The following is a 130,772-nucleotide window of genomic DNA, read 5'->3' on the forward strand; positions in this document are numbered from 1 at the left end:
ACTCAAAACCAAAACCCATAAACTCGAAATTCTTAGGGCAGAGAAAAAGAGATGAAAATTCTAAATCTTACCAACAAAAGTTAGATGAAAGTAATGGGCTCAACAAGAGCTTCGTGTAGCCGCTGACGGCACGCGAATCAGAGCACCGTAGCTAAAGATATGAGCTTGGAAAGTTGATGATGAATAGTGAAAATGGAACCCTCACTCTCTTCTCACTTGCAGCTGTGTTGTTGTGTTTATAAGGATGGAGTGGCTAAATGAGGGTTCATTTAAGCTTATATCTATGTCAGGCTTGGGTCCAACTTGGGCCCGATCCAACCCGTTACTGCTTTTGGCCCGTTTGGCCCAATTTTGGACCAAACCTTTAAAATTAATGTCCGGTTTTCAATTCTAAATGTTTTCCTAATATTTTCTACTGTTTTTATTATTTTTGCACAGCACCGGACCAATTTAAGCCGGTACTGCCGGTTCATTTACCGGTTCGCATTTTTATGCGATTTTTTTAAGAAAATTACATTTTTCAACTCAGAAAAATCTATTGAGTCCAAATATCATATTTATATTTTCTAATTAATACTCTGAAATTTTGGGCTTATTCCGGGCAATTAAATTATTATTATTTTACGTTAATTAGTTGGTAAATTAATTCGCGGTTCTTATAATAATGGTCCCTGAGATTCAGGTCGTTACTCAATATGGTCCCTGAGATCCCAATTGCACCATTGTAATCCTCCATATATGGCTCCGGACACTATAATAGTCCCTGGACAGCTTTTCGGTTATGAGTCATCATCAAGACGCTGACGTGGCCTCATTTTTCCACGCTGGATGGTGCCAACGACGAGTTGAGTTGGCATAGTTTCAATTTTTACTCAATGTGGTCCTTCCCTTTATATTTAACCCTAAATTCCCAAATATCCAGTAAGTTAATTTCTTCTTCTTCTTTATCGTTCTCTTCTCATTCTTGTTGTTGCTGTTGTTCCTGGAGCTGGAAATGAATATCCATGATGGGTGGTGGGAGCACTAGAGTTGGAGGCTCTATTAGTTCACCATCCAGTGGCCATCGGACGAGAACGCAAAGTAGAAGCAGAAGATCTGGGGTGCCGGAATGGTGCGATTGCGGCTGTCGGCCAGTTCTTAGGTGATCTGGGACAGATTTAAACCCAAATAAACCATTTTTTGTTATCCTAATTATAATGTAAGTTATCAATATTACTTGTGTTGTTATGATTGCTGCTACCTACCTTACTGTTCTTCTTTTGTTTTTCTTCCCTGAAGCTTGAGCATGTTATATGTTTGCGAAGAAGATGTCCAGAATAAAAAGTTGGTTAACCAATTGTGCACTAATATAGCATACATACTATCAAGTTATAAAATCAACATTTCAGTCAAATAACTTTCAAACTAAATAAAACCTCTTTGCACTAATATAGCATACATACTATCAAGTTATAAAATCAATATTTCAGTCGAATAAGTTGTATTAATTCATTCACAACATAATTTTCATAACCGCAATAACAATTAACTAATATTATGATTAATAACCAACAAATATGCATAGTTACCTTTCGCATATCAGATATAAAGCATCAGCCATATCGCATGCCTTACTCCCTCATGCATCCCATGCCAAGTGTTGTGACCCATACTTCTATGATTACTTTGTTACACTATCTCTTTTGGGCACACATTCCACTCGCATGTTTATTAAGTTGATACTTTGGGTTTGACAATTTCCTTCTTTCCCTTCCCTTTCAGGATGGCCACCAAGAAAGGCAAGGAGGAAGCTTCAAGGAAACCAGCCGCAAAGAGGGCACCCCCAAAGTCACGCTCTAAGGCGCACTCTTCACTAGGAGCCAAACCTCTATCTAAAAAGGCGAAAGTTCCTGCTCCTATTGATGATAATGAAAAGAGTAAACCGGAAAAAAGATACTTCAAGGTTCCCCAACTGCTTGTGTGAACTTATGTTCCCCTTCATGGTTGAGAGGAACTATCATGCTGAGCATCTACTCGCTCCGTCGGACAAAGTTGCTCCTTATATTCTATCCCGCATTGAACAACGAGGATGGGAGTTTCTTCTGAGAAAACCACAAGAGGTCAACCTCTTATGGGTGGTAGAATTCTACACTAACTACCATCTTCCCTCTCTTCAATCGGTGTATGTGCGCCGGAAGCAAGTCTCGGTGTCAGAAGAGGCTATTCAGCAAGTGCTTAATGTCCTACCGGTACCAAGTGACATGGATGGCTACCAAGAGGTCTTACATCAGCAGCAGAAGTATGGATTTGACTGGGGCTCGATCCTCCAAGTCATTGCTGAGCCAGAAACATCTTGGACCCAAGGTCGACTCCGGATGCGACCCAAGTGCATTGACGCACGTTCTCTTACTGTGAAAGCTAGGACTTGGGCTCAGATCCTATCTCACTATGTCCTACCTAGCACCCACAAATCATCCTTCATGGCGGATCTCACCTTGCTTATTTGGTGTGTTCTCATAGGGAGACCAGTGAACATTCCGCCTCTTGTCAAGCAAGCGATGTGTCAAATCCACGACCAGGGCAATTTGCTATTTCCAGCTTTGGTATCTGATTTAGTTGCTGCTGCGGGTGTTCCTTGGGAAGCCACAGATGTGAAAGCTATAATTCCAGCTAAGGGCGATGTGGTCCCAACCGGAAAATACTTACATCTTCTCATGAACAACACAAGCCTTTCCATAGTCCCACCACCTGCTGTTTTTACCACCTCAGCATCACCACCGCAGCAAAGATCCACTCATCAAAGGATAGAAGATCTACACCAGAAGATTGATAGATATGAACGGCGCAACCAACGCCGATACACTCACATCAAGAAGTTTCTGTGTTGTGTTACCTCTAGCATGGAAGAACCTGCAATATCCACATCCACCTCCAACCCAAGTGATGAGTGCTCTGAGAAAAAGGATAGTGAAGGTTCCGATTCTGACCATCCCTTGCGCATTCGTAGTAGCACGGAGGACCGTGCTAAATTTTAAGTGTGGAGAGGTCGTTCGACCGATCTCCATGGGTAACACTCTCTTCCTTTCAATACCCATGGATTCATTTCTTGCTTAGTAGTTAGTACATGGCATGTGTAGCTAGTCTTGCTTGTAAATATTTCTTGCAAGATAGTTAGTCTCTATAGAGTTGCTTGGTCAAATAATAACTTCTTTTCCAAGAAACTGTGTTCTGGGGTATCATACCACTGGGGTATCTTTCCCTACCAAAAATGTTTGTTACAAACTTGCTTTAAGAATGTATTTTGGAATATAGTGATTGAGCTAAGAACACAAGCATGTAAGTTTTGAGCCCATTATATGGTTACATCTTTTAACTATTAATTCCCATTCTTGTGTGCATTATTCTTTCTCTATGATTTCAATCCTTGCTTTGTCTGCTTCTATATGTCCATTACTTTGTGTATGAATGCATTTACATGATTGAGGCCATCATTCCAATAGTCACTTTTCCCAAATGGCCTTAACCCTTTATTTACCATTGCTAACCAATTTTGAGCCTATGATAAACCCCCTTTGTTTCTAAAAAGAGCACACCAACAACCATAAGCGAAAAACAATGAATGTCCTTATATTTGGATCCTTGATTAGCTTAGGAGAGTTAGGATGTGTGTCATGTAATTGGGAGGGTATACACGGGGACTTGGGTAGATATAAAGGTGTATCGTAATTAAGAATTTTGGGATTTGGGAACATACTTATGTAGTGCATGATTGAGCCATATGCATTGAACTTTTCGTGCATGAACCCCAAGAAAAATGCATTGAACTTTTCGTGCATTAACCCCAAGAAAAAGGGGACAAAAAAAAAGAAAAATTCCATATGTGTATATATGAAAGTAAAAAAAAAAAGAGAAGAAGAAGAAAGACAATAAAAAGGGACAAAATGCCCTAAGATAAAGTGGTGAAAACAATGCATATGGGACACGAATTGAAAGGAACACATGAGTGTGAAAAAAGTGGGACTCAAGGGTAGCTAGGTAATGTATCATAGTTGTATAGGTTGTTTTATGTGTCTAATGAGATTCTAGGTTAATCAAGGACTCAAATTTTAAGCTCACTTAACCATATGCATCCTTACCCTCACCCTAGCCATGTTACAACCCATAGATAAGACCTCATGATACTTGTAAGCATGCAATAAGTCGTTGTTGATTGTTAGATGAAAGACAAATCTTGGAAAGCATGAGTAGGGGAGGATTGAGTGATGAACCCTATACACTTGAGCGCATAGAGCGGATACACATCCGGTAAGGGTTCGATGCTCAACTCCTTGTTCCCGGCTTTCACAAGCGTTCGTTTAGCAAGTCATATGCACTTTATAATGATATGCAAATTTGTAGGATTCATGAATTACACCATTTTTACCCCATATACTCACATGTGTTCTTGGAAGAAGGATTGATCATTGACCAAGTAGATAGACAATTTTACATTAGTTGCATACATTCGCTTAGATAGTTTTCATAAACCCTTTCTCACCATGATCTTTGGTCTTTTTATTTTAAGCATAAGGACATGCTTGGTTTAAGTGTGGGGAGATTTGATAAACCATGATTTTGTGGTTTATCTTGTGCTTATTTTGGGGGTTTTATCAATATTTCTCACACTTATTCATAAGAAATACATGGTTTTGTGTTCACTTCCCAACATTGCTCCATTGTAGAAAACATGCTTGTTTTACCTTAGAATTGCTATATTTTGATTCTCTTTATTTCCATTCGATGCTGTGACGTATTTGTTTAGTGATTTCAGAATTAGTAGGGTAAGAATGGCCTAGAAGGGAGAAGGAAAGCATGCACAAGAGGAAGGAACATGAAGAATTAGATTTTGGGAACTGCAGCATCGGCGCTCACGCGCAAATCACGCGCACGCGTGGATGAGGATAGTTGGAAGCCGCGCGCAAGGATGGACGCATCCGTGCAGGCCAAAGAATTTCCATCGACGCGTACGCGCAACTGGCGCGCTAGCGTGTATCTCAGAAGTAATCGGCGTGAGAGCACGCATGGCGCGCACGCGCGGGAAGCTGCACGTGACCTCATTAAAAGAAATCGTTCCTGGCGATTTCTGAGGCTGAATGGGCCCAAATTCAAGCTGCTTCTGCATGGAAAAGACCAAGGATGCTAGGGAGAAAGGGGGATCAATCATTTTTGCACTAGGACACAATTTTTCTAGTTTTTTTTAGGTTCTTTGTTCTCTAGAGGAAGAAACCCTTGTTCTTCTCTAGATCTAGCTTTGATTTGATTTTCCTTGTTAATTCTGAATTGGGTTCTGTTAATTGCTACCTTTGGTTGCTTAATTTGAATTTCTTAGTATATTTGCACTCATATCTTGTGTTAGTTTATGAATTTTGTCAATTGTTACTTCATACCCAATTCATGAATGTTATGAATCTTGATTTTGTGCTATGATTGAAAGCATGCTTCTTTGGTCTTAATTTAGCTAATTTTACTCCTCTCTTATTCCCATTCGATGCCATGATATGTGTGTTAACTGTTTTCAGAGATTACAGGACATGAATAGCTTAGAGGGTGGAAAGGAAGCATGCAAAACTGGAAGGAATACAAGAAATTGAAAGAATTGCTAATGCTGTTAGCCCTGACCTCTTCGCACTAAATCAATCATAACTTGAGCTACAGAGGTCCAAATGAGGCGGTTCTAGTTGCGTTGGAAAGCTAACATCCGGGGATTTGTAACGATATACAGTTTCTCATAGTGGCCATACAGCTAGGCAACGCACACACGCAGTTGACGTGCACGCGCAGTTCACGCGCACACGCACTTTGGCGAAAAGTCCATCGGCGTGCACGCGCACCTGGCGCGTACGCGTGATGACTTACATCATCTACCATTTTTCTTGCATAAAAAAGACCATAAAAGAGGCATAATCTCATTTGATCATTGTAATTCATGCCTTAATTGATGAATATCAAAGTACATTGCTTTGAAATGAGTTTGTGTTAAATTTCAGGTGAAAAAGACATCAAAAATGGGAAGAAAATAACAAAACAAATGGGGCGTGTGAAGCAGGCGTGCCACTTGGAACAAACGCCCCAAAAATGTATTGGTGTGGCACGCCAGAAGCTGGGCGTGGCACGCCAACTCATTACCTAGAAGAGTCATCACTAGGGCGTTGCACACCAGTTCTAGAATTTACTTGGGTGTGCCACTTGAGGATCAAGGTGTGGCACGCCAAGCCTATGAGACCCACAATTGAATGGGCATGCCACTTGAGCAACATGGCGTGCCACGCTGGTACAAGAATCCAGTGAAGGGGTTGAAGGCTAATGAGATCTGGGCGTGCCACTTGAACAACCAGGCATGGCACGCCAATGAACAAGCAGGCAAAGCAAAAGCTGGGCATGCCACTTGGTGTCGAAGGCGTGGCATGCCAGCTCAAGAGTCCCACTAAGGCGTGGAACACGAATACACAAAGAATACCCAAACTAAAGCTGGGCGTGCCACTTGGTGTCGAAGGCGTGGCACGCCAGCTCACATATCTTACTTGGGCGCGCCACTTGCATGATCAGGCGTCGCACGCCAGCACTTAAGGAGGCCAAACAAAGCTGGGCGTGCCACTTGGGTATCAAAGGCGTGGCACACCAGCTCAATTATCCCACTTTACTGTGCCACTTGAACGTCCAGGCATGGCATGCCAACTCTTGAAACCAAGGCAAGTGAAGGGGCGTGGCACGCCAGTCCCATGGCGTGGCATGTTGGTAGTATTTTCCAGAGAAGGAAATAAAGAGCCAAATGAACTGGGCGTGCCACTTGGATGATGAGGCATGGCACGCTAGCAAGAAAATGAAGCATTTAGAGGGGCGTGGCATGCCAGATCCTGGGTGTGCCACGCTGGTTCAAGTTTCCAGAATCATGAAGATGTAGGAAAAGGCGTGGGCGTGCCACTTTGGCTCGAAGGCGTGGCATGCCAAGCTACTTCAGGACTTTAAAGAGGCCTGGGCGTGCCACTTGGTGTCGAAGGCGTGGCACGCCAGGGATGTGATGGAGGAAGGCGTGCCACTTGAATGGTGAGGCGTGGCACGCCAAGATTGAAACAAAGGGAGCGTGACACGCTAGAGGAGCGGCAGTCACACGCCAACTGGAAGATCACGTTTGTTGAGTTTCTTTTCCCTCTAAATTGTAATTTTCCTTTTCACTTTTGTGTTTTTCTTTATTTCTAGATCTAGGAGCAGTATAAATACCCCGAGAAGTAGTAGAAAAAGGGAGTTAGTCATCACTATCTCAGTAGGGGATTGTGGAGTTCTAGTTTTTCACTTTTTACACTTCATTTCTTCCATCAGTTGTACTTTTTTTCTGAGCTATGAGTAGCTAAGTTCCCTCTCATTGAGAGAAGGAGCTCTATTGTACTTGATGGATTAATGACAGTAAATTTCTTCTTCTCTTCATCTTCTCTTTGATTTGCTAGAAGAAATTTCGTTCTTCATGCTTAGTGTTCAATCATCGTGGAAAAGAGGTTGAATGCAAAATGGATTTCATGGGAACCTTGGAAAAGAAAACATGAAACCATGCTAGAAATCCCTTCTCACACTTGAGTAGCATCTGGGTTTTGGTGTTTGAATATGGTGACATATAATCCTCCCTCTACCTGGACCTACAAGGATATGTGGTATAATCAGGGACCAAGCATATCTCTCTTCATGAGCAATTAGACCAAGGAATTGGCTATTGATCAAGATCTGAGAGATTGAGTCACCAAGGGATTGGGGCTGAATCAATCATGATTGCCAAGAGGTCAATGAGTTGCATGATTGAAGAGGATATAAGCTGGATTTAATCCAAAGAGACAATATCTCCTAATCTCAATGAATTTCCCCATTCTTATCTCTCTCATTCTTTTATAGCTTTCATTTACATTATGCAAATTCCCACTCCCTTTTACATTCATGCCATTTCTATTTCTGCACCTTATTGCTTTCCTTTATTCTTTCGTCATTTATGTTTCTGCCATTTATAATTCCGCACTCACAACTTATTCTGTTTAAGCTTGACTAATTCACCAATTAATTAAAATTGTTCAAATCTACCAATCTCTGTGGATACGATCCCACTCCACTGTGGGTTATTACTTGACGATAATTTTGGTGCGCTTGCCAAGGAGCAGATTCATTAATTTTATTGGGAGGGGAGTGAATCCAGACTCATCAACGCGCGATATGCGCGACATACTGCAACTGCAGAAATCGCTGGGGATAATTTCTGGGCTATTTTTAACCTAATTTTCGACCCAGAAAACACATATTAGAGGCCGCAGAGTGGGGGGAATCATTCATACAACTTTCATTCACATAATTTTAGGCTTCAGATGTAGTTTTCTAGAGAGAGAGGAGAGAGCCTCTCTCTAGGTTTTAGGATTTCAGATTTCTCTTAGTTTTAGGTTTATTTCTTTCCAATTCCAGGTTCAATGTTCCTTTACTTTAGTTTCTCTTCCACTTTTAATTATTCTATTACTTTAGTTTACTTCCTTATCTTGTCAACTTATTAATGCAAAGAGTATTTTTCTATTTAATTTCTTTATTTGCTAATTATTTTGAATTAAGTTTAATTACCATATCCATGGAGTGGGCTCCAACTTGGCTTTGAAGTTGATTAATATTTGGAGACCCTTGAGTTGGAAGACTCAAGAGTTAAATTGTAATTGGGTTTATTGTTGGCTGGCTCTCTAGTCACTAACGCTAATCCTTCCCAAGGGAGAGGATTAGGACTTGTGAATAGAAGTTGGCTCTCAACTTATTTGACTTTCCTTCATTCGTTGGGGGTCAACTAAGTAGAAACAACAACCTATTACTATTAATCTTGGGAAATCCAACAAGGACAGAACTTTCGATTAATCTTCTCCTTGCCAAGAGCTTTTCTAGTCATTTAATTTTCATTACCATTTACTATTCTTGCTTTTTATCTTAAATACCCTAAAAATATACTTTTCCATAACCAATTATAAGCACACTTCCCTGCAATTCCTTTGAGAGACGACCCAAGGTTTAAATACTTCGGTTATCAATTTTATTAGAGATTTGTTACTTATGACAACTAAAACTTTTACACGAAAGGATTCTTTGTTGGTTTATAAGCTATACTTTTAACGAGAATTTATTTGTGAAATTCTAAAGCACGCAAAAATCCGTTCGTCAGGGGGTTGAATCTCTGGCCTTCTTTTGAGTTGATTGATTAACCCTTAAAACCAAGAAATAAAACTTTGCTTCTATTTTTCTGTGTGATGGATTATGCAGGAGACAATTTAGTTTTGTCTCATAAATCGCAGAGAGGCAAAATAGTGCCGAGAAGAAGAAAATGTCACCAACATATATCCTGATTCAGTTACTTTGTGCAATGCAACCTACATCTTGTCTCCACCACAACATTGGTGTGAATTTTCACTATACTTTCAAGTGTTACAAACATCAATTCCCTAAGACTCAACATAATCCTATCTGGGACAAACTAAACTTCAACATAAGCTTGATTGGGCTAGGCAACATCCTAGACTCTCACTACACTAAGTGCTTACCCAACTTAGGAAGAGATACATCAGATACAAGATGGAAAATAGAAATATAAACAAATAGAAATCTGAAATCAACTTTGGCTTTTCTCTCCACATTTCTTTCTTTGTCTTTTCTCTCTATTTGGCTTTTTCAAATGCTTCACATTTATGCCTTTTTCCACTCAAGAGAAAACAGAGAAAAATAAACATTGAAATATAATAATACAACAATAAATCATGAAGGAGATGATGATTCATAGCCTTGAAGCTATCAGATAAACCAACTTCAGAACTCTCTGTAATTGTTCTTCATTTTGGCGGCATGTTTCTTTGATGTAGAAACACAGTCCAATGCGTTAAACTCTTATAGGGAATGCTCTCAATACAACTTAGATTCTAGTTCTCTCTTCTTGTTTAAAATAAAGAAGCAATTTTCATTTTGTACCTTGTGCTGAGAGCCAGATAAGGTTTCTCTCCAATCAACTCCTTGGACTTTGAGATCTAAAAAATCATGCCTCCTTTTTCTTTTATCATCCCCAAAATTACGAACTTTGAAATTGATTCATTTGCTTTGACCGAGGTCTACAGAGCATCAGAAAGATGTCTTCTCAGTCACAATCCGAAATCCACCTTTGATAAAGTGCTTTGGCTCCAAGTAACACTTTAAGCCATTGATTTAAAGCAGAGCTAATCCATCACCAGTTTCTTCTTCTTTCCAGAAATGGTGTCGCAGAGAGTAGGAGAAGGAGTGAAGAAATCAACTTACATGCAAATAGAAATTATTTACCTTTAACCTTTGACTTTGCTTAACATGCTTTGATTAGTGTGATATGTCCTTGCTTTCATGATGAACCTTTCTCTTTCTTTCTTTTCTGGTGACAGAACCAAGAAGAAGAAACCCTCTCTCTTTCTACAAGAATCTGACTGAAGCAAGCAATGTGAATGTTGGCTTCAACTTGGATGAATTGCATTGGACTTGGATTTTCTCATCAATTCATTCAACCCAATAGATATGTTTGTTACTTTCACTTAGGTTTCGATTGAAGATATGTGCAGCTCTTCTTTCCTTGTTTCTTTTAGTTTGGGATGCTTTATTTAATTGGCCTGCATCATCAACAAACTCTCTTTTTTTTCTCTGTGTTATACCTGAAGGACACCTAGCATCCCAGTTGTTGGTTTCTTACTTTTGAAAAAACCACGTGGGTGATGTGAAAGAGAGAAGAGAGAGAAGATAGAGTTTTGGTTCGGTGGTAGTGGAAAGGTTCAGATGCAATTGGAGTTACATTGCTTTAGTTAACTACCAATTCAAATTGATTGAATGGACTTGGATCTCTTCTTAGACTTGTTATGAATCATGGGCTTGATTCATTAGTTTATAACCTGAAGCCCTCCTTGATTTCTCATGGAGCCAGCTACTTATTTTATGGATCTGGACAGTTAGTGGGCTTCTCTTTCTCCTTGTTGCTATATTCGAAACAACATAGATTCCCATCTGAACAAAGCTTTGCTTTGTTTTATTGGTTTGGGCTGTTGCACAATTAGTTTGGACCTGCATCACTAAATAAAATAATTAAATCCAATTGGATATTTAACCCAATAAATCAATATTTATCTTCATCATTAAATTAATTGTATTCTCAACTCAACAAATTTTTTAGTCAATGTTGAAGTCCTATATGGTATCTTACTTATGAAACTTTGTTCATATTCCTTAATTAAAGAAACTATAATTTGATCACTCATATATTTGTCTAAATCACTGAATATGTGCTTTTGTGACTACTTAAATTAATTGAGGATACACATTCTAATATAATAAACCAGCTCAAAATATTAATAAAGTCAATTAGGCTCATAGTAAAAAGTATTTAAATATATTATACAATGACGAGTCACCATATAAAAAATAGCATACATTAATAATCCAATACTTAAAAATTTAAGTAAGTTATTACAAGAATTAAAAATAAAAATAGTTCACACATTAACAATTCAATTCTTAAAATTTAAACAAGCTGTTACAAGAGTTAAAAATAACAATAGTCATATATTATCTTAAAACTACTCAAGTGATGTTAGCCAATCCTTCCTCCTAAATAAAGGCATCTTAATAAACATGCATCTCCAATCCTCATCTTTAAACTTTTCGAATACTTTATTGTAGACTTTATTCGCAATGTCTTCAATAGAGTCTAACAATTCCATGCATGTGTCTATCGAGTAAGGGTCATACAGTGGGCTAGTAGCTTGACTAGCTTTTAGTGTATATCGTTCAGCCTTAGCTTTTAACACTGTTGTTTTTACTTTGGATAACTCTGTCTTTGCACTCATTGATTCACTCCATTGACTCAATGCATCTTCAAGCATTACTAATCTTGAACTCTTTGCTTCTTTACGTCTAGTCTCATCTGAAAATCCTTTTTGTTTTCTTTTGTTGTTAACATCATCGGTATTATCTTTATCAACATCAATAACATTAGAAAAATCCATACCTTTTGAAAGAAAGTCATCTTTCATTTGTTCTTCTTCACTAGAATTTAGGGCCTCTTGAGTAGATGCATTACTTAATTTATCAGTTACAGTGTTAGAATTAAATATTTTTTCTCAAAATAGCATAGTCATACATAAATCCATTCTTCTTAAACTTCATGTAGTTTCTTCTTTTCTGACAAGTATAAATACAAAGAACAAATAAATTTTATGAAATAAAATAAATTAATATAAGTAAAATGATTATTTTAACTAAATATAATTGAACATATTGAGCATAAGTCTTGTCATACCTCTTCCGAGGCATTTACTTTATTAGATGTAATGTCGCATGTAACCCCTATTCGAGCTAGCAAAGTTAAAAACTCAAAATATGTAATGCGTAGTCGATTATACTTTTCCTTCAACCTAGCTACACTGTAATGTTTTCCAACAATTGTAGTCAATTCATTATTTATTTATTCCTAAACTAATATCTTAAATGTTAAATATTGCAATCGTCTATTCTTGCTGAATATATTTATTTATTTATTTATTTATTCCTAAACTAATATCTTTAATTATGTTTTTTTTTCGAGTCGACTGATCAAATGCCATTATCATCCGCTGCTTACCTATTCTCATGAAGAAATCATATAGTTTTCGTTCCCTTTCGGCAGTTTTGTCTGCGTTCTCTCGTGGCAGTTCCGTTTGTGTTCTCTCGTGGCAGTTCCATCTGCATTTTCTCGTGCAATTCCATCTGCATTTCGTCTGTATCTTGTGGCAGTTCCGTCTGCATTTTTTTCTGGCAGTTTCGTCTGCACTTCCTTCAGAGAGTGGCACTTCCTTCAGAGGGCAGCAGTTCCTTCAGACAGCGGCAGTTTCGTCTGTGCTTCTTTGCGGATGTTCCATCTGCACCCGTTCTATCATTTTATGCATTTTTTTTATTTCGTTGTTTTCAATAAATTTCAAGCTCAAGCTGTCACTTGAGTTTGAGAGGGGATGTTAGAATATAATTAGAATCAATTATGATCAATTAGCATCATTTAGCATATCTAAATATTTATTATAGGATATTATGTCTGTATTATTTCGATTCTTTTAATACCTATAAATATCCTTCTTTTGTGTCTAACAATGTAATGCGTAGTCGATTATACTTTTCCTTCAACCTAGCTACATTGTAATGTTTTCCAACAATTGTAGCTAATTCATTATTTATGTATTCCTAAACTAATATCTTAAATGTTGAATATTGCAACCGTCTATTCTTGACTCTGCTCATATAATATGCCAATAAAAGCCTTTATATTTTCATTGGACCATTTTTACTACCTTCCGTTTTAGATTTTTTTTCTGATCTTATGCTAATAAATATCAAGTACTATTAAATATGAATATGAAACGCAACAAAAAAAGAGATAGTAAAACAAAACATAATGTATTTAAAAAAAGGGTAAATACCCTTTCCGACCCCTGAGCATTTTAAATTGGGACATGTCGCACCTTTATCATTCAAAAACCTCAACCAGGTCCCCAACCAACAACGTTAGTGAACGTATCGACCCCTATGACTGGTTGCCAACAGGTTGCCTGGATGACGTGTCAGGTGAAGGTTGAGTTGTCAAATATAGGTGCCACGTGTCACTAGAAATTGTTGCAGGGACTAAAAACCCCCTCCCTGCCCAAACTGCTCTCAGCCCCACCGGCAACACCCTCCACTCACCACTCCTTCCCAGCACTCCTCCACCACCGCCACCGCCGCCACCACTACCACCGCCTCACAACCTTCGCAACTCATCAGAATAATTTACTCATCAGACAATAGATTTGATCACACTTGAAGTTCCAATTGCACGATTATAGTTTATATAGATGCAAACATGCTTTGTTCTTTTTCTTTCCTCTCTTCAATCAGCAACTAGCAATTGAACAAGAGATATGATTTGACCCAAAATCAAATATAATTACTTCCCAATTCATAATGATAATATGATAGTAATAATATGAATATAAGAAATTAAGAATCTTTTGAGGCAGATTCCACTCTCTCAACAAACCCCATTCATTTTGTCATTCATCTTCTTCCTTTCCACTACAAACTTCTTCCAAACCGTAGTGATCTCCCTTTGTGTCTCCAGAGCAGTCTTCTTAACCTTGCGAGGGTCCTGGAGAAGTCCTCCCGGATGACCACGCGCAGCACGGTAACATGTTGTGCATCCGGGGGCATGGTGTATGCCGGCACTATCCAGCCAAAGCGCCTGAGCAAGTCAGAGACATGGAATTCATTGAAGCGGCTGTTGTCTTTGAGTGTGAAGGCCACCAAAGAAACACCATCGTCCTTGGAAACAATGTCAAAGTGCCCTGTCTAAGGTGTTCATATGTGCTGTTGAGGAGGGTTTGGGACGAGAGAACATTCTAGAAGGTGGATGGCTACGGCGCGGTCGGATTCGGAGCTAGTTGTGAGTTGAAGCTCGGAGAGGTGAAAGAGTTCTTCGAGATTGTTGGGAAGTAGAAACGGTGGTGGAGTTGGTGGTGGTTGTTGTGGCGGAGGAGTAATGGTGATGGTGATGGAGGGTGTTGTCGGGAGAGAGAACCTCCATTGGGTGAAGCTTTGGGAGGTTGTGGAGGAAGAAGAAGAGGTGGAGGACTCGCATGAGTTGCGAAGGTTGTGAGGCGGTGGTAGTGGTGGCGGCGGTGGAGTTGGTGGAGGAGTGTTAGGGAGGAGTGGTGAGTGGAGGGTGTTGCTGGTGGGGCTGAGAACAGTTTGGGCAGGGAGGGGGTTTTTAGTCCCTGCAACAATTTCTAGTGACACGTGGCACCTATATTTGACAACTCAGCCTTCACCTGACACGTCATCTAGGCAGCTTGTTGGCAACCGGTCACAGGGGTCGATATGTTCACTAACGTTGATGGTTGAGGACCTGATTGAGGTTTTTGGATGATAAAAGTGCGACATGTCCCAATTTAAAGTGCTCAGGGGTCGAAAAGGGTATTTACCCTTAAAAAAATCAATGCAATGCTAAAAAATGGGAGAAACCAAAATCCCCAAATGACAATTTAAAAACAGAAACGCGTAGAAAAAAAAAAGAAATGTTTTATTTTTTCAAAAAAAAAATGTTTACCAAAAAGAATAATGACGGGAGACAGCGGAAGGCACGAAGGAGGTCGGCCAACTAAAGAAGAGCGGAGAAGATGAAGAGAATGGAGGCGGTACAAAAAAAATGAATAAAGAGAAATAGGTTATCGAAAATATGTTTTTATTTTTATTTTTAGTGGTAATGAGAATAGAAGAAAGACACTCTATAATTATATATGTGCCACCGCATTTTCAAAATTTTTAAATGAGAATTTAAAAATAAAGAATTAACCTTCTTTTGTTTTTACCCTATTTTAAAAATATTTTCATAAAAAAAATTTATTATTATTAATATTTTAATGGTATAAGATTATATTATAAAATTATTTATTTTTTTATTAATTAAATATTAACCAAATTTTAATAAAAGTATTGACTATAAATTATAGGAAGGTGTTCCTGTATGGCAACGTACGAAGACGGAATTTGGTATGGCAAGCATGTGAATCGTGCATATATAAATTAAAATATGTTAATGGTTCAGATGGAGGCGTTGGTTAATAATATAGAATAGAGCGTGTAGGATCTATGATACAGGATCAACCGTTTGGTATGGTAATTCATTGTGGTACTTACGTGATTTGGCTGGATTCCAGAGCTGGATATAATGTAGGCTAGAGTTGGTGTTGCATTTGTTGGAGCCGCCTAGCTTCGTGTTGTTGGGCTCAGCTGAAAAATTTTTTTGTAGCCATACAAGCCTGATGTTGGGCTGATTAGAGAAAAAATGATGTTATCTAATTTGTTTTTTAAAATATGTAACTTGTATTTTTTTTGTTCTATTTTTTTTTTGTTGCGATTAATTCTGTTTTTATAATGAAAAATAAATAATGTGGAGAGACAAAATGTTGAGGATTGATACAACAGTAGAAAAAGAGTTATCTTTATTGATTAACATAACTATTTTATATTAATTATGTATTTTATTTTTTGTGGTCATAAAAAAAATTATGGATATAAAAACATTTTTGTTAAATAAAATTAATTTTTAATGAATGAATGATATTTTATATATGAGATAGTATTAAATGAAGTGTTATTATTTCTTTGATTCAAAGTAATTGTCTATTTTTAATATACGTGTAAATTAAAAAAATGAATACAAATATTTTGTTTGTATAGAAGAAAAGTGTTTTCTGTTTCAAATATTCTATTCCAAAGTCTGCTTCCTCTATGCCAATGTCTAATGACCCTTTCTGCATGGACAAACGTAGACTAATTATTTAGGGGCCATAATTCAAGTGACCAAATAATTTTTATAATTGATGATGTATTTAACAAGAAGTACAAATTATATTACACTCTATGATCCTTATCAAATATAAAAGTAATATTTTAATTCAAAATAAGATATTTAAAATTTAGAACCATAATACTAACATTGTAGTATCAATAATACAAAATCATAATTTAATATTTAAATAACAAAAAAAACTAAACAAAATAACATATAATTACATACACACATAACAAATACTATTAAACTCAGTAAGTGATCAAATACATAAAAAAATATATAAAAACACCATCAAGCAGGACTAACAGAAAATTAAATTTATTTTATTTAATTTAACAAAAAAAAAATAAAAGTAAAAGTTACTGCTGCTTGAGTTGCAACAGTAAAAATGCTTCTTTCAGTACAAGAATGCATTAGGAATATAATAGGATTTATATTTTACTTTCTAAATCAATTCAGCTACAATATTTTCTCAAAACAACACAATACACATTTGGACATTTTATTTTATCGGCTTACACTAAATTATTAATGAATTGCATCCATTATTTAACAACGATGCTATTTTCTTTTCTTAATACGATAGCTATGTAATATAATTTACAGGGCTATATCTATAAAAATTCCTTTTTTGTTACTAAAAGTTACAATTTGATGAGGCCACTACCCCCTTTCTCATACAGAGTCTTCTCCCATGCTTACCTGCATATAGTCAAAGTCACAGGCCAGCTTAATCCACATCGCATGGATTCTCTAAATTAATCTAATGCCAAGATTAGTGAGAATCATACCCCACAACAAAATTTAGGCGTAAACCAATAAAGTAATCATACATTTTCGTCACTGTCACTGCCATTGATTCCGCACGCATTTTCAAAGGAATCATCTACATTGTCCCCATTTAAACTGCCATATCTGCTGCTTGAAGCCATGTTTATAATAAAAAGCCTTTGTCGCTCACACAACAACACTACAATCTCTTATAATATCACGCAATCCATGCTTCCTATGTCACTGCACATAGCGATAGGAAATCTTTGGGTTAATTTCTGCATGAAGGAAACACAGAAAGATCCGGAATTGAGAAATACATATGGCCACAAGTTAAACTATATAAGTGTTTCAGTAAAAGGTTCCACGTTCCATATATTCACGAATGCAATCTCAAACTACTTTCATTCACTGCCTCTAAGATTTCTGCCTACATAACTACTGCATGCTAATCTTCCCATATTGCTCTACAACTTTTTTTAGACGCCTAAAATCTGTTGTTAACACAACTATCTTCATGCGCCTAAAGGACCAACCTCACCATAAAAAAAATAAGCAACAATTCAACAACCTCAACTCGCACTGCCATAGCTGCAGCAGAACACCTCATTGTCTAAACAACTAGCTTACCATGAACATCTCACAACCGTCACAAACCACAAAAACACTCTCTACCAAACTGCATAATTCCTAGCAAAAATAAATCCCACCTATCGTATTAGGTCAACAACATTCAAATCCCATCGCCCATCCTAAATTAAATCCCAAAATCTAATTGTGTACACATTATGAATCAACAAACCTTCTATCCCTAACCCCAAAATAAACCCTTTCAGAACCCACTACTTCATTCCCCTATCCACCATCTCCATTCTACCCTTTCACACTATCATGTTTTGTTCTTATGGTTTGAACATATAAAAATTCAATTATTGTGATATGCAAATCTCCCACTTATTAAATGCATTCGACCAAATCCATCAAAAGAAACACAATTATAACCCCCATTACACAGATCAACGCAGACGTACCTTGTATAGCTTCGCATTCGTCTTCAACATCACCAAAAGCCGAAAAGATAAGATGTTCTAAAACTTTCACATCTGACCACCTAACACGGTAACCAACCGATTCGTGCACACAAGATCAATGGAGGCTAGACAATTTATTTGTTCACCTTTGCCTCCACTTACTGCAAGTGAAGAAGCGACGACACACTCACTCCTTTCTTCCCACAAACAACTAACGATTACTTCCCAACACAAGTCTCCAAGCCGAAGTCCTGTTTTGCCATTCGATTTTAGCCACCGCCAATTTGTCATTCTAAGCAGGAGATTTATGACATTTCAAGTGCTTTGCCAGGGTTATTTTTGTCTATTCAACATTCACTAATAGACAATTTTTTTATTGGCTACCTATTCGTACAAGTCATACCATATGCCTCTTTTTTCGTTTGCCATACGTGATAACTTTCCTAAATTATAATAGATTGATATATTTAATGCAATTGGTGCATGGGAATGACCGCTTTTCTTAGGAAGATCCGTTGGTATTAAGGTCAAAGTGACATAATGCATCAGCGGTGTGGCACAGTGGCACTGGCACTTAGTAATTAGTTGTTGCTATGTGGGGACTGGGGATTAGAATAATAATATTAAGACGATTCGGGGCCCAAAAAAGAATGGAAAGGCAAGGAAAGCAAAGAAATGCAGCAAATGACAAGCCCAACTGTATCGAAGAATCGCAACGGCCTTCGTTCCATGTTACAAGTGAATTTGCAGCAGGCATATCATCATGACATGATGAAAAATAGTAATGATGAATCCTCTAACAGTAACAGCAGTCCCTACTACAAAGGCCTCACCGATCAATCCCTTGCCATCTTTGCACCCTCATCTCCACCTCATCATCATCATGATCATGCTACCATTCCTTGCTACCCTATTACTCCTCTTCCTCTCCCCAGCCTTCATCCTCACCTCTCATCATCCGGATCTGGGGCGCAGGGGCAAAGTCCGTACTACAAGGGTCTTACCGATTATTCCCTTGTTATTGGTTCTTGGAGCAGCCACAATCCTACTTCCACCAATCCATCATACCACCCTCAGTCTAGCCCTTACTACAGGGGCCTCACGGATTTCTCCCTTGTCCTTCACGATCATCCTCAGGAGACAGAGATTGATCCCAATGATGGTGAGGTTGAGGGCGACTTAGTACTGATCCAAGAAGATCATAAGACAGTATTAACAGAAGAGGTTAATGCCAAAGGGGTTCTATTAGTGGAGATGGAGGTTATTGATGCCACCCATGAAGAAGAGAAACCATTGAGGGAGAGAGTGACAGTAACACCGGATGATGATGATTTACAAGACACAAGGACGAAGGAGGATATTTATCATCATCATCAGGAAATAACATCACTACAAGAGGACCCAAATGCATACCAATATGAATGGGCAACCAAACACCAGCCCCAAACCTTGGAAGAATTCATCTGCAACTCTGATAAAGCACTCCAACTCCAAGCATTAGTATCACTATTACTATTTCCACTTGTTTCCTTTCTTTCTATATTTCATTATTCGTTTAGATATTTTACATACAGTATGTGTGTATAATGCAAGCAGGTAAGAGAGGGTTGTGGCTGTAATCATTTTATATTTGAGGGACCCCCCAACGTAGGAAAGAGATCCATGATCCGGGCTATGCTTCGCGAGCTATTCGGCCCTCAGAGACTGCAGGTAATGAATTTCCCTATCGGAAAATGCTATTTGTTGAAAAATGTTAGGTTCACGCTAAAATTAATCATCAGTATATTTGTATATAAATATTTATGTAATTTAATTTATTTTTAATATTTATTTTATATTAGTGTTTAATGCTTAATATAATTAATATTTATTAGCCATTTTTATAGAAATCAACTTGAGCTAAATCGTTAAATAGGATTTTAAAAATTGTGAATTTTATATTTGAATTGACTGCCATAAATAACTTTGATTATAATGGAGTTAAATTTCAAGACGGGCTCCTCTCTTTTTTCCCTTCTTTGACATTGATTATGATACAGGGTTTTTTCTCTTCGTTTTTGTCAATAAGAGAGAATCTAAAAAAATATGGTATAAAATCGACAGAAAAAAAAACATTTTTATGTGTTTTTCCTTTTAATCTAATAAATTCATCATGCATTAACATTAATAAATGAGATTAAATAATTAATAATCATGAACAATTACAATTAAGTCAAAATAAAAGTTTATATTAGAATAAACTTCCAACAATTTTACATTCACTATCATAATTATTGGTGCTGGATGTATCAGGTCATAGAAGAATCCAGAGACTTCACCTTGAAGGTAACTACCCTTTATTAATTTCACTCAATTATTTCTCCTTGATTTGGGAAATTAAACTATTCATTCACCACAAAATTGTTTCAATATACTAATAACAAATCAATTCCTCCTTTTAATTAATTTAAGTAGATCAGATAATAGTAATTTAATAACATCCACACATACATGCCCAGGGAGAAATGGTTGACAAGCTGCAAGTGCAGATAAAAAAATCACTGCATCATGTGGAGATCAATGTCTCAGAGACAAAGGGGTACGAAAAACACGTAATTGCGGATTTATTCAACGGAACATATGCCAAGACGATAAATAACTCCCTGCCTTGTAGCCCAGATAACTGCCAAGGTGCGCTCTCTGACTTATATATATGTTGTGATGGTTACTTGAAAGGGAGTTGTATTTGAGTCTAGATATAGGGTCCAAGCTCTAAGCAGAGTCATTTCTTACTTAGCCTGCTTCCAACAGCCGTCGTCCGAGTTGTTCGTGAGAGAATGGGGTGGTACCTGTAAAATACTCCGATATTTAAGTCAACAAGGGTCTTGACATTTTAAGTGTATTGAAACTTAAATATACCTGAAAATGTCAGTGTATTTATAAGGAATGAGCCAATAACCACCGTTGGAGCAGTTCTACTTCTGGTGGTGGATAACCGTCCCTTTATCTTAGCGTGGTTGAGATCATTCTTCTAAAAGTGGGTGTGAGATATCAGGGGTAAGGTATAACTCCTTTGGGAGTGAAGGGATTACCATGCAGCGTTTCGATCTGACTTGTGAAGAGGTCGGTTATGGACAGCTGCATTTTGGGCTTCCTCTTCTTTTGGGCCTGGCTTATGCTTTGGGCCAGATATGAACAGTGTCCTTACTTGAGTTTGATCTTTTTATTTAAGTCGGATTCAAGTATGAATGAAGTCGGATCTTTTCAAGTCAGCTTCTGGGTTCAAGTCGGAAAATCGACGTGGTTGTGGAATGTCAATCGTTGCGCCTGTGGAATGTCAATCGTTACGCCTGTTGGCTTTCGTCTTTGCCACGTGGGGTGCAGACGTGCAGTTACATCTGTAACCGTGCACGATCTTTAATGATGGGAGAGTTTTTACCGTTTTACTTCTTGGGTCTTTTAAATACCTCTTCCCTTTCTCTTACTTCCTTTTCGTCTCTCCATTCCCGTTGTGCTATTGGCGTCCTTTCGTTCTTTTCGAGCCATTCCTTATTCCTTCAAACTCCTTGCACTGGAATCTTGTTTTTTCGCTGAAGAACCTTAAGGGACTCGATGCATGTAAGAAACTTCTTTGCTGCTCCTACCATTCCGTTATTTTTCTTCAACTTTCTTCGAGAAAAGAGGTTAGTATCCCCTTCTACTTTAGCTTCTTTTTCTGGCTTTGTAGTGTTTCCACTGCTTTAAAATTCATTATTGGAATGCGATTTCTAGGTTGACGAACCTGTGTCTATTGATAGTTTTAAGTGAGCTAATTTAGCTTTGGTGTTCTTTTGCTATCGTGTCACTGTTATTTTTTTCCATGTGTGTTAGGATGCCCCCAAGATTATTGCGTTTTTTCAAAAATTGTTTCTTTGTGGTTGTTGGTTGTACCTTTTTACCAAAGAAAGTATTCTTGGTTTCAGACTTGTTATAATGCTTTCTTTTGTTTAATGTAGGTATACTCGTCTATATGTCTCTTTCAATCCCCTCAAAAATGTCTTCCAAAGTTCCTGAAACTTTATTGAAATGGATAAAGTCTTCAGTTCTTTGTTCCAATCCCATAGTTGATAGTGTCTTTGTAATGGAACTCCATAAACACCATAGGATTTGTAGTTCTAGCGAGGATGAGGCAAAATATGAAATAGTAGCTCCTAACCTTGAAGATCGAGTTTGTTTTGGGCGAGCTATTTGGCGGAACCCCATTTTATTTTTATGTACAACTGTCTGTTTACCGACTTTGGGTTACCTTTCCTTTTTTCGATTTTGAGATAGAAGTATTGTCTCATTGTAGAGTGGCTCCTTCCCAACTCCATCCGAATTCTTGGGGATTTCTCAAAATTTATCAACTCGTTAGTCGTGAACTCGAATTTCCAATTTCTTTGAAAATCTTTTTCTACTTTTTCCACCTAACGAAGCCTTTTAGTGCTTCGGATAAACAGAATAAACAACAATGGGTCTCCTTCCGAGCTATCCAAGGTCGGAATGCATTTTCAATTTTTGATGAGTCGTTCCATGATTTTAAGAATTTCTTTTTTAAGGTCCGTGCAATTGAGGGCCACCACCCCTTCTGTTCGAATGAAAATGATGAGCCCCGCTTTCAATTATATTGGGTAGAGGCGGCCCTGTTGAAAAATATAATTTGGTAAATTTGGACGAAGTCTAGGAGGTAGTAGTTAAGTTCTTCCGCGAGACATGGGGACGGACTCCAAACCATAACACAAAGAACTTCCTTCTCGGAACACCGAGTTATATCCATACCAAGGTAGGTAGTCTTTATTATTATTTACAAACAACTGCTCGTTTTTTTGACTTGTTTGTTGAAATCTCTTATTCTTTTTTTTTTTTGAAGAAAAAATGAAAAGTGGTTCCAAGACCTACCAAAAAGTCCAGGAGGCCAAGAGGAACGCCCGAGCTCGAGTTGCTTAGCTTCAAGAGAGTGGTAAGTCGGATACTCCTGCTCCGGCCAAGTCCGACTTGGGTACCTCTTCTCAAATCAAGCCGGTAAACGCTCTTCCTCCTCCTCCTCCTCCTCCTTGGTCTCTACTCCACCTATTCCTCCCTTCTTGGAATCGAGCTCTAAGAAAAGGAAGACTTCGAAACCCAGTGCCTCCAACGTTTATGATATTGGGTTTGATCGGGTGAAGTTTTGTGACAAACACATCCTTCCCCATAGCTCCATTGCTATGGATGATGTTTCTATCAAAAATCACCTTCAGGTTTTGATCCGAGGGGGATCCTTACTATTGGGGTATACTCCACCTTGTTGAAAGAGTTGGAGAGGACTCCCTTGAATGCTACTCAGTTTTTTTTGGAGGCCCTTCAGGCCGAGGTGGCCACTCTTCGGGAGGCTGAGAAGGGTTTGGAGGAGGAGAAGATAAGTCTGGAAGCCGAGCATTTTAAATTTCATGATCGAGAAAGACAGTCTTTGGCTTCCTGTGCTTTGGTCGAAGGGTTATTGAAGAAAGCTGAGGAGAATTATGTCTGAATTTTAGGGGAGAATTTGGAGTTGAAAGAGAAAGTGGAGCGACTTAGGGAAGATTATGTTGATTTGGAAGAGTCGGTTGCTGAGGACACATAAAAGGTGTTTGAGATTCTGATGAGACAAGTTCAGGTTATTGCTCCCAACTTGGACTTGTCTCCTCTCAATCTTGATAAAATTGTAGTCGATGGGAGGATCGTTTCTCCACCTCGCCATCCTACTGACTTCAAGCTCAAGACTGCTGGACAACGCTTCCAAGAAACGCCGGTATTCTGGGTGTCATTTTGGTTATTACAACAGTTTTTTAACCAATGGATAATACGGCGGTTTTTTTACGGTAATAATGGCGGTTTTAACCGCCATTTCAACCAAATAAAACGCAGTTTGTTGTTATTTAAAATAGCGGTTTGTAACTGCCGTTTTTACCTGGGTTTAATGGCATCCTCCTCGTTTAAAATGGCGTTTTTAACCGCCATTTTTACTTGGGTTTAATGGCATCCTCCTCGTTTAAAATGGCATTTCTAAACGCCCTTTTTACCAGGGTTTAATGGCATCCTTTTTGTTTAAAATGGCATTTTTTAACTGCCATTTTTACCAGGATATAATGGCACCATTTTTGTTTAAAATGGTGTTTTTAGCCGACATTTTTACCTAATTGAAATTCTATACTTTTTAAAATGAGATTGAAACTATGTATTTAAAGTGGCATTTTTAGAACTCAAACTTTAAAATCTCATAATAACCAAAAAGCATAACCTTAAATCAAACATCATAACAAGATTTTTAATTCATACACAGTCTCCGAAAATAAAAAATCATAATCCAAAAACAAAGTATCAAAGATAACATTTTTCAATAATTTGTCTTAACATATATCTATAATACTTAATACATAAAATCTTTATCATACAAGATCATGCTTCTTTGTTGCTCGCTCCAAAAGACCTACTTCCTAACTCTCTTGGTGATGGAATCTCACTCTCTTGATCCAATCTCTACAACAAAAATATAATTATGAGCACAATAAAAAAGAATATAAAACTGAATCTGAAACTATTAATATAAAATTATTCAATCAAAAAAGAAAACTCACATACACTAACTATTTGCACAATAAATCCTCTGTTTTCTGGGAATTAGGAAAATGAAACTCACACTAATTTAACTCTATTTCAACCATCGATCTCTCTCTGTTTTGTCAAATAAATATCCATATAGCTACCCTCCAAATTATATCTTATCTTAAAATTGCCATATACCATATGCACCATCATCACTACCACGTCCACTATATATATATATATATATATATATATACAATCACACAAATTGCACTTTTATACAATACTACTTGAATTCAGAGCTACTACTTCATTCTACTCTTTATCATAATCATAATGGCCAAGTTAAGTGCTAGAAGCATGACGAAGAGTGCTACTAGTAACAGTTTCAGGTTTGTGGTGGAGAAACTAACTCATAAGAGTTTGTTAATGGGAGCAACAACAACAATAATGTTACTATAATATAAAACATGTGTACTACTTACGTTGTGTGTTACTAGCTACTACTTCAATCTAATTTTGGTTATTATAATATTAACTTAGCTTCTTTAAAATGTTTCTTAGCTTTCTTGCTTGCACCTATTAATTTGTTATATGTATATCAATTTTTCATAGGAATCAATTTGTCTTTTTCATAAAAATCAATTGTTAGTAGGCTTTTAATTAACAGAGTTAAAGCTAGCTTCCAAAGTCAAATTTTAAAATTGACCCGGATTCCCTTAAGAGTCCAAATATTATACATGAAATAAGGTATTAAGAACATAAATTGTATTTGTATCTGTGAAATTTGTTGAGTAGGGAACATTCCAGCCAATTCCATTGGAATTTTACCTCCTTCCTTAGAAGCAATATAGGAGACTAATGCTTGCAATTGCGCTTTAACAGTATCCAACTCTTCTTGCACATTTGGACCACAAGTAGATGATGTGTCAGCATCATTTGAAGAACCTAAATTCATCTGACTAATTCTTGTGGTGTTGTTCTTGAAAGCAACAGTTGGAATAACTCCCATACCTAAACCTCGAACACGACCAGGGTGCTTTTTCCCAAAAACTACTCCAAGAGCATTAAAAGGAGAATTAACGGTTGATTTCACCACTTGTTGATTGCTATATGCTTCAATCTTCTCCTACATACATAAAAAGAAAGGGAAAGAATCAAACATAATATTATCTTATAAAAAAGAAAGAAAAAAATACAAACAAGTTACTTATTGCACTTTAGTCTTACCGCTATTTCTTTAGCCTTTTCATTAACATAACTTTCATCTATTTTCTTATGAGTGATATCCCACATTTGAACCCTACTAACTTCTTTTTCCGTCTCTTTCGTCTAAAATTCAAGAAAAGTAGAAAGACTCAATCAAGAAATATATCATTCAAGAAAAGATATGCATAAAATTATGTAACTAACAGCAACAATATAACAACCGAGATGCATTAAGTGCTAACATAATGACTCCTATGCTATATAAAATATAATAATGGTAGCAAACTAAACATAAGCTGAGAAATTAATGTTATTGATGATTACCAATTCATGATTATCAACATAGAAATGAACCTGTGAAAGTTGTGTTGATATTTTATCATGACAATTCTCATAATAGTTGGGGAGACAAGTGAAACTAAATTGGAAAATTGGATAATGCCAAAATGAAATTAAATATATGAAATCCACACATAGAAATGATTACCAATTCAGCCCTTCTTCTTGTAATTGATTTAGCATATGAAGTATGAGGAATTATTGGTTTTTGCCAAATTTCTTGATTTCTCTTACAAAGATTCTGCAAGATAAATTTGGATACAATTAAATAGAGTTAAACATGCATTCACAACATTCCATATGAATTCAATATCCTATTTACAACAGCAAACTATATAAAGCTTTTTAATGGGACAACATTTAACTAGGATTGTAAGTACTTACCTGAGTTTCAGGCTTCAAACGATATTCTATGAATAAAGCCCATTGATCAAGAGCAATATCTTCTGGTGTATTATTTATGATCTCGGTTTTACTCAACCTCGGATCATAAAACTATTTTTAAATCTTTATCCTATGTTCCCTCCATTTTTTGCCAAGCGATTGGAGTAGAAATCGTTCGGCCAAGCTATCACACACTTTAAAGCAAAATCGAGCCTTTAATATGGAACAAAGAATATATATTAACTAACAAATATAACTAAATAATGACAAAGAAATAAACTTTAGAGTTTAAGTAATCTTCTTACTTGGAAAAAAATATTCCATTGATTTAAAAAAAAACTCTCTGGAATGTCTGACCACTTATCAAAATTTATTGGAAATGCTACATAGTCAGTGGCCAATTGCCCACAAATTCCTGCAAAGAGTCCGACTGCTTCTCCTATTGCTACATGTTGTCTATCAAAATTGACAACTATGCGCAAACCTTCTGGCAAATTATGCACATCCTTCACTAATAAATGAAGGCGTGTACTATTTTCATATTCATCTAAAATAGATAAATAAATATAAATAAATGAGTAATTGAGCAACTAAAGAATAAAACATATGATCATAGATATATATTATAAAAGATTGATTCTTGTGCAGGGTATAATGTAACAGCTACATATATAATACTATATATTATACATCAGAATTCCGAATCAAGGTGAAAATAGGCTAATATTAGTAATATTCACTGCAAGATAAATATCATTATTAAAACAAGAAAATAATGTACTATATATTTTCATAACATAATTTCAGTAAAGGATACATTAGAGTCAGAACATGTATCTCAATCAAATCGGAAGAATGATGTCACATTTGTATAAAGAGCATGTTCGATAATAACATTTTAATTCTTCACCATAATCACTTTCATTTTCTTTTTAGTTTTTCTTAAAAAAGGTAGGGACGTTTCAGAAAGAGAAAAAAAGAAAAGTTTCTTTTTAAGAACGTTTTTAATTTCAAGTTAATTTAAACTTAAAGAATAAGTTGAACCAAATAAGTAGATTAATTCTCGAATAAAACTAGGCTAATCTTTCTCCAAATTAACAAAAAATAAAACTAAGATGAACATTTCATGGCTCATAAATATTTGAGAAAGTGCATGACAACAAATTATAGTAGAAGTAGAAGTAGAAGTAGAAGGGAGTAGTGGCAAGAACGTTATTTGGAGGAAAATCTGAACAAGGACATGTAAATTGGAAGATAGTGAAATTTCGAAAGGAAAAGGAGTGAAATTTATGATTTTCTTGGTATAATTAAGCCCTAGTTTATTTATGGTTTTCTTGGCCTCATAGAATGTATTTGAAATCTTAGCATTTCCAAAAGCATCTTTTAATAACTTGAGGATTTCAGTCATGGCTTTGTCGCTTATTCTATATAAGCACTTTATGTGATATAGACTAATTAAGAGAGACAGTTTTGAATACTTTGTGCACTCTTCATACAATTGTTCATTGCCATCTTCTAACAAATTGTAAAATTCTACATTTTTTCCATTGTGCTCTTAATTTTCTGCATTGTCTCCATCTCCATCTTCTATGTTGTCTTCATCTCCATCTCCATCTTCATTTAAGTCAGGTCCAGCAACTCCAAACGCGTCATTGAGCATTGTTACCATTGGATGCTGAGATGTCGAATCATCTTGTACAATATGACTAGTTTGATGAACTTTTGTGACCCAACTCCAACTACTTCTTCACCATGCCAATACCAAACTTTGTAGTTTTCTAGAAAAGACTTGACTATTAAATGTTCAAAACTTTTTCTCTTGTTTGCCACTTGCCAAAACCACACACCGAACAAGGGCATTTAATCTGACGACCCGCGAAAGATCGATGCTCAAAAGCAAAATCCAAAAACTTGTTTAAACCATCTTTATACTCATGCGTGGTTCATGGTTTTTCAATCCATGACTTATCGATTGACATGACTAAGAGAGACTACAAATAGGGATTTTAAAAAATCTATTCATTAAAAATTTATATATATTCTAAAGACAAGAAATTTATTCTTTTATATGCAAATTAGATATTAAAAACTTATTTAAATAGTATTTAAAAGAAAATATAAGAAAATTATAATTACCTCTTTCAAATGATAATTTTCCTTCTTTTTTCTTTCCCAACAAATATTAAAACTTGAAGCTTTCAAAGTAAAGTAGCTAACAACAAGAGTTGAAGAAGATCTAAAACTTGTTTCACATGAAAAATTATCATCAACAGATTTATTAAAATTATCAAGATTAAACATTCAAACTTTCAAATAATCAGCATGCATGTGGTTATATTATATTATATTATATTATATATATATATATATATATATATATATATATATATATATATATATATATATATATACCAAAATTTTTAACTCAAAATAATAAGATAACTAAATTAAGGTACCATATATCATGTACGCTCAATATCTATACATCATGCGTGTATGTATAATCAACTAAGAATATATGAATGTTGTATTTTTAACAATTTAGGATTAATATCAAATTATATTATTAACGAATTTGAACAATAAGAATTAATTAATACAACATTTATAAAATATAAATCATTATATATAGAGTCCTAATTTTTTATTTAGTATAGTAAATAAATATACCTAAGAAATTAAATTTAGTATCAAAAGTGGGATTGGATTGGAAGAAAAGACAAGAATAAAAACAAAGACAAAAACAAATGAACTTTTATGAGCAAAGAGAATCTAAGCAGAGCAAAGCACAATTATCCATTCTAACAAAAAGATGCTATATATGAAACACAGGACAGACTCATACAGAGTGAAGTATTACCCAAAAAAATAATAATTTTTACCAATTTTTCAGAGATAAAAAAGTTAGTTTAGAAGAGATTGACCAAAGAGAATTCAACACAACAATTGTAGATATTGATTTCAGAAGAACAAGCTAATACAATAACTGCTATGGTTTCATAACTTAATCATCAACAAACTTACTGAGCACAGCAAAAATACCAGGAAGAATGACTAGTACACGATGCAGAGAAAAATATCAGAACAAATGAGAACTGCACTAAATATCAGGAGAAAAAACAAATACAAGAAAGAAAAGGAAAAGAAAATCCAACCACCAATATAAAGCGGAGGAAAATAGAAAGTATAAACAGGTGAACTGTGCTAATAGGAACAAATTAATCAGATGCGGATTTGTGCATAATGTAGTGCCCTACTATCCTACCATGTGGATGGGAAAGAAAACATCAAAATAATACCATATGCAACGACACATAATGGCCCTACAAAGCATGGCAGTTAATAATACAAAGGTCCCAATAAATAAAGATTCTGCAAAGAAATAGACAAACTGACATGGAATATCAATAAAAATTGCTAACTAACAATAATAAAAAAAAGTCCACAAACTACTAACTAACAATAAAAATTGCTAATTGACGAAGAAGAATCTTACCTAATAAATAAGTTCCAACCACGCGAACAACGAAAAAGGTTTCTCATTAATCTTCTTTCATAATAATGCATATATCTAGCTGGAAGAAGGAAAAAAAAAGGAAAAATAATTTTAAAAAGGAACAAAAAAAATGAACCACCAGTATTTATTATGTCAAAAAACAAAAGAATTAATTATATGAAGCTATGTTGAACATCCCACTCATTTGAGTGTTAATATTTAATAAGCACGAAAGTGTTGGCTCACCTGTTCTCGGGCTATATCTTCCTTCCACTGTTCTTGGTTCTTTTGGTGGGACAATAGGAGAATGCTTTGTAAGTTTAGTGGAAGATCAGGAGGAAACAATTTCACAAGCTCATTGCTGACAAAGTTTTGATAAGTGCATTTTCAGATAAGCGAGTGAAGGCATGCCAAAACCTATCATGACCAACTCACCATCAGAACATACTACATAAACTGCAACATAGTCACTCATATTTCAACAACTCATGATAAAATTGAGTAGCAAAACATATCAACTTCAGAAGAAAAAACACACACAATTTGAATAACACCTTTACACTATTTGAGTTGCTTCCTTTTGCTTGAGAAATAAAGAGAACCAAATAGAAGTAAGCAAAACAAAGCAAACATAGTTCAGTTATTGTCTCATAAACTAGTTCCCAAACTGCAAAACAAAATGGTCCCAAGTGCCTATGAAGCAAGTCTAAAATCAAAGAAACAGCTCAACCAGTATCCAATACACACATCAAAATAACAAAAAAGTGGTGAATTTTTTCTCAAAGAAAAAATCTTCTTTTATATGTAAACCACGACCATCCATAATCAATTTTCTACATTCAAGGTTATTGGACTGCAAACACTCTTTGAAACCTCTTCACTTTCTTTCGATCCCATTCGAAACAAAAATCACTGGAAGTTTATTCAATAAAGCATATATAACATATATAGCATGGTTTATTCAAGGGTTCAGTTAATGCAAAAAGCATTGAACAGAGCAAGGGCAGCAGAGCTAAACAACTATAGAGATTACTCATTTATAGCTTGGCTTAAAAGAACCCAAAAAGAACCAAAGAGGCAAATAGAGAAATTGAGATTGGAGAAGTTTTTTCTGAGATCTGAGATCTGAAATCGGAGATCAGAGAAACAACTTAATAGAAGTAAGCAATAGAAGATCTAAATTCAGAGAGAGAGAGAGGGGAGGGGGTAAAGTTATGAAAGAAGACCTAAGATCATCGTCAACTACTCCCGCACCAATGTCAATCCAATGCTTCAACGGAAGACCCAAAAATCCCTAACAGAGCTGCAGAGAACAAAAACCACCAAAAATCATCACCAAAAGCAATTTTGAAACCCTAACCCAAACAAAATCAAAGAAATCGGAGCCTTCTGGAATCGAAATGCTGAGGTCAGTAGCCACCAGGCCTTGCCCCTCGCCGGAATCTTCATCTCCACAGCACAAAAGAAAAAATAAAATAAAACAGCATTTCAGTTTCAGTTTTAGTTTCGGTTTCAGTTTAACTTGAGAGGGAGAGGTACCTGGAGATATCGTAACCAGCAGAGAGAGGAGAAGCCATAGAATGAAGAATGGAGTTGTTGGAGGGCTTCTTTACACGGAGGAGATGAGAGCGTCGTATGTTTAGAAAGGAGAAGCCCTAGCTAGAAGGAAGAACGGCGTTGAATGAGCTAGGGATTACAATTTTTTCTTTTTATATGCGTGTGAAAATGGCGGTTCAAACCACCATAATCACCAGCCGCCAAAATATATAAAGCCAATTACGGCAGCAGCAAAAATTGCCATAGTGTCTCGATATTATGGCGGTTCTTTAAAACCGCCTTAATATCAATGCCATTTTAACCCCTTTTTTTTGTAGTGGGTTGAGTCTCCTCCTTAAGAAGTTGTTGCCTCCGATGAGAACTTTTTGACTTCTTCCTCTCAACCAGAAGTCGCCCCAACTGAGGAGATCCTTCCGACTTCCTCCATTGAACCTGACTCTTTTGCAGCTGAAGACCAAAATCCTCTCATTGGCCCTGTTTAGCACTTTGGTTAGGACCCAGCTTGTGGGACCTTTTTATGAACATTTCTTTATGTTTTTCTTTTGCAATGTTGTATGCTTTTGTTGACTCTGGTCCTTTATAAAGGACCTTAATAACTTTGGCATTTACCATCATTTATGGATATTAGTCCTTTTTTTGTAGGACTGGACAATCTTCCTCTTGCTTTGCAGTAGTTATAATTACCTTGAAAGGGTTTCTATATATTTGAGCTTTCCTTTTATCTTAGGATTTTACTATGGTTGCTTTCATAGTATAAGTTGGACAACTCGTCTGCTACTGAGCTGTTTATGAGGCTTTGGTGAAAGCCTTTAATAAGTATCCTTGACCTTAGGATTTTTAAAGAAGAGTTTTTTTTCCATTACTTAGTGCGAATGACCAATTTCTTTTATTATTAAACCGTTTTCATAAGTTAAGTTATTTTTGCGATACATTTTATTCTGTTCGATTGCTTTCTGACTTATAAGTCATTTTTATTTCGAGTTTATATGATCGTCATTTATATCCTCTTTACACCAACTTGCACCTCTTCGCTTTATCTTGCCGACCATGTTGGTCGGGCAATAGATTTTCGCACTTTTTTCGAGCTTACGTCAATGCGTATCGTTGGAAATAGTAATGGAATAAATAAAAAGAGACATTATTATTGATGAAATGTAATTTACAAAAATGCTTTGCTACCAGGGGATAACTTTGTTGTCCCAAGTCCTCGTTTTGATGCCTTGTTAAAACCCCCTTCAGGAAAACCTTTTTCGGGAAAAATCGTGAAGTCGGAAAAAAGAGTACATTAAGGAGCGAGGTGCGCTCCTAGCTATAATATCTCTTCAAGTTACATGCGTGCCACAACCTTGGGAGCTCAGCTCCATTCAAGTTAGACACTTTGTAATAGCCTTTCCTCAAGACTTCGATCACCTTAAAAGGTCCCTTCCAATTGGCAGCGAGCTTTCCTTCGCCCAACCTGTTTACCTCGACGTAATTTCTTATCAGGACCAGGTCGCTTGTGGCGAAGCTTCTTCCTATGACCTTTTTATTATATCTGGCCGACAACCTTTGCTTCAGCACTGTTTCTCTTATCAGGGCTTGTTCTTGGGCTTCTGGGAGAAGTTCAAGTTTTTCTTTTTTGCCTTGAACATTTCCAAACTCATCATAAAATCTTACCCTTATACTTTGTTCATTGACTGCTATTGGGATCATGGCTTCTATTCGGTATGCAAGTGAGAAGGATGTTTCTTCAGTCATGGAATGAGGTGTTGTTCGATAAGCCCACAGTACTTGCGGGAGCTCTTCTGCCCAAGCTCCATTTGCATCCTGCAGCCTTTTCTTTAATCCAGCTAATATAACTTTATTGACTGCTTCAACTGGTCCATTAGCTTGGGGATGTTCTATCGATGTGAACTGATGCTTGACCTTCATACTGGCTACTAAATTCCTAAAAGTAGAGTCGGTGAATTGTGTACCATTATCCGTGGTAATGGAGTGAGGGACTCCAAACAGAGTAATGATATTCTTGTATAGGAATTTTCGACTTTTTTGAGCTGTGATTGTAGCCAGTGGTTCTTCTTCAATCCACTTGGTGAAGTAATCTACTCCTACAATGAGGTATTTAACTTGTCCAGGGGCTTGGGAAAAGGGTCCGAGTAGGTCCAACCCCCATTTCACAAAAGGCCATGGACAGCTTACACTAATGAGCTCTTCGGGGGGACCGATGTGGAAAGTTGGCATGCATCTGGCAAGGCGGACACTTTCTGATAAAGTCGGTCACATTCTTTTGTAAGGTCGGCCAGAAAAATCCGGCTCGGATCACTTTTCTAGCTAGCGATCGTACTTTGAGATGGCTTCTGCAGATGTCATTATGTACTTCCTCCAAGACTTCTTCAGTTCTACAAGTCGGAACGCATTTCAACAAAGGTGTGGATATTCCCCTTTAAAGGGTATTTTATACCAGAGTGTAGTTCTGTGCTTCCTTTCGAATGCTCTTGGCTTCATTCTCTTCCTCGGGAAGGATGTCAAATTTTAAATATTCGATAAAAGGAGCCATCCAACCGTGGTTTAAGTCGGAGATAGGCAGAACGTCTGATTTGTTATCTGCCTTGATAACAGAGGGCTCCTTGAGGGTTTCTTGTATCAGAATTTTGTTATTTTCCCCTGGTTTGGTACTTGCCAATTTAGAAAGGACATCTGCTCTGCTATTAAGCTTCTGAGTTATGTGCCGGGACTCGGTATCACTAAATTGTTGAAGATGCTCAACCGTTTTCTCTAAGTATCTTTTCATATTAGGATCCTTTGCTTGGTAGTCTCCATTGATTTGTGAGGTTGCTATCTGAGAATCACTGAAGACTACTACTTTAGTCATCCTAACTTCTTTGGCGAGTTTCAGTCCTGCAATCAGGGTTTCATATACAGCCTGGTTGTTGGAGGTAGGGAATTTAAATTTCAAGGAAACCTCTATTTGAGTTACCTCTTCAATGACCAGCATGATGTCGGCGCCACTTCCGACCTTATTGGAAGACCCATCTACATAGAGGTTCCAGGTCATGGAAGCTTCAGTCTTATTGCCTGTATATTCTGCTATAAAATCGGTGAGGCATTGAGCTTTGATGGCTACCCAAGTTTCATAACTTAGGTCAAACTCGGATAGTTGTGTCTGTCTTCTGGAGTATCTGCTTCTTGGGTTGATTCATCCGGACTCTTATGGTGTGTACTTGTAAGTAAGGTCGGAGTCTCCTAGATGCCACAATTAAGGCGTATGCAAATTTCTCTATTTTTTATACCTTAATTCCGGCTCTTGTAAGACTTTTCTATTGAAATAAATGGGATGTTGTCCGATCTCATCTTCTTGTATCAGTGCTGACGCTACTGCCTTCTCAGTGACAGCTAGGTACAACACCAGCTCTTCTCTCGTTTCTGGCTGGGTAAGGATGGGGGTTGACTTAAGAAATTCTTGAATTCTTGAAAGGCTTCTTCACATTTAGAAGTTCATTCAAATTGGCATCCTTTTCTAAGTAGTGAAAAAAATGGCAATGATCTCAAGGCTGATCCTGCCAAAAATTTGGACAAAGATGCAAGTCGGCCATTTAGCTGTTAGACTTCTTTTAAGCAAGTCGGACTCCTCATCTCTAAGATTGATCTACACTTGTTGAGGTTAGCCTCAATTCACCTTTGTGTGAGCATAAATCCCAAGAATTTCCTGCTTCTACTGCAAAGGTACATTTGGTGGGATTTAGTCTCATCCCGTGTCTTTTTATGGTGCCGAAGACTTGTGAGAGGTCAGACAGGAGACTGGCCTCATCCTTGGTTTTTACTAACATGTCATCCACATATACCTCCATCAAGTTTCTGAGGTAAGGTGTGAACATCTTGTTCATCAACCTTTGATATGTGGCCCTTGTATTCTTTAATTCAAATGGCATGACCACGTAGCAGTAATTTGCTCTGGGGGTGATGAACGATGTTTTCTCCTGGTCTGACTTTGTACATTGGGATTTGATTATATCCCGAGTAGGCATCCATGAATGATAGATATTGGTATTCTGAAGAGGAATCCACCAAAGCATCAATATTGGGAAGGGGATATGGGTCCTTCGGACAGGCTTTGTTGAGGTTGGTATAATCGACACACATCCTCCATTTTTCATTTTGCTTTTATACCAGTACCATATTTGCTAACCATGTTGGATACTTGACTTCCCTGATGAATCTGGCTTCAAGTAGAGCTTGAACTTGTTCTTCCACCACTTGAGCTCGCTCTGGTCTGAGCTTATGACGTCTTTATTGAACAGGTCGAGACCCAGGGTAGACCGCCAGCTTGTGTGTCATGAGTTCAGGGTCTATACCAGGCATGTCGGCAACCTTCCAAGCGAAGAGGTCGGAATTCTCCCATAGGAGTTTTACAAGTTTTTTCTTCAAGTCTGTTCTGATATTAACTCCTATGTTGATATTTTTTCTAACTTCTTTCCTGATTTAGACTTTTTTTGTCTTTTCTTCAAGCTGTGGTTGCAGCTCTTCTCTTCCTCAGACACCGCTGAGCTCAATCGTATTGACTTCTTTACCTTTACCTCGCAGGTTCAAGCTTTCATTATAACATTTTCTTGCCAGTTTTTAATCTCCCTTGATGGTAACAATTCCTTCCTGTGTTAGGAATTTCATGCATAGGTGAGGAATAGAAACAATAGCTCCCAGTCGATTTAGTGTCCTCCTGCTAATTAGGGCATTGTAGGATGAAGCTACATCCATAACAATGTAGTCAACGCTTAGGGTTTTTGACTTCAATCCCTTTCAAAAAGTGGTATATAGGGAAATGAATCCTAATGGCCTGATTGGGATATCTCCCAAGCCGAAGAAAGTGTCCGTGTAGGGCTTCAATTCCCTTTCTTCTAACTCTAATTTGTTGAATGCAGGTTTGAAAAGTATGTCAGTTGAGCTTTCTCGGTCCACTAAGGACCTATGTAAATTTGCATTAGCAAGTATCATGGTTAATACCACGGGGTCATCATGCCCACATGCTATTCCTTGCATGTCCTCCTTTGTGAAAGAGATGGTAGGCAGGTCGGGAGTCTCTTCTCCGACGTGGTAGACTTTTTTCAAGTATCTCTTTCGAGAGGACTTGGTCACTCCTCCTCCAGCAAACCCTTCTGCAATCATGTGGACATGTCGCTCTAGAGTTTGGCAGGGCTAACCTCTCCGACCTACTTCTTCGTCGTCTCTTTTTCTCTTTCCATGGTCGTCCGACCTTTCTTTGAGATATCTATCTAACCGACCTTCCCTGACCAGTTTTTCTATCACATTTTTTAAGTCGTAACAGTCATTTGTAGAATGCCCATACAACTTATGGTACTCGCAATATTCGTTACGGCTTTCCCCCTTTTTATTTTTGATCCGATGCAAAGGGAAAAGCTTATCGGTGTGACAAATTACCCTGTAAACATCCACGAGAGAAACTCCTAGCAGCAGGTGTAATTGTGATATCTCCTGGGTTTCTCCGAGTTGTATTCTTCTTTTTTCTTGGGCTCTTTTTTCTTTTCCCGCACTTGATGAAGATTCCCTAGTCGCCAATTTGATTCTCACAGTCTGACGTTTTCTTCCATATTGATGTACTTTTCAGTTCGTTCTTGTACATCGCTCAAGGAATTCGGGTGTCTCTTTGAGATGGACTGGGAAAAGAGGCCCTCCCAGAGACCATTGACTAGTCTCATTATTATTGCCTCAATGGGTGAGTCTTACATTTCCAAACATGCCTTGTTGAATCTCTCCATGTAGTCCCTGAGGGATTCGCCGACTTCTTGTTTGACTCCGAGTAGATTGGGCACATGTTTGACCTTGTCTTTTTGGATTGAAAATCACGTAAGGAATTTTCGCTCAAGGTCATCAAAACTAGTAACCAACCTAGGTAGCAGGCCGTCAAACCATTTCATGGCCGATTTGGTGAAAGTTGTCGGGAAGTACTTACTGCGAGTTGCATCTGAGGCGTCAGCCAAATACGTCAAACTTTTGAAGTTGCTTAGGTAGAGTCTCAGGTCAGTCGTTCCGTCATACAGATGCATGTCTGGGCTTTTGAAGTTTCTAGGAACTCTCGCCCGTATGATATCTTTGGTGAAAGGATCTTCTTCTCCCAATGGGGTGTCTTCTCGAGTTGTGCGTAAATTCTTACCTCGGATGTCGGATTCCAGCTTCGAGAGTTTTTCTTCTAACTCTCTTCGTCGCTTGATCTCTCTTTTCAAATTTCTCTCTGCCTCCCGTTGTTACTGTAATTCTTGTTCTAGTTGCTCAAGTCTGCCATATGTCCATGTAGTAGCCCCATGAAGTCGGTAGAATGGGGTTGTTCTTCTCCTTCTGGGTGACGAATCTTGGAGGGGATCCTTCTGTGGTGATGACCACCCGAGGTGCCTTCACCGCATGGTTCCTCTGTTATCGGAGGAAGTACCACGAGAGCTTGGTCGTTGTTGTCCTTGTCTTAGTACTCTGGATTTGATTTCAATGATGTGCGTCTGTCTTCAAAGTGCTCATCTCCCATGGAGTGTCGATTCCTAAGTCTCCGACAACGGCACCGATGTTCCGAGGGTTACCTGAAATGGGGTTATATTTGAGCCTAGATATAGGGTCCAAGATCTAAGTGGAGTGATTACTGACTTAGCCTGCTTCCGACAGCCGTCGTTCGAGTTTTTTGTCAGAGGATGGAAGGTGGTAACTGTAAAACACTCCGATGCTTAAGTCAGCAAGGGTCTTGATAGGTTTAAAGGTATTGGAAAATATACCTGAGAGTGTCAGTGTATTTATAGGGAATGAGCCAATAACTACCGTTGGAGTAGTTCCACTTCTGGTGGTGGATAACTATCCTTTTATCTTAAGGTGGTTGAGATCTTTATTCTAGAAGTGGGTGAGAGATATCAGGGGTAAGTTATAACTCCTTTGGGAGTAAAGGGATTACCATGCAGCGTTTTGATCCGACCTATGAAGAGGTCGGTTATGGACAGCTGCATTTTGGGCTTCCTCTGCTTTTAGACATGGCTTATGCTTTGGGCCAGGTATGAACAATATCAATGGATGATGATCAAAAAATTGTTAATTAAAAATGCTTTGTGCATATATAAAAATATATTGTTTATTTTAGGTTTAATGTGTATTTATATTTTAAAAATATATTATATATAAAAGAGTAAATTATACTTTTTGTCCTTAACGTTCTCGAAAAATTTTGAAAATACTCATAATGTTTAACTTGTTCTAATTTTGTCTTTAAGCTTTTTTATAAGTTTTAATTTTATTCCTAGCGTCAAATTTTTTACTATCAACATGAAATCAACATTTTCTTTCTAATTTTAGTCTTATATCACCCACTACTACCATCATCTCTCTCTCTCTCTCTATCTCCCTCTCTCTCTCTAAATACTCAACACATCCCCTTTTCCACAATGACTCGCCATTACTCTCACAGTCTCACCTTTGCCGATGCTTCCAATGACCCCTCACTACACTGCAACCTTCTCCAATCGCCAACCATCGTACCCTTCACCCCAACATTAACTGCAATATAACCATCACCAAGACTTTCTCCTTCGTCACCCACAACCACAATCGCACAACCACACATCACCAACATCTTATCATTTAACAACAACAAACTACAATAATATTTAACTTTATATTTTTAATTTTTTCAAAAATAAAAAAGAAAAAGCAAGGAGAGAAAGAAAGAGTCGAGGTAGAGAAAGGAGACAAAATCATCCGACAACGGTAGCAATCATCTCACCAATGCTGGTTTCACCGCGTCCTCTATGCCGCCAACATCGATTTGCATTACTTTCACGCATTCTGCATGTCTCAACCTTCTTTCTCCCAACTCTTCGACCAACTCTCCCCTTCCCTCCGCTCTGCGCTTCACCAAATTGTAACAACGCACAATTTTAAAAATATAAATATAAATAAGTTATAATTCCTTTCATAAATTAGAGTTTTTTATTTTAGAAATTATTTTATTATAAGTAATTAAATTAATTTTATAACTATTTGAGTTCAATTAAATTCAGATTTTTATATATATTTTTATTATGATAAAATATTTTACATAATTAAAACTGTAATTTTATTAATTTATAAATATATTTTTTAATTTAAGTAATTGATTTTTTTAATTTAAAAACACAGTTTAGTTAATAATATTATTATCGAGTTCGATATCTGCCGATATGAGTAAATATTGATACTTCTCGGTGAACGTAGCTTTGCTAATGCTTCACCGTATATCTCTTGTTATTAATGTTGCTAATGTCATTTATATTATTAACTCATATATATTATTACTTGTGTTTTAATATATCCAGCTTTCATAATTATCCATTTAGGATATTTATAACTTGAATCGCTGACTCAACAGCTCCAAACCGTGAAACATGCCCCCTCCCTTGCCACCACATTATCACCACTTTATTCTTTTATTTCATTCAGCCGAACCAAGAGGGAAAAAAGAGGGAGAGACCGTGAGTGAGAGAAGAGAGATTCCAAGAAAGCCACAAACCTTCGGCATCTGATTTCTTGAGATCCGTAACTCCAATAAAAAGTCTAATCCGATAAAAGTGTCCGTATTCTTCTCCTCTACACATTGGCATCACTTTTGTTGTAGAAGTTGATGGTGACATAGCTCCCCTTTCTCTTGAGTTCGACCAATTAGAGTTCTAGGAGGCACAGACGATTTTTGACGTTTTCTTCTTTAGCAGCTCGGTCAGAAAGCTTCTCCTGAGTTTCCGGTATTGTGATTTCTATAGAGAGGTAGGATTTGGTAACTTTATAATAATTAAATATGAATTTGATAAGTGAATGTTGATTTGGTTGATTATTGTTTTGAGTTTGAATGAGTTTATTTTGAATTATTGTTGTTGCTTGTGATTTGTTGGTTTGACTATGAGAAGCAGCTCAACTGTGGTTGTTTTAATGGTTTTGGGACTATTGTGATGTGGTATTTTGAGGAAATTGATGAGATTTGGTGGTTGAAAGATTAAATTAAAAGTTGAGAAAAATCGGTAATCGAAAAACTCGAAAACAAGATTAAAATACAAGTAATATTTTGAAAGAAAAGGGCTAAGGGTTTCGGTTTCTGTATAAGAGAAAGATTAATATTTAAACCATATTTTTGAAGGATAACATTGTATTTGTATATACAAATCGAGGTACAATTTGTAATTATATAAGTTTTTGGGTATTTTAGGTAATAAATAAAGTACGGGAGATAAAATGGGTATTTTATAAAAGTTCAGAGTTATTTTTATAACTATGAAAATAACTGAGGGTTCTAAATATAATTTTATAAAATATTAAGGTAAAAAATAGGATATTAAAAAGTTCGTGATTTAGAAAGTAATTAATAAAAGTTTAAAAAATAAGGTTTTATAAACTAAGTTTTAAGAAAAAATATATATATATATATATATATATTATTTATTTATTATTTAAATTCTTCTATCTATATTATTGTTAATATTTTATTACGAATATTAATTAGTAGAGATATTATTAATAATATTATAAGTCAGAGAAGAGCAAACAGAGTGATCTAAAAGCTTTAGAAATACAGACTTAATTAAAGTAATATATAATTCTTTTTCATAAGACACTTAGGGAAAGGCAAGAGAATAATGTGAAGATAAATTATATTATGGAATGATTGGAAATAAAAGAAGAAGAAAGAAAAGAAAAGGAAAGAAAAATATTAAAGAACCTCTTCCCCAGGAGAGCAAAATATTAAAAGAATCTAAAGAACCTTTGTCACAAGAGAGCAGAGAGCAGAAATAAAAGAATGTATTAACTAAAGAAACCCCTACCACAGGAGAGCAGAGAGCAAAGATTAAAAGAACCTAAAAGAATCCCTGCTAAAGAAGGGTAAAGCACAGAAAAGAAAAAAAGAAAGAAAGAACGAAAATAAAAGAAGATAAGCAGAGATATTGTGGTCCTGCTGAAAATGAGCAGAGATATGGTGGTGAGTCCACTGAGATTTGCTTCCAGAGATACATCGACCAATCCAGGGGATGGTCGCACCTATAAGATAGAGGTTGCTTACAGAGGGTATCGATACATACATTGGCTAGAGAGAGCCTCATCTGTAAGACTGAGGTTGCTTACAGAGGTTATGTTTGCATACATTTGCTCAAGAGAGTCACACCTGTAAGATAGAGGTTGCTTATAGAGGTTATAGAACTGGAAATCAAACTCAGACAAAGATTGTTGAGTTACGTCGGGAGCAGGTCAAAATTGACAGATGAGCTCATTACCTGCATTAGGGATACTTGCCAGTAAAACCATCAAGAAAGTAATATGTATCTGGAAGTAGCCAGTAAAACCATCAAGAAAGCAATAATGAGATTTACCTGCAAGTCGATCCAACATCTGGTCAATGAATGGCAAAGGGTAATGGTCTTTCCTTGTTGCGACATTCAGCTTCCTATAATCAACGCATACTTGCCAAGCATTTTGCACTCTTGTGGTGACCATTTCACCATCATCCTTCTTGACAGTAGTGATTCCTGATTTCTTTGGAACAACTTGGACCAGGCTCACCCATTCACTGTCAAAAATCAGATATATAATGCCCGCATCAAATAGCCTTGTGACTTCCTTTTTCACCACATCAAGAATGGTGGGGTTGAGCCTTCTTTGGGGTTGTCTAACCAGCCGAGCCCCCTCTTGGAGAAAGATGCGATGCATATACATTCGTGGGTTAATTCCCACAATATCGGCCAAGCTCCAACCGATTGTTTCTTGTGCTTCCTTAGGACCTCTAGGAGCTTCTCCTCTTCTTGGCTAGAAAGCTCACTAGCAATAATGACCAAAAACTTTTGGTTGTCCTTAAGGAATCCATACTTCAAGTGAGAAGGTAGAGGCTTCAATTCACTTTTTGCTTCAAGTTGGGGTTCTTTTTCACTAAGAACATGAAGCTCATCCTCATCAACTTTCTCTTGTTCATCCTCATTTTTATCCTTCCCTTCAACAATAGGGCAGCACAACTTGTCGTGATCTTCTCTTTGTATCTCCGCTACTACCTCATCAATCACATCACATTGGAGAACGGAATGCTCTTCGGATGGGTGCCTCATGGCCTCTTCTAAGTTAAACTTGATGGTCTTGTCACCTACCTTGAAGAACTGAAGATTGATGGTCTAGAAGTTATAATAAATTCTCGTTGCAAGTATAATTTCTAAACCAAGCAATCAACCTTTCTTACAAACGTTTGGTTGTCACAAGTAACAAACCCAATAGAATTTATAAACCGAAGTATTCAAACCTCGGGTCGTCTTCTCAAGGAATTGCAGGGAGGTGTGTTTTATTATTGATTATGGAAAACAGTCTTTTGGGTTTTGAAAAGGGTTATAAGCAAGAGAAATAGTTTGAAGAAATCAATAAAGTAATAATGAAGAAATATCTTGGCAAGGTATGAAAACTGAAAGTCCTATCCTAGTTGTCCTTATCAATGGCGATGAGAATTATATTTTTGCTCCCATTAAGTCAACCTCTAACTATGAAGGTCAGTTAAGTGGACAAATTAATTTAACACCTAAAGTCCTAGTCAACTCCTTAAGGAAAGACTAGAGTTATAGGAATCTAAATTAATCAGCAAAGACAATAATTATCAATCACGATGAGTTTGACAACTCAAGAGTCACCAATTAATCAACCAAATCCAAAAGGGAAAAATCTAAATTATTTATATAAATATGAGAAAGCAATCATGACTCTGAAATACCTCAATTTATATCAATTAAAGAAAATCCTAACATGAATAGTTCATAAGCCAAATAGGCAACATAAGTAATACAAGCATTAAAATATCCGAAAGTAAAAGAGAAATATAAAGTAAAAGGAACATTGAACCTGATGAAGAGTTGAAATCCTAAATTGAAATAACAAGAAATCCTAATTCTAAAACCTAAGAGAGAAGAGAAAACCTTTCTCTCTAAAAACTACATCTAAACTATGAAAAGTGTGTTATGATCTGATATCCTGAGTCCCTGCATGTTCCCTGACTTTAATCTGTGTTTCTGGGCCGAACTCTGGGTCAAAACGCGGCCCAAAACTGTCTCCAGCGCATTCTGTAATTTCTGCAGATCGCGCAAGTCACACGTACGCGTCAGTCACGCGTATGCGTCGTTCAGCGATTTCCTCTCCACGCGTGCGCGTCAAGTACGTGCTCGCGTCGTTTGCGTGAACTACAATCCACGCGTACGTGTCGCTGTGATTTTGTCCAATTTGCGCACACGCGTCAGCCATGCGTGCGCGTCACTGTTCGCTGGTTGTCTCACTTATTTCTTGTGCTCCTTCCCTTTTTGCAAGCTTCCTCTCCATTCTCTAAGCCATTCCTGCCCTATGAAGCCTGAAACACTTAACACACGGGTCACGGCATCGAATGGTATAAAGAAAAATTAAAATACACAGTAAAAAGATCTCTAAGAAGCAAGTTTTCAATCATAGAACTAAACTAAGAAGGAATTGTAAAATCATGCAAATCATATAAATAAGTTGGTGAAAAGCTTGATAAAAACCACCCAATTAAACACAATATAAACCATAAAATGGTGATTTATCATACCTCAAAAGAGTGTGTGCTGGTAAAGGCATCCAATTTGAATTTAGAGGTCTTCAAGAAAGGTCTATCAAGCAAAATGGAGGAAGAACTTTTATTATCCGTCTGAGGAATTTCAAGGATATAGAAATCAACCGAAAACGCCAAATCCTTGATTGCCACAAGCACATCTTCCGCTATCCCCACTACGGTGATCACACTCTTGTCAACTAAGGTAAATTTGGCTGCCGACCTTTTCAATAGAGCTAACTTCAACCTTGCAAATATAGAGAGTGGCATGATACTTACACAAGCCCCTAAATCACACATAAAGTCATGAAAAGTGACTCCACTAATACGACAAGACACTAAACATGGTCTAGGGGCACTACACTTTTCTGGAATAGGCTTCATCAATGAAGAAATGAAACTACTCAATGACAATGTTTCCAACTCACCAATCATATCTTTGTGTGTGCACAAGTCCTTTAAAAACGTAGCGTACTTCGGAATTTGTTGAATGGCATCAAGAAGTGAGATAGTTACCTCAACCTTCTTGAATACTTGAAGCATGTTCAAATCAAACTCTGGAGTTTTCTTGGCCTTTTTTACCATGGAAGGGAATGAGATGGGAATGGATTCATCCATTATAGCCTTCCTCTTGGGCTCCTTAAGGCTCACTTCTTCTTCCTCTTGCCTTGTGTCTACTTCCTCTTCTTCATGTGGAACTTCAACAACCACTTTCTCCTCATGAATGTCTTCCATGGCCCTAGGAGGTATCTCCTCCAATGTAGTCCCCGACCGTAGAGTGACGGCGTTGAGACTGCCCTTTGGGTTTGAAAGGGGTTGGGATGGAAGGTTAGAAGAGTTTGAAGGTTGGTTGGTATTGTTGGAGGAAGGTAAAGACATCCTTGAAAGCATATCGGTGATGTTGGACAATTGAGCATTCAAGTTACTAAATTGGGCCCTATTGTTCTCTTCATGTTTTTCTACCATATCTCTAAGTCTTTCTTACCCATGATAAAGTGCACGGTTAGGATCATCACCTTGGTTGGTGGAGGAGGAAGAAGATTGGTTGGATGGTTGTCTTTGATGAGGTGGTTGATATCTAGAGTGGTTGTTTTGGTTTTGGTGGGGTGCTTGGTATGATTGGGTATGGTGATTTTTGTTGGCTTGATGGTTGTTGTTGTGATATTGGGATGAAGATTGGTGATTGTTGTGGTAATGAGAAAAGGAGTTGTTCCATCTTTGATTTTGATTTCTCCCTTGTGCATTGTCCCTCCACCCTTGGTTGGAACTATTACTATGAAAGTAATTATTTTGGCCTTGAGATTGATAGGGTGGACGGTTGTTATAGTTCACTGGTGCACGAAATTGTGATCATCAATGGCGCCATCAACATGGTACGCTCAATTGCAATCTCAACTTTTTATCACAACTTCGCGCAACTAACCAGCACGTGCACTAGGTCGTCCAAGTAATAAACCTTATGCAAGTAAGGGTCGATCCCACGGAGATTGTTGGTATGAAGCAAGCTATGGTCATCTTGTAAATCTCAGTCAGGCAGATTCAAATGGTTATGAATGATTTATGAATAAAGCATAAAATAAAGATAGAGATACTTATGTAATTCATTGGTGAGAATTTCAGATAAGCGTATGGAGATGCTTTGTCCCTTCCGTCTCTCTGCTTTTCCTACTGTCTTCATCCAATCCTTCTTACTCCCTTCTATGGCAAGCTGTATGTTGGGCATCACCGTTGTCAGTGGCCACAGTCCCGTCCTCTCAGTGAAAATGTTCAACGCGCTCTGTCACAGCACGGCTAATCATCTGTCGGTTCTCAATAAGGTTGGAATAGAATCCAGTGATTCTTTTGCGTCTGTCATTAACGCCCAGCCTTCAGGAGTTTGAAGCTCGTCACCGTCATTCAATCATTGAATCCTACTCAGAATACCACAGACAAGGTTTAGACCTTCCGGATTCTCTTGAATGCCGCCATCAATTCTAGCTTATACCACGAAGATTCCAATTAAGAAATCCAAGAGATAAACATTCAAGCCTTGTTTGCTTGTAGAACAGGAGTGTTGTCAGGCACGCGTTCATAAGTGAGAATGATGATGAACGTCACATAATCATCACATTCATCATGTTCTTGGGTGCGAATGAATATCTTAGAACAAGAATGAGCTGAATTGAATAGAAGAACAATAGTAATTGCATTAATACTCGAGGTACAGCAGAGCTCCACACCTTAATCTATGGTGTGTAGAAACTCCACCGTTGAAAGTACATAAGAACAAGGTCTAGGCATGGCCGAGAGGCCAGCCCCCAAAACGTGATCAAAAGATTCAAAGATCTAAAGATGAAAATACAATAGCAAAAGGTCCTATTTGTAGAGAACTAGTAGCCTAGGGTTTACAAGGATGAGTAAATGACATAAAAATCCACTTCCGGGCCCACTTGGTGTGTGCTTGGGCTGAGCATTGAAGCATTTTCGTGTAGAGACTCTTCTTGGAGTTAAACGCCAGCTTTTATGCCAGTTTGGGCGTTTAACTCCCATTCTTGTGCCAGTTCCGGCATTTAACGCCGGGCAATTTTGAGCTGATTTGGAACGCCAGTTTGGGCCGTCAAATCTCGGGCAAAGTATGAACTATTATATATTTCTGGAAAGCCCACGATGTCTACTTTCCAACGCACTTGAGAACGCGCCAATTGGGCTTCTGTAGCTCCAGAAAATCCACTTTGAGTGCAGGGAGGTCATAATCCAACAGCATCTGCAGTCCTTTTCAGCCTCTGAATCAGATTTTTGCTCAGGTCCCTCAATTTCAGCTAGAAAATACCTGAAATCACAGAAAAATACACAAACTCATAGTAAAGTCCAGAAAAGTAAATTTTAACTAAAAACTAATAAAAATATACTAAAAACTAACTAAAACATACTAAAAACAATGCCAAAAAGCGTATAAATTATCCGCTCATCATTCACATTGGCTATCGCAAGGGCGTAATTCTCTTGTATTTGATGGCATTGGTTGGTGTAATGTGCGGTGCTAGAGCATAAACCACATACTCTAGGAGGCCCTTGGAGTTTGGGTGTTTGGAGTGGGATTTGGACGGCTTGGATTGAGTAGAATACCTTTTGTTCCTTGCACATCTCCATTAGGAGAGTAGTCATGTCCCCAAGCACTTTTGTCCAACTTGATTCGGAAGGGGGTGCTTCCACTACACCTTTGAGGGAGTTGCTCCTCACCCCTTACATGTTGTGTAGCCTCGGTGATATCATTTATCAAGCTCCAAGCTTCTGCCACCGTCTTGTTTTTGGAAAGGGAACCACCACTAGAAGCAGTGAGCAATCTCTTGTCCGTTGCGCAAAGACCTCTGGTAAAATAACTAATGAGCAAGTGAGTGTCCAATCCATGGTGTGGACAAGATTCTAATGGTCTCTTGAATCGAGTCCAATACTCATACAAGGTCTCTTGGTCCTTTTGCATTATACCAGAGATTTCTTTTCGAATGTAGTTGGTCTTCTCCAGCGGAAAGAACTTATCTAAAAACTCTCTTCTCAACAAATCCCATTCGGTCACTACCTCATCCAGTTGGGAATAGAACCACTCTTTCTCTTGCCCCTCAAGAGAGAAGGGGAAGGCAAAAACCATAATAGCAATCTCATCGGCCCCATGCCTTCGAGCCATAGAACAAGTAACTTGAAAATCTCTTAGATGTCTAATTGGGTCTTGGCCCAGAAGTCCATAATACATGGGAAGCAAATTTATCAAACAATTCTTCAACTCAAAGTTTGGATCAAGATTTGGGTACCTAGCTTGCAATGGTTGAAGAATAAGATCCGGAGCCCCTTGTTTTTACAAGGTGATTCTACGTGGCTCCACCATAGAATTTTCACTTGTGGGATGCAAAGATGTGTTAGTGGTGCCAACAGAAGAATAGGAAGTTGTGGACTCCAAGTCGCTCTCGGTTCTATCTAGTGGTTCGAAGGGTTCCTCAAAAGAGACCGAAACACTAGCCGTATAGTCCAACCGCCGCCTAGCTTGCCGAGTGTGCAACAAAGTTCTTTCAATCTCAATATCAAGCTCGGCTAAGCTAGAGTTCGGTTGAGACCGAGTCATCAAACTTGGGAGACATAGCTCATGTATTAAAAGAAATCTAAACTAAAACAAAATATTGAAAGCAAGTAAACTATCTATAATATCCACATATTCACATAACCAATATCAAGGCATACGTTGCAACGATTCCCCGATAAAATATTTACGTTGCAAGTATAGTCCTAACTAACAATGGATCCTCAAATCAAATTTTAATATGGTTGTCACAAAGTTTAACCTCAATAAAAGTAAATCGAAGTATTCAAACCTCGGGTCGTCAACAAGGAATGGGCAAACATGTGCATCATTATTGGTTAGAATTCCGGGGTCGGGAGTCATGATCAAGAATTTAAACTATTAGACTTAACTTGTAAGGAATCTTAAAGTGCAAGAAACTAAATCAAGTAACTAAAGTAAGGTATGAGCAATTTCTATCTAGCAAGAGAACATGTAATCTATTTCTACTCTAGAACTAATCAAATAACTAAACTAACTATAACAAAAATCAAGCAATTGGGATTTTTTAGTTTTCAAATATGAATAATAAAAGAAACTCTTGGCTAGGCATAGGAATTGGGGTCACCATCCTTGTCTAATAACCATATCTTGACAATTGTGAGGAACCAAGCTCATTAAGTTTACTTCTATGCTTGAAGTATGTCAAATGCCTTGATCAACATCAATCTATAAGTCCTAACCTAGCTACTAATTGACTTAGTAGTAGGCTAGTGTCAATAGTTATTAAATTGACCACTAAGGGTTCTCAAATCACCAAATCAGTTAGACCCAATGACTCAAGTTTACCCAATTCCCTTAGCCTAGACCAAGAGTAAAGAAAACTACTCTATAATCAAAGAAAATATTTCATCAAACACATGGTATGCACTAACAAAAGACATATTCAAATTGCAAATTAATTGGAAATTACAAGTACCCACTAACAATTATCAATGGAAAACAACTCAAACAACACTATTAATTATGGGAAACATCAATGCACTAATAGAAATTCAAGATCCAAAAAGTTCTTAAAATGAGAAGAAAATGGGAAATAACAAGAAAATTCAAATTCAAACACAAGATCTAAACAAAATTATACTAGAGAATTCAAATTAAGTAATTGAAACTAAGATTAATAAAACCCAATTCAGAATTTCAACAATGGAAGATCAAATCAAACTAAATCTAGAGAGGGATAAAGGTTTCTCTCTCTAGAAGAACAAGAACCAAAAACTAGCTAAAATTGTGTGTAAAGTATGAATGAATGATCCCCCCTTTTCCCTCATTAATTCTTGGGTCTTTTCCATGTAGAATCCAGTTGGATTTGGGCCTGGAGCTCCTCAGAAATCGCCAGCCACGATTTCATTAATGAGGTCACATGCTGAGCGTCACGCATGCGCGTCGTTTGATTTTTGCAATCCACGCGTACGCGTCAGGCATGCATACGTGTCGGTGGGATTTTCGCCAATCCATGCGAATGTGTCAACTCTCGCGCGCTAGTCCTATCCTCTTGCACCCACGCGTGCGCGTCGCGGCCAATTCTCCAAAGCTCAATTCTTCATATTCCTTCCACTTGTACATTCTTTCCTTCTATCTTCTAAGCCATTCTTGCCCTGTAAACTCTGAAATCACTTAACAAACACATCACGACATAGAATGGTAATAGAAGAGGATTAAAATATAGCATTTTTAAGGTCAAAGAAGCATGTTTTCAACCATGAAGCAAAATTAGGAAGAAAACACAAAACCATGCAATTTATATGAATAAGTGCAAAAAATACTGATAAAACCTCCCAAATTCTACACAAGATAAACCCTAAAATTGGGGTTTATCAGACCCACGACAAAGTCAGATCTAATAAGGATAAAAGGCCCATCCAAAATGGATGACCTCTTAACTTATCCGACCTCTTGTGGCAAGAAAGGTCCAACTTTACTTATCTAAAATAAGTAACTGCCTTCCTGTTCATACTCTGGACCAAAGAAGGAGAATCACCACCCACTAAAAGGCGGTTGGCCAAAAGATAGTGACCTCACCCACGAAAGATAAGATAACAAACTTATCTCAAAGGGAGCTCATCAAAACACTACTATAAATACACTGGAGCACCCAGGTATACTGATACTCCAATTATACACAAAAAAAACCTGCCTAAAGCCCGTACTGACTTAAGTATCGGAGTCTCTTGCAGGTACTGCCCCCCTCCGGTGAATGAGGATCAGCAGCTCCTCCCACTCCAATAGATCGGGCACGCCAGTCTCGACCATACCAGAAGGTCTCGTCCGAGATCGACCTCTCCGTTTCAGGTAACCCCTGGAACACTTCCCGATCTCTCCTACTATCTCTATCTCCACTTAAAGATAGATTCCAGTAAACTCTCAAGATAAAGGGAATGGTCATCCACCAACAAAGATGGAACTACTCCAAAAAGATAATTATCGATTCTACTATAAATACACTGACACCCCTCGGGTATAATCATGTTTTAATATACTAAAACTTGCCTAAAGCCCTTGCTAACTTAAGTATCAGAGTCTCTTGCAGGTACCACTCTCCACCTCCTCATGAGGAACTCGGATGGCGGTACCTCAGCACAAGAACAAGTCGGATGTTGCCTTAGAAAGAGTCTGGATCTCACATCCAGGCCTAAATCACTGTTTCAGGCAATCCCCAAAACACATAGTGTTAAAGGAAGTTAGATACCGTAGCGTGAGAAAGAGGCCATGGAAAAGATTTGCCGTTGAAATCAGAGACCCATTGAAGAAGGCAGGGGTTCGGTGGTGGTGTTGTTGTTGTGTGACAATCAAAGTTTGGAAAGAGAATATTTAAAAGAGAGAGGAGAATGGTTCAAAAAAGAGAGAGAAATGATAGTGATGATGAATGGATTTTAGAAGTAAAATTGAAAAGAAAAATGTTGACTTTATGTTGATCATAAAAATTTTAACAATAAGAATAAAATTAAAAACTTATAAAAAACGTTAAGATAAAATTAAAACGAATTAAATATTAAAGATATTTTAAAATTTTTTTGACAATAGTAGAGATAAAAACATACTTTATTCTATATAAATAGTTAATTTAATGATTAATTTTGTATGTACACGTTATATAGCCTATTATTAATTAATAAGTTCTAACTAGTACATATATTTTTGTGAGAGCGCAGCAATCGTATTGTATGAGGCGGAGAAGCTATCAATAGAATCGTTGTTGTATATTAAGTGGCAACTAGAAAAGTATAAAGGATGTAATAAGGTGTTCTTTTGTTGTTCCGACGAATCTAAGCTCCACCCTATCAAACCACTTTGCACCACTCTTCGCCTTTCACCACCTTCATCCCAAGAGGTTACCACTCACCACTATCACTATTTTTTTTAGCTGAAAACTTACGTACAGTTAATTTTTTGCAAAGTTGATAGTTGAGAATTATTAGAAAATAATTTAGACAAATCTATCAAATTATTTAACGATTCTCAACTATTAACTTCAAATAAAATTAATTGCACATGATTTCTACCTCTTTTTAATTACTTTATTTATTATACCTTCGAAATTAAAGTAAGTCCTGTGCATTCTTTCAATGCTTAATTTGGATGAACTAAAATTAAAACAGATTCTTCGGATTTTGGAACATATCGGAGAGAAAGAAGGCAAACAATTATCACGGGGCTTACTCAATAAGATTATTTTCCGGTCAAGAAACAATCTCCGCCAAGCCATTCGTTCATTGGAAGCAACTTGCCGAAATAAGTAAGTCACTTTCAAATATAACAAATTTTAGTAGATTACCTTTTGTGAACACATTATTTTATATTTTTAATATAAATTTTATATTTCAATATAAATTTTATACCAATAATTTATTTAGTTGCAAACTTTTAATAATATACATATAACATAACTATTTAAGTAATTTTATAAAAATGCGATTATATATATATATATATATATATATATATATATATATATATATATATATATATATTCATGGATAATTTTTTAACTATATTTACAAAATTCATCTTTATTTGAGGTTTTTTCCTTTTAAATATGGAGCTAATCTTATTTTTAGAACAATGAATTTTTATTTTTATTGGTGATTTTATGCCAAATAAATTGTTTTTTTTTAATGAAAAAAGTTTTAAAAAAAAAGTAAATCAAGATATAAAATTTTGGTCTAATTGTCTACATTTAACTTTTAAATAGTTATCTTTGTTAAAAAAAAACTTTTAAATAGTTACCGTAATATTTTTGCAAAAATTTTGATCTATCAATTATACAAATTGTTTGTCAAATAAAAAAAGTCGTTTGTTATTTATTAAAAAAAAAGTTATTTTTATTACCTTTGTCATGTTTTAAAATTTTTTTAGAACTATTTTGTTATTTTGATCTTTCGGAATATTTTTGTCAATATTTACATTTTTTTATTTTTTATGATTTACTTATTCTTTTATAATTGCATCCAATTAAAAATGATCATGTCAATAAAAGTAAAAATAGTGTATTATAGAAATAGAGAGGAAAAATAGAATTATTTTAATTAAAAAATTATATAGAAAATAAACCCATAAATTCTAAAAATCACATGGCCTTGCTTTGGGGAAGGAAATATTTAGAGAAATATTTGGTTTTCCCGCTTGTGTATCCAGTTACCTAAATGACTAATTACTTTAATTTTCAGGGATATCCTCGGAGAAGAAGATTTAATTTTAACAGGATGGGAATATGATATTTTGATTATTTCCAAAAGTATGCTGGAAGAGCAAAGTCCAAGACAGTAAGTAAATCTGTGACTTCTGAAAATATAGTTTTCTGTATGTATTTAACTATTTATACCCGTGGCAAATGTTTGGTATATTAGACAACCAACTAAATAACAGAAAGAAATATAGTAATTTTCTGTATAAATTACTTCTGGGTAAAATAGAAAATAAAATATGAAATTTTAAATTTTACATGAAAATATAACAATAGAATAAACTATAACATAGCTTTAAACTCATTGGATACTTTTAAACATTTATTTTCTTGTATATATTATTTGCATTGTTTTTCTTCACTAGCATTTCCTCTTTATCAAATTGATTATAACTATACTTTTTATCTCTAATCTTTTTAAAAAATTTCAAAAATACTCATATATTTAATTTGTTTTAATTTTATTTTTAACGTTTTTAATAATTTAAAATTTATTTTTTGTTAACTTTTTAACAATCACTTTATGATTTTTTTTTAATTTTATCCCCTCATCTAGGACTAACAATAGGTAGAGTATACTTTAAACTCTATTCTAACTCTACCCGCAGGTTAAATTTTTTTTTAAAACTCAATTTTAACCTTACTTGCACTCTAAAATTCTCAACCCTACCTTACCCAATCCTATCTACAGAAATAACAAAACAATCATAAAAGATGCACAAAACAAGCACATGCATGTTGCGGCTGCAAAAAATCAAGCAAGGTTTAGAGCACAAATATACTGCAAATCATCAAAATTCATAACTAACAAACACAAAAAATACAGAATACACCTTCAGCACAATAAATTACAAAGAGGGTGAGGTTATCCAACCTGAAGTGGAGGAGGAGGGACAATCGACGGCTATGTGACGATGCTGTTGACTACAGATGACGGCTTCTATTGAGCGAGCGATGCAGATCACAGAGCAGCGGACGAGGTGGGGGACGGCGTAACAGACGCGAATGGAGACGAGATCACAGAGCAGCGGCGGAGAGGATAATGGACACCGCGAACAGGGAGAATGACGCGGTGAGAAGTGACGGTGCAATGAACAGGGAGAGTAGCAAGGAGGCGTTGCATCGACGCCGGGTGTTGCAGCGATAGAGGAAGGAAAAAGAACTTAGAGTTGCAGTGATAGAGGAATGAGGAAGAACTAAAGGTTTTCGAGTGAAGAGAATTTGAAAAACGGCGAACCTGTGATATATGAATTTTTTTTAAGTTTTATTTTGATTGTAGGTTAACTTTATATAAAAAAGAACAAATGTATTAAATTAGCAATTTAAATGATTAGCTAAGTAGTTACTTTGAAATTTTTCAAAAAAGAGGTCATGGGTTCAATACCCACTTTCTTCATTACACATAGCACGCACCATACTCTACCCTACCCGCAGTGGGTTGGGTAGGCAACCCTACCTGATTGAGTTGGGTACCCGCGGATAGAGTACATGTTGCTAGCCCTACCCTCATCTCTATACCCATTATCATCACAACACTTTGTCCATCAAGTCCCCTAAAATCTTGTTAGCATTGCCAAGAAAATACATCATTGTTGTTCTCAAGAACACTCTACTAACAGTACTGCGTTTCCAAAACAAGAAAACTCTCGTTCAATTTTAGCACCCTCTGTACCCATCATCATCATAACACTTTGTCCGTCAAATCCCCTAAAATCTTGTTAGCATCGCCAAGAAAATACATCATGGTTGTTCTTAAGAACACTCTCCCAACAAAACTGTATTTCCAAAACAAGAAAATTCTCGTTCAATTTTAGCATGTACATGGATACTTCGACGATGAATGTCATGATGAAGATCACTACGAGACAATAAATCTTGGCAAGGATAAATGACTTTGAATAAAGATCGGCAGTGTCACCTTCACCGGCCTCAGCATCATTGTTGTCGTAACCATTGTGAGCTGAAGCAGATAAGATGGGGAGAAAAAGAAAAGATAAATCGAGAAGAAGACATGGCGAAAAAAAGGAAAAAATGAATAATGAAATGAATTTATATTGAAGATTAATGTAGCGTGAAAGGAAAGAGGGTTAAATAGAATCAATAGAGGAGTTATTGATGAGCGAGTTTTTGGGAATTTTGAATTTGAAGAGTTCTTTGACAATTATAGTTAATAGATAGAGATAGAAATTTGTATTCTTGAGAGGGGGTAAAATTAAAAAAAAAATATTGATCATGAATTGACTGTAAAAAAAATTAATCAATAGAATAAAATCAAAACTTATTAAAAACGTTAAAGATAAAATTAAAAAATATATATATTAGAGATATTTTTAATTTTTTTAAAATATTAAGAACAAGGTATACTTTATTCCTGTTTTGTTATCTTTGAGACAATATTATATAGTTGAATATAAATAAAAGCATGTTTCTTCAAAATCAACTCTTGAAAAAAATTTGAAAAAGAAAAATGTATTGACCATATATCAATTTCTTTTTATCTTTAGCTTTGAGGCAATGTTTAGCTATAATTCTACTGTTAAAAAAGAAAATGTTTAGGTATAACTCTTCTAATTGTGTTCTTTTGTTCAAAATAACATCACATACACAAAAGCAGGAAGCAGAAAATATCTTTCAAATTGACGGTGACAAAAAAAAAACGGTAAAATCAAATATAAAGTCCTGCGATATACAACCACGTGCGCCATTTTTTTTCTAAAGTCATTAGAAATTTTATTACATTGAAAAATCAAATAAAAGAAAAGATTAGTGTCCGAAAAAAAAGGGGTAACACACAACAGAGCTTCTTTACTCATAGAGTAGGTTTCTTCAAGAAGGAAAGTAAACTAGTTGTGAGTTGTGACATTCTCTTCGCCGATTTTTGTTGTCCTTTGATGTTCTCTCTCACCAATTTTCACCATTCCCAACTTCTTAGATTGAGGTCTCTTGAAATAGCACTAGCTAATACGGATTTGTCCCAAACACTAATGTTTTCTCGACAAAAAATCACTTTACCTTTGGATGGGTCTTCAATTTCTAGATGCTCCTCTACATATCTGATTTTGAAATTGACTTGGCAAGTATTCCAATGGCTGTACCCTGAGGATACTTTATAGTTACCAGGGTTGTTATATATCCACAAAGCTATTTTTTCTCCTTTCTCAATGTCTATTTTCAAAATTTGATGGGTAGTAACAGGACTAAAGTTGGCTCGGATGAGTTCTTGCTTCCACTCCCCCGATGGTTCAATAAGTTGTCTCACCCAAGTTAGGTGTCATATGTGCATTCATTACCTTGAACTTGAAACGGGAGTTGGTTTTTCAACCAAGGATCTCCATGATTTTAACAACAGTTTGCTGAGACTATCTATTTTGTGTCTTTCTCCAAAATTTTTCTCCTTTTAAGGAGACTTTTCTAGGCCCAATAGGGTCTTACTCTTAGTTGTACCCCAAAAAAAGAGGTGTATCTAAAATATTTATGGTTGTACATTTTATAAAAGAAATTGCTGATTCGTTAATAGCAAGATTGTGAGACCGATCGGTCAATAAACCAGTAAAATAATTGGTTTAATGGTTTAGAGATTTAATCGGGGTTCAATCGATTAATTAATTATAAAATGAAATTATTAAAAATTTAAAATATAATTTAAATAATTTAATCAGATTCTATCATAAACAATATTTTCATTCAAATTCAACAACCAGAATTAACAAAGCACCATCAACAACTCAAATCCAATAATCAGAATCCAACAAATTAGAAAAAGAAAATGAAGGATTGAGGATTAAGGAGAAGTGACAGCAACAGAGGCCTTGAAGAGAGCTACAGAGAGGGGGGGGGGGAGAGAGAGAGAGAGCAAGATTAGAAGAGACGATGATCGACCGAGGCGATGAGAAGAGGAACGATCCGAATAGACGACAACCGACCGATGGCGACGAGGAGAGGAACGATGAGAAGAGTGCGACGATAAGATGGTGACGGTGGCTGGGTTTAGGATTTCTCAAAGAGGGAGAGAAAAGGAAAGGGGAGGGGAGGGGTGGGGTGGGTAACTGGGTTGGGTTTTTATATATATATATTTATATATAACCCGGCTGATTTTGGCAGTTCTCTAAACTGACCAAATGACCGGTTTTCAATTAACCCACTCAAACCAGCCAATTCGGATCGATTTTCAGAACATTGGTTAATAGCCTCCAACCTTGCTTAACCAGCATAGCAAGGTAATGCTTTCAGATCCTTAAACTCCATTCCTCCTTGTTTTTTGTTCTTGCTTAATGTATCCTAGCTTATCCACTGCATCCGTTTCTCATCTTGTTTCTGACCCCACCAAAATTGCATCGTTAGCTTATGCAATTCATCTAGGAAAATGTCTTGCAGCCCAAACACCATAATGTATATATTGGAATAGCAGTCCCGATCACATTTATTAGAATCTCTTTTCCGCTAGCTAATAATAATGTTCTATCTCTTCCAGCGTTATAGCTTCTTAAGCAATTTTTCTTTAACAAAAAAAATGTCTCTTTATTAAATCTGCCTATAATTGACAATAGGCCCAAATACTTATCTTGCATACCCACATTAGGCATCTGTAGTGCTTCAAACAACTCTAATTGAACTTGTAGAGAGGGATTTTTACTGAAAAAATAACCAACATTTAAAATTAATGACTTGTCCACTAACTTCACAATAATGTTGGAGAATTTGTATTAGGTTGTCACAATTAGTCCTGGAAGCCTTACAAAAAGGAAGAGAGTCGTATGCAAATAGGATATGGGTAATGGGTAGGCATTTACTATTCAGCCATAGCCATTGGATTAGGTTATTTTATTCTTCCTTGTGGAGCAGATGGGATAAACTTTCTGCACAGATTAAAAAAGTATGGGGAGAGGAAGTCTCCTTGTCAGAGCCCTCTGCTTGGTTTAAAGAAACTAGTCGGAGAACCATCCACAATAATAGAATAAGATGTCATAATCACACACTCCTTTATCCACCTTTGACAAAAATCTAACTTCTTCGTTAACAACCATAGGAAACTCCATTCCACCCTATCGTACTCTATGCTCATCTCGATCTTCAAAGCCATATTTTTCTCTGATGGAAGATAAATGGTAGTTAAGAATTGATCAAAAGATTTTTCAATTCAATATCGTAAAGTATAGTCCTAACCGACAAAGTATCCTCAAATCAAAGTTACAAGAGTGTCACAACAATCCAATCAATAACTGGGAGTAGAATCCCATGTCGTTCTTTCAAGGACTTGCACTAAAATGCACATTGTTGGTTAGGAATTTTGGGGTTTTTGATTGCTTACAAAAGAAGTAAAATGACAAATATATAAAAGCAATAAACAACTAACAATTAGATTAAGATAACTAGAAATATCAAGCAAGCATTGTCTAACTAAGAAGCATGTATCAAGATAACTACAACTAAAAGCATATAAGAATAAGAGATATGAAATTAAAGTGAGAGGCCTAAGAATTCAAAACTAGTAAAGGTGAATAACAATAAATCAATATAAAGGTCTTAGCTAGGAGAGAGAATTGAAGTTTCTATCCCTATTGTCAACATCAATTGTGATGAGAATTGTCTATTGCTTCCACTTAGTTATCCTCTAACAAATGAAGGAAAGTCAAGTGGGTATAATTAACTTGAGTTCACAAGTCCTAGCCAACTCCTAGTGAAAGACTAGCTTTAGTGAAGTTCAAGCTAACAAGAAACTTCCAATACTCAATCAACCATAGGCTTTGACAATTCAAGAGTTTCCAATACTCAATCCCAAAGCCAAGAATATAAATTTACTCCATAGTTATAAGTGACATTTCCTCAAACACTTGGTGAGCAAGAATAAAAGACATTGTAAAATTGAAAGAACAATTCAAATTAAACCTACCCACTACAAACGACTAACAATAATAAAGCAATTAACAACAATAAACATGAAATTCTTCAATGCATTAATAGAAATCAATCTTAACAAGATCCAAACTCAAGATTCAAAGTAACTAGAATAACAAGAACACTAAATGAAATTGGAGAATAGAAACTACAAATTAAAGCAATCTAAAATTGAAATTAACAAAGATCTAACCAAAGGATCCAAGTGAAATTGAATTGAGAACACTAAATCCTAGAGAGAAGTGAGAGTTTCTCTCGCTAGAATTCAAAACTATCTAAACTAAAACTAATGGGATGTATGCCTCATCCTCCTTCACTCCCAACCTCTAATATGCAGACTGGGCTCGAAACTGGGCCAGAATTGAACTCTGAAATCGCCCCTAGCGTGTTCTCTTTAGTGAGGCATGTGCCACTTGTCACGCGTATGCGTCGGTTGACTGCTGCACCTAGTCACGCGTACACGTCAGCCAGGCGCATGCGTTGGTACCAACTTCTCAATTCTTCAATTTCTTGTGTTTTTTCTACTTTTGCATGCTTCTTTTCCATCCTTTAAGCTATTTATGCCCTAACACACACATTACGATATTGAATGACAATAAGAGAGGATTAAGAATTAGCATTTTTAAGGCCTATGAAGCATGTTTTCACTCTTAAGCATAAATTAAGAAGGATTCATAAAACCATGCAATTTATATGAATAAGTATGAGAATAGTTGACAAAATTCACTCAATTCAATACAAAATAAACCATAAAATAGTGGTTTATCAGTCTCACCACCCACTTTATTCTTCAAATAATGTATACATTCGTGAGCAATCAAAATATTATCACTAATCAGTCTACCTCGAATAAAAGCACTTTGGTTCTTACTAATTATCTTATTCATGTAGGTTTATAACTGATGAACCAGTATTTTGAAAATAATTTTATAGAACATCGAACTGAGGGTAATAGGCCTAACTTGATTCATGTTTCTTATTTCTGAACCTTTGGAATGAGGTATTTTTGTGTGGTTGAAATATTTTAGCATTTTTCTCCCCCGAAGAAATTCTTAACTGCCCTTGTCACATTTGCTTTGATGGTGTACCAGTAGAATAGAAAGAATTTGGTCATGAAACCATCCTCACCAAGGGCTACTTCTGCATTAATTGAAAAACATATTTACCTCATCATCAGTAATTGGCTTGATCAAATTTCTGCTCCTGACAGCACTGACCTTTTTTTCCGAATTCTCTCAATAGCAACTATGGATTTTTTGGAGACCCATCCTTGAATAAGTCCTCAAAAAACCTTTGAGCTCTCGCTCCAATAGCTTCTGGTGTGGTGCACCAATCCCCATTCTCATCTTCTAAGTTCTAGATTTTATTCCTTCTATTTCAATCCTATTTTTTTGCATGAAAAAATCTGGTGTTTTGGTTTTTCCACCTTAACATCTAATTCAGGACTTCTCCTCCCAATCTTCCATTACAAATGCCTTAGCTAGGTCTCCTTCCAACCGTAAGGTTGTGTTTAGTTATGCGGACAGGACAATAAGAATATAACACAAAAGATAAAGACACAAAAATTAGTGTTATTGTATTTTGTTTGGTGATAAACTAAATATAAAAAGAACAAATTATGAAAGGCAAATTTACTTTTTTTTTCATATAAAAATTTTAGGAAGAAAAATATAATGACAAAAAATATAATTATAAAAAATAAAAGAAAAAATTAAAAAATAAGTTGTGTCCCTTATTAGTGTTTGTGTATCTTTTTTGTTAGGAATAACATAAAATACATTATTTCAGTATCTCTAGATACAATGTCTTTATCTATGTCTCATCTACCAAATATGATTTTGTGTCTCTATGTCTCTATCTCACTGTCTCAATAATCATAAATTATAAAAAATTAATTAATAAAATTTTAATAAAGATAATCAAGTCATAAAACCTTAATCAACTCATTCAACTTATTTGTTAAATTTTCAAAGCATTCCAAATCTGCAAAACAAACATCACCTACTCAATGTGACTCAACTATGCAACTGGACCAGCATAAACAACATTCACAACTGCTCTGACAAAGCAGCAGCAAAACGAGACAGCCACAATAACAATAATTGCAACAAATTCAACGACCCACAATAATTCAAGGTAGAGAAAACAAGATAATTGGACTAACAGTAGCTCTAGTGATCCTTACGGATAAGAATAGAACCGGCACAAATAAGACAGAGATAGGACAAGTGACAGTAACTCCAGTGATGATTTTTTGGCAACAATAGCGCCGCTTCCTGAAAACTAAAAGCACAGCGACGTAGTCTCCAGCAAAAGCTGTGGGAGACGACAACAGCTTGGCAGCAATAGGAACAAGTTCACCCTCGAACCTCTCTCTCGGGACCCTCATGCAACGACAGCATTCTCCGATGTTGGCTCAGACAACAATGGCGGCGATGGCAACGGACTCAACCCTCACCAGCAACGGCGATGGCCATGACAACAATGAGACATCTATTCTTCCTCTTCTCTATGTCTCTCACTTTTTCTCCTCTATTCTCGTGCTCAACGGTGATGACGGTGACCAAGCCCACCAATGCCGTCCCTGTCCCTCTCTTCTTCTTCCTTCTTCCTGTGTTTCCCTCTCGATCTTTTCTCTCTCTCGTTCTTTCTTCTTTATGTGTGTTAATAAAGTTAGGGTAAAAAAAAGGAAGTAAGGGTAATATAGGTATTTTCATAAAATTAGAGGGTAGGATAGTAATTGAAAACCAAATATAATCCAATAAAATTACTTTAAGAATAATATTTGTTTATCAACTTACTAATTAATTTTTAATAAGTACTCTAATTTTAAATTAGAGATAATTCAATTAAATTTCTTTTGGTTTATAAAGTTAAGCTAAAAATCTTAATTATTCAAATTAAATTATCAAATCCTTGTTATTTCTCATTAAACTAAAATATAATTGTAAATATGCAAAAAAGCTTAATTCGTATAAAATTTATATGAGTTTTAATTAATTCAAACTGAAATTATGAAAATATGGTTAAATTAAATTTAGTAAAATATTTTTTTTGTAAATAAAATCATAGACAAATAAATAAGTCTCAATTAATTTATTATTTAATTTTAAAAAATTAGGGTCTTAAAATTTTCAGCTTAGTGATTGTTTATGATTTGGTTTGTGCTATTGGTGGTGGTTGATATTATAACTATGGGTTAAAAGGTTATTTGGTTTAGTCTGAAAATCTTCTTTTGGTGGCTGAGATTGTCTGTTGTTGTTGTTTTTGTCTTGCTGTTGGTTATGGTTTATGAAGGTTTTTCGGCTGTTATGGTCATGGATAGATAGTTCAAAGAAGCTATTTAGTAGGCTTACTGGTGTGGGTTCCTTCATTGATTGAGAATTTTTTTCTTCTGGTCTTTTCAGGTTCAGACTTTGTTTTGTAGAATTATTTAGGCATATTCCATCAGCGAATAGTAGTGCTTTTCTATCTGCATTTAAGGACTCCATCTCCTTAGGTGTATTATATATTGTTTGATGAGTTTTGGTGAGCCTCTTTCCACCCTAATAACATTAGCTTCATTGTCAAAGAAGAACTCCAAATTGCATTGAGCACTACTTCAATTGTTTATATGTTGAAGCCTCTAATCCTCTTCTAAAACAATAATCTCCTCTTCCTCTACCTTATTCTCACCATCTTCACTACTCAACAAAGGCATAGAGCTCCTCTATCTCCCTCGGTTTTCCATCTCACCCTAGCATAACGACTAAACTCTAACCACTCAATTTTGGTAAAAACTCTCAAAATCATAAGAGGGTACAAAAAACTCTATAAACCCTAGTGGCCTAGTGAATACTCTTTAATTCAACAACGTGTGTAATTAAGAGATGGAGTACTTATTTTGAATATTAATTGGGAGTTCTAATCATTCTCTTAATATTCAAATGATAAAAACTATATATACTATTTTTTGAAAATATAAAAAGATAAAAAATTCAAATATTGTATTTATAAGAAGATAATTAAAAATTAGTTAAGATCTTTCTTTTATAAAATATAAAATAAAATATTACATTCTTGGCATCATATGTCACTATAAGATGCACACTAAATAGCGGCAAATTTTTATACATTTGTGACGGTTTTAAACCGCTGCAAAATGACATAACGATAGTTCCAGAAAAGTTGTGATTTAAGGGATGGAGATTTGATTTTGCGGAAGAACCGCTAGCACAATCACAGCTATTTTGGTTAGTGGAATTAAAAAAAAATTGTGACAGTTTTGAAACTGCCGCAAAATTGTGAATCTTTTTAAAAAAATGCAACAATTTTGAACCCCCGAAATTTCATACATGAACTTAAAAAAAAGGCTGATTCATTGTTATTTTGCTCATTGCTTCTTTTTTTTTAACTACTTAAGTATTTGTTTGCATAATAATTATATTTTAAACACATCTACAAAAGATTGTGATTAAACATGTCGAACAAAGGACAGAGTACGATGGCTATATTACTATAACACCAAGTGATAATAATGGATGAAAAATTACAAATTACTCACAGTACTAGAAACCTTTCATTTTGTGATGAATATAGAATTGAAAACCTCTTTCAAATTGTTGCAACCTATAACTGTCATATTTTTTAGATCTTCAATTTTTAAAACCTTTTTAGCTTGCTTTAGTACAACACAAGTTCTGTAGCCTAGCTTTGCCATCATGTTTATCTTTTTCCTTATTCTTGGGACCTGTATCGTCAAATAATTAGACTGATAGATTACCAAGTTGACCTGATATATAAATAAATAAATCAGATAACTAATTTGTTAAAATTTGATTTAATATACAAAAGTAATCTATAATTCTTGAAAGCTTCAGAAAAAGGTATTGTTTCAAACATCTTTAAAGAAAATGAAAATTATGAAAGCTAAAGATCTAATAGAACAAATAGATATGATGTCTTCAATTTTACTATAAAATGATGGAACAAATAGATATAATGTCCTCAATTTTACTCTAGGATCTATGGTTCTAGTTAAATTCAATCAAACTCTAGTGAATAGTTTAGGAATGAAGTAATAAAAATTATTAAGTCTAATTTATTTATAGTTTTATATAACTAATGAGTTTATCACTTATCATGTATTTGTGAGTTTGGTTTGAAAGATTTTAAAGAAGAGAGAAAGACTTTAAAGAATTTAACCCTATTTACAAGTTTTATTATTTTGGAAAAAATGGTTGTGAAAGGTTTTACTAAATCTCTAAAGCCTTTATTTTTTTTATTCTCCTAAATAATTACAAAGTTTTTATTATCTTTTAATTTAAGTTATTTCTTTTTATATAAGTTATTGTATTGGTACTACAAAAGATATTAATTCTAATAAATTATTTGAGTATTGAATAAAAAACATAAAAAATTATTTTATTTTTATCTATTTTTAAACTCATGGATAATAGAAGATTCAAAAACATGAAGATCCATTTTAGTAAAACTCTTTTAGAGTTGTTTATGATTTTGAAAATTACAAACACCTTGGTTTGTGTTTGGAAAATAAAAAATATTATGTATGTGTTTGTGTTTTTAGTTTTTAAAAATCAAATTTGTTATTGAAAATGAATATAAAGATATTTTAAATTTGAAAAGTCTTATATAATTTTATATATTAATGAGTATCTATATTTATTCTTATTATTTATCATATTTATATTTATTAAAATTATTTTAAATATTTTAAATAATTGTATAAAACACATATTTTTATAACTTGTACTAGTTAACAGTTATTTTTATTTTAACTTATTAAATATAACTGCCAAAACTTTTGAAAATTTATTAAAAAAAACTAATTTTATCAAAATACTTTTAAAAAGTCAAAATTTTATCCAATCAAATCTAAATTCTTTATTTACTTTTTCTCCCTTTCTCTCCAAATCCTTCAACATGATTTCCTTTCGCTCATGGCTACTAAATTGCTACTAAACACTCCTTTAGAAGCTAGATCTCTTGGTAACCTCATGCATAACTAGTGTTGGTTTAAATTGATTTTTTTTATTTAAAAAATAATTTTTTAAACAAATAAAATACTTTTATTTAATTTAAAATTTATTTGAATATGTCTTCGAAAAAAATACTTTTATTAAAAAACATAAATTATTTTTTTTAAAGCTAACAATACTTTGCTTTTAAAAAAAAAATAAAAGACATTTTTAATATTTAATTTTTTTTTAAAAAGTCTATCCAAATATAAAATAATTTTTGTCTGTTAAAAAAAAATATTTTTTAAAATAATAAAAATAAATATTTTTTTTTCAAAAGTCAATCTATACTAACTCTTAATATCCTCATTTATGGATATACCTGATCGAGAGTGGGTGTTAAATTAGTAACTAATTTGGGTGTTAAAAATAGTTTAACAATAAATTAAATATAAAAAAATAAATTATAAAAGTTTAATTTATTTTTATTTTTTTACACAAATTTTAAAAAAAATATAATGATAAAAAATATAATTATAAAAATTAATAAGAATAATAAAAAAATAAAAATAATTTATGTAAGTAATATCTTTATTTTTTTATCAAAAATAACACAAAATATACTAATTTAACATTTTAAAATTTAATGTCTATGTACATATTTTATTTTTCAAACATAATTTTGTATTTCAATATTCTTATTTCAATGTCCTGTGCTTATAAACAAATATAACTAATGATCATTTATTTTTAAATATTCTTTATATGTATTTTTTTATTAATTAAATAAATTTTAATTTTTTATGTTTTTATATAAATAGCTAAAATTTAAAAGGTAATTTATATTACTAATTAGATTAATCATATTTTCTAAACGGTTTTTAAATAGACTACATTTATTTAAAAAAAAGGATTAAATACTGACGTTCATAATTTATAACTTTATTTATTATCTCTTGTAATAGGTTATTTTCCAAAGAGCATTATATTTATTACTTTACTAGAAACGCATGTATTCATCACAAATATTAGAGTAATTTATATCAATAAAATGAATGAAATTAAAAATTATATTGATGTTCTAAACATAAATAGATGACACGCCTATTTAATTTATAGATTAAAGTATTGTTTTTGTCCCAATGTTTTGGGATAAGTTCCAAAGTTATTTTTAATATTTCAATCGTCTTATTTAAATCCCTAATGTTTTAAAATTTTAATTCAATGTTATCCTGCCATTAGGGATCCGTTAACAGAATTGACGGTGGGACAAAATTGAGACGATTTTGAAACATTAAGGACTTAAATAGGACGAAAACGTTGGGAACAAAAATGATACATAGAAATAAATTTTAGTTTTATTTTTCAATAATATCAAGTTTTTACTGTACATAGTATTCAATTATTATTTAATCACATCTAAGTATATTACACTTAATCACATTACTTTTATTCTAAATAAATTTATTTTTTTATAATTTTATACTTAAAGTTATAAGTTAATATAAAAATATAAAAAAAATTAGAATGAAAGTAGTGTGATTAAGTGTAATTTAGTTAGATGTGATTAAAAAAATTGAATATTATATACAGTAAAAAATTGATATTAGTAAAGGATAAAATTAAAATTTATTTCTATGGATTGTTTTTGTCCCCAACGTTTTCATTCTATTTAAGTCCCTAACGTTTCAAAATCGTCTCAATTTTGTCCCGCCGTTAATTCTGTTAACGGATCCCTAACGGCAGGACAACATTGAGTCAATTTTAAAACGTTATAGACTTAAATAGGACGATTGAAATGTTAGGGACAACTTTAAAATTTACCCCAAACATTGAGGACAAAAACGATATTTTACTCTAAATATATGTAAATTGAATAAGTATGATTTGATTTACTTCCCGTATAACATGTATATAGTAAATCGAATTAGGCTTATTCTATTTACTAGTTGTACAGATTATTAACACTTATATATGTTTTAAAGGTAACGAAGAATAAGAAATACTCCCTATTTAAATTCAAATAAAATATCATAAAATTAAAACGAATAAAAATAGAAATTTAAATTTTGCATTTTAGTTTAAATTTCAAAAAATCTATATTTTTACAAACTTATGAATTTAAAACAGAACGATAAACGATTTTTAAAAATTCATTATTAATCATCCTTTAACTTATTAGTATCTAAATAATCATTATTATTATGATTTTTAATGTTAAAAAAATTATTATAAAGTATAATCTTCTAAAGTGGCATAAAAATTAAATTCTTTTAGAGTTAGAAGTAATACATATATAACATCATTAAAGTATTTTTTTTATACATAATTTTACAAATTAAATAATAATTTAATTAATATAATATTTTAATTATTTCTCAAATGACCTATTATATAAATATAATTGATCTTTTTAAATTGTATAATTATCTGTTACTCTTGACTATGAAAAAATATAAGTTTTAACTTACCTTCTGGGAAGGTCCGTTTGATATCCAAAAACTGTTCAGCAACAGTCAGACAAGTGGGGAATATTGGGGTAAACCAAAAAACTTTTATGTCACTTTGGAGAATTATATTTTATAATAATTTTTTTAACATCAAAAGTCATAATGAGTCAAAAAATTATGTTAAATAAATTTTTATTTATTCCGTTTTAAATTCGTAAATTTGTAAAAATGTAACTTTTTTGGAATTTGAACTAATCACAAAATTTAAATTTTTATTATTATTTGTTTTGATTTTTTTATATTTTATTTGAATCTAAATGAGATATTTAAATCCTAAACTCTAGAGTCCATACAATTAAGTTAAAAATAAGAAATGTCAATAATCTGTATGTATAAATAGTAAATCGAATAAGACTGATTCAATTTACTATGTATATAATGTACCTGTAGTAAATTGAATCAAAAATCAGATTGATTCGATTTATTAAATATATTATGTGGGGTTAATGTTCAAATTCGTCCTTGAAAGATCACGCGATCTTCATTTTCGTCTCCGAATGATTTTTTTAATCAAATTAGTCCCTGAAAGATAAACTGTTAGTCAAATTAGTCATTCCGTCAATTGGATGATGACGTGTCACGTTAAGTGCCATGTGGCATGATGACGTGACACGCCACGTGGCAGGTCAGTAACACGTGGCACGCCACGTGACAGGTCAGTGACACGTGGCATGCCATGTGTCGCTTGACATATAAAAAATTTTTTTATTAGTCAATAGTTCCTGAAAGTCCAGACGTAAGTCATTTTCATCCTTCAAATTTTAAAAATTAGTACAACCAGTCCTTATATAATTTTTTTGTAAAGTGTGGAATTGAAGCAAAATTTGTGAATCTTCTTGAATTTTGATTCTAAGTATCACTACCATTACCTCCTATATATAAGTAATACCGTAATGGAAAAAAAAAGATGTAGTAGAAAAAAAATAGTGGTATAAAGGTTAACATACATAAATTTTTTTATTTTGAGCATATAACTTTGTTTAGGTTAATAAATACATACATTTCAATTTTGAGTATATATATATTCTAGCAAAATGTAGTAATGTAACAAAAAAGGTTTTAAAATAGAAAAGAATAAGAGAGATTTTGAGCAAAATGTAATAATGTAACAAAAAAAGTTTTAAAATAGAAAAGAATAAGAGAGATTTTGAGAAGAATCAAAGGAAAGAGATAATTTTATGAAGAAAAAATAAAAAAATTATATAAGGACTAATTTTTAAAATTTGAGGGATGAAAATGACTTACGTCTAGACTTTCAAGGACTATTTTGACTAATTGAAAATTTTTGTATATGTCAAGCAACACGTGGCATGCCACGTGTCACTGACCTGTCACGTGGCGTGCCACGTGTCACTGACCTGTCACGTGGCGTGCCACGTGTCACTGACCTGTCACGTGGCGTGCCACGTGTTACTGACCTGCCACGTGGCGTGTCATGTCATCATGCCACGTGGCACTTAACGTGACACGTCATCATCCAATTGACGGAAGGACTAATTTGACTAACAGTTTATCTTTCAGGGACTAATTTTATTAAAATAAATTATTCGGGGACGAAAATGAAGATCGCGTGATCTTTCAGAGACGAATTTAACCATTTTCCATATTATGTGTCAGTAATAAATTGAATTAGGTATATATTTAATATAAATCGAATTAAATTGATTTGATTTATAAAAAAATGTAAACTATATAGATGTATAATCTATTTGTATTTATAATATCTGTATATAATTTTCAACTTTATTTATTTTATTCACGTGAATTATCCAAATATTATATATTGATAATAAAAATTGTAATAATTAAGGATATAATACTATAAGAATATTAAATTTCGCTGATTTTACCATTAACTTATATCTAACAAGAAAATATTATTCCCCTATCCATTAGATTGTATCTCATTCGTAGAAAGCTGCAAAGTCTAATGATTCACGACGTTTCCGCTGAGTTCGTTTATAAGGTACGTACGAGTTATGATATTCATAAAAAATATATTTATATATATCTTTAAAATTCTACATATAAATTTGTTTTAACTATTTTTCTCCTTTATTTTCTTAATTTTTTCACAATTAACAGATCATTCTTGTTAAATAATAAAAGAAAGAAGGAAGAGTTCTCTACTATTCTGGTAGTCTTGATATGCATTTAAATTCTAGAAGTTGTCTCTGTTAATGCAGTCCTTGGTAGAACGCTTAACAACTTTGATTGATGCCTCACTGCGTTCGGGGGTGGCCAAACTCGACATGGAGTACAAGGTACAAACTCAAACGCTTTCATCACTAATACTTTGGGCTTAAATAACATATTTTTTCCTTAATACAGTCAAATTTACAAGTTGTTTATTTTAGTCACTAACATTAATTTACTCCAGTAAATACAGACATAGCAACTGCCAAGTTAGTAATTTTTACTTATTTACAATTTTTTAAGTGATATTTTTTTTTTGAAAAAGTACAAGTAATTTTATATTTGAATATTTCATGTAAATATTTTTTTATCTAATAATTATGTTTGAGTATAATAATTAATATAAAAATATTTTTTTATTTATTTATTAAAAATATATTTTTTTAGTAAAAGAGATCTTTTTTAAAAAATATAAATTATAGCTTCTAAAAAAATTATTTTATTTTATTTTTATAATATTTTTACTTCTACTACAAAAATTTTGTCAAATACATTAATAAATAAAAAAATATTTTTTATTAAAAAAGAATTTAATAACTTAATGGTACCGAATAGGCTTTAAAGGTAAGTTTGGGTTGTTTTTTTTTAATTATTTTTTGTATTTTTAAAAAAATCTTTTTGTTAGAAAATACTATTTCACATTTGGATATTTTAAAAAAATCAAATGACAAAAACTTCTTTTACTTTTATTTTTTTAAGCAAAATATTGTTGGTTTTTTAAAAAATAAATAACTTACTTTTTTAATATTTAAAAAATATATATTCAAACATATTTAAAATTTAATAAAATTACTTTTCCTCCAACAAAACTAATCCAAACAAATACTAAAATAAATAACTTCGAAGTTTTACCTAGATGAAAATCAAAATAAAAAATTTAAGAGACAAAAAAATATAAAAATAGAATAAAAACCATATATTTATAGAGACGAAAATCTTATTTAAGCTTATTTTTTTAATTTATTTTGTGTTTGATAAATTTATTTTTGTTCCTTTCTTTATGCAAGGAGAATGGTATTGACATTCTTGAATTTAATATTTTTATTATCTTTTTATATGATATTTTCAATTATCCTCATGGCTCGTTATTTTATTATCTTTAAGTTTTATCATTTTATTAATTTTTATAATTTTATGAAATTTATAATTAAATATTTATATTTTTTTAATTGAGTCCTATAATATTTTTAATTTTGTAATTAAATTTTTTTATGCTAAAAATATTAAAATTAATGAAATATTTCTTCAAAAAATATGTGGTCAAAAATCTATTTAAGTTCTTAATTGTAAATATCTTCAATTTGCAAAAAAAATATTTAGTTAACTCTAATATATTTTTATACTAAAAAAGACCTAATTATAAAATAAAAGTAGTATAAGGATCCAATTAAAAGAAAAAATATAAAGATTTAATTATAAATTTAGTGAAACTATAAACATCAATAAAGTAATTAAATCTTATCTTTAATAATGGAAAAATATCTATAAGAGTTAAGGATAATTTGTGAATAACATATAATTAAGAGAATATTATTATTAAATTAAAATTAACAATATTTATTTTCTTTAAATATGAAATTCACTTTTATATAGTGTTCGAGTTTTAAATATTTTTCACAATTATCAATATATACCTTATTATATTAGAGGATACACTTGACTCTTTTATAGTTACGAACTTAAAAATCACATAAACTGTAAAACATACAGGGTTAAACAATAACATAAAACCAAATTATATGCATATAATTTGTACTGTGTAAAAAATATTAATTTTAGTGAAGAAATTTAAATCACTTGAAATGAAAAACATCTTTACACTATCAAATGTAATTATATAACTTGAGAAAATGATATGTGATAGATCCTAGATATGACAGTGAAAAATAACTTTTTTTTTTCAATAATCAATTAATTAATATTTTGTTTAGTTTAGAATATCTTTTTTTTTCACAATAAGGGTTTGTTTGGACAAAAAATATAATTTGTAACTTTTTAAAAAAGATATTTTTTATTTTTTTAATATTTTTATTTTTACTATTAAAAATTTGTCAAATACACTAAAAAATAAAAAAAAATATTTTTAATTAAAAAATCTTCTTTTTATCAATTTGATAGCACCCAAATAAACACTAACAACCTAAACCATATTTTCTTTTTCCTTTCTCCCATTTACATTTTTGGCTAATTATTATTCGAAAAGAATTAATTTATTGTCCACTATAACACCGAAAATATTTAATAACTAAAAAACATTAGTCAAAACAGTCAAAAATTTATTTTATTTAATATTTATTAATTATTATAATAATTAATAAATATTAAATATTTTTTTTCTCTACCATTATTACCGAATTTGCACATACTACTTTATGCTTTTATACTTTCTGTATATAATGCAGAAGGTGAAACTGACAATATTTCCTATAATCCTATTGATGATATTATTTGGTTATTCCATTTCAGAAAGTTAGTAAGATTGAATTTGAACCACAGAAGAGACATAGTCCTGATCAAAACAAACAAGGGGAATCCAATAATGAAAAACACCATGAATCAAGAAAGAGGAAAGCAATAATAAACTACTTGAAAGTTGAAGGTATGGAGTAGTAACTCATCGCCTGCTCTCTATCCTTAGCGATTTTTCTGTTTAAATATTCTTTTTTTTTTACTAATAATATTACATAATCAACAAAATTTATCCTTTTTTATTAATATTTGATCAACAAAAATATTTTTATACTAAATTTTAAATCATAAACTCCTAAATACTAATAATATAAAAATAAAATATTGAGATAAAAAAATTAACTCCGATCCCTAACATTATTTCTCTTTTTTTACATACCTAATAATAATATTGCCTTTATTATATGTTAACCTAAATGAAGTCCCCCGATCCCATAGTCCATTATAATTTGGATTTTGTTTCTCTAAATTTCACCTGTGGTAAGCGACTAGTCATATTATTAGATCAATATCATTTTAACTATGTATGAAATTTCATTAATATGGTTTAAGAGTAATTTATATCTCATCTTCTCATTTTACCAATTTATGTATCTTAGATAAATAAAATATTTTACAAGTAATTAGGAGTAGTTAGGCAGGGATTAGAGAAATAAATAAAAACTAAATCCTATCAAAAATAAAAATACTATTTACACACTAAAATTAGACACAAATACATGTATAATTTTATTGATTTTAATATATATTTTATATTCTAATATGTATTTTATTCTAATAGTTAATTTTGATAACTAATTTTAAAATCTAGTATAATAGTATTATATAAAAAAAATTCTAAACACTATAATCAATTATGAAGCAAGTTTAAGAGTCAATGATTTAAATTCATTTATCATTTGACAATTCATCAAAATGAATAATCTTATATTCTTTTAAGAAAGTAAAAAAGTTAAAATACTAAGATTCAGTTTAGGTAAACAACTTAGTTAAACTTTTTAAAAAGATAATTTAAATAATAAATATTTATATTAAAAGTAATTTATAAATAAGTTCTTTTGTATTTAGTTTTTAGTTTTAAAAGTGCTTATTTTAAACAAAATATAATAAAAAGTTTTATACCGAGAGAAGTCATTTTTTTAACTTCTCTGTAAGCACTTAAATAGCTTCTTAGAAAGCTACAATTTAATTTTAAAAATTATACCAAATATTAATACTACTATTTTTCATAAGTCAAAACTTCGAAATAGTAATTTTTAAAACTTCACAAACGGACCCTAAATCAAATAACCTGGTTAAATAATTTGCTCTTTCTTTAATCAACGTTTTTTTTAAATATGGAGAAATTATCTAATCCCCCATTTCTTTGGTTTTCCGTCATTATTTTTTAAAAACTCTAGCTGTTGTTTTATTTTATTTTTGTGATAATTTATAGGTAAGACTTCGGAGATTAAACTTGTAAAAATTTAAGATCTAAGGCTACCGAATAACATTGTTGAACGCAATGAACCATCCCTAGTACTCATAAAACTCCCTATATTTCATCCATATGTCTTTATTAATGTAAGAATCATACTTATTTGAATGGATGAAGACCAATAATGATGGCCTAATGAGCATATATAAACGGAGGTTCTTAGTTGGTTTTTGAAAAAAAAATGTTTGAATTTTTGTAACAATTCACCAAATTTCATTATCTCTTCCTTTCTCTTTCACTTTTTCATCTTTCTTGTTGGTTTCTGAAAAAAAAATGTTTGAATTTTTTGTTAATTGCTTTTTGAGTGAAGAAAAATTAATTCCTTAATTGGATCGATCTGAAAATTATAGCAAAAAGAACATTTAAAACAATAAACAATTACTTTTTTTCATAGTTTTCATAAATAAGAGAGTACATTATTGTGTTTTATTTATGAGAGTTCAAATACTGACAAATTTATTCATAAATAAATAAAATAAACTTTATATTTATGAAGGATAAATTTTTATAATAAAGATATTTTAATTTTAGTTTCATTATTGTGTTTCTTATAAATGAATGGATCAATATTCTAAATTTTTATAAATAAAAATAATAGTTTACTCAAAAAAATATCATACTTTCATGGTGGATATTTCCCTTACTCTTATTTGTTTTCTTCATGTTTCAGAGTTTATTGCAAAATTCATGAGCTGGTACAAGAATTCAACTACAGGAAAGTATTAGGCAAGTCCAAATGTGGAATGCGATCGGTCATGTCAAAGACATTTGGTTCTTTGCAAGTGTCTAGGAATTTACATTAAATGGAAAATATTATGGGCCATCAAATAGATATTTTTGTCGCATCTTTTAATTTGTTATCTATTATATATAACAAAAACATGGGAGAATTTTTCTTATAACTATCTTTTTTTAAAGTATTTTTTCATAGTATATAATTTATAAAACAATATTTTACTATTTTTATTAAGATTTGAATTAATTGTTTTTATAATGTAAGATACTTATTTGTTTTCTTTAAATTTTATTCGGTTCAAACAAATAAAAGTTAGTTAAACTTGTACCAAAAATTCAATTCAAAAAAAGTCTTCTTTAGGAATTGTTTCTAAGATATATAGATTGCGTCAAATAATAATGACAGCGAAATAAAAATAAGACAAAATGACACTTTCTTCTAAATATAAATTGTAGTAATGTATGAAATAGTGCTTTTAACATCCCACGATTGGTTAATGCCACTAATAAATTATTTCGGTCCAGTTCACATGTTTAAAGTGCAATTGTGGAATCAGATTTCAATTTTTTAACATAAAAAACTTTGGACAATTTGTATGAATAAAATCATTATATTTGAGATCAAAATTACCCAGTTATCCTAATCACGAACTGTATATATTATTTTCATGTAATTCGCTACACACAATCCGCTGTAAGCTAAAACGAATTAAGTGAGCAGCAACGGTACACATAATTCGTGGAAAGAAAAAATGTATTACTAGAGATCACCTATAACGCTACTAGTTTGTGGTAGGCTACCATGAACTACGTGTAAACACAATTCAAAACACCCTCCAACAAGAAGTAGTCCATGTGATATGTGTAAAGGTAATTCAAACGCCCTCCAGCGAATTATGAAAGAAGAAAGTAGTCCATGTGACGTAGTAGCAAATTATGAAGAGATATTTGTGTATAATTGTATAAATACAAATTATAAAAATTTACGTTGCTGAAAGAAAAACTTTTATAAAAATATCTTATATTTTATATTCTATAAAAGTATTGTGTCTTTTAAATAATTAATAATTTATCATTTATTTTTAAATTTTTAAAATTTTTTAAAACAATTAATTTTAATTAATAAGATATGTGATCATTTTTAACTAAGCACGTTATAAATTATTGGTACTTTATAATTTTATAATGTATTATTGATATTGTTATATTTTTTATGTAACTATCATATTAAAAATAAAATTGTGAAAAAAATTTATAATTATATATATATAAATATGATAATTTTTTTGAAAAACTAACTCTAATAACTATATGTTAATTATTTTTATGAAATGAAAAAAATTTTATCTAAAGTTCGGCCCTCCATACTAAACTTTCTGGATCCATCCCTGTGTATAAATACAATTTGAATATAAGTGTATTGTAGAGTGATCAAACACAATGTTTAAAGATAAAATTTTCTTAATTTTCATACGAGAGAGAAGATTCACTACAAAAATAATCACTTTTAACGGCTATTTATTTTACTTTTAGCGGCAATAAAAATAGCCGCTAATACATTTACCGGTAATTAGACATTAGCCGTCTTATGCGTTGTCGCTAAAAGGTTTTAGCGGCAATTATAACATTTGCCGGTAAAAACCTTATTTAATGGCCACAAAAAGTATACAAGTTTTAGCAGCCATTTTTTTGGCAATTTATATGGCCAGCAAAAGTAATTCTAAGATTGCAATGCTATTCACTTTTAGTGGCCATTACAAAAATCAAATGCTAAACTAGAGAGAAGAAATGTAGGAGAAGAAGAATTACAAAAGAAAAAGTAAATCAAAGCATGAATTAAACCTAGATCTAAGAACTAAACCTAATCCTAATTCTAGAGAGAAGTGAGAGCTTCTCTCTCTAGAAACTAACTCTAAAAACTAACAAAGAAGAAAAAGAAAAACCTATTTGCAATATTCACATATATACAATAACCAATAACACAACACCATTGCAATCCCTGACAACGGTGCCATTTTGATGATTGGATTTTTGACGGTCTAGAATTCACAAATGAATTCTCGTTGCAAGTATAGTTTCTAAACCAACAATAATCCTTTCATACAAAAGATTGTTTGTCACTAAAACAAACCCCTAAAATCTATAAACCGAAGTATTTAATCCTCGGGTCGTTCTCTCTTGGAATTACAATAAAGTGTCTTGTTATTGGTTATGAGTTATTTTTGGGGTTTTGATAAGAGGCATGAAAGATAAATGACAAGGAAGTAAACTAATAGCTAAAAAGATCTTGGCAAGGGTTGGTGTTCAAGGATCTCTATCCATATCACTAACCACGATATGAGAATTGGCAAGGATTAATCTCATTAAATCATCCTCTAACTAGTAGTAAAGGAAAGTTAAATGAGATATATCAATCAAGTCCATAGGTCCTAATTCTCCACTAATTCAATTAGTGAGAACTAGAGTCAATGGCTCCCAATCATCAATCACTTGGACATTAGTAACTCAATAGTTCCTAAGTTACCTTTCCAAGCTAAGAGCATAAAATTCTACTCTAAAATCCAACCAAGCATTTTATCAAACACTTGGAAGGCATCAAAGAAAAGCATAGTAAATCAACAACAAGAACAAAATCTAACAACAAATAATTGCAAAGAATTAACAACAACAAATCAAATGAACAATAGAGGAACATGAAAACACAAATTGCATGAAAGAAAAATGGAAGAATAAAAGTGCATCAACATAAAAGTAGAGAATTACAAGAAACAAATGGAAAACTAGAGAGAAGAGATGTAGGAGAAGAAGAACTACAAAAGAAAAAGTAAATCAAAGCATGAATTAAACCTAGATATAAGAACAAAACCTAATCCTAATTCTAGAGAGAAGTGAAAGCTTCTCTCTCTAGAAACTAACTCTAAACTAATCCTAATGAGTGTGAATAATTGAATTCCCCCTTTACTCTTCAATCCTTGGCTTTAAATAGCATTTTTTGCGCCAAAATTGGTTGGGATTGGGCCCTACAGCTCTCAAAAATCGCTGGGCACGTTTTCTATTTAAAAATCACGTGCGGCCTTCGGCGCGGACGCATACCGTGCGCGTGCGCGTCCATGAGTTAGTTTGCAATCCGTGCAGAGGCGTACAGTGCGCGCGTGCGTCCTTGGCGTTTTCCAAATATTTGGCTTTTCATGATTTTTCCGCTTTGCATGCTTTTCTCTTCACTCCTTTGATCTATTCCTAACCTTTTCAATCTGAGATCACTAACAAACACATCAAGGCATCTAGTGGAATCAAAGGGAGATTAAAATCATCAAGTTAAAGGCCTAAAAAGCATGTTTTCACACTTAAGCACAAATTAAGGGACAATCATGAAACCATGCTATTTCATTGAATAAATGTGAGTAAAAGGTGATAAAATTCCCTAAAATCAATACAAGACAAACCCTAAATATGGGGTTTATCACGCCCAAACGTAGGGACCAATTTTGTTGCAGCTCGGCCATGGGTGGTCGTACATCAGCTTGATGATATTAGTATACTCCTGTGTATATACATTATAATTTGGTGCAAACCTATCAATAAAAAACTTAGGATTGGTAGTTCACTAAAAAGTTATTCGAAATTTTTGATAAACTTCAATTATATTTAGATTTTTTTAGAACTTTCGGCAGAATTTTATCTATAACTAGAATGCGCTAAAAACTACATCCATCAACAATTCACGTATACAACAACATCTATCAACAATCAACAAACAAGAATCAAAAATCAATTAGCAACATCCATCAACAATATAATCAAGAATTATTGATTAATTGAGATTAGTAATTTCATCTATATGGTATTATATGACTTAAGCGGCAACTTCCATCAACAAATAAGAATGATCAAACACAATAAACAGTTCAAAACTATTAAATTAAATCGAACCTATCTTAACAACTTAAAAATCGGTTAAAACTAGAAAATTGAGTGTAACTAAACTAAAATGACTAATTAAAATAGTTTACATATAAAAGAATAAACTAATAGTTTTTTTATTATGTTTCAGATTTTTAATAAATTGAGACTAACAAATTTGAGATTTTGGAATCTTTTGAGATTTTGGAATCTTTTATAAAATGTGTTGTGGTAATTTAAAAATATTTTTTAGGGTTAATAATATAAGGATTTAAGACTTGTATTTAAAATAAAAATAGTATAATTGTAAATGTAATAAGCTAACTAATAATGAAAAATATTTTTAAAATTTAATTCCCATCAAATTTAAATTGATTTTTGGTATAGTTAAATAAAAAGAGATATTTATAAAAATAAATTAATTAGGTCAATTAATTAAAAGTGGTCTATACTTTTTTATAAGTGAAAATGTTATTATATATTTTTTTATTTATTATTTCTGATGTTTAACTACATAGCATTACTCTTAACATAAAATAATGGATGAGAATAAGAACAACAATTAAAAGGTAGTGCCATTTTTACCCCCTCTCACGTTTTAGACAAATTAGATACCATAGAATTTTTCAATGCATAAATGATAATCTGGACAAGTTCCAGGACTTGGACTTTATTTATATATTTATATTTGGAGAATGATATGGCGTTGTTGTCTTCATCCCCGGCCCCCTTTCCTCAATAGAATTACATATTTGATCTTTCTGATCCAATGGAATCAACAAGAAGGGAGATAATCAAATTGATTATATTAAGGTTGTGAACGTCCTTGACAATATAGTTGACCTTAATTGTTTTAAAAATGAAAAAAAAAAAAGAAAAATATAGGTAAACAATAAAAATATTAAACAATGTAAATAATAGATATATCGGATGTTCATTTTATTAGTGTACAGATAGTTATTTTAATACTAAAATTTAGAGAGTTAATTTAGAACTGTAGTGTGTTTTAATTTGATTAATAGTTGTTCATATTGTTCAATAAAATTATTGTTCCCTAACATTTCCAAAAAGAAATTACCTAAAACTTTTGTATTTGTAATGATCGAATGATAAAAAAAGATATACTTGAATTAAATTTATATAATGAAAATCTAGAATACAATTTCTATTTCCATGGAAAACAAGTCTAAACTAATTAATTTGACAAAGGGTGATCGATCACCTAAATTAAACATTGTTCATTTTATATGTACACAAATGAATATATATAGAGGGAGAGAGAGAGAGAGTAGATAGCAGGTGAAAGTTGTATACGGAAGATATAATGATTGATGAGCTAGCGGAATCCTACTCCTACTCTTGTAGTCCTTGACTGATAAAGTTCCAACCTGATTCTGGCTTCAGGCAATAGTGACTCAATGGAAGGATCTTGAATTAGATGTGCTTGCTTGGTGCACCACTCAAGGACGATGAGAACCTCTTCTTGAGCAAGAATATCACTTTTGGGGACATGCAGAGCTATGTAACACAGAAGAGTGACGGAGGGAATCTGCACCATCTGCTCACCGAAGTAAACGAGTTGGATGAGGTGCTTGGCACCGCCAGCCTCGATGATGGCGTTGCAGTGAGTCTCGTGGAGGAAGTTGTCGGTACAGGCAAACTTGTTGAGAGCATTAGCGGCCTCCATGGACACTTGGGCCTCTCTCTCGTCAAGAAGCCTCACCAATGGGGGAATCAATCTAGTCTCCGTTGCACGGAAGGTCCTTGCTAGGTTGCCAATGGATCTTATGCAAGGAATGAGAAGGTTCGATTCACCTTTGTCGATCACTTTAAGCAGCTGCTCCACAACAGCCTTTGCGGAAGGGGAGGTGGGCTTAAAGGCGTCGCGTCTCAGCTCTGCATACTGCTCTGCCACTGCGGTGATCTCCATGAGCGCCATTGCCGAGTAATACTGCACATCCTCGGGCCCTTTCTCCAGCAGAACCGCGAAACACAGAAGAGCTCTGGATTCCGTTATATTCCTGCAGATGGTGAGGTTACCCTTGGAAAGCTGCCAAAGAGCTCTCGCTGCCATGGCCTTCATCTGTGCTTTTGTGGCCGGATCTTCTGCCTCTCTTCCCTTGATGCTCGTTCCTGCAATGGACACATGATGGTGTTGCTGTTGCTGTTGCTTCTTGGCATCGTCGGCCGCGCGCCCCTGCGCCATGAATGTGTTGGTAACCAGATTTTGCATCTGGCTAGAGGCGTGATTTCCCCCCATGGGGTGGGCAGGTTTGTAGCGATGATCATCAAGAGAGGCCTTTCTGTGGTCATCGTCGGGGTCCAAGGAGGACATTTTGTTCTTGTTGGCAATGGCGTACTTGCTGTGCTCCTGAATGGTCTCGAAGGCCAAATGGCTAACAAGCAAGCGTATGGCGTTGTTCTGGGCGAAATGATCCTGGCACTTGGGATGGTTTGCCGCCAGCTCCGAAATAGCCCATGCAACCATCACCTGAACCTTCATGTGCCCGTCTTTCAGGACTTTCACAAACGCTGAGCAAACACCTGCGTTAACAATCTGCTCCACGCTCTCTGGATCTTTCCCAAGCAACCCGATTGCCCTCGCAGCATTCTCTTGACCCTCCAATCGCCCTTCTTTCAACAACTTCAGCAACGGCGCCACCCCACCTTCCTCCACAATCAGTTTTCCGTAGCGGTCGTTGTCACGAGCCAAGGAAACCAAGGAAGCCGCAGCGTCTGCACGTTCTTCCACGGGGCAGCCAGAGAGTAAGATGGCGACCTGCTCCCATATGAGGCAGAGAATGGGCTCGTTGGAGGCGATGGGAGGAAGGCCGAGATACTCGTCGTCGCGCTCCTCCGCGGAAGCCGAGACGCGAAGGAGCCACTGGACGTCACCGATGGAATTCTCGAGCTGCAAGAAGGTTTTGCGGAAGGCGGTGGCCGGGATGATGGTAAAGAGCCTCTTGATGAAGGTGTTGGCGCGGCACTTGATCACGAGGGTGAGGGCTTTGTCGAGGACCTGCTCGGTGTCTTCGATGATGCGGCGTGTGGGGCGCTCGTAGAGATCGTTGCTGTTTCTTGCGGCCTGGCGGAGGAGTGCGGAGAGCTTCTCTGTCTTGCCCTTGAGTGTCTGACAATCGTCCTTGAAATTGGGGACATCCTCCGCCAACTTTGATATCTGGTCCGCCATCTGTATCGGGCTCGCAAGGATGTCCTTGACGATGCTCGACATATCCTTTCAGCAGCGGACCACCGATCCCTTCCCTTTTTCTTTCTCTTTCTCTTTTCCTCTGATGATGATATTCTTGTCTTGTTTCTGTGTAGATGCACCAAGATATCATTGAAGAACAACGGTTTTACAGTTTGGATCGGATCGGGCGTTTAAAGCAGAGCAATCATGTTTGTTCATCATCGTTCGTGCTGCGTGCATGGATGGCGCCGGCAGTGCTCGCTCACTGATCGATGCATGCATGCAAATTATGCAATGGTCAAACGCTTTTTGCTCCAAATTTTGTGACAATCACTCACCTGCCATGGTAATAATAATAATAATAATAATAATAATAATAATAATATAATAATAATAATAATAATTATTATTATTATTATTATTATTATTATTATTATAAGAGAAAATATGAGAGCCAATGTAATTAGTATACAATGTGTACAATAGACTTTAAAATTGACTAAATAAAATAAAAACACAATACACTCTTAAATACCTCCAAAACCCTAATTTTAATCATGCATCCTATTCATCTAACCCCCTTTTTGATTTAGCAGTAATTCCCTCCCCCAATTATACCGAGCAGCCACTGACGAGAGACCCATTGCCGGCGCTGGAGAACCAACCTCCATGAAGTTCGCTGCAACCTGAGCAGTCGGCGCTACTCAACCGCTCTTTCCACACGATTGGAGTCTTTCCTTCACGCTTGTTGTTCGCTGTTGCCGTCTTCCTGCACGCCTCCCTCGTGCTACCGTCGAGCGTCGGTCGTCGACTAGGAGCTCTCAATCACCGTCGCCTGGCCGCCGGACATCCGCACGCCGCGTGGCCCTGTGTCACACCATACTTATGGCTGAACGCTGCGTCTTCTTTGCGCCGCTTCTGGTCTGCCGTCAACGAATCCAACGTCACAGTTTCCTCTGCCTAATTGTGACGTTTCTCTTCGTCCCCTTTTAGACTACAAAAGGTCAGTATAAAGTTGTTGTTCTACTCTATAGAGTATGTTTGTTTGACATCTAGGGTTCATATATTCTTTGATTTTGGGTCTGGCTATTTAATGTGATTTATGTTAGATTTGAATTGCTGTAAATGCTATGAACTACTAGATAGACTAAATATGAAAGTTCAATTCCTAATTTTGTGATTGTTATTAGTTTTTTAAAACCCAAAAATAGTTATAACTCAGCATAATGTAGTTTCATTTGAAATTGAGTGTGAATCTAGGGTTCAAGTACTATATGCACTAGTTATTTTCATTGAAAAAGTGGATGTTTATCTGTTTTATGCCATTACTTTGTTAATTGATTTCTTGGATTTTATATGCACATGCTCCGCATGTTTCTATTATTATGTGGTTTTATTAGGATGAGAACATGATTTTTGTTTTCAAATGACCAAAATCCTAGGATGAGAACATGATTTTTATTTTCAAATTATTGTAGATTTATTATCGAATGTTCTGCAATGCTTGCTTTATTAAAATTTTTTTTTGTCTTCTCTCTTCACTATTTTATTTATCAGATTTTAAGTTTGATTACTATTTGAAGGTGGTAAATGAGATTTATCTATCTTCATTCTTCACTAGAATTAAGTTTTATTTCTTTTTTTTTTTAATTAAAAAAAGTACTTAGTTTCAGTTTTGTTTGCTTATTGCTCCAAGTGTCTTGGTACTTGACTTCTTATATGATTGTTTACACTACAATATTTTTTTTTTTATAGAGTTGAGAAAATGAAGCATGGATTCAGCATGAAAGCATCTAGTCTAGCTGCATAATCAAATGTAGAAACAAATACTATTGTAGGTTTGGGAAGATGAATTTTGTGCCTTCCTTATAAATACTTAACAATGTTATTTGGTATCAAAATATTCAACTAGCCTGATGTAACGCCCTAATTACCCTAAGCCTTACCTCATGCTGTAAAGCAAAGGTTAATAAAAGGTTATGATAATTTTATGACTTATACAATATTATTTATATATATATAAGTAGAAAGGATTGTATGATACTAGAAGCCCAAAGAAGAATTAAGCTCGAAGACAGAGTTACAAAAGCACAAATGTTCACACGTAGCTACAAACTTAAAGCACAAGATATAGATACAAGATAAGAAAGAATAAATAGGTATATGAATATAATAGTCATAAGGAGCTAGCCTCAGCTCGCAGAGTTTAGGCCGACTAGTGATAAACAGACATTGATGTGAAGATAAATGTCGATATAGAATTTATTAAGAGAATTACATTGTAAGCATAGTCTAAACCAACAATCTGTCTTCAATCAAAGTTAAAATATGTGTCACAAATAAAATCAATAACCGGGAGTAGAATCCCGAGTTATCTTCTCGAAGATTTGACATAAGATGCACATTATTGGCTAGAATTTCTCTGGGGATTTTTGAAGTTGAGAGCACGAAAAATAAATAACTAGAAAGGTTAATTACCCTAAGCCTTACCTCATGCCGTAAAGCTAAGGTTAATCAAAGGTTATGATAGTTCTATGACTTATACAATATTATTTATATATATAAGTAGAAAGGATTGTATGATACTAGAAGCCCGAAGAAAAATTAAGCTCAAAGATAGAGTTACAAAAGCGCAAATGTTCACACGTAGCTACAAACTTAAAGCACAAGATATAGATACAAGATAAGAAAGAATAAATAGGTATATGAATATAATAGTCATAAGGAGCTAGGCTCAGCTCGCAAAGTTTAGGCCGACTAGTGATAAACAAACATTGATGTGAAGATAAATGCCGGTATAGAATTTATTAAGAGAATTACATTGTAAGCATAGTCTAAACCAACAATCTGTCTTCAATCAAAGTTAAAATGTGTGTCACAAATAAAATTAATAACCGGGAGTAGAATCCCGGGTTGTCTTCCCTAAGATTTGACATAAGATGCACATTATTGGCTAGGATTTCTCTGGGGATTTTTGAAGTTGAGAGCACGAAAAATAAATAACTAGAAATTAGAACAATAAATAACTAGCAAGAGTTGACAATTAATCAATATAAAAGGTCTTGGTTAGGGGTGAGAATCGGAGTTTCTATCCTCATTGTATTTCCCAAGTATGATGGTTAAGGCTCATTGCTCTCACTTAGTTATCCTCTAACAATGGAAGGAAAGTCAAGTGAAAACTAGAGTTGGCAAGGTTCAAGCTAATTGATGTCATGAAAACTGTCTCTCAACAATTTTCTACTGGCAAGTGCACCGGATTATCGTCAAGTAAAAACTCACAATAGAGTGAGGTCGAATCCCACAGGGATTGGTTGGTTGATCAATGTTAATTGGAGAATTGTTCTAGTTGAGCGAAATCAAAATTGGATTTGGGATTGCAAAATGTAAATTGGCGGGAAACTTAAAGAGCAAGAAATTAAATAGCTGAAATTAAATTGCAGGAATGTAAGTACAAAAACTTAAATTTCAAGAAATTGAAATGGGAATGTGGATTAAGCTTGAAATTAAAAAGCAGAATGTAAAAGAATGGGTAGATCAGAGATGGGGAAGCTCATTGGGGTCAGGAGATGTGATAATCCTCCAGATCAAGTTCATTTTCATCTCTTCCTCAATCAATGCATTCATTGATCTCCTTGGCAATCTTAGGTGATTAGATCCCAATTCCTTGCCAATCTAATCTCTCTGAGCATGAACAATTGCCCAATTCCTTGATTAAAGTTCTCATGGGAAGAGATAAAGTACGGTAACTGATTATACCACACATATTCATAGATCAAAGTGTTGGTAGGATTACATGTCACGATATCTATCGAAACCCCAATCTAATCCAATGTGAGAAAGTATTTTGGTACACGGAATCGTGATACACAACTCCGTGCAGCTGACAAGCAAGTGCACTGGGTCGTCCAAGTAATACCTTACGTGAGTAAGGGTCGATCCCACGGAGATTGTCGGCTTGAAGCAAGCTATGGTCATCTGGTAAATCTCAGTCAGGCGGATTCAAATGGTTATGAGGATTTGACAATTAAAAGATAAATAAAGCGGAAAATAACATAGAGATACTTATGTAATTCATTGGTGGGAATTTTAGATAAGCGTATGGAGATGCTTTGTTCCCTCTGAGCCTCTGCTTCCCTATTTCCTTCATCCAATCATTCATACTCCTTTCCATGGCAAGCTGTATGTTGGGGAATCACCGTTGTCAATGGCTACCATCCGTCCTCTCAGTGAAAATGATCCGGCTACGGGTTACGTAGGGATAATCATCTGTCGATTCTCGATCGTGTCGGAATAAGCAAAACTCAGCTATATCTACAGAACACTCCCGGTGCTTAACCCACAAATCCAAACATCTGGAGAAGCACACAAGGTATTGGAGGAACAATAAATTTCAGGGGTGAAATTCAATGATCAAAGGTTAAGATACAAGATGATAAGTTCATGAATGTGGACAGTAGAGGACTCATTGCCAAAACAGCAAGAAGAAGTAAGGTAGAAGAAGAAAGAGGATCCAAAGAATAAAGGAAAACAAGGAGAATCAAGTAAAGGAAAAGGACACAAAGCTTAAAGGTGGTGAAGTTCTTTTTATTGCTTTAATAAATAAAGAAGATATATGTCTGAAACATGATATACCTTCTAAGTTTTTCTCTTTTGCTCTGCATAATATGCATTTCTATATCTGTTGCTTACTCCATGTATCACTCATATGCTTGGAATGTATGCTTGTCCTAAGTTTATTTTCTTTCCTAAATTGAATAAAGGATGTGTTATGAACAAAGACAAAGAGGAATCTAGCTTAGGATGAATAAGTAAGTCCTATAAAAGTGGCAGTATATATGTTTTCATTGTGAATAGATCATGGCTCAAGAGATTAAAAAGGGGTTAAGATGCATGCTCACATAAGACTAGTTGGTTAAGGGTAATACGACTCTAGAAATTAGAAATACAAAGATCCTTGACAATGAAGTAATACAGAGAAGGAAAAGTCAGAGCTGAAGAAAAAAAAAGGAAACAAAGAGAAGAACAAATATTGAAAGGCTATGTATCAATGAAAAAATTTTGGGTATGTGTCTGTGGTGTTGATGTTAAGGAACATACTTGGGCAAGTAAATCTGAGGGGTGCTTTATCACCCGGTAACTTGAGTTAACTAACTCAGGATTATCGATTGAAAACTCCCCATCAAGAGTAGCCCTATAACAGAATATTTAGCAACCCAAAGAAGTGCTGGACACCACTATCCAAAAAGAACTTCAAGTTATATGCCTGTGATTGAATGTGTTAAGGAGAGAGGCTTAAGCTTGTAAATCCTTAGGAGTGTTTCAGCACTTAACAACTTAAACCAACTGGTTTGAAATTGTTGATTGAAAGCTTATGCTAAAGAGCCGCCTTGAGACAGGACTTTTAGCTCAAATGAAACAAAGAAGTCTTGAAAAAAAAAAGAGAAAAGAACAAGTTGAGGATTGTGTACTAAAGCAATGAAAAGAGTCTAACAAGATTAACCAAACTAGTATTGAGGCAAGTGTCTTAACCAGAGAACTTAGGTGAGCCTTGATTATTTTCATAAAATAAATGACCCCACTAATGAGGATGATGACAAACTCCATGAAAGAATTCTTCTTTGTTGTATCATTCAATTCTTGCATTCTGAATTCCTTGGTTAAGTTCTTTTATCTTTTGCTTGAGGATAAGCAACATTTTAAGTTTGGTGTTGTGATGTATGTGTATCTTAGTTACATTAGTGGTGCACGAAATTGTGATCACTACAACTCAAATAATCCCCGGTGATGAATCCAAAAACTTGGTGTTCAATACCATGGCATAAACACAACTTCGCACAACTAACCAGCAAGTGTACTGGGTCGTCCAAGTAATAAACCTTACGCGAGTAAGGGTCGATCCCACAGAGATTGTTGGTATGAAGCAAGCTATGGTCACCTTGTAAATCTTAGTCAGGCAAACTCAAATGGTTATGAATGATGAATAAAACATAAAGATAAAGATAGAGATACTTATGTAATTCATTGGTGGGAATTTCAGATAAGCGTATGAAGATGCTTTGTCCCTTCCGTCTCTCTGCTTTCCTACTGTCTTCATCCAATCCTTCTTACTCCTTTCCATGGCAAGCTGTATGTAGGGTTTCACCGTTGTCAGTGGCTACCTCCCATCCTCTCAGTGAAAATTTTCAACGCACCCTGTCACGGCACGGCTATTCATCTGTCGGTTCTCAATCAGGTTGGAATAGAATCCAGTGATTCTTTTGCGTCTGTCACTAACGCCCAGCCTTCAGGAGTTTGAAGCTCGTCACAGTCATTCAATCATTGAATCCTACTCAGAATACCACAGACAAGGTTTAGACCTTCCGGATTCTCTTGAATGCAGTCATCAATTCTAGCTTATACCACGAAGATTCCAGTTAAAGAATCCAAGAGATATCCACCCAATCTAAGGTAGAACGGAGGTGATTGACAGTCACACGTTCATAGGTGAGAATGATGATGAGTGTCACGGATCATCACATTCATCAAGTTGAAGAACAAGTGATATCTTGGAACAAGAACAAGTTGAATTGAATAGAAGAACAATAGTAATTGCATTAATACTCGAGGTACAGCAGAGCTCCACACCTTAATCTATGGTGTGTAGAAACTCCACCGTTGAAAATACATAAGAACAAGGTCTAGGCATGGCCGTGAGGCCAGCCTCCCAATGATCTAAGAACTAGGCGTCCAAAGATGATCCTAAGATCGAAAATGATCAAAAGATTTCAAGATCAAAAGATAGAAATACAATAGTAAAAGGTCCTACTTATAGAGAACTAGTAGCATAGGGTTTACAGAGATGAGTAAATGACATAAAAATCCACTTCCGGGCCCACTTGGTGTGTGCTTGGGCTAAGCATTGAAGAATTTTCGTGTAGAGACTTCTCTTGGAGTTAAACGCCAGCTTTTATGCCAGTTTGGGCGTTTAACTCCCATTCTTGTGCCAGTTCCGGCGTTTAACGCTGGGAATTCTGATGGTGACTTTGAACGCCGGTTTGGGACATCAAATCTTGGGTAAAGTATGAACTATCATATATTTCTGGAAAGCCTAGGATGTCTACTTTCCAACGCCGTTGAGAGCGCGCCAATTGGGCTTCTATAGCTCCAGAAAATCTACTTCGAGTGCAGGGAGGTCAGAATCCAACAGCATCTGCAGTCCTTTTTAGTCTCTGAATCAGATTTTTGCTCAGGTCCCTCAATTTCAGCCAGAAAATACCTGAAATCACAGAAAAAGACACAAACTCATAGTAAAGTCCAGAAAAGTGAATTTTAACTAAAAACTAATAAAAATATAATAAAAACTAACTAAATCCTACTAGAAACATACTAAAAACAATGCCAAAAAGCGTACAAATTATCCGCTCATCACAACACCAAACTTAAATTGTTGCTTGTCCTCAAGCAAATGAAAATAAAATAAGATAAAAAGAAGAGAATATGCAATGAATTCCAAAAACATCTATGAAGATCAGTATTAATTAGATGAGCGGGGCTTTTAGCTTTTTGCCTCTGAACAGTTTTGGCATCTCACTCTATCCTTTGAAATTCAGAATGATTGGCTTCTTTAGGAACTCAGAATCCAGATAGTGATATTGATTCTCCTAGTTAAGTATGATGATTCTTGAACACAGCTACTTATTGAGTCTTGGCCGTGGCCCAAAGCACTCTGTCTTCCAGTATTATCACCGGATACATACATGCCACAGACACATAATTGGGTGAACCTTTTTAGATTGTGACTCAGCTTTGCTAGAGTCCCCAATTAGAGATGTCCAGGGTTCTTAAGCACACTCTTTTTGCCTTGGATCACAACTTTATTTCTTTCTTTTTCTCCTTTTTTTTTTCGTTTTCTTTTCTCTTTTTTTTTTTCGTTTTTCTCCTTCTCTTTTTTTTGTATTCACTGTTTTTTCTTGCTTCAAGAATCATTTTTATGATTTTTCAGATCCTCAGTAACATGTCTCCTTTTTCATCATTCTTTCAAGAGCCAACATTCATGAACCACAAATTCAAAAGACATATGCACTGTTTAAGCATACATTCAGAAAACAAAAATATTGCCACCACATCAAAATAATTAAACTGTTATAAAATTCAAAATTTATGCAATTCTTCTCTTTTTCAATTAAGAACATTTTTTCATTTAAGAAAGGTGATAGATTCATAGGACATTCATAACTTTAAGGCATAGACACTAAGACACTAATGATCACAAGACACAAACATAGATAAACATAAGCATAATTTTCGAAAAACAGGAAAATAAGGAACAAGGAGTTTAAAGAACGGGTCCACCTCAGTGATGGCGGCTTGTTCTTCCTCTTGAAGATCTTATGGAGTGCTTGAGCTCCTCAATGTCTCTTCCTTGCCTTTGTTGCTCCTCTCTCATGATTCTTTGATCTTCTCTTATTTCATGGAGGAGGATGGAATGTTCTTGGTGCTCCACCCTTAGTTGTCCCATGTTGGAACTCAATTCTCCTAGGGAGGTATTCAGTTGCTCCCAATAGTTTTGTGGAGGAAAGTGCATCCTTTGAGGCATCTCAGGGATTTGATGATGAGAGGGATCTCTTGTTTGCTCCATCCTCTTCTTAGTAATGGGCTTGTCCTCATCAATGGGGATGTCTCCCTCTATGTCAACTCCAACTGAATAACAGAGGTGACAAATGAGATGAGGAAAGGCTAACCTTGCCAATGTAGAGGACTTGTCCGCCACCTTATAAAGTTCTTGGGATATAACCTCATGAACTTCTATTTCTTCTCCAATCATGATGCTATGAATCATGATAGCCCGGTCTATAGTAACTTCAGACCGGTTGCTAGTGGGAATGATTGAGCGTTGGATAAACTCCAACCATCCCCTAGCCACGGGTTTGAGGTCATGCCTTATCAGTTGAACCGGCTTCCCTCTTGAATCTCTCTTCCATTGGGCGCCCTCTTCATAAATGACTGTGAGGACTTGGTCCAACCTTTGATCAAAGTTGACCCTTCTAGTGTAAGGATGTTCATCTCCTTGCATCATGGGCAAGTTGAATGCCAACCTTACATTTTCCGGACTAAAATCCAAGTATTTCCCCCGAACCATAGTAAGCCAATTCTTTGGGTCCGGGTTCACACTTTGATCATGGTTCTTGGTGATCCATGCATTGGCATAGAACTCTTGAACCATTAAGATTCCGACTTGTTGAATGGGGTTGGTAAGAACTTCCCAACCTCTTCTTCGGATCTCATGTCGGATCTCCGGGATATTCACTCTTTTGAGTTTGAAAGGGACCTCGGGGATCACCTTCTTCAAGGCCACAACTTCATAGAAGTGGTCTTGATGCACCCTTGAGATGAATCTCTCCATCTCCCATGACTCGGAGGTGAAAGCTTTTGCCTTCCCTTTCCTCTTTCTAGAGGTTTCTCCGGCCTTGGATGCCATAAATGGTTATGGAAAAACAAAAAGCAATGCTTTTACCACACCAAACTTAAAAGGTTTGCTCGTCCTTGAGCAAAAGAAGAAAGAAGAGAGTAGAAGAAGAAGAAATGAAGGAGAAGTAGTGTTGAGGTTGTGTAAAAATGAAGGAGTTAAGAGGGGTTTATATAGGGGTGAAGAGAGGGGTAGGGTTCGGCTATGGGAGGGTGGGTTTGGGTGGGAAAGTGGTTTGAATTTGAATGGTGAGGTAGGTGGGGTTTTATGAAGGATGGATGTGAGTGGTGAAGAGAAAGATGGGATTTGATAGGTGAAGGGTTTTTGGGGAAGAGGTGTTGAGGTGATTGGTGAATGGTGAAGAAGAGAGAGAGTGGTGGGGTAGGTGGGGATCTTGTGGGGTCCACAGATCCTGAGGTGTCAAGAAAAAGTCATCCCTGCACCAAGTGGCGAGCAAAATTGCTCTTTGTGCCAATTCTGGCGTTAAATGCCGGGCTGGTGCCCATTTCTGGCGTTTAACGCCAAGTTCTTGCCCTTTTCAGGCGTTTAACGCCAGTCTGGTGCCCCTTTCTGGCGTTAAACGCCTAGAATGGTGCCAGACTGGGCGTTAAACGCCCATTTGCTAGCCTTACTGGCGTTTAAACGCCAGGAGGTTCTTCCTCTAGGGTGTGCTATTTTTTTTATGTTTTTCATTCTGTTTTTGCTTTTTCAATTGATTTTGTGACTTTCCATGATCATCAACCTACAGAAAACATAAATTGACAAAGGAAAAATAGATAAATATAATAAGATTGGGTTGCCTCCCAACAAACGCTTCTTTAATGTCATTAGCTTGACATTGGGCTCTCATGGAGCCTCACAGATACTCAGAGCAATGTTGGAACCTCCCAACACCAAACTTAGAGTTTGAATGTAGGGGTTCAACACCAAACTTAGAAGTTGGTTGTGGCCTCCCAACACCAAACTTAGAGTTTGACTGTGGGGGCTCTGTTTGACTCTGTTTTGAGAGAAGCTCATCATGCTTCCTCTCCATGGTGACAGAGGGATATCCTTGAGCCTTAAACACAAAGGATTCTTCATTCACTTGAATGATCAATTCTCCTCTGTCCACATCAATTACAGCCTTTGCTGTGGCTAGGAAAGGTCTGCCAAGGATGATGGATTCATCCATGCACTTCCCAGTCTCTAGGACTATGAAATCAGCAGGGATGTAATGGTCTCCAACTTTTACCAGAACATCCTCTACAAGTCCATAAGCTTGTTTTCTTGAATTGTCTGCCATCTCTAGTGAGATTTTTGCAGCTTGCACCTCAAAGATCCATAGCCTCTCCATTACAAAGAGAGGCATGAGGTTTACACTTGACCCTAGGTCACACAAGGCCTTCTTGAAGGTCATGGTGCCTATGGTACAAGGTATTGAAAACTTCCCAGGATCCTGTCTCTTTTGAGGCAGTTTCTGCCTAGACAAGTCATCCAATTCTTTGGTGAGCAAAGGGGGTTCATCCTCCCAAGTCTCATTACCAAATAACCTGTCATTTAGCTTCATGATTGCTCCAAGGTATTTAGCAACTTGCTCTTTAGTGACATACTCATCCTCTTCAGAGGAAGAATACTCATCAGAGCTCATGAATGGCAGAAGTAAATCCAATGGAATCTCTATGGTCTCAGTGGGAGCCTCAGATTCCCATGGTTCCTCATTAGGGAACTCATTGGAGGCCAGTGGACGTCCATTGAGGTCTTCCTCAGTGGCGTTCACTGCCTTTTCCTCCTCTCCAAATTCGGCCATGTTGATGGCTTTGCATTCTCCTTTTGGATTTTCTTCTGTATTGCTTGGAAGAGTACTAGGAGGGAGTTCAGTAATTTTCTTGCTCAGCTAACCCACTTGTGCCTCCAAGTTTCTAATGGAGGACCTTGTTTCAGTCATGAAACTTTGAGTGGTTTTGATTAGATCAGAGACCATGGTTGCTAAGTCAGAGGTGTTCTGCTTAGAGTTCTCTGTCTGTTGCTGAGAAGATGATGGAAAAGGCTTGCCATTGCTAAACCTGTTTCTTCCACCATTATTATTGTTGAAACCTTGTTGAGGTCTCTGTTGATCCTTCCATGAGAGATTTGGATGATTTCTCCATGAAGGATTATAGGTGTTTCCATAGGGTTCTCCCATGTAATTCACCTCTTCCATTGAAGGGTTCTCAGGATCATAAGCTTCTTCTTCAGATGAAGCTTCCTTAGTACTGCCTGGTGCATTTTGCATTCCAGACAGACTTTGAGAAATCATATTGATTTGCTGAGTCAATATTTTGTTCTGAGCCAATAAGGCATTCAGAGTATCAATCTCAAGAACTCCTTTCTTCTGATTAGTCCCATTGTTCACAGGATTCCTTTCAGAAGTGTACATGAATTGGTTATTTGCAACCATTTCAATTAGTTCTTGAGCTTCTGTAGGCGTCTTCTTCAGATGAAGAGATCCTCCAGCAGAGCTATCCAAAGACATCTTGGACAGTTCAGACAGACCATCATAGAAAAGACCTATGATGCTTCATTCAGAAAGCATATTAGAGGGACACTTTCTGATTAATTGTTTGTATCTTTCCCAAACTTCATAGAGGGACTCTCCTTCCTTCTGTCTGAAGGTTTGGACTTCCACTCTAAGCTTACTCAATTTTTGAGGTGGAAAGAACTTTGCCAAGAAGGCATTGACTAGCTTTTCCCAAGAGTTCAGGCTTTCTTTAGGTTGTGAGTCCAACCATATCCTAGCTCTGTCTCTTACAGCAAAAGGGAATAGCATAAGTCTGTAGACCTCAGGGTCAACCCCATTAGTCTTGACAGTGTCACAGATTTGTAAGAATTCAGCTAAAAACTGATGAGGATCTTCCAATGGAAGTCCATGGAACTTGCAATTCTGTTGCATTAGAGAAACTAATTGAGGCTTAAGCTCAAAGTTGTTTACTCCAATGGCAGGGATAGAGATGCTTCTCCCATAGAAGTCGGGAGTGGGTGCAGTAAAGTCACCCAGCACCTTCCTTGCATTGTTGGCATTGTTGTTGTTTTCGGCTGCCATGGGTTCTTCTTCTTTGAAGATTTCTGTTAGGTTCTCTACAGAGAATTGTGCCTTAGCTTCTCTTAGCTTTCGCTTCAAGGTCCTTTCAGGTTCAAGATCAGCCTCAACAAGAATGCTTTTGTCTTTACTCCTGCTCATATGAAAGAGAAGAGAACAAGAAAATATGGAATCCTCTATGTCACAGTATAGAGATTCCTTGAGGTGTTAGAGGAAAAGAAAAATAGAAGGCAGAAGTAGAAGAATTCGAACTTATCAAGAGAGATGGAGTTCGAATTGTTCATTGAAGAATAGTGTTAGTCCATAAATAGAAGGATATGAGAAGAGGGGAAGAAATTTTTCGAAAATAAATTAAAAAGATTTAAAAAAAATATTTTGAAAAACTTTAATTGATTTTCAAAAACCAAGAGTGGAAAAGAAATCAAGTGATTTTTGAAAAAGATTTTGAAATTAGAAATTAAAAAGATATGATTGAAAACTATTTTGAAAAAGATGTGATTAAAAAGATATGATTGATTTTAAAAAATGTGATTGAGAAGATATGATTTGAAAAACATTTTAAAAAGATTTGATTTTTTAAAAAAATAATAACTTGGCTAACAAGAAAAGATATGATTCAAATATTAAACCTTTCTCAACAGAAAAGGCAACATACTTGAAATGTTGAATCAAATCACTAATTGATAGCAAGTATCCTTGAAATTGGAAAGAAATTGATTTTGAAAACATATGATTGAAAAGATATGATTTGAAAAAGATTTGATTTTGAAAAATTTTGAAAACCTGAAAAAAATTTGAATTAAAAACAGAATCTTCCCTCTTGTGCCATCCTGGCGTTAAACACCCAGAATGGTGCACATTCTGGCGTTTAACGCCCAAACTACTACCCTTTTGGGCGTTAAACGCCCAGCCAGGCACCCTGGCTAGCGTTTAAACGCCAGTTTGCCCTTTTTCACTGGGCGTTTTGAACGCCCAGCTTTTTTTGTATAATTCCTCTGCTGTATATTCTGAATCTTCAATTCTCTGTATTATTGACTTGAAAAGACACAAATTAAAAATATTTTTGGATTTTTTATAATGAGGAATAATCAACATGCAACTAAAATCAAATAACAATGCATGCAAGACACCAAACTTAGCAGTTTGTATACTACTGACACTAACAAAATGAGAATGCATATGAGACACATAAACACTTAAGTCAATAGAATTCAAAGATCAGAGCACTGAAATCATCAAGAACAACTTGAAGATTAATGAAGACACATGCATGAATGCAAGGAGAACAGAAACATGCAATTGACACCAAACTTAATATGAGACTAGAGTCTCAATATAAAATATTTTTGGTTTTTATGATTTTGTAAATTTTTTTTTTTGGATTTTTCGAAAATTAATTGGAAAAGAAAATAAAGATATCAAAATTCTTAATGAGAATTCCAGGAATCATGCAATGTTAGTCTAAAGCTTCAGTCTAAAGAAATTAGACATGGCTGAACAAGCTTCAGCAGGACATTGCATTCAAGAGCTAAATTGATGAAAATCAATCAGCTTTGGTGATGATAAGAACATCACCTTGAAACACTAGAATTCATTTTTAAGAACTCTGAAGAAAAATACCTAATCTAAGCAACAAGATGAACCGTCAGTTGTCCAAACTCAACAATCCCCGGCAACGGCGCCAAAAACTTGGTGCTGTTGCCGGATCAGAAATTTGGCACTGATGTTACCGGACCAAAAGCTTGCCGAAAACTCGAACAATCCCTGGCAACGGCGCCAAAAACTTGGTGCACGAAATTGTGATCACTACAACTCAAATAATCCCCGGTGATGAATCCAAAAACTTGGTGTTCAATACCATGGCATAAACACAACTTCGCACAACTAACCAGCAAGTGTACTGGGTCGTCCAAGTAATAAACCTTACGCGAGTAAGGGTCGATCCCACAGAGATTGTTGGTATGAAGCAAGCTATGGTCACCTTGTAAATCTTGGTCAGGCAAACTCAAATGGTTATGAATGATGAATAAAACATAAAGATAAAGATAGAGATACTTATGTAATTCATTGGTGGGAATTTCAGATAAGCGTATGAAGATGCTTTGTCCCTTCTGTCTCTCTGCTTTCCTACTGTCTTCATCCAATCCTTCTTACTCCTTTCCATGGCAAGCTGTATGTAGGGTTTCACCGTTGTCAGTGGCTACCTCCCATCCTCTCAGAGAAAATTTTCAATGCACCCTGTCACGGCATGGCTATTCATCTGTCGGTTCTCAATCAGGTTGGAATAGAATCCAGTGATTCTTTTGCGTCTGTCACTAACGCCCAGCCTTCAGGAGTTTGAAGCTCGTCACAGTCATTCATTCATTGAATCCTACTCAGAATACCACAGACAAGGTTTAGACCTTCCGGATTCTCTTGAATGCAGTCATCAATTCTAGCTTATACCACGAAGATTCCGGTTAAAGAATCCAAGAGATATCCACCCAATCTAAGGTAGAACGGAGGTGATTGACAGTCACACGTTCATAGGTGAGAATGATGATGAGTGTCACGGATCATCACATTCATCAAGTTGAAGAACAAGTGATATCTTGGAACAAGAACAAGTTGAATTGAATAGAAGAACAATAGTAATTGCATTAATACTCGAGGTACAGCAGAGCTCCACACCTTAATCTATGGTGTGTAGAAACTCCACCGTTGAAAATACATAAGAACAAGGTCTAGGCATTGCCGTGAGGCCAGCCTCCCAATGATCTAAGAACTAGGCGTCCAAAGATGATCCTAAGATCGAAAATGATCAAAAGATTTCAAGATCAAAAGATAGAAATACAATAGTAAAAGGTCCTACTTATAGAGAACTAGTAGCCTAGGGTTTACAGAGATGAGTAAATGACATAAAAATCCACTTCCGGGCCCACTTGGTGTGTGCTTGGGCTGAGCATTGAAGCATTTTCGTGTAGAGACTTCTCTTGGAGTTAAACGCCAGCTTTTATGCCAGTTTGGGCATTTAACTCCCATTCTTGTGCCAGTTCCGGCGTTTAACGCTGGGAATTCTGATGGTGACTTTGAACGCTGGTTTGGGCCATCAAATCTTGGGTAAAGTATAAACTATCATATATTGCTGGAAAGCCCAGGATGTCTACTTTCCAACGCCGTTGAGAGCACGCCAATTGGGCTTTTGTAGCTCCAGAAAATCCACTTCGAGTGCAGGGAGGTCAGAATCCAACAGCATCTGCAATCCTTTTTAGTCTCTGAATCAGATTTTTGCTCAGGTCCCTCAATTTCAGCTAGAAAATACCTGAAATCACAGAAAAACACACAAACTCATAGTAAAGTCCAGAAAAGTGAATTTTAACTAAAAACTAATAAAAATATAATAAAAACTAACTAAATCCTACTAGAAACATACTAAAAACAATTCCAAGAACTAGGTAAATGTTAGTTTAGTTAGTTTAGTTAGTTTAGTTAGTTTTATCTTAATTTCATTCCTTATCTTTGAAATAAACAAGCACTTTGATGAGTTTTACCTCCATGCATTAAAATACCAAGAACTAGGTAAATGTGGCCAACTTCATACAAATAATTCAAGGAGCTTATAAATGAATTAGTATGAATGAATCTCTTGAAATTTGTTTGCATGGAATGGCAAGACTTTGAGACAATTTCCTTGGTTAATGATAGGTGATGAAGAAAGAAGGCATTGAAGCAAGAATGAAGCAAGCAATTGGCTAACAACTTCTTCAAGAAAAGCAATGTGCATGTTGGCAACTTGGAAGAACAAAGGCGTGTTCACCAAAAACGCTTGCAAGCCCCAGCTTGGAAGGTAGCTCACATTGCCAACTTGAGGATGTGAGGGCATGTTTGACAATAATGCCAACTCCAACACAAAATCATGGAGCAGGGGGGAAAGGCAACTTATGCGTTGCCAACGTGAGGAATGGAAGGAGTGTTTAGCAACAACGCTGGTGAGCCTCATCCAGGGAAAGTGTTGCAAGTTCCTAACACTAGAATGGCGTTATCAACGCCATTGCATGCAACCCATGAAGTAAAGAAGCCCTGGAGCTAGGAGGAATGAAGTGATTGTGTTGCCAACTCCAATCCAAGTTGCCAATGCCAATGAAGGATAGCAATAAAGTGAGGAAGTCCCGGATGCAAGGAGGCAGAGTGCACGTTGCCAACTTGGGGGAAGGAAGGCGTGTTTGCCTCTAACACCAGCAAGCTTGGCAGCCTTGGAAGGCAGAGTGCATGTTGCCAACGTGGTGAAGTGGAAGGCGTGTTTGCCTCTAACGCCAGCAAGCTTGGCAGCCTTAGGCAATCTACGTTGCCAATGCGGTAAAGAGTAAGTCGTGTGTGCTAGCAACGCCCGCGACGTAAACTCTAGCCTTGGAAAGAAGCAATCCATGTTGCCAACGTGAGGAAGAGGAAGGCGTGTTTGCCAAACATGCTAGTGTGCTTAGCAGCCAGGGAAGATAGTGCACGTTGCCAACTTGAGGTTTTAAGGACCTGTTTGCTAGCAACGCTAGTGAGCTTAGTTCCTTGGAGGCTCAATCCATGTTGCCAACCTGAAGGATTGAAGGCGTGTTTGCCAAACATGCTGGCGACAGAAACTCAAGCCCTGGAAGGAGGCATGCACGTTGCCAACGCCAAGATCATGAAGGCGTGTTTGACAACAACGCCCGCGACCCTGGCAGCTCAACCTTGTCCTCTTTAATGGAGAATAACTTGAGCTATAGATATCCAATTGAAATGCCTCTAGTTGAATTAGAAAGTTGATATTTAGAGCTTTACAACGCTATATAATAGTCTATAATGAGGCATAAAATTGAAGCTCAAACCATAGGCAACTTTAAGCCTAAAAAACAAGCACAAGAATCTTGGATCCAAAAAGTAGAAGGCCACGTTGCCAACTTGAGCTAGCAATGCCCTCACTAAGTCTTAGCCAGGAAAATTTTATGCACGTTGCCAACTTGTAAATGCAAGGGCGTGTGTGCCAAAAATGTGCTCCATTGGGCCAGAATTGCCAAGACATGCCTACAAGCTCTCTGTTTTCAACTTGGTGCTGCAATTTCATTTAGAAGCTAGCCAATCCAAGAAAAACAAAGCCCAATTGCTAACCCAACAAAAATGATTAAGGGTTTCTCAAGGAGCTTAAAGGCTAGTATAAATAGAAGAGTTTTGTACTGAGAGAGGGGACTTTTAGACATTAGACTTTTACACTACACTTTTACTTTTACCTTTTTACTGCACTTTTGGGGCAATACACTAGACTTTTACACTACACTAGACTTTCACTAAACCCTAATTTCACTGGGGGGATAAGCTCTGTTTGTTCAAATGAATTGATAGCTTTTCTTTTCTTCTCAGTTTAAGTGGTTGCTCTAAGAGGAAACTCTTGCTCTTCACAAATCCAATCACTACCGAGAGGGGGATTGGATCTACTTGAATTTTGTGATGAACTTAAGAAAGAAGTCATAGAATTCAGTTTAGAGTTCATCCTTTCATAATTCTCTTGATTGATATACTTTGGGTTGGTATGTGAGATGTAACCACCCTTGGTTGATATCCTGAGAGTTGTGTGGCATGAAGGATTAGCTATTGAGCTTCATCTCTTCTCATGAACAATTAGATCACGAGTGTGGCAATTGATTGTGTTGAGAGAAATTGAGTCACCAAGAGATTGGGACTCAATTATTCACAATCCGCCATGGATTTATCCCCATGATTGAGAAAGAATTGATCACCATCAATGCATGAAAATTTACACCTCTGATCCCTAGTGACCTCTTCCATCAATTCTCATTTCTATTGATCTTTAGTTATTTTGAATACTCACTACCCATTTCCCTTTTATCATCTAGCAATTTAACATTCCTGCCATTTACATTTTGCTCTCAATTACTTGCAATTCATTTTTCTACACTTTGTAATTCTGCACTTTTACCTTTTTGCAATTTACTTTTGATATCATTTACGTTTCTTGCCATTCAAGCTTCAAGCAATTTACATTCAGTCATTTAATTTGCTTTTCCTATTTTAGTTCTTTAAATTCCTTGTCATTAAATTTTCTACAATTGCTTTCAAGATTTGGAATCTCATAAAATCAAAACAATGTTTGCCTAACTAAAATACCATTTAACTAAAGTTGCTTAATTTACCAATCTCTGTGGGATCGACCTCACTCCGGTGAGTTTTACTACTTGATACGACCCGATATACTTGCTGGTAATTATGTGAAATCTAATTTTTACGTACCACTGTCTTAATTCTAAAACTCTGTATCTTTCTATTTGTAACTAGTCAGCTTAAACTCCGCAAGCTGCAGCTAGTTCTCTATGATTATTATATTCTTATATTTATATATGTTTTATTCTTTTATACATACTTGTACCTTATGCGTTTAGTTACCGTGTGTGAATGCTTCACGTATGTAATTCCGCATTATGCGACTTTGAGCTTTAATCCTTCATCGGGCTTCTAGAACATATTATTCCCTTATATATATATATATATATATATATATATATATATATATATATATATATATATATATATATATAAAAGCCCTAGGACTGTCGTAACCTCTGATTAACCTTTGCTTTATGGCTAGAGGTAAAGCTTAGGGTAATTGGGGTGTTACAAAATAAACAATAACCAATAGTAGAACGATGATCAGTGGGATCACCAGCCCAATCAGCATCTGAGTACTTCTGAAGGGATAAAGATAAATGGGTAGAAAAATGAAGTTGAAACATAGTGCCTTTGATGTAGCAAAGAATGCGAAGGAGCTGACAAGAACTAGCTAGGAACATGAATTGGATAGGCAATATCTATGCGTGTGACAGTCAAGTAAACAAGACCTCTAACTAACTGTCAATAAAGAGTAGGATTATCCAAAACAGTGTCATCCATAGGGATAAATTGAACATTAGGATCAATAGGAGTTGACTTAGTGCGACTATCTGTAATCCCGGTGTGAGCAAGAAGATCTGAAGCATACTTAGCTTGAGAGAGATAGATGCCGCCAACTGTAGATATGACCTCTAAACTAAGAAAATAACTGAAAGAACCAAGGTCTTTCATCTCAAAAATATGGTGAATGGAGGCTTTAAGATCAGAGATATCATCAACATACAAAAGTAGAAGAACAACTCCACGTTCACTTTTACGAGTAAAGAGAGCATTCTTATGAGAGCTGCAAGTGAAACCAAGATTGCACATAGTAGTGTTGAACTTGTCAAACAATTCACAAGGAGCTTGTTTAAGACCATAAAGTGCCTTGCGAAAGAGACAGACTTTACTAGAAGGACAAGGATAATTCGGAGGTGGTTTCATATAGACCTTCTTTTTCAAATTCCCATTAAGAAAAGCATTCTTCACATCCATCTGACTGAAGACCATTTTTTGACCACAGGAATGGCAAGGAGAGCTTGAACAGATGTAAGACGAGCAATAGGAGAAAAAGTATCTTCATAATCAATACCATACTCTTGCGTACAACCTTGAGCAATCAATTGTGCCTTATAATTGTCAATAGAACCATCAGAGTGAGTCTTGATCTTGTATACCGATCTACTACCCAAAATATTCTGATCAGAAGGAGGATCAACCAAGTCCCAAGTGTGTGCTTTTTCAAGTGCCTGGATTTCTTCCGGCATTGCTTTCTGCTAACTTGAATTTATGGAGGCTTCTCTTAATAACTTAGGTTCATGGTGATGAGGAAAAGTAGAAAAACAATGATAATCAAGAAGATGAGGAGGTGAATTTCTTACCCTAGAAGAACGAGTAGAAGGAGGAGGCATGACAGCAGGAGCAGGATTATCGTCCGATCTACAATCATTGGTTGATGGAGAAGTCGGAAGAGTAGGAGACTATAGAGGTTGACTTGAGATAGAACCTGTAGAATCATTACTAGGAAAAAGATCAACATTGAAGTTAAAATGGTGACTAAGTAGGAGAAATGGACTCAAATGAGGAGAACCTAGAAAACATGTGATGTTCCCAGAATACAACATGACGAGATATACGAATACGTCTAGAGAGACAATCCCAACAATGATAACCCTTGTGTTGAGTGCCATAACTAAGGAAACAACACATGCAAGCCTGAGGTTTAAGTGTACTATGTTCATGAGGCTGAAGAAGAACAAAAACAAATACAATCGAAAACTCAAAGAGAATTGTAATCTGGAGAGGTATGATAAAGATGCTCAAAGAGAGTAATGCTATCAAGGACAGAAGAAGGAAGTCTATTGATAACATGAACATCAGTAATAACAGTTTCACCCTAAGTACACTCAAGACACGAAGAAGAAATAAGCATTGCATGAAAAGCATCAAGAATGTGACGGTGTTTGCATTTAGCTCGTCCATTTGAATGAGATGTACCATGGCAAGAAAACTCAAACAAAGTACCCTGTTCTACAAGAAAGGTTAAAAGTTTGGAGTCACGGTATTCCATACCATTGTCACGTCAAAAAACTTTAATAAGCTTGGAAAATTGAGTTTTATATCATAGCGGAAAAATTAATATAAATATGAGGTTGATCATGGCGATTAGTAATCAAATAAACCCAAATAAAATGGAATAATAATCAATGAAAATGACAAAATACCGAGTCCCTCCCATAGAAGTGGTGGGAGCGGGGCCCCAAATATCAAAGTGGATAAAATCAAAAGGAGAGCAAGTAAGAGATAAAATATTGGAAAAAGATCAAGCAGGTTGTTTGGTAGTTTGACAAGAAATAAAATCAAAAGACTCATTATTAACCTGACCCAAAATACCCTGAGACACGAGAGGATGCAATTTTCCTAAGGAGTTGTGGGCAACACAGTGATGCCACAAGTGAAGGGTAGATAGAGAAGAAGCATCACAGAGATTTATCTCAGGAGGAATATGAAGATTCTCAAGTTTAAACAACCTTCCGATGTTACGTCCAGTCCCGATGATTTGTCCCATCTGATGATCCTGTACACAAAAACTAGAAATAGAAAAATTGACATCAAAACTGAGATAAAAAAGTTGACCAATTGAAATAAGATTAAAGTTCAATTTTAGAATATAATAAGTATCAAGGAGAGTAAGAGTTGACTGAAAAATAAAACCCTTGTGTGTCACGTGCAAGATGGAACCATCAACAGTATTGACAGAAGGTACATTTGTAGTGGCAAACAAAGACGAGAAAAGATGATGCAAAGGAGTATGTGATGAAAGAAGTTGGAATCAAAATACCATTTAGAATTACCTGGAGGAGATGAAAAGGCAGTAGGAGTATTACCAGAAAGAGAGAAAAGACGCTGAAGAAGAGACGCAATATCAGATAGAGAGACAGGAGACAGGTTGAGAGGAGCAGAGGTGGTAGATTCAGTAGCAGCAGCAACAATAGAAGCAGACACATTTTTGGAGAAGTTAGGACGAGAATGATACTTGAGTTGATTAGGTCCTGGTATGCGAGTAGGATTGGTAGTAATCATATGTCCAGAGAGCTTGCAATAATGGCAGAACAGTTGTAGACAATTGTAGCTAATGTGATATTTCTGTTGGCATTTGTGGCATCAATAGAAGGACAGTGTGAGAAGAGGAGCCCAAAACAGTTATAGTTTCGACATAATTTACCATTTTTGTTTGTCTGATGCCAGGGCATCTTGGCCAGTTTCACTAACCTTTTCTTTACTATTTTAGGATAGTTTCATGCATTTTCTTAGTAAATAAGCAAGTTTTGGATGAAAATACACTTACATCTTGATTTAAGCAAGCATTGTGAACTTTATATGATTTCATGAGAATTGTGCAAGAATTGAATGACAAATTGGATAATGCATGATCTCATGACTTGGACTAGAGCTTTGATGCACTTTATTTTCTTGATTTCAGGACAAAGGAAGCAAGGAAGAGCCACGTTAGTCTAATTAACGTGACCACTAACGTGGAATGGGAATAAGCTTGTAGAGTTAATGAGAAAAGTGATCGCCAATAACGCCTTCGAAGCCATCATAACCCACGTTAGTTGCCACGTTAATTACATTAACGTGGTAGCTAACGTGGAGGAAAAAGGGAGCTCCAACGTTAGTGGTAAAAGTGAATGCCACTAACGCTCCAAAATGGCACACTTAGCCACATTAAGAGTCACGTTAATTCAAGTTACATGAACTCTAACGTGGGAGGAGGAAGAAATTGCCAACGTTAGTGACACTCACCTTTGTCACTAACGTTGGACTAAGCCAATAGTGCCCACGTTAGTGGTCACGTTAAGACCACTAACGTGAAGTGTAACGTGGAGCCAAGCATGATAAGCCAACGTTAGTGACACTCACCTTTGTCACTAACGTTGGAGATGGCAATCACTACCACGTTAGTGGTCACATTAATCTAATTAACGTGAACTCTAACGTGGGAAGGAGGGGCGTTTGGAGCGTTAGTGACAAAGGTAAGTGTCACTAACACTCTCGAAACTTAGGCATGCCCACGTTAAGAGTCACTTAGTTATACTAACGTGAACTCTAACGTGGGGAAAAGAGGCAAAGAGCAACGTTATTGGGAAAGGTAAATGCCAATAACGTTTGCGAAGGACCAAGAGGCAACGTTAGTGCCACTAACATTGAAGTTAACGTGGATCATTTTGGTTTGGAACGTTAGTGAAAAAGGTAATTGTCACTAACGTTCTCGAACCCACATTTTCACTTAACGTTAACACCAGTAACGTCCTAACTAACGTCTATGCCTAACTCACACTTTTTCTACAAGCAAAGCTGAGCCCACTGAAGATTGTAACTGCTTCAACTCAAGATTAAAGGCCCATATCCAAGACTTGAAGAATTAACTAGAAGATCAAGAAGAGTAGTATATATAGGAGTAGTTTTGAACTAGAGGAGAGCTTGGCATTTTGGAGAACTACACTCTGTATATTTACTTTTCTGCATTTTCTAGTTTGCTGAGAAATGTACTCTCTTCTATCATCTTCTATTCCCAAAGCTATGAACAACTAAACCCCTTTTCATTGGGTTAGGGAGCTCTGTTGTAATTTGATGGATCAATTATAGTTTTCATTCTTCTTCCTCTTTCTTTTCTCTTGATTCACTAGAAAGCTTTCAATCTTAATTCAATTGGTTAGTTGTCTTGGAAAAGAAACTCTACATAATTGGATCTCCTCTGAGCCTTGGAAAAGGGATGAGGAGATCATGCTAGAAATGCTTTCTCATGTTGGACGAAATTGGGGTTTGGACGGATATAGTGACATGTAATCCTCCCAACACCTTGATTTGGAAATACATATGGTATAATCAGTGAACATACTTCATTTCTTCCCATGAGCAATTAAATTAAGGAATCGGGCAATTGTTCAAGCTTAGAGAGATTGGGTTGCCAAGGAATTGGGATCCAATCACCTAAGATTGCCAAGGAGATCAATGAATGCATTGATTGAGAAAGAGATGAGAATGAACTTGATCTGGAGAATCAACATCTCCTAAGCCCAATGAATACTCCATTTCTGATCTTACCCATTCTCTTTACTTTCTGCCATTTATCTTTATGTTCATATCCCCAAATCCCCATTTAAGATTCTACAATTTACTTTTTGCACTTTACTTTCCCGCCATTTAAATTTCCGCAATTCTCAACTCAATTTACGCTCAGCTCAACTAGCACATTCTTCCAACTAAAGTTGCTTGACCAATCAATCCCTGTGGGATTCGACCTTACTCTATTGTGAGTTTTTACTTGACGATAATTTGGTATACTTGCCGAAGGAAATTTTTTGAGAGACAAGTTTCCGTGCATCACTGTCACAGCAAAAATATCTGATTTTCCCATAATAGTAGATACAGAGATAAAAAAATGATAGAAAACTGTAAATTGGGGGCAGAAAATAAGAAAACAGAGAGAAGAATCGAAAATAGCTCATAAAAAAACCTTAGAAAGGGTCCCACTAGCTGCCACGTCAGCCAAGGAAGGACACATGGTAGCGTCTGAATGGAGGAAGGAACAACGTCAGCGCTAACTCAGCACGCGGGTCAACCAAATGGGATGGGTCGGGTCCAAGTGCAGGTCTGATAGGTCAGATTGGATCAATGGCGGGTTGCGCGTGGACTGGTGCGTGCATGACACGTGGATAGCGTATGAGCCGTTGAACAGAAAGCCCAATCTGACGGCACGAGATGAATTTGGAAAGGGGGAAGAACACTGGCGGCGGCAGGGACTTGTAGCGGTGCATGGCGGCACATCTGGCGGTTTTTGGCGACGGTTCTAGACTCGTTGAACTGGTGACGACGAGACGAAGATGATGGTAAGGGCAATGATGAACCGAAGCATCGGGAAAGAAACAAAAATCAAAGACAAAAAATACTATCAGAAGAAAAACAAAAGGGCTATGGAGTAATTTCCATAGATAAAAAAAAATCTATACTCTTGATATCATGTTAGAAATAAGAGAGTAATATTAAAAAGTGTATTATCGAGTGTAAATCAAAGGTATAATGTACAAATGTATATATAGATGCTAAAAGAATTAAAGTAATAAAAGCACAAAATCCTACCATAAATACAGAGACATGCTATATAAATATAAATGATACTAATTGTTTTTAATGATTCTTAATTATATGCTAACAGTTATAATTAATTAATAATATTTAAAAAAATTAACTAAAACAATATATGATTTAACTGTTAGACTAAAAATATTGGACTATTAATTAAAAGTATTGCTCGTTATAACCTTAAATTGCTGGGCGCTTTTTTCATTATGAAGGGAATATACATTTGTGAAAAAAAAAAAAAAGAGACAGAAATAACTAATAGGCTAAATACAGTAAATAGAAGAGAAAGAAACGGTGCTTAGTTGTCAACGAGGCTGGCGGGGTGATAGACAAGTTAAGGATGTGGAAGCGATTAGGAAGGAGGGAAGAAAAGAAATATTCAAAGATAGATCGGAAAATATGGATGTACGGGAATGAAGGAGGAGAGAAAGAAGGGGGGGGGGGGGGAGGGGCTATAAAGAGAGTGGGTATGGGACATGAGAAGGTAGCTTCTGGGCACTTCCTCCAACTCCATTTGAGAGTGAGGAGGAACAGCCCCTTGTTGGTGGGATCTACCATTGCAGCTAATCGGAAGAGCAGACAAAATAATGAGAATAAGAATGGCGGCGACGTGGGGTTGCCGTAGCATTCTTATGTTTGCGCTGCTACTTTCCATGATGGTTTCATCGACCACTGCTTTCGGTCTTCGCAAGAGGGATGATTCCCCTCAGAATGTGACTTACGATGGCAGGTCCCTCTTCATCAACGGCAGACGGGAGCTCCTCTTCTCTGGTTCCATCCACTACCCTCGTAGCACTCCTGACATGTGGCCTGATCTTCTTGACAAGGCAAGACATGGAGGCCTGAACACCATCCAGACTTACGTCTTCTGGAATCTCCATGAGCCAGAGAAAGGCAAGTTCAACTTTGAAGGGAACGCCGATCTTATTAAGTTCATTAAGCTCATTCAAGAGAGAGGGATGTATTTAATCCTAAGGCTGGGCCCTTTCATCCAAGCGGAATGGAATCATGGGTGGGTGGCACACGTAGTATTAATATTTATTTAATTTCGTTCATTCAATTCTTTCTTTCTTTCATCATTCATTGATCTCATCTAATCCATACATATATACATGTAACAGTGGGCTTCCATATTGGCTAAGAGATGTCCCTGGCATCTATTTCCGCTCTAACAATGAACCCTTCAAGTTGCACATGAAGGAATACGTGATGAGGATAGTACAAATGATGAAGGACAATAAGTTTTTTGCTTCCCAGGGAGGACCCATCATCTTGGCGCAGATCGAGAATGAGTACAACCAAATACAACTTGCTTACGACGAACGCGGCATAGAGTACGTGAACTGGGCGGCCCAGATGGCAGTGGAAACTAACATCGGAGTGCCGTGGATCATGTGCAAGCAGAAGGAAGCCCCTGATCCAGTTATCAATTCCTGCAATGGAAGGCACTGTGGTGATACCTTCCTTGGACCCAACAAGCCATACAAACCCCGGGTCTGGACAGAGAACTGGACTGTGCAATACAGAGTGTATGGAGACCCTGTATCCAGGAGATCAGCAGAAGATATTGGCTTGTCCATGGCCCGCTTCTTCTCCAAGGACGGCAGTGTCGCCAACTACTACATGTATCATGGTGGAACCAACTTTGGAAGAAATGCCGCTGCCTTTAAAGTAACCGGTTATTACGATGCAGCGCCTCTCGATGAATACGGCATGACAAAGGAACCAAAATGGGGTCATCTTAGAGATGTCCACAGGGCTATCAACCTCTGTAAGAAGGCTCTAATTTATGGTACATCCACTACCCAAAAGTTAAATGAATTCCATGAGGTAACTAGCTTGCTAACCCTGCTATCTATATGCGTTATGCATCAACTTCAATATACCTTCATTATTAAATTTATTTATATTTACAGATTCGAGTCTATGAGAAACCCGGAACTCCCATCTGTGCTGCTTTCCTCTTTAATAACCACAGCACGGAAGCTGTCACTATTAACTTCAGAGGCAAGAATTTCTATGTTCCTGGACACTCCATCAGCATTATCCCAGATTGCAAGAATGAGGTCCTCAACACTGACAATGTACGTGTGCTTCCTTCCCTTCCTAATTAATAGCTCAAACTTAATGAAATAATAATTAACTCTGATCCATCGTTTTGCATATATACTTTCAGATCATTGCACAACACAATTATAGGACCTTCACGAGATCCCAACTCGCAAACAATCACGAGTGGGAGGTGTTCAGTGAGCCAATTCCAACTACCGCTGAAGTAGTGCCAGGTAACATGACAGCTCCTCCTGAGCTTTTCACCTTCCTTAAGGACACCACAGACTATGCATGGTACACCGTTAGGTGAGTTTGTTTTGTGACTCAAAACATTTTATTTTCACCACTTTATTATTTATATGTATGCAACTGCAGTTCTCATAATAAATTCGTTTATTCGTACTACAGCTTTGACTTCGACCCAGAAGACTTGCTCAAGAATGGAACACTCCCAAACCTTCATATCTTTAGTTTTGGACATGGATTGCTTGCATTCGTGAATGGAGAATACGTTGGTATGGATGCACATCTTGCAATTAATCCATGGCCACTCCATCCCTAGCTTGCTTAATATAATGTATGACACTAATTTTGTTTTTGTGTATTATAAGGATCTGGACACGGCACGAGCGAGAGAGCACAGTTTAAAATGCTAATAAAGGGTATAAATTTGAAGGCTGGGAAGAATGAGATATCCATCATGGCTTACGTAACTGGATTACACGTAAGATCTATTTATTTATTTATATAATTAATGATGAGATATGTTGTTATTTTTGCTGATGTGGACGCATATACAGGATAGCGGAGCATACATGGAACACAGGTTTGCAGGACCGGCTGAAGTAAGGATCGACGGGCTGGAGACGAAAATGGGACATATTGAACTGGCAAAAAGAAGATTCAAATGGGGTGCCAGGGCTGGTCTGGAAGGGGAGAAGAAGGAGATATACACGGAGAAAGGGTCAAAGAAGGTGTCATGGGAGAAAGTGGGAGAGAAGGGAAGAGTAGGGCCTGCTTTATCATGGTACAAGACAAGATTCACAACCCCAGAGGGAAGGGAACCAGTGGCGATACGGATGACCGGCATGAAAAAGGGAATGATGTGGGTGAACGGCAATGGCCTTGGGCGTCACTGGGTGGACTACAAGGTACGTGGCACTGACGAGCCTAGCCAGGATGTATTCCACATCCCAAGATCCTTCCTCAACCCAAGGGACAACCTCCTTGTTATCTTTGAGGAAGAGCCATCCAACCCCGAGAATATCCAGATCGAGCTCGTCTCCAGAGACACCGTCTGCAGCTACGTCCATGACTTCTTTGCGCCTGCTGTCCAGTCATGGAACGACAAGCCCGGGGATCAGGAAGGAGAATTGCAGACCTCCGAGCCTCTCTCGAAGCCCCACGCTTCTGTCAAGTGCCCCAACAAGAAGAAGATCATCTCTGTTGACTTTGCAAGCTTCGGCAACCCATCCGGCGACTGTGGTTCCTTCCAGCTAGGCAACTGCACCTTTGATGCCGCCCTCACCAGGGACGTTGTCGAGAAGGCCTGCTTAGGAAAAGAGTCCTGCAAGCTTCCCGTCGACCCCGAACTCTTCGGCGCCGCCCCACGTGCTTGCTCTGCTCTTCCCTTTAAGACTATTGCAATCCAAGTCAAATGCTCCTATTAGATGCATTCATGCATATTGCATAATGGTGAGTAGTGAGTGAGGGAGCGGGCCAGCAGTGACTCGTGTATCATTTCCTTGCTTTGGTTCGTCCATCCCACTACACACCCTTAATTGTCCAGAAGCTCAAACTCACCGTTTTTTGGTTTTGTTGCACATCATGCTTCAATGCCTCAATTCATTATTATTATATATTATGAATTCAAAAGATATCTTCATTCTTTTTGTTTATTCTCTTCCATATTTCCCTGCAACTACTTCACTTATTTCTTTTCCTCTGTCACGACATTAAATCAACCGCGTAACAAATATTCTAACCCAAATTAATCCTTCAATCTTTAATTTATACACTTTAATTTGGACGGATAAATAAATAGAAAAATGTTTGGAAACTAAAATATTTCAACCCAAAACAGTCAAAAAAAATTATTTGACTTCATTTATATCATTTCCATATTTTTTCATTTCAATATCCACACGTCCTACCACTGCACACATTGGATTGTCATTAATTATTTGATTTTCTTATATACTGATTGTAATAAAAACTAATCAAGTAATGTCTTTTGAATAATGTTATATATCTAAGTTTTTTTGTTAATTAAATTTAATCAAGTTTTTTACTAAAGATAGAAATATTTGAACTCACAATTTTTTAAATGAGTACGGAAAAACTATACCATTTGAGCTATAACTCGTTGGCAATTTAGTTAGACTTGTTTATAAAATAACTTTGACGCGCAGTATTACTAGTATTTTTTAGTTAATGAAAAATATTAGAAAATAATTAGAATATATTATTTTTGAACATTAGTTAGCCATCAATGTTTAAGAGTGTGAAATAAAATATATTATTAGATTAATAGACTAAAAAAATTGAGTTAATGACTAAGTAATTATCAAAAATAATAAATTCTAATGACTCCTAACATTTCTCTTAACATTAATACTAATTTATTTATTTTTAAAGGACTCTGAGGGTTGTAGTAGGCTTAGAGAAGGGGAGTTGAATCTATGCCTTTATTTTAAGTTACTGAAATGACCCTTTAAAGCAAATTTTCAGTTTTGATTCTGTTTGAACTCAGTAGCAAAAAATTCAAGAGACAATTTATTTTTGTCTCATGAAAATAAAAAAATAGAACATAGCAAAGAAGAGAGAAGCTAACACCAGCATGTATCCTGGTTCGGTTGCCATGTGCTATGCAACCTACGTCTAGTCCCCTCTACAACAATGGAGGAATTTCCACTATAGTTAAAATTATTACATACACCAATTCCACAGGATTGACACAATCCTTTCACACTTAAATTCTAACCTAACTTGACATTGGCTATGCTAATACCTAACTCTTCACTCTTAGTGTTAACCCAACTAAAGAAGGGATACCTCACAGGTACAAGATAAAGACACAGACATACCTAAAGAAATCTGAAAATAACTCTAGGTTTTTCTCACAAGTGTATCACTCAGCCTCTTTCCACTCATGGCTTTTACTTGAGCTCTCTCAATATGCCTTTTCACTCAAGAAATTACAGAAAAATAAACATTGAAAAGTAAATTACAATTTGTAAAATATGAAGGAGATTGACTTCTTTAATAGCCTCTTTGCTATGTGATAAACCAGATTTGCTATCCTCTGATTCAGCTCTTCATTCTGGCAGAATGCTCCTTTGACTAGGAAACACTGTCTAGTTAGATGAACTTCTTCAAAGAACACTTCTCAGAACAGAACCTCAACACACTGGTTATTTCTCCTCAGCTTCTGAATAAACAACAAACCTCTTTTATCTCCTTGCATGTTGTTGTGTTCTTCTTCCTATGTCAAACTTTGAGCAGTGTGCTTCACCAACCCACCTTCTCACTTTTTTCTCATTGATCCTTAGAAAGGAAACGGTGCTCTGACCTTCTCTTGGTGACCAAGAACCATAGAAAAGCAAAAAATAGATATTTTCAATTGTAAACCCAGATCTTGGCCATTGAGAAGCTACTTGGTCCCCAAGACTTACTTTTGACCGTAGATACACAGCAGATTAGAGCAGAAATCAACTTTTCCTTGTAATCCATTTTTGGAATGGCAGAGAGTTGGGAAGAAGAGAGGAACGCAGTATACATGCAATAGGAAATGATTTACCTTTAACCTTTGCCTAAGCTTGATTTGGTTTGAACTTACTGATTTGACCTTAGCCTTTCTCGCCTAACATTCTCTTTCTTTCCTCTTCTTTGAATAGCTTAGGAACTAAGCACTTTCTCTTACTTCTATGATTTGACTGAGATAGAGAAAAATGAACGTTGCTTTGGAAGCAAGATGGAGGGGTTTGCTGAAATCAAATCGGGCTTGGATCGGGTCTTGATTTGCTTGGCCCACCTGATGTCTTGCTTTGTTTTTCTTTGGGCTTCTGTTTGTATTATAGTCCACCAGCCTTCTTTCTAGTTTTCATCCACTTGGGCTGCTTGCTTTTATATTGGGCTGTTGCACCAATACATTTTAACCTGTAACACTTAATCACAAATAATTAACATTTGTGATATAATTTGCCCAATAAAATAATGTTTGTCATCATTAATTAATTTAGTTAATTTCTTAACTCAACAATCTCCTCCTTGATGACAAACATAATTAAAGCAATGATCAAAAAGAAAAAGAATTTTATTTAAGTTAAGAATCTTCCCTTTGAATGATGTTGGTTGCTTTTGTATTGCTCCCCCTTTCTTTTTCAAGAGTAGCTCCCCCTGGATTTATACTTTTCCTTTTTGTTCCTATTTACATTATACTTATAGAGAGCCCAAAAAGGAGCTGCATATAATTCATCTTTGACTAAGGGAGTTCAATCAACCAGCAATACCAAACCAGCCCACAATGCAACATGTTATGTTAGCAACAAAAACAAGACATCAGGTTCTAATTTACATGCCAAAAGAAAACTTAGCAGTTATCAAAAAGTGCAAAATCATTTCTTATGCCCAAACTATTTTGGCACAAATAATTTTAAAACACAGAAAATAGTAGCAGCAATCAAAAGATCAAAAGATCAAAAGATCAGCATTAAATTCACATGTTAATGCTACTCATGCTTTTTATCATGCCATTTACTCCCCCTTTTGTCATCAAGGGGCAGACAATAAGCAAGATTAAGATAAACAACACCTTTAATCCTGCAAGAAACAGTTAAAGCACAGATCATAATGTCAAATAAATCAAAATAAGTGCAATAGTAGTTAAAAAGATACAGTCATCCATGACAACAAAAAGGTTCAAAAGTAACAAAATAAATAGTATTCATGAGACAAAAAATAGACAGCAGCAATTTCATGAGATAAAACTAAGCATCAGAGCCGTCCCCCTCTGAATCAGCTTCTTCTTCAACATCAGTGGTAGGATCTTCATCTTGGTTAAGATTATCAACGAACTTCATAAACACAGCCACTCTATCTCTTGATTTTCAGAGGAAGTTCTCATGTTTGTTGGCTAGTTTTCTTTGCTCCTTGCTCATGGCAATCATTTGATTAGATTGGGAGACAAGCTTCTGAACAACATCCTTGACAACATTCAGTGAAAGAACCCGCGTTTTCACGTAAAACTGTTTTAATAAAATAATTTTAGTGCCCGGAATAGATTCAAAATTTAGAAGTTTTAATTTAAAAATAATGTTTAATTACTCTGTTGGTCCCTATAGTTTGACCAAATTTTTAGTTAGGTCCCTATAATTTTTTTTCCTTTCAATTGAGTCCCTATACCAATTTTTTTGTTTTAATTGGGTCCCTATTCACAGTGAATGTTAAATAAAACGTTTAGCTATTGTAAATTTACCAAAATACCCATGTGTATTACCCTACATAATCCTTGCCCTCATCCTAAAACTCCAGAACCCTATTCTGTTCATCGTTCTCCTCTTCTCTCCATTTCTTCTTATTTGTTGCTAAAAATTTCTCATCTTGCATGGATTCCACCCAACGTTCTTCCAGAATTTCGAGTGCAAGAAGTCTCAACAAGAGAAGACATTTGTGTTATTGTGGGGAGGCAGTTGTAGTTCTGTCTTCTTCTGAAGTGGCCAGCCATGGAAGGAGGTATGTAGCTTGTGGACGAGTGCCAAGGTGCAGTTTTTTTAAGTGGATTGATAATGAAGATGATATGAAAGGTGAGTGGTTGAAGCAGAAGGAGAGAAGGAGTCGTTGCTTCTGTGGAGACTCTCTGATTCTGAAAAGTTTTAATACACCCAAGAATCCAATAGAAGGTTCATGTCTTGCTCAAGTAGAAGATGCAAATTTTTTGAGTGGGTTGATGAAGAAAAGAAGTTAGCAATGTTTGCTTGTTGTCTTCACAGTGTCACTCTGGTTGGGTAGAAGGTGAAATTAGGGGTGAAAATGCACAAAAAAAGAGGGTTGATAGACTTAGTGTTAACACAGAGAGGTTAAAGGTGGAGATTAGGGAAGTTGATGACTGTATTGGAAGAATCTATATAAAGTTGAATTCGGTCCAGGAGGAACTTCGAAAGTTGGAAGAAAACATGAAGAAGCAGACCAAGATGCAGATGATATTTTTTGTTGTTGTGTAATCCTAATAGTTGCAGTGCTATGTGGTAAAGTTTACTGATAAGTGGTTATTGTTGGCTATAAACAGAGCAGTTATAAAAAGTGTATCTTATGTTATTTAGATTGAATGGATGAAATTTTTTTTTGTTTATTGCTATAAACATAATGTTATGATATTGAATGAAAGTGTACACAACTAAAAACGACTGCATGATTAGAATAATATAATTCACAAAAGTGGTCCTTAATATGTTCCACACATTAGATAAGTTCAGTGGATCCAACTTGCACTAGTCACAAGATAAATGCTCCAGCTAAAATGTACTATCAAAAGTGGTCTACCACAAAGAAAAATAAACTAAAAAAGTGATGTTCCCAATACCAAAATACTTCCACAATAGACTATAATACACAAAAAATAGCCTTACATAAATCCACAGTAGGAGGAGCTACATGACCCTAAAAGTTTCAATCATCTGTAAGGTCTATGTGCTCAGCAGGTTTGGCTACTCCCCTTCTTATCCCCAGCTTCAATCTTTCACTTCTTCTCATCTTAAAAGTCTTAGTCTTAGGCAAAGGTTGTGTAACTGGTGCTACTTGTAGAGTTGGCTGAATGAGTGGTTCAATGAAGGGAGTTGGTTGAGTTGCTAGTGTATGAGGAGGATTTGCAGCAGCTCCAGTAGCAGGTGCACCAGATCCATCAATGGGTGAATCGTTTGCAGAACTAGGTCCAGTAAGGGGTGACAGTTGTAGATCCAAATTCAGTAGCAAGAGTATTTGGTGCAGGAGCTGATGCAACAACAGCCAAATTTTTAAAGTATTCCATCACTAAACCCTTTTAATTATGTAGTATGAAATAGCAAAATATAGTTATACCTGTGAAACTAGTTGCTTTTCCTCTACTAAGTCCCACACCCCTTCCTCTGCCTCTCCCCTTGCAGCAGATCCAGTAGCTGATTTAGCAGATTTAGCAACAGTAGTAGGTGAGCCATCTGCAGCACCAGATTCAGTAGCAGCAGTGCCATTCGTAGCAGCAGATTTAACGGCAGCAGTAGTTGGTGCAGAGGCTGATAGAACAAAAGTATAATGGTTAACTCATTTCATAATAGAACGTTTTCATTCGTCTAGTATGCAGCAACAAATCCAAGAATTACCTGTGACAATAGTTCCTCTTCCTTTGCCCCTTCCTCTACCAAGTCCCACATTCCTTCCTCTGCCTCTCCCCTTTGCAGCAGCTCCAGCATCATGTGCACCATTTCCAAGTTCAGCTGAGTCAGTTACAACATCAGATGCAGCAGCAGCGGGTTTAGGAGCTGATGCAAGTTCAATCGAATTGAGCCAACATTACAGAAAAGAATTGGTGCAATCAACAATTATGAAACAACAGCAAAATAAGATATACCTGAGACAATAGGATTTGGGCAGTGCCTCCTATTGTGTCCATACTGGCCGGAGTTGCTGCAAGTCACAGATGTACCCGTTCTTCAGTACTTCGTTTGAGATCTATTTTCATCAGGTTCTCTAATCAGAACCATTCTTGGTCGACCAGGTTTAACCCTGAAAACTGGGGGTATGATGGTATCACAGTTCACCTTTGGCCACATGTTCTCTCCATTAATTGGAGCAATTGATTTTCCATAGGTTGCAATGTATGTCGCTGGACTCTAGTAGTTGCTGCAATACTCTTCAGGATTATCACCTTTTTCAAAGATGGCACTGAATGCATGTGGGCATGATATACCACTCAAATCCCAAAATTGACAGCTACAAGTACCAGCTAACAGATCCACCACAAACCTTTCCATGATCATCCTATTTTGTGATGTACCTCAAACTTCAACTCACTTGCCCATCTAGCTTGCCATTCTATACTTCTTGTTGCAATGACATCCAACCTCTTTTTTGGTTTAGGTAGAATGCATCCTTCATACTTTTCAGCCTTCTTCTTCTTTTCTGCAAATCTTGACATCTAGTAGCATCTGATCTACTCAAACATCGTCAGAATGGGCTTGTCTCTTGCCTCAAGAATCCTGCCATTGAAAGCCTTTGATATGTTGTTCATTAGCATATCACTCTTTGCCATAAATGTGAAATGGCTCTTTGTCCACAACTTTGGGTCCACTCCCATTAGTTTATCACAACAGTGCCTATTTTTCTCCTTGAGCAGATTCATTCTTCTCTCCCACTCTTCCATATAGGTAGCTTTAGCAATAGATAGGGTTAGATCCCTCAAAACTGTCCCTCCACCATATGCCTTCTTACAGTTGGCATACAGATGCCTTAAACATAATCTATGCTCAACAGAAGGTTCCATCTCAGCAAAAACTTGCATCAAACTCTATAACAACAAAAAAAATAGTATCCAGTATCATTATTCAATCATAAGTCATATTATTCAATGAAATAGTTAGAATCATAAGTCATATTATTCAATGAAATAGTTAGAATCATAAGTCATGTTATTCAATTAAATAGTTAGAATCATAAGTCATATTATCCTTACTTTTTGTTGATCCGACATGAAAATCCATATTCTTGATTCACCGATATCATCCAGCAACAAATCAAGGAACCATCCCCAGCTGTCCTTTGTTTTCGCCTCCACTGCTGCAACCGCAATTGGAAAATAATTGTCATTAGGATCCCTCCCTACTGCAACTAGTAGCTGTTGACCATAGTCCCCTTTCAAGTGACACCCGTCCACTCCTATGATCGCCCTACAACCAGCCAAGAAGTCCTACTTCACCGAATTGGGGCACATGTGCATCCTCATGAATTGCGGTTGGTGTGTTAAAGATGGTCTATCCACAACAATATTAAGCTTGAACCCCGAATTTGCCCTTAAAATCTTAGCACAATAATTCCTCAGTTTGGCATATTGTAGTATGGCCCTTTCATGTACTTCTTCCCTTGCTTTTCTCCTTGCCCAGTAAGCCTTTCCAACATTAACATTTGCCATATACTTATCCTAAATTGTTTGAATAATAGTGGCCAGCCGCATATCTTCTCCACGACTAATGTTATTGACAACCTTTTTTGAAATCCACTCACTAGAAGCAAGCCTACCACTATAACTCCTCCCACATTTATGCTTGCCCTTCAAGGTTTTTATCCTAAAATAATCAGATCATCCTACCTTACTTGCAAAGCAAATCCACTTGCACTTTCCTTTTTGTCCCTTACACACTACTCTGCACCTCAACTTGTCGTTCTTCTTGTACCTAACATCTCTCCCATTCAATAAGGCATGCTCCTTAATTGCATCTTTAAACTGGGACAATGTTTTGAACTCCAACCCAACCTTAAACTCATACTCTCTACACATTTCTGTCTCATCATACTTAGGAAACCTTTTTTTATTAATCACGTCATCAGAATCTCTCTCGTAACTAACTATGTCTTCAGTTTCATAACCATCTGAAATGTCTCCAATTTGTTCATCCATCTTTCCGGCAGCTTTATTATCCTCAGCACCCTTATCTGTTGTCCCTTCTTGATTTAGCGGGCCATTGAACCCACCAAACGCATTTGATTGTCCACCGTCAACACCATCCTCTACATCGAACCCAAAGTAATCCTCATGTTCACCATCATCAGCACTGTCATCAAACCTATCCTCCTCAGTAGAGGGTTCTGACTCAGCATCAACTTCTACTTCTATCAGTCCACTATTTTCGCCTTCATTTGGGACATAATATGGATCCATTGATGTGATTTCAACCCCATTACCTTCTCTGTAACCATCAACAACATACACTATACCATGCTTCACAGAATCATTAACTAAAGCCCTAGCCATTCTAACAGCATCCCCATCTGACCTCAACTCTTTGAGACCTAACTTCAAGTCCATTCCAGGTTCGTTCCACCATAACTTTGCATAACCATTGTAGCCTGGACCCTTCAGCAAACTCACTATCTCTTCCAGAGACCATTCATCTAGTTCATAATGCAAGTCTTCCACAACCAACCCACCTAAATATTCTAGTCTATGTCCCGTGTCAATAAATTTTCCCCTCAACCTAGGAGGTTTAGAAACTCATACTGATAGGAAATACAATGATAAACGAAAATCTAGTGTAAAAGTGGCTGAAGATCCTAAACAAGGTTGATCTTCTCCTTTAAAGACTATACTAATGACTAGTAAAGGTAAAACAGTCTTTTTAGTACTAAAATCCACTTCTGGGGCCCACTTGGTCAGTATTTGGGCTGAGCTTTGATGAGATCCACGTGCTATGAGGCCTCTGGGGCATTGAACGGTGGATAGGGGGTCCTCTTTGGGCGTTTGGATGCTAGTCTCTTCTCCTTGGGCGCTGGACGCCTGAAAGGGGACATGAGGTTGGTGTTGGACGCCAGTTTTGGGCCTTTTAATCTGAAGCAAAGTATAAAGTATTATACGTTGCTGGAAAGCTCTGAAAGTCAGCTTTCCATAGCCGTTGAGAACGCTCTATTTGGTCTTTTGTAGCTCCAGAAAAGCTCTTTCGAATGCAAGGAGGTCAGATCCGGACAACATCTGCAGTGCTTTCTCTGTCTCTGAATCGGACTTTTGCTCCAACTCCTCAATTTCAGTCAGAAAATACCTGAAATTGTACAAAAAAATAGAAATTCATAATAGAATCAAAAAATGTGAATTTATCACTAAAACCTATAAAAACTTAATAAAAACTAAACGAAACATACTAAAAGCTATATGAAAATGATGCTAAAAAGCGTATAAAATATCCGTTCATCAATGGACTAGTTGGGTATCTGACGGCGTGCTATATTAATGATGAAATTGTGATATTAAGGATTGTTGATGAGTTTAAGACTTAGAAATGAATGATTATGGTTAATAAAATGAGTATGAGCGGAAGTGTGCCAATGAGTAGTGGCCTCTAAGATTGTCATTTTGGTTATTTTTATTAGTACTCTCACTTTTGTAATTACTTTTGCCTTAGAAGCTTACTTTGAGAGTGATCTTTTGTATAAGCTATTTTACTTTCAAAACTCTGTTTGTTTATATATAACTAGCCGGCTTAAACTTTGCGGGTGGCGGCTAGATCCTTATGACTATTATACTCTCTTATATACTTATATCTTATTATCTGGTATCTATATCTTATGCCTTAAGTTTGTAGATTTGTGTGAACATTTTGCACTTTTGTATCTTGGTTTTAGAGCTTATTTCTTCATCGGGCATCTATAATTATTATTCATTCTATATATATTTATGTATAAGCCTTAGAATTATCGTGACCTTTGATTAACCTTTGCTTTACGGCATGAGGTAAGGCTTAAGGTAATTAGGGTGTTACAGTTATTGAGTTCACATGGGAGAAGCAAAGAAATAATTTAGGGTTGAAGTGGAAGCTATAGGCCATGTTTGATATAAAAGTCTCGTGTGGTTGCTTAGACATTGTATAAAAGGAGTACACAGGAAAAAATTTTTCTAAACAAGTTGCTTGGAAATTATTACAAGTTCCTGTTCTCAATTAATGCTTCAATTCCATGATTTCTATGATCCAAACAAGGTGGGTACATAACTTTATGTTTGCCTTTTTAATGATTCAGGTTTTTTAATCTGCCAAAAATGTTTATACAGATAAAGATCAGATTTAAGATTCTTTCTAGTTCTTTATGTGGTGCAGTTGCCACTGAAGTCAAGAGAGTTGATGAATCCATATTTGATGATAATTTTTTACTTGAAATGAGTGGATTTTATCAAATAAACTTGCACTTATTCATTAAAATAACATGTTTTTGTGAATTCTTTCCTAATTGTGCTTAATTATGAAAAACATGTTTTTTATGCTTAAAATTGCCAATTTTAATTCATTTTTCTCCCATTCGATGCCCTGATATATTTTTTTGAGTGATTAAAGGTTTTGAAGAAAGAATGGCTTGAAGAAGTGGAAGGAAAGCATGCAAAGTGGAAGAATTCAAGAAATGAAGGATTTGCAAAGTTGTCAATCCTGACCTCTTCGCACTAAATTAATCATAACTTGAGCTACAGAAGTTCAAATGAGGCTGTTCCAGTGGCATTAGAAAGCTAACATCCGGGGCATCAAAATCAACAAGACATTGAGTTGAGTGTGTATACGCACACAATGTGTGAATACAAACGTGTCTGAGCGCATGTCTCAATTAATGAAGCACATGACCAGAGATTTCTAGCCCATTTTGGACCCAATCTAACTCATTTCTGATGCTATTGAACCAAGAATTGAAGGGAGATGAACCAAGTAGTCATAGTTTAAGTTTTTTTTATCATGTTTTAGGTGATTCAAGAGAGAAAAGTTCCAACTTCTCTCTAGAATTCTAGGGATTTACTTAATTTTCTCTTTAGTTTTAGGTTTTGATCTTATTTTAAGTTAGTTTTCCTTACTTTTTATTGTTCTAGCATCTTGACTCTCTTAGTTTACTTATTATTTTCATGCTTATGAACTCTTGTTAATTTTGATTCCATTTAATGCCATTTGATGTTTTATGTTTTTTTGATGCTTTTTTGGGTTATTGTTATTATTTTCTTGCGATTGGTAGTTTAGATTTTATTATTATTGTAATTTACCATGTTTCTCCTTTTATGCATGCCAAGTGTTTGATAAAATGTCTCTTTTAGTTTTAGTGTAGTTTTTCACACTCTTGGCTTGGGATTAAGAACTAAAGTGACCTTGAGTCATTGATGTCCAATATCGATTGTGACTTAAGATTGTTAGTTGATTTGGTTTTCACTAACGCTGGTCTTTCACTAAGTTAATTAATGAGTTGGCTAGGATTTGTGGATTGAGATCAATTATGCCTATTTGACTTATCCTTGATGTTATGATTGACTAAATGAGATTAATTCTTCACAATTACCATGATTGTGGTCAATGACTAGGATAGGAAGCCTTGAATCTCAACATTTGCTAAGAGTTTCTTTTTGCCAATTGAAATCCATTTTCATTGCTATACTTGTTTTGAGTTTAATTCCTCGCATGCTTCTTTTACTTTCTTGTCATTTACATTTCTTGTCAGTTGTCATCACAATCTCCATTTTTCTCATAGCCAATAATTCAACACTTAATTATAATTCCTAGGGAGAATGACTTGGAATTCTACTCCTAGTTATTTTGGTTTGTATTGTGACAAATTTTTAAACTTTGATTGAGAGTTAATTGTTGGTTTAGACTATGTTTGCAACGAAATTACATTGATAAATTCTAAATCGACGTTTGGCTCCTCATAAGAATCCACTCAAGCTGGGTTATATTGGACAAGTAATATATATTTCACATCATGTTTCTGTTTTGTGTTTTTCATGTTGTCTATTGATTATTCCATGATTGCAGAAAATTGAAACAAGAAAAGAAGTGCTACATATCCATTGCAATATTATAAGCATGAAGCGATCAAGTTCTGCAATTAAATTTGAACAGGTCACCAAAGATAGAACTTAATGATGAGGGGTGTTCATTGTCATTAGAGCTGAGTGCATATGTAAAACAAAATCCAGACACAATTAGAGGTCCTGCTATTACTCCAACTAATAGTCCTGAGCAACGATCGCTGCTAATTTGTTATTGACTACAACTAATATTGGTACCTCATCACTATCAAGCTCAAATCCTAGCACTTCACCATTTTTCCAGAGTGATATTTATGAAAGGCAAAGGCATGAGGGACTGAAAAATCTGGAGGATATTGAATCTGACTTGGAGAGTGAAAGGCTAAGTTTATCTTCAAAAAAGTTCATATATTCTGAATAAGTTTATCTTCAAGATATTAGTGAATTTTTACTTATTTATTTCTTTATCATTCTTAGAGATGTTTATATTATGTATTATTACATGAATATCAAAGATGTTAGGTACAATGTTCTGAAAATCGGACCGGATCGGCCGGTTCAATCAGATTAACCGAAAATCAGTCACCTAACCGGTCCACCAACAGAACCGCCCTGCAAAAAATCGGTTTAAAAACTGGCCGAACCGGTAGTTAACCGGCGAACCGGGCCGGTTTCTGCAGGTACCGGTTTTCTCTCCTGATAATGAAACGGCGCCGTTTTGCTTTTTTTTTAAAAAAAAAAGTTAAGAACGCGTGATGAATTGATGAGCCAGCCACTTTAGCATACCCTAATCCCTAATATGCTAATCCAGGAAGCCTGCCCCCAAGCCTAGCTTCCACCACCGCCTTGTGCCTCTATTGCCGCCGTGCCGTTCGTCGCACCGACCCCTGTTCGCTCTCAGACTCACCAGTCGCAGGCACGCTATTTCTTCCTCGAGCGTCCGTCGTCTTCCTCTTCCCCTGAAGCTGCTGCATGCCTGCATACGAAGGAGGAAGGACAACAGACCTGAATCGAAACTGACGCCGGAGCTAGGGTCACTCACCGTCGCGGGTCACATACTTATCCTTATTAGTGGTTACATTCATATGATTTTCTTAACAGTTAATGATTATTTATCCGCTTTGATTTCCTTGACATAACATAAATAGTTAGTATTATTATAGTTATAAGTGTTTTAAACTTTACTTGGCAGTGCTAATCGAGGTGATAGCTTAGATCGTAATATTGATGAAAAAATCGCTCAACAAAGGATTTCTTGATTCTTGTAAGTGAAAATTTTTTCAAATAGGCACCAAAAACTGGTTACAATTTGCTAAAATTCAAATTAGTTTGATATTTTTTACTGTGGTGGGTGGTTTTAGCAAACAGGAAGAACTGAATTATATAATATGCACTTGACTTAGTATAGATGCACAATGGGTAATCCCTTGAGGGACATTTATTTATAGACACACTTTTATGTGAAAGATATTGTTGATATTGATTTATCTTGACATGCTTACTTACCTTTGGATCTTGTTAAACAAGCTAAATGTAGAGATTGATAACTTGTTTTCATTATATCAGGAAGGTCATGAGGAAGCTCAAGAAGAGTTGCCTAAGAAAGCAAAAATCTTCTTTAGTACTGCAGTTCAGAACTGGGATGCTGACTTTTATGTGAAAGTTGATGACAGTATTGACATTGATCTGGGTAAAGAGTGTTTATATTTTGATCTCCTTATATAGTGTGTGTGTGTTTTTTTTTTGATAAGCAGTTAACTATTTTTTTTTTCAATATGAAATTATTGACACATTTTTTTATATGTTGACTGGCCTAACAGAGGGATTAATTGACCTTCTTAACCGCCACCACGGTCAGGATGGGGCATATATTGGATGCATGAAATCTGGAGAAGTGATATCATAAGAGTACTTTCTTTAACTGAGTGAATTATGATTTCATATATTTTATTTCATGATAAGTTATCCGTGCCCCTTTCCTGCCTATGGTTATACTTCTGTTTGTTGTTAGTTCTCCTTCACCAAATGTTAAATATGTAACCAAATACAAGTTGAATCTTGCCAGTTTTGGATTAAGCTTATAAGCATCATTTTGGTTGCTTTTCAGGGGCAAGGCATGCTACGAGCCTGAATGGTGGAAATTTGGGGATGAAAAGTCGTAAGTGATATAACTTTCTATGGAAGTTTTTGTTTATTAAAGGAGAGATTTAAGTAGCAATGATTACCTTACTGCAATTACCTTGTCATACCTTGTCATTTATGTGCGTTTTGAATATTGTCATTTGAAGTTGTTTATGACCTTTTAATGATAAATTGTGTATTGTTCATTTTGTGAAATTGTTAAATTTTGAATTTTATTAGTTTAAAAATTATAAAATTATGTATTCAATTTTGTATAATTTCACTCTATATTTAATTAAACCGGTTCAACCACGGTTCAATCATTGAACTATTAAACCAGTCACTTGACCGGTTCGATGACCGGTCCAGTTCTCGCAACCTTAGTTAGGTATGATTATGATCGATACAAGCGACCCTTTTGTTTAAGAATAATTTTTATTATTTTAGAAATATTATATAATATTATTATGTATCTTCTTTTATTTTATATTATTTGACTAATTTAATTAAAAATACAAAATTATATATATAATCATATTACTAAATATTAGGTTTTAGAAAAAAATTATATATATATATATATATATATATATAAATTAAAAAAAAAACAGTGAGGGCATAAGGCTACGATTATATAATATAGCTATAGGTATATAATATTACTATGTTTTTAAAGTGATGTAGTTAAGTGTGACCTATTCTTCTTAATTTGGTAAGAATAGAAGTTGAAAAGCATAGTCTTTGGTCCTGAATAGTATCATTAAAGAAGGCTATATTTTCAAAGGCCAAAAATATAGTTTTTGGTACAAAAAAACATAGTCTCCGAGAATAGACAACACTCGAATAGACATCTCCCACTAAAAGGTCTTTATAACCTAAAATGTGTAGTCTTTTTTTTTTCACTTTAGCTATACTTTTTAAGTGTGGCTGAATAGATATTTTTTTAATGTTAATTTAATATTTTAATATCTTATTATTAGCTTACAAAATTTTCAATCTACTCCTAAATATATATGATTCACTTAAGAAAAATGAAAAATGCACCAAATATGCCTGAATTATTAGAGAATGCGAGAATTATAACCAAGAGCTTGGCAGCATTCAGTTGTTTACCGTAACTAGAAGCAACCTTGAACATAAAAGAAAAGAACTAGCAAAACAAACAAATTCAAATTCAAATTTATTTGAAACGAAAACTTCTAGAAGATTCAATTTGGATCAAGAGTAAGTAAGAACCATCAGCTGTTTTGCGAATCATTTCCGAGCCTCCGTGTCTTTCAGCTTCGACGCTTCAACCACGGCAATCTCCTTCAGTGACTCAGCTTCGGAGTCATGTATATGATCGTTGCCACCCCACTGTCGTGATGATCACCACCTCCCACTCCTTGCGTTGCCCGTGGAAAGATCACTCCCCATCGTTGCACGGCACGTGGCACAATCTTGTTGTTCACAAAACCGTGGCCTATGGATGAACAATACAACCTGTGCTAACTACAAATCCTAGCCCGTGAGAAAAGACGAAAGAGAGGGGGGAAGTAAGAGAGAGAGCGTACGCGCGTGGATTCGAATGGAAGGCCAAAGGCGCGGGTAACTTCGGTTCACACTCCCAAGGACAAATCTGTCTTTCTAGACCACCGTATAAGTACCGTAGTTGGCAGTTGGCACATAATGTATTTCGTGGGTAAAAAAGCAGTTTCCTTTTAAAATAGATTAGCTGACGTTGTTGTGATATCTCATATCTCTGAAACATAAAACCCTACTCTATCTCCATCACTCCACTCCGTGGGAGCAGTTATGGGAGCGTAGTGTTGTTTAGTGGCATTAGAAGGCGAAGGACAAAGAAAAAGGCTTTTTGTTTTTGCGGTGTCAAGTTTCAGGTACATGGAGGCGGAGGAATCCCGGTCCCAGTTACCGGGAGACGAAGCAACAGCGGTTGAGGTAACCGCTGAGCAACTGGTGGCGAGGGCCATAGCTCCCATCAAGAAGGAATTCCTTCGCCCACCACCTGTTCGCTCTTCCTCCGCAGACAACGAAGCCGCTGCCGCCGCCACCAATGATAATAAGAACCCTGCTCATCCTGGTTCGGGTCTTCTAAAGGACAAGAAGTCCAAGCGCCAGCTCAAGCGTGAACGCCGTCAGGTTAGCTACGATTCCCTTCTTCCCTTCATTCATTCATTCATTTCATATTCAATTCCTATTTTTTAAACCATTCCAAACACTGTCTCTGCAGGAGCAAAAGTCGGCACGAAACCTCTGCCCGGAAGTTGCAAAGACCGGTGATGTTACTTCATGTCCTTATAAAGACAAATGCCGCTACAGCCATGATATTGAAGCCTTCAAGGCCCAGGTACTGTACTTAATTGCTTTCTTTTGTTTGATGCCCACCACATGTTTGTTTATGCTCTGAATTATAACCTTTGTTGGAAATAAATGTTGTTTCATCACTAAGTAAGAAAATGCCTTTAAGTGCAGAAACCAGCTGATCTAGAAGGACAATGTCCTTTTGTTAAGTCTGGAGGGCCTTGCCCTTATGGGTTAGCATGTAGATTTTCAAGTACCCATGAAGATGGTGTTCTTTCTTCTACTGGCCATCTCAACGGTCTTAAGAACAGTTCTGAGGTTAATGGATTGAGCAAAGATGTTCAGAAGCTTCTGTGGAAAAATAAGATGAGGTTCTCCAAGGCTGATGCCAAACTCAAAAGTCTTGGCCTCTTGGTATGTTGATTATTCTTTAACTTACATGCTTCTTTATCTATGATTTTATGTTTTATTTCTCCCTTTCCCTATGAAATACCCGGAAAAGTGAAGACTTTTTACCTGTTGTAGTTGAATAAAGTATAGCTAATTAGTTTGAAGTGGTGTTTTTCTAACAGTTTTTGTTACTTAATTAGTAGGTTATGAAGCAGACCCACACGAGTAAAATGCTTGTGTGGGGTACTTAAAATGTTAAACTTAGAAACTGAGAAAATAAACTAGGTCAACTTTAATATCCAATTCCAATACACATGCAAATCTTCGTTATCATGCTCCTAGCTTTGCTTTGTGATTCTTCCTTTGGTTCATTTTATTATCTGGCAAAGATTTGATAACTGTTTCTGCCTTTTTTTATGCTTCTCCTTTAAGCCTGTCTCTGATGACAAGAAGCGTCATTTTAATTGCCAATTGTATTCATTCCATATTTGATTCATCTTACCTTTCTTCTCGCTGCCCTCCTCTCTTCTGAAAAAAAATTCAGTGCCCCAAGTCAAAAATGAAGGACATGGAAAATAAAGATGGTGAAAATGGCGGTTCAAATAAGTGTAGCCTTTCGGATGACAATGGGTGTTGTGAAGTAGCCTCTGACTTGGGTCCTAAGTTGGAAGAAGCTATAAAGGATGATGATGCTGATGCAAAATATGAAACCGATGAACTTTGTCCACAGAAAAGAAGAAAAACTGGAGTAAATTGTGATCCTAGTGAGATAGAAAAAGGTCATATCTTCATCTCCAGATTTTTTATGGTTTGGAATCAATAAATGGAGTAATTTTATGTTCTTTTACCTTAGAGTTAATGTAACTTTTTTCCATACTGCTGAAACAGGTGTGAATGTTACTGAAGAAATTGAAAGAGGCAGCATAAATACTGAACCAGAAGCAGGATGTGATACTTTAACCATAAAAACTGATCTAAGTCTGAAGTTACATCCACGTGAAAAGAAGCTTATTGATTTTAGGGACAAATTGTATCTTGCACCCTTGACCACAGTTGGAAATCTCCCTTTTAGGAGGGTTTGCAAAGTATTAGGAGCTGATGTAACATGTGGTGAGATGGCAATGTGCACAAATCTTTTGCAGGTACATACATGGTTTTTCTGCTAGTTGATTTTATTGCCTTGTTTCATTGTGTTGTGGTGTATATCTTCTTTTTGGTGAGTGTTTCCTCTTATGCTGGCTACTTTACTTTTAGCTTTGCCAGTTTCAGCAGCATTGAGCTACTGAGTTTTTGCAATCATCACAGGCTTTTCTGATACAGTTGAGAGCTCTCCTTTTCTCCTAAAGCTTTTGAGATTGACCCATACCCAGTAAATTCATAATGTTGCATAGAAAATTTTCCTCCAAATATGGGAATCTTAGTATCAGGATTTAGAAACCATTAGTTGATGCATGCTTTAAAATTAGTTGTGTTGTTCTAGTTATAATTTGTATATCTATTTATTTTTCTCTTCTGCTTGTTCTATACTCTTAAATTTAGCTTTCTAAAGTCCCCGTCCCCTGCCTTCTCTCTCTCTCATAAATTATATTCTGCAGAATCTGCACAACTTCATCTTTGCCATGTTTTCCTCCGCATTTAAGCCTTTTTTTCATTCTGTAGCGAAGCTACATTTACATTCCATTTGTTTTGATTTTGCTATGGTTGTAGGGTCAAGCTTCTGAATGGGCATTGCTGAGACGTCATTCATCTGAAGATTTATTTGGTGTACAAATCTGTGGTGCATATCCAGATACTGTGGCTCGCACTGTTGAACTAATAGAACAAGAATGTACAATAGATTTTATTGATATAAATATGGGTTGCCCTATTGACATTGTTGTGAATAAGGGTGCTGGATCAGCTCTTCTGACAAAACCAATGCGGATGAAAAATATTGTTGAAGTAGCTTCAAGCACAGTGGATAAACCAATAACTATCAAGGTATTTGTAATGCTAAGTACTTTACATTTGCTGTTGGCCATTCTTCTGTTTGTTGGGTTTGATATGGTATCATATTCAAGGCAGCATCTTGATATCTTCTTTTGCCCACTTTTCTCCTAATGAACTCCTATCACCTTTTGCCGGGGAAAAATAAATATTACTTTAAATTTTTCTCAATGAGTATGCTCAACTTGTGCGTACATCTGTTTAACCAGGTACGGACTGCTTATTTTGAAGGAAAGAATCGCATTGATTCTCTCATTGCAGACATGGGCTCTTGGGGAGCTGGCGCAGTAACAATACATGGAAGGTCACGTCAACAGCGCTATAGCAAGCTTGCTGATTGGGATTACATATACCAGTGTGGAAGGAAGGCCCCTAAGACATTGCCAGTAGTGGGGAATGGGGATGTTTTTTCGTTTGTAGACTGGAATAACCACAGAACTGCATGTCCTGAACTTGCTACCTGCATGGTTGCTCGTGGTGCTCTGATTAAAGTTAGTATCCTTGGTTCAAGTGTCCATTCTTTTATTCTCTGGACTTTATTGTTATGTTATTTGATCTTGAAATTATCACCTGGAATTATGGTTGCCAGTAGTATATTTCGGATATTTTAACTAATGATTATGTTATGCAGCCTTGGATATTTACTGAGATCAAGGAACAGAGACATTGGGACATCAGTTCTGGTGAGCGACTAAATATTCTCAAAGAGTTTGTGCATTTTGGCCTTGAACACTGGGGATCTGACACAAAAGGTATGTTCTCTCTCTCTCTCTCTCTCTCCCTCTCTCTCTCTCTCTCTCTCTCTCTCTCTCTCTCTCTCTTCTTTTGAGTTGTGGTAGGCAAGTAGTTTTATTATATTTGTATAATTGCAAGACATTATTTTTTGTTGTCAGATAGTTGCATACATGAAGTAATGTATGTATGTATGATCTCCATACAGACTAGGTAGCTCCAGTTTATGTCATCTTCATGCAAACCAAACAATAAGTGTGTAGTGGAGGGTCCTTTAAATGAATATTTTAGCGGTATTATTTGGATTAACTACTTACAATGTATGCATGCACATAGTAATTTGGATTTATCGATGCTTATTTTGCTTCATGTTTTGTTTACTATTGTGGATATGTATTGTGTTACAGGAGTGGAGACGACGAGGCGGTTCTTGTTGGAATGGCTTAGCTACACTTGTAGGTACGTACCTGTTGGTCTTCTGGAAGTGATTCCACAACGAATAAACTGGCGTCCACCTTCTTACTATGGGCGAGATGAGCTTGAGACGCTGATGGCCTCAGACTCAGCAGCTGATTGGGTATGCAATTCTTTACATATTTTATTATTAGGCTATGTTTTTCGATTTGTTTGGGTGTGTGTTTCCTTGGAGGTGTATTCCGACATCTGCTGTCTCCTATGGCAGAAATAGACTAGTTTGTTCTATAGTATGTAGACGGTGAAAATGCTTCCTGTTGAAAGATGGAGATTGAGTTAAATGACACTTCTAATTATTTATTTTAAATACAATCTATGAAATCGTTTTCAAACAAGTCAATATGATTATCATTAGTTGTTCAGCTTATGTAGAAACTTTAAACTACCTAATTGATAAATAATTAGAATTGAAATTAGAAAATAGCAACAAAGCAACAAGCCTACGAAATTTGAAATCATTTTCTGGAATTAAGCTTGATGCGTTATATTATCATTTAAGCATCTTTCTTACCATAAAACATCTTATCATCCCCCCGATTCATGCTGCTAAGGAGTGATTATCCTATTTGCCTTTTGCCTTTTCATATGCAGATACGCATATCAGAGATGCTACTAGGCAAGGTTCCGGATGGCTTTACATTTGCTCCAAAGCATAAATCAAATGCTTACGATAGAGCCGAAAATGGCTGACCCTGCAATTTTCTTTCCAATGCTGGTTCTGATGAGAAGCAACTGCTGACTCATGAACATGCCTTGACATTAGCCAATGCTGTGGAGA

General features: G+C 35.7%; 5 protein-coding genes and 1 long non-coding RNA gene across 6 annotated transcripts in view; 4 read left to right on the plus strand and 2 right to left on the minus strand.

Annotated features, from left to right (window-relative positions):
* Nucleotides 1–18,442: 18,442 nt before the first annotated feature.
* Nucleotides 18,443–74,455, plus strand: LOC112705776 (replication factor C subunit 3-like). Its single transcript, XM_072200078.1, has 11 exons — nt 18,443–19,680; nt 19,777–19,890; nt 20,473–20,505; nt 20,679–20,850; nt 51,534–51,712; nt 51,981–52,117; nt 53,049–53,144; nt 69,324–69,393; nt 69,614–69,691; nt 72,090–72,222; nt 74,240–74,455. Exons 1-11 carry the CDS (start codon nt 18,856–18,858, stop codon nt 74,293–74,295), a joined length of 1,893 nt encoding a protein of 630 aa, XP_072056179.1. The 5' UTR covers nt 18,443–18,855; the 3' UTR covers nt 74,296–74,455.
* Nucleotides 74,456–79,403: 4,948 nt separating this feature from the next.
* On the minus strand, nt 79,404–81,629 carry LOC112708310 (uncharacterized). The gene has a single exon (XM_025760492.3). It carries the CDS (start codon nt 81,434–81,436, stop codon nt 79,541–79,543), a length of 1,896 nt encoding a protein of 631 aa, XP_025616277.1. The 5' UTR covers nt 81,437–81,629; the 3' UTR covers nt 79,404–79,540.
* Nucleotides 81,630–106,789: 25,160 nt separating this feature from the next.
* On the plus strand, nt 106,790–110,381 carry LOC112705778 (beta-galactosidase 13). Its single transcript, XM_025756741.3, has 7 exons — nt 106,790–107,443; nt 107,553–108,261; nt 108,348–108,515; nt 108,608–108,789; nt 108,892–108,998; nt 109,095–109,207; nt 109,284–110,381. Exons 1-7 carry the CDS (start codon nt 107,019–107,021, stop codon nt 110,151–110,153), a joined length of 2,574 nt encoding a protein of 857 aa, XP_025612526.1. The 5' UTR covers nt 106,790–107,018; the 3' UTR covers nt 110,154–110,381.
* A 6,284-nt stretch (nt 110,382–116,665) lies between these two features.
* On the minus strand, nt 116,666–117,640 carry LOC140174630 (uncharacterized). Its single transcript, XM_072200111.1, has 3 exons — nt 117,441–117,640; nt 117,185–117,398; nt 116,666–117,019 (listed from the first exon to the last, which is right to left on the minus strand). Exons 1-3 carry the CDS (start codon nt 117,638–117,640, stop codon nt 116,666–116,668), a joined length of 768 nt encoding a protein of 255 aa, XP_072056212.1.
* Nucleotides 117,641–123,186: 5,546 nt separating this feature from the next.
* Nucleotides 123,187–124,252, plus strand: LOC112708311 (uncharacterized). The gene is made up of 3 exons (XR_003156300.3): nt 123,187–123,254; nt 123,557–123,680; nt 123,811–124,252. It is a non-coding gene; the product is annotated as an uncharacterized lncRNA (long non-coding RNA).
* Nucleotides 124,253–125,204: 952 nt separating this feature from the next.
* The window catches only part of LOC112705779 (tRNA-dihydrouridine(47) synthase [NAD(P)(+)]-like), a 5,859-nt gene continuing 291 nt past the window's right edge, over nt 125,205–130,772 (plus strand). Inside the window, exons 1-10 of the mRNA XM_025756744.3 lie at nt 125,205–126,250; nt 126,342–126,458; nt 126,584–126,826; nt 127,347–127,581; nt 127,691–127,944; nt 128,510–128,782; nt 128,998–129,279; nt 129,420–129,540; nt 129,928–130,097; nt 130,586–130,772. The exon at nt 130,586–130,772 is cut by the window's right edge and continues 291 nt beyond it. Coding sequence (XP_025612529.1) covers nt 125,993–126,250; nt 126,342–126,458; nt 126,584–126,826; nt 127,347–127,581; nt 127,691–127,944; nt 128,510–128,782; nt 128,998–129,279; nt 129,420–129,540; nt 129,928–130,097; nt 130,586–130,684 — 2,052 coding nt within the window. The 5' untranslated portion in view covers nt 125,205–125,992 and the 3' untranslated portion in view covers nt 130,685–130,772. The remainder of the gene's footprint in view (nt 126,251–126,341; nt 126,459–126,583; nt 126,827–127,346; nt 127,582–127,690; nt 127,945–128,509; nt 128,783–128,997; nt 129,280–129,419; nt 129,541–129,927; nt 130,098–130,585) is intronic.

The sequence above is a fragment of the Arachis hypogaea genome, chromosome 8 (assembly GCF_003086295.3).
Source record: "Arachis hypogaea cultivar Tifrunner chromosome 8, arahy.Tifrunner.gnm2.J5K5, whole genome shotgun sequence".
Classification (NCBI taxonomy): domain Eukaryota; kingdom Viridiplantae; phylum Streptophyta; class Magnoliopsida; order Fabales; family Fabaceae; genus Arachis; species Arachis hypogaea.

Bases quoted from the DNA above. Each gene is read 5' to 3' on its own strand.
- LOC112705776 (XM_072200078.1), top strand. From the start codon at position 18,856: ATGCAGCAAATGACAAGCCCAACTGTATCGAAGAATCGCAACGGCCTT. The intron at 52,118-53,048 runs GTAAGTCACTTT...TTTAATTTTCAG, and splicing joins GAAGCAACTTGCCGAAATAA to GGATATCCTCGGAGAAGAAG. The intron at 69,692-72,089 runs GTACAAACTCAA...ATTCCATTTCAG, and splicing joins AACTCGACATGGAGTACAAG to AAAGTTAGTAAGATTGAATT.
- LOC112708310 (XM_025760492.3), bottom strand. From the start codon at position 81,436: ATGTCGAGCATCGTCAAGGACATCCTTGCGAGCCCGATACAGATGGCG.
- LOC112705778 (XM_025756741.3), top strand. From the start codon at position 107,019: ATGAGAATAAGAATGGCGGCGACGTGGGGTTGCCGTAGCATTCTTATG. The intron at 108,516-108,607 runs GTACGTGTGCTT...ATATACTTTCAG, and splicing joins AGGTCCTCAACACTGACAAT to ATCATTGCACAACACAATTA. The intron at 109,208-109,283 runs GTAAGATCTATT...ACGCATATACAG, and splicing joins CTTACGTAACTGGATTACAC to GATAGCGGAGCATACATGGA.
- LOC140174630 (XM_072200111.1), bottom strand. From the start codon at position 117,640: ATGGCAAATGTTAATGTTGGAAAGGCTTACTGGGCAAGGAGAAAAGCA. The intron at 117,399-117,440 runs GTGCCCCAATTC...GGCTGGTTGTAG, and splicing joins CAATTCATGAGGATGCACAT to GGCGATCATAGGAGTGGACG. The intron at 117,020-117,184 runs GTAAGGATAATA...TTGTTGTTATAG, and splicing joins TCATGTCGGATCAACAAAAA to AGTTTGATGCAAGTTTTTGC.